The following is a 144,179-nucleotide window of genomic DNA, read 5'->3' as shown; positions in this document are numbered from 1 at the left end:
TTAACATCCAAAATAATGATTGCTCAGGCAATTTTGAACTTAAATTCAAGATCATATTTTGAAACACATTCCATTATTATCCTCAATCTTTGAGCTAATCATTATCCTCCTTATGGGGACCTTCATGTGAAGTTATTGTTTTTTAAGTTTTCAACTTCACTTAAACAACTCTTTCAAGTTTTCAGTTTAAGTCTTTCTTTTTCCTTCATTGTCTCTTTTTTTTTTCTCTTTTTTCTTTTTTTTTTTTGCTTTTTTTTCTCTTTTTTTACACCACTTTATTCATCAGTGACATTTTGATCAAAGCTTCACTCAATCCAATGGCAAACTTGCCCCAAACCAATTTATGATTCTTCAAATCAAGTATTCACATTTGATTAAAATGAACTTTTAAGAGATGTAACGAAGGCTAGGGTAAAAGGTGCCAAAGAAAGGGATAAAACATGCCTAAATTGTATTTAAAGGGTAATCAAACTAATGATCATTTCTTCATGTGAGGCACATTGGCATTTTGTCTTATCAATTTTTTTTTGTTTTATTTTCATTTTTCATAAAAATTTGAACATAAAAGGGCTTTGCCTTTAAAATTACAAACTTTTCGACTTTGCCCACCAGTGTGGAGATGATCCTTAGTTAGGGTTTCTTGAAAGAAATTTTCAATAGGCTCAAATAGGGTAGTAAAGGATAAATTTTTTTTTGAAAGATAGAAGAAAGATAACCATTTGTCATTTCAAACATGAATACTCTCAATGGAGAATTTTTATTAACTAAGAGCAGACTTGTGAATGAACGAAGATCATGTGTTGTATCACTTTTGAAATTCTTCCTCAGATTTATCTTTTTATTTAGCAATCCTTATGAATTAACAATCTTCATCTATCAATCAAATCATCATGAATGATGTTTTTCAAAATTGAATATTGAATTGTCATTATGACTGTTTGAACATTCATTATTTGAAAACGAAGAATGGATATGAGAAAGAGGTATAAGAAGGTAAAAGTAGATAATGGTGATTCATACAAAAGAGGGATATCATCAAAATGCATCATATCTGTCACTTTTATTAAAATGATGAAAAATAAGATGAAATTCAAGTACATAAAAGAATATCCATATTCTCAAGAAGTCTAAGATGATAGGCAATTCTAATCAACCTCTCAAGATTATGCCCTTAGATGATTAGGTGACAAGTCACCACTAATATTAGATGTCATGTTCCACCTGTATCAAAATTTATCTTCTTTCATTTAATCAGACTTTGCACCATACATTTTAAAAGGATGCAATTTTTGGTGGAATAGCCTACCACCCCAAAATGGTAGTCATAGTAAGTAGTGGAGTCATACCATTTACGATAGAAAAGTTTGAGTTATTTTATAGGAACGGAAGCAATCAAATGGTTCTTATAAAGCTCTTGGTATAGTTCGGTATAACTTATGGGGATAGGGTCAAATATAGGCTTTTTTCTATTCCGTGATTCTTGTGCACCACTCGTTGGGGTAATGGGATGAATGAAGGGCCTAAGAGGGGATGGATAAGAGGGTCATGGAGTTGATTGGTATAGTGCAATAGAAACATGACTTGTAAGAGAATGATATGTGGGATATATTGGCTAAGGGTTGTTTATAGATTGCTACCTATCGAAACTCAAAGCTTGAGTCTCACTTTTCTTTTTCTTGGATATCTTTTTAGTAGCAGATGATTCTCTTTTTTCCAGTTTGCTACTCTTGATCGTATTTTTGATGATCTCCCATGAAATCATCATGTCAGTAAAATTTTTAACTGTATTTCCTATCATTTTTTCATAGTATGACAACTTGAGAATACTTACAAACAGTACTGTCATCTCTTTTTCTATTAAAGGGGGTTGTATCTGAGCAATGATATTTCTCTATCTTTGGGTATACTCCTTAAAAGACTTAAATGCTTTCTTCTCCATCTCTTATAATGAGAGACGATCAGGAACCATATTTATGATATGGCAATATTAGTTAATAAAATATCAAGTTAAATCCTTACATGACTTAATACGAGTCCTATCTAGCTAGATATATCATCTTGCAGTAGATCCAGTCAAGCTATCTTAAAATATATGTATGAGCATCTTCTTATTGCTAGTGTGAATTGCTATATTACAATAATATATTATGATAGACGTGATGGGACATTTGGTACCATCATACTCGTTAAATTTTGGTACCTTAAACTTTGAAGGAATCACTACATCTGGAACCAGACAAAAGTTGGCAGCATCCATGGATCCATAAAAATCAATGCCCTCTATAGCCCATAATTTTTTTTCAATCATGCTCATGGCTTGATAGGTTTTAGAATCTTCTGGAGGTATAGTTGTTTGTAACTTTTTTTTCTCTTTTGTCTCATCCAAAGTAGGAGATTGAATAGTCTCGGTTACCTTTTCAATGAAAATGAGATTATTATAACTTTAGATATTTTCATGATCGGGTCTATAAGTCATTCTCGAGTAGTTGTAATTTGGACACGTAAACTATTGTGGTTGAAAGCTTGGGGTGGTCTGAGTTTGATATAAGCCAAAACCTTAAAGATATGCTGATTCAATAGCTTCTTATGAGATATCTTCTTCTGTTGCCTTTCCTCTATTTCTCTTTTCTAGAGCCTTCAAGATTTTGCTCAATTTTTCTTCATGTATCTCTTAAGCTTTTTCTATTTTTTCAGCCAATCTACATTGTCTTGCTTTATTTTTTTGGCTCTAGCTTAAGTGTAATACTGGTGTTGATTTATCATTGAACCTTAATTTCCTACAATTATGGTGTAAATTTAGAATGATGTTTATGGACCTATCAAATTATACATAAGAACGAATGCAAGGATGCATGAATGAATGCATACACAATAAAAAAGTTAGTAAGCATGATATGTAATCTGCAAGCATAATTATGAATATGCACAAAAAGAAAAAAAATAAAAAGAAGATAAGTAAATCGGTTAGTCACCTTAATATAAAGAATAAACAGTACAAAACAAGTAAAATAACAACATGACTCTAGATTTTGGGTTAACTATAAGGGATAAAAGGACATGGCTCTATTTATGGTTAGGCTCTTAAGGTTGACTATATGCGATTTGAGGTCAATTCTAAAAGGTTCTCAAATTGTTTCTTACATCATTATTCATTATAGACTAGTAAAGCATCCCGATCCTTGTCCATCATAGGTTACAGGTAGAAAGAGTTCAATATGAGTAGGAGTGTTTCACAGACTCATGCGAAGACGTGAAATCTCACAAGGGCATAGGTACTTCACTCCCTTCTAAAGGTAAAGCCTAGGTGGATGGCTTATGTTGTGCACATACAAATGAATAACAGATATATACAGTAAATAAATGAATAACTAAAACAAATATAAGCAATGAAAAGAAATAAAATAAGAAGAAAATAAATTTTAAGTTTATTAAGCAAGGCTTGGATAATAAAGAATCATTTACTGGCCTGACTCTCAATGTCTTCAATGAAGTTACCAAACTCTCATAACACATAGATCCATGGACCTACCACTAGACATGGATAAGAGGAGTTACCATCAATCTATTTTTGTTTAGGTGTGATTGTCACCTGTGATCGGGTCAGGTTGAGACATGGATCGGTGTGCAGGTCACCAGATCAACGCGCAGATCCTGGGTTGTCTTAAATCACGTTGTTCTGGATCGGTATAAAAGGCACTTTTTAGCATGTTTTCTTCAATATCCTCGAGTTTTTTCTCTTTCTAGCTTTCTAAATCCTCTAACCTCTCTTTAAAATTCCCCAAGAACCCATCGATAAATTCAACCGAAAATTGAAAATCCCATTGGTTTTTGGGAATGTCATCAAAAAATTAAATCAAAAATTGGAAATCCCACAGGTTTTTGGAAAACTGGCTGAAATTTGACTAAAAAATTCAATCGATCTTTGGAAAACCCATCGAAAATTTCATGTTCTTCCTTAAAAATCCAGATTTGTCCAAAAAATCCTAAAAATAAACAAATTTTTCTAGATTCTTCGAATTCTGCCTAGATCCTTTCAAGAAACTTCCATAAAGCCTAAACTTAATCCCAGAAACCTAAATCTAAGGCCATAATTTTTCAAACAAGCCCAGAATCAAAAATCAAAATCCAGAAACTCTCATTTTACCTAGAATCTTTCAAAACACCTGTTCTCCCAAAAATCAATCATTTTTTCCCAAAATTCAACCATTTTTTCCCAAAATTCATTGCCTGTCCATTCCTTTGATCTTTAGTTCAATTTATAAGCAACCTTGGCACAAATTTAGGAAATGGACAAAATTAATCCCAGGCTTAAATCCTCGGATTGGATTTTGTCCAAACCCCAAATTAGGTCTAGGTTACTTATTGATTTCTTGAAAAATTCCTTGATTTGAGCTCTAATTAACCCTTTGACCAAATTCAATTCCCAATTTCAATTATTCAATTAGTAGTTAGGAAGAAATGAAAAAATAATAATAATAATAATAATGATAATAATTATGATAATAATAATACTAATAGACTATGTACAATATAATAATAATAATAATAATAATAATAATAATAATAATAATATAACAATAATACTATAATATATATTATACTATAATAATATAATAAAAATAACCCTAAAAATAACCACCCTATTGACCCCGACACATATAGGTGTCTACATGTAATGAAAGAGTTTCTAATGAAAACTTTTAGAAATATTAATTAAAATATCCTTTCAACTCCAATATTTATTTATTTTTATTAATATTATAATATATTTATATGAAAACAAAAATTTATTGAAACTCAATAAAATGATAAGTAAATATTAAATATTAAAAATATTATTATTTCTTCGTCTTTCACAAAATATTTATTTTCTAATAATAAGCTACATTAAACATACAAAAAAAGAAAATATTTTAATTATAACTCATTGTTTAAATATAACATATTTTGTAGAATCTTCAAAGCAAATAAAACAAATATTTTTGAGCGTTATGTCATTTACTACTAATTCGAAACTTCTCATAGTCAGCTTTTTTCTTCTTTTTTTTTTAATTAAAATGATGGTAAAATCAGCTATAAAAATTCATGAGTTATTTGCATGAGTAATACTTATAGCTTAAGCTTTCTTTTTTTAATATTTTTATTTGGATTAATGTCACTTATTTATTTTAATTTTTTAAAATATAAATAATATTAATCATAAATTATTATGAGAATGAAACTTTTAATTTTAGCATTATAAAAGTTTACAACGTGAAAGTTAAAGATCTTTGCATCCTCTTACAAATAAATAATTTTGTGTTAAATAAATGATTAAATGAAAAACTTTATTAAAGATTATAATAAATAGAACCTTTTTTTCTCATTTTTATATCTATATAGAATTTGACGAAATATAATTAAAAGATATTATCTTATATGATATACATTCTAATATATTGATATCCACAATATATATCTTATGTTTCTCTTAGATATGGCTTAATAAAGTGCACGCTACGATTTTTTCCAATAAAATTATTAATTAATAATTAAGAAAATATACTACACTAATATTTTTGACATATAGCATTACTCAAACCATCAATAACAAATATAAATAATAAATTAATATATCTGACAAAAAAATAAATTTAAGAAGGCCAAAAACAATAATTACAATTTAAAAAGGTATAAATAACAATAAATTGAAGGCACCTCAAACATCACCAACTTTTAGTTATAACTTGACAACACCAACATTTAATTATGACTTGATAAAAGAATTTCCAACATAAAAATGAAATATATTACCCAAAAATATGGAAATTAAAATTTTTAGTTTTGGTATATTTTTATTTGCTAACATGAATTGATTAAAACTGCTTGAAATCTAATAATTAACATAAAAAGCAACCAAAAATAAAAATCACAACTACATTGAGAAAAATAAGAAAGACAAACTAACATAATAACAAACAATAGCATTAATATGGAACTTGTAAAATAACATGTGAGTAAAATCGTACTTTTTATTTTAATTAAATTAATGTATAAATTTTCTCACTTAATATAATTCATATGGAAAATTATTAAATAAAAAAAACTTAAAAATTAATACAAAATAATATAAAATGGATTTTATAAGAAACCAAAAAATAATATAAAAATCTTTAACCCTTTTGAAATTCATTATAAAAAAGGAACATGTTATTAATTGTTTTTTAGAAACAGAACAATAAATAAGAAATTAAAACAATAACAATTATACCCTTAACTTTAAGATTAAAAAAATTCTTAAAAGGTGAAAATAAATAATATTAAACTATTAAAGAGATTAAATTTAATATAATTATTATAATTGTTTTATTAAAATTTATAAAATTATGATAATTATATATTTTTATATTGTATCATCAATATCATATTTATTTCTTTTTTTAATATTGTATTTAAATTTTAAATATAAACATGAAAATCCCAATAGTAAAGATGGATTAAATTATTCCCTTTGCCATAACAATTTGAATGTAAATGTTAGCTTTATTGTTTTTTAGTTATTTGATGATGAAAAAATATTGTTTGTATCACATGTTTCTTCTATTTAAATTTTATTTTTCAATATACAATGTATTTAATTTATCTAAAGAGCGGAGAATATTTTGTTACTTTTACAAACAATACAAGCTATACATTAGCAAATGCAAATACAAAATTAAGTGTAAAAAATATTAGTGAAAATTTCATATACTCATACGCTATACTATTAGTCTAAGTAATAAGATGAATTTGAATTTTTACAATTTATAATTGCATTAAAATCTATATTTCTTAAGAGATTTACTTTTGAGGAGTTGAATCTAACAAAATTCACTAATGCTAATAATATTGCATTTGAATTCATTATAAGAATATTGTTAGCACTAAAATTCTTTAAAATTCTTTATATTTGTTATATTTAAGTGGTTTTACTCTATTAAGATTTAATTTAAATATTATTAGATGATATAATTAGAATATATAAAAATTTTAATTTAAAATTTGTTACCACATATTAAAACTTCTACAATATTTTAACTTTGTATAAAATTCAAATGAATTTATTACACAAAATAAAATTTTTAAAATTTTAAGAGACTAAAAAATTACTTATACTTTTGAAAATAATATTTGTTAGATTAATGAATTTGTTAATAAATATATTCACTAATAATCATAAAATTAATAATATAATATATAATAAATTTTAATAATTAGTTGTGATAATTGATTTGTTGGGCTTTCTTGATCTTTTAGTTTTCTTCAATTTAAAAATAATATTTATCTATTAATTATGTCTTTTTTGCTTTCTTTACTCTTTCATTTTCTTCTATTTTAAAAATAATATTAATTAATTAATTGTGTATTTTTGGCTTTCTTTATTTCTTCAAAATTTTCAATTTTAAAAATAATATTATCTATTAATTGTGATTATTAGTTGTGTTTTTTGGGTTTTATTATCTTTTGATTTTTTATGGTATTGAAAATAATATTCACTTATTAAAATTGGATTAACTGTGATCATTGATAATGTTTTTTAGGCTTTATTTGCCTTTTGATTTTTTTCAATTTTAATAAAAATAATGCATATTTATTAATTGTGATAATTGATTTTTTTTTATCTTTTAAATTTCACAATTTTAAAGAAATATATATTAAATTGATTTTTTATTGCTTTATTTGTTTTTTGGTTTAACCTTTTCATTTTTTAAATAATATTTATCTATTAATTGTGACAATTTATTGTTCATTTGTTGTTTTTTTATCTTTTCATTTTTTTCATCTTTAAAAATAATATTTATTTATTAATTATGATGATTGTGCCTTTTGGGTTTTTTTTGTCCTTTTTAAAAAAAATTTTAAATATAGTATTCACTATTTAAATTTAGATTAATTGTGATTATTGAACATGTTTTTAAGTTTTTTTTGTCTTTTGATTTTTTTATTTTAATAAAAATAATGTCTATTTATTAATTTAGATAATCGATTGTGTTTTTTTTGTTTTCCTTACATTTTGATTTTTCACCATTTTAAAGAGATACATATTATATTAATTGTATATTACTTTTTTTTTTTCGCTTTTGACTTTCAACAGGTTTAAAAATATATAGGCATGTAGGTATATATATGTTTTTAAACTCTTTATTTATTCAATGAGATTTTCAAATAATTTGCATTAATATGCATTTAATAAATTTCATAACAGGAATAAAAATATGCATAAACTTGCTAACGGGTAGAAAGATATATTTACAATAGTAGTCCTACAAATATAAATTGTATTATAATATTTTATTTAATATATGGTATTTAAAATTTTGTAGAGGTATATATATGATTTTTTAAAAATAATATATCAAAAAATAATCTTGTAACACATGGATTAAAATAACTTACTTGAGTAATAAAAAATATTTATAATGTTAGAATATCAATAAAAGTATTCTTCTAAATGGTATATATTTTTATTTGCTATAAAACCAAATTTTGTTTAAAAATTTCTAATGGATGTTGAAAATTATCAATATTGCAATTTAATTTGAAGATTGATCAATTTTTAAAAAAATTGAGGTATAAAAAAATTTAAAAGAAAAATATAAGAGATTTTAATGAATTAACTATACTTAAATAATGTGAAAAGGTAAGAAATTCATTATTCAATATTAATTAGTAAATTTATTTATTTTTCAAAATAAGAAGCAATCCTTTCAATGAAGTTATCAATCTTATGAGATAGAAAAGGTTAGCTCCTGAGAAGGAAAAAGCTTACTTAGAGTACTTTTCACTCAAATAGCATTTGGTACGGGGAAATGTAACTTTCCCTTCAGAAGCTTACTTTTTGTAAATTGATTCTTTGGTTTAATTCACAAGAATGTGATTTTTGGATTTTTTAAGATTTTCAACAGTATCAAGAAATGAGAAAGTAAGGAAAATAAAAAACTCTATTCTCCCTACGTTTTTAAGATTTCGAGTGGAAAGTGAAGTTTTTTTTCCCAATTTGTCTTGACTTAATTGCATTTTCAAATTATATAAACAACGTTATTTATCTTAAAGATATAATAATTTTTTTATAAAATATTATGAAAATAATTTTTTCTTAATATATTTTAAACAAATATCAAGTTTTGAACATAGTGCTGTTCAAATCTTCACAAAAGTTATGATTAAAAACACGATTTTTGTTGAAAAGATGAAAAAAATTATTCTTATAATTCAACAAATACAATGTTTGTAAGACAAAAAATGGTTTTTGTTAAAAATATGAAAAAAATTTATTTTTTTCAAAATTTAACAAAGACAATGTTTTTCATATAAAAAAACATAGTTTTTGTTGAAAAGACAATGTTTTTAAGATGAAAATGTAGTTTTTGTTGAAAATATAAATTTTTTTTTTAGAATTTAAGAGAGACAACTTTTTTAAGGTAAAAAATGCAGGTTTTTTTTTTAAAGACTATGTTTCAAATATAAAAATGCAAATTTTGTTGAAAACCAGAATAAATTATTTTTTAGAATCAAATAAAGACATTTTTAATAAACATAGTCTATGTTGAAAAAATAACATTTCTAAGATAAAAATGAAGTCTTTGTTGAAAGTGTGAAAAAATATATTTTTCAAAGTTCAATAAACACAATGTTTCCAAGATAAGAATACAATACTTGTTGAAATTATGAAAAAATATTTTTTAAAATTCAACAAAAATGACATTTCTAAGATCAAAAAGCAATTTTTGTTGAAAAAAGAACACTTTTAAGATAAAAATGTAGTTTTTGTAAAAAATATGAAAAAATAAAATGTAAAATATGTTTCTTTAATATTATTACATATATAATCTATGGTCAATTTGTGTATTTTCTTTGTGAAAGGACAATTAATGTTAAAATATTAATTAGAATTGTAAGATTATATTTGTTGAAAATATAAAAGATTATTTTTTGGAATTATTTAGTTTCAACAAAGATAAAAGCGTTATTTACATGTCAGTATTATGAATATTATATGTTATTCTCGTATTATTAAGGACAATATAGTAAAAGCTTTTATTAGGTAATTTTACGTTTCTATGAACCAAACACAAAAATCTTGCATTCATAGAGTCAATAAAACTTAGGAATCACACATTCCCCTTCAATATCACTTTCCTCCTAAATCACTTTTCCTTTGAAATCTAAGAATCCGTGAAAAAAACCATCCTTCATTGTTTTATTTTACTTTAGATAAAACCATCATATTTAAATGATGAAATTTGTGAATTTGGTATTGAATCTTTAGCATTCATTTTACCTTAAATTTATTTAACGGAAAAATTTTCAACTTTTTTTTTTGGTTATACTGATGCCTTTTATAAATAAAAATTTATATGAAAATTTATAGTTCAAACTTAAGTTTTAAGTCATGGATGTGGGGAAAAAAGTAAAAAAATAATTATTTTTTTTGCTAATTAATAAAACCATAAATTTACGTAGGAATATAAGACCTTAGACTTGATCTTAGAATCACTAATCAATGTTACATTTAAAAAGAATTATTCTCTTTGAAATATTGAAGACATTCTTTTGATAAAAATTAAATTGAGAAAGAAATATAAAAAAAAGTTAATAAATTGAGTGTTGGTTTCAATTATGGGTTTTATGAATTAACATTAAACCTAAAAAATTTATTCGAATAGACATATATTTATAATATTTAAATTTTTGTGTCCCTTTTTTGTATTTTTAAAGTAGAAATTCAAATAAAAGTTCTTTTATTATAAGTTATCGCTCTAATTCATATTTTCAACTATGAGTTCTAATGAAAAAATTAAAAAAAAAACTATTTAAGATGTTGTTTTAAGAAGAATTGATGTACAAATAAAGTATGAAAATAAATAAATAAATTTAATTAATCATGAAATTTATGAAATTGAGATTAAACTCTTGAATCCAATTGAGTTTATATATAAATATATATATATATATATATCTAAAATAAACACTATCTGCCTTTGTTTTCTTATAAAAATTTTTATTATATAAATCATCACTCAAACATGTTTTTTAATTAAACAATAGGTGCACAAGAAGAGAAATAAAAACATTTATTAATCAAGTTAAAATGTTATTTTAAGATCAGTAAATTGCAAAGGATATGTAAAAAATAAATAAAATTTATTACAATTTTTATAGTATTTATCAATGTTATATTAAACTACTAGTTTTCATTCAAATTCATACAACATTTTTTCTTTTATGTGTATGATCTTTTTAGAAGAAAAGAATGTACAAAAAGTTTATTATTAAATTTTCCATTTAAGCCCATGCTTTAAGCAATTATTGTAAAAAAAATAATTATATCCATTTTTATTAATTAAATTAAGTTATTATTTTGATAGAAAAATATTAAATTTAAAAATAGTAAAGTAAATAAATTCAGTCATAAGAGTTATAAACCCTATATGTATTTAATATTAACATTTTCATTTTCCTTTTGTGTAAGTTTATGCCTTTTAAAAGGAAAATCTATAAAAGGTTTTATTATTACAACTAAATCATTACACTCAAAGCTTGTGTTTAATGAAGGAGTATAGTGAAATAAAGTAAAAAAATGACCATAAATGTTCTAGCTAAATATTTTAGTATATTTTCTTTTATCTAACAAAGCTCATCTCTTTAATTCGGTTCAACTCAAGACCTATAAAATAAAAATATTAAGATCTAATTGTTAATTAGCAAAAAAGAAAAAAGTTTTAAGTTTTAAAATATTCTTGAAAATTTCAGTTGAGCATTTTATTTTACTTGAAAATTATTGATTTTATTATTATTATTATTATTGTTGTTGTTGTTGTTGTTGTTGTTGTTGTTGTTGTTGTTGTTGTTGTTGTTATTATTATTAAATCATCAAGTTGGCAAAAAAAATTTAACTTTTCTATTAGTAATAATTAAATGTTAAAAATTCTCAAGAAATAGATAAAAATTTTGAAAGTAAGTTTTTAAATATTCATAATCTCAAATTACAAAAAAAGGTTAATTTTTTGGATCTCTTGAAACTATAGCATGATACATAATCAAGTAAATACATAATATCTTATTTACTCACCACCAATAAAATAAATAAATTTTTTTTATCTTTTTCGGCATTCATTTATAAAAATGATTTAATTGTTGATAGAGTTTTTAGGAAGATAAAAAAAGATCAATAAAATAGAAATTATAACTTTAAATTTAAAATTAAAAACTTAAAATGTTAAATATGTTGAAAATAATTATCTATAAACTACATAAATTTATATCATGAATGTAATGGCAAGTGTAACATTTCATTTTTTAAATACTAAAAATTTTAAGAAAAATGTCTTCATTTTGAAAGGCATTTATTTTGGAAAATTGTTCAATTTTATAAGTATGTTGTACATGATCTTTTATTAAATTATAAGGATTATATGATTATTTTAGTCATATTGTAATTGGTTTAATTAGTTTTATCCTTATAAACCTTTATATCTATCATTTTAGTTAATTTAAGAAATTTAAAAATAAAGGAAAAAATGACTTACATGAAACACGAATAATGCTTTTATATTGAAAAAAATATTAATCTTGAGTTTTTTGAAGAATCTTATGCTGCTACCTTAACATAAAAGAAATCATCAAAAGTGAAAAGAAATATTTTAAAGAAAATATAAATTTGTTAACAATATAAATGAATACAACAAAATAAAATATCTATATTTTATAGTTTAATCATTATGTGAAAATCATGGAAAGAAAAAAATGAAGAAAAAGAGAAATAAATACATTTTGAGGAAAAAAGATAAAAACATGGGATAACAAAATAACTAAAAAATTTGTCTAAACATTAAAACTTAAGTATCACCTTCCATTGTCAATGAGCTCATACATTATCAAAATTTTAAAATTCCTATAAAAAAAATCAAACACTCTATGAAAAAAAAATGGAAAAGAAGCAATTTTATATTAACTCGATTCTTTAAAAATAAGATGCAAATAAAATATTAATTTGTACTTTCAAAATAAAATGAAAAGTATAATACACTTGATAAATCAAACCTTTCAACCTTTATTGTAATAATTAATTTATAGCTTAAAAGAAAAAAATTCAAAAGTTATAAGCAAAAATGGATTATAAACATGTCTCAAATGTCCAATAGATATATATGAAAAATAAAAACATCTATCTTGAATCAAATTAAAAATAAAAAGTTATAAAGATGAAAACGTAAAGAGAATGCTAATAAATCTCATGATTAGTAACATGCTACATTAAAAAATCTAGGAGATAAAATATATAAGAGACTGAAAGCATTTATATAATGCAAAAAAAATAAAATCAAAAGTTATAAATAAACAATATAAAAAAATTTCATGTCTATGATTTAATCAAAAAATAATAAAATAAATTATAGATAAAAAAATAACATGACAAAAAAGAGAAAAAAATATATATACATTTTCATCAATCAACATTATTTTTGTACTAACATGTTGTTTAGCCCTAAAATTATAAATATTTTACCATCAGCAAATATAAATTTTGATCACCCAATCATCTTTTTAAGAAATAATCATCAATTGTGGTATATTCTAATTTGTTAATAACTAAGTTTAAACTGAAAAAAAATCATGTTATAAAAAAGAAAATTACAAAAATACAAACAATAAACAAAAATACACCAATTAACTAATAAACAAAATTGAAATGCCAAAAAAATCATAAATCATGATTAAAAAATTATAAAAATAAAAATATAATAATAAACAAATCTCATGATTAGTACTGATTAATAGTAAAGTTTAAATAGCAAAAACAGATCAAGGTAAACAAGTAAAAAGTTCTAAAAACAAAAACACAAAAAAATACATCAATTGATTAATAAACAAACTTGAGTAAGGTGCATGGCACAGTCCATGTATATGGTTGAATTTTTTTTTTTTTAAATTAATGCTGTGTTTTCACATCAAATTTTGTATCCTTACTCTTTCTCCACAAAATGATGCTGCAAATAACGTCAACTATTTAATTGAAAATTTTGTTAAATGATAATATGTAGTTGATTATATGCATATTTGTCACAATTAATACGATGTATATAATTGATATAATTTTAAATTTATAAAAAAAAAAACCATTAATGGTGAATTACATCATAGAATAATTCATGCATATGATTGAGTTTTTTTTTTTTTTTCTGTGTGTTTTAAAAGAAAGATTTATATATTTTCACATCAAATTTTGATACATCCCCTTCTCTCTCCACTAAATGATGATATGATCATATAATTAATAATTGGCGTGATTATATAACTAATAATATCGATCGAAGTATTTAATTGAAAAAGAGCCATTGAAGATAGTTTAATCTTGGGGCGAAATCCTTGAATGATTAACGACATTACGAATAGCATGTAATAAATGACACAAGATAAATTACCATTTCTTTTTCATAGATAGCTAAAGCAAACAATCCTAGTAAAACACCAAAAGATTAACATACTAATAAAACTGTGGTGTCCAAAATAAATAATAATGGTAAAAACATCTAAAGAACCGATAATATTATCGTAGTCCAGATAACATGGTCTATAAAAAGAAATTAAAGGAACCCTAGTTCTCGTCCCTTCCAAGCTTCAGTGTCACATCCACCATTGTTTGATCTATTAATGTACCAGTCATTTCCCTGTCCATGAACGATGCCATTCCATCCACTGGTAAGTTTGTCTCCAACTGGTTCAGAAAGGGCCTGGTGAAGCAATCAAGCCGAGGCTGTGGCACAAAGATTATTTGCGGTGCAGCAGGGAGTGTTGGGAGCGGCATGTTGTTGTTCGTAGAACGAGAAGAAATCTGCGATGGGGCAGTTGACTGCAGATCAAGGTTGCGATTATTAGTTCCAATGGAATAAGGGTTTCTTTTTCTGGGCAGTATTGGCGAAGCATAGCCATTGTTCAACGTCGACAACCTTAGTTGCGGCAGGACTTGTTGTGGAGCTGATGGCAATGGAGGATTTTGATTGGAACGGTTGGTCAAGAGGCTTCCTTGGGAGGACTGCAAATGGCTTCGATAAAGCTCACTTCCTATACGAGCTTCCTCAATTAAAAGATGAAGTTCGATGTGATCGAATAGAGCTTTATCGCTCGTGAAAGCACGATCACATATTCGACAAGCAATTAGGCCTGAATGTGGCTCTCGCCTTGCATAGTTAACCCGACCACGAACGTTTGCATTCCTTGAGTTCAAACCAAAACTAGCCATGGTTTTTGTTGAGAAAATTAAACTAATACCCCTTCAAAAGAAAAGAGAGAAATGCCCAAATGAGGGAGAATTAGAGATTTGGGATGGCATTTTGGTTGCTTTTCGTTCAATTATATATAGGTAAAAAAACAATTGGTTACCATTTAGGGTTTCCTTCGAAGTTCATGCAATTTTTCTTTTTACAATAATGAAAATTTTTTTATTAATATTCTTCTATATACTACCTTTTCTAAGATATATTTCCAAAATTAAAAAAAGAATGTATGATGTTTGTATTATGAAAACAAATTCATGATTAATTTGAACTATTTAAAGAATTACTTACCATATATTTAATAAATTTTTTGCGGCTTCTAGCCTGTCGTTACCAATATTAATTATTATTTTTTATGCTAAAAAGAAAGTATATATATGTATATAATCTGGTAATGGCAAAACCAGCTTAGCATCAATTAGACTATGATAATAAAATTAAAACAGATAAAAATAAGCTGTATCTTTGATGTCCATCCAAATTTGAATATTTCTGATCCAGTTTATGGAAAACAATTTATTTCTATTTATATATCTTTACTACCATATTTACTCTTTACTACCATATTCTAGGTAAATATATTTAGCACACAGAAATAATCGCGGTTGTCATGATCTCTGTTTAGTTTTTACTTGGTGAAGAAAAATCTAGTTGTACCAGTGTAATTGTTACATTTTTTTTTTTTTTTTATCTTTGTTTCAGATTAGAATAGATAGTCTAAATCTTAATTATTTTAATTAAAAAATAAATAGTGTAACATTTACTCGAATATAAGTAAATCCTTACTCATTTGATGGACATATATTTTACCTACAATTCTATAATTAATTACACCAACATAAATATTACACTCCATACTTCTATAATTAGTAATAAAAGTATTTCATCTATAAATTTTTTTTATTACAATGCTACAATTATCTAATCAATACTAATAGAGTAAATATTCTATCATGACTATCTATAAAATTATGCTTATAGACCTTCCAATAAAAATATGTCACATAAAATTTTTCAATGTTAAAATAAACTACAAAAGTGGTGGCAATCTAAAATTAAAGAAAAGAGTTATAGGTATTGTAATTTGAACCTCGTATTTATTTGGTGTTATCTTTGAAAAATTATTTTACGAATTAACTAAACTAAATTTCATATTTATCTTGAACTTTTATACCTCACTAGACCAATAATTTTCTCAAACTTATATCACATTAATATGATTTATTTATAAGTATCACTATCAGAATATCATCATCACTTTATGAAAATATAAGATTCCTTTCCTTTCTTTATAACATTTTAAATTGTTAACTAATATGTATACAAATTATCTATAAGCCACATTACTTTTACCCTTATAATTTTGATTTCTCATATATATATATGTACATGTACCATAATTTAGTGAATACGTACTTGGATTAAAGTTTGGTGATCATTCTAGTTTGGATTTTGATAATGCAATAAAAAGATAAATAGATTTATGAGAGATGCACGGTCAAAATCCATTCGTTAGATGTGCTTAATAATTTAGAATTTTAAACTCTTAAACGGAATGTGGCCAAAAAAAACAAAAAACTCTTATATGGAAATTTTTGGTTGGTTGGTATGATAGTTAAAAATAAATCTTATGTGGTATATTTTTATTGAATGGTCACTACAATAATTAAGATTTTTAGTGACGATTTTTTTGGTAGGAAATAAAGTACTAGTGACAACATATAAAGTGATCATCATCATTAGACATCATTGTAACGAAAAAAATAGTATGTCACATAATACTTTACTTTTTGTTTTGATAAGTTTTGTCACAATTAAACATAATATATTAATGTCAACTATATATCATCACTATTACAAATTTATCATTGTGACAATTGAAATTGTCATTATTGAAAATACTATAATGATTAGAAATTGATTTGTCACAATTTATATTGACAAATTTAAGAAATTAATTTTTTGTTGCAATAATAATTTGTGTATTATTAAATTATATTATTTGTAATTTACATATATATTGAATATCTAAAATATTAAATAATATTAATTTATATATTTAAATATATTTAAATAAATAAAAATAATCTGTACATTACACAGGTAATAAGATATTGAGTGTATATAATACAAAAAATAAAGATTAGAAAAAGTGAACTTTAATTCCCTAATTAAAACAAACATAATTATAGATTAAAAAATGTTAAAAACTTTCTAAACTTAAAAATATTTTCCACTTTATAAACTTGTTCTAAACATGTTGTCTTTTAAACACATTTTGTAATTGTTTTCATTCAATATGGGCCATAATGTCATGTGTTGGATTCACTTAAAAAACAAATTAATTATTTTTTAAATTTTTTTGTAAGATACAAATAGTTAATCATAATATTCATATATCATTATATTAATTTCATTACTAAAAGAGTAATTATATATTATTTTATCAACATCTAATAAAAATAATTTATATTGAATATTTTTCTAAATACTGAATTATTTTGGTAGTACTTTTAAAAAAAAATTTTCACCTAAAAAATTTAAGAAATTACTACTCGAACTTCCTTAAAATCTTGACATCTTTGTCTAATTTCAAACTAATCCCAAAATATTAGAACAAATATTGATCTCATCACCTTATCATAAGCATGCCTTAGGTCAATATATGACTCTTCAATTCAAGCATTCATAGTTGATCAAAATTGATTTTTAAGAGATGTGACATAGGTTAAGGTGAAGGGTTATGAAAATAAAATAAAATAGGGTCAAAACATGTGTTTGAAGGGTTATGACCAAAAGATCATTACATCATTTGAAGCATATTGGCATTGTGCCCCATTTCTTCATATTTCTTTTCATTTTTCTTTTTCATATTTTTATTTTTCAAATCCTTTCTTCTTTATTATTTTTTCTTCAAAAAGAATTTACTCACAAAGAGTCTTTTCTATTTTACCCATTAGATCATTTATGGCATTCATCTTTTTTTTAATGAATAAGTTTTTCCAATCTTCATCCTTGAGACCTTTTGTGATTCTTTCTCTTTTTTTTTTTTTTTTCCAAATAAATCTTTTTGAAAATTTACCCCTCAATGTAGAAGGTGATTCTTGGTTAGGGTTTTTTTAGAAAAAGAATCAGAATAGGCTCAAAGGGGTAATAAATGGACAAATTTCATTTCTGGAAAAGGGAAAAGAAAAATGATCATTTTTCATCTCAAATATGAATACTTTCTTTAAAGGCTTTTTTATTGAGTAGTAGACTTGCTTGTGGATAAATTACCATAAAGGACTACATGCTTATGAGATGTTTCTATTTTACATTTTAATTATGGTCAAATAATTTTCACAATTTGCTTTTGAACTCCTTTTACACAATTTGCTTAACTAATCTTCACAGATTAAGTTTATCAATATGAATGAGTTTTCAAAATTGAATCCCATATTATAATCATTGTTGTCTAAACATTCATTACTTGAAATTTGAGAATGGGTATAGGAAAAAATATGAGAAGATGAAAGCATATAATGGTGATTCATATTAAAAAAAATGTCATGAGAATGCATCCTATTTGCCATTTTTATTAAAATTATAAAAAATAAAATGAAATCCTAATACATAAAAGAAATCTTAGCATTACTCTAAAAGAAATCCTAAAATGACGCACAACTTTAAACAGCTCCAACTTTCCTTATCATTCCTAAAATTATTCTCCTATGCAGTTAAGCAAAAGGTTTTTATTGATATTCGGCACTTCTAGCTTATCAAAACTGACCATGCTTGCTCTAATCAAACTTTGCACTTTGTGCTTGAAAATAAGGTAACTTTCTATTGAATGCCCTATATTTTCATTATGATAATCACAAGTGGCATTGGCATCATACCACTTAGGACAAGGCAACTTTAACGGTTTCAGTTGAACAAGTGTTACCAAGTGATTTTTAATAAGCTCTTAGAATTACTTAGTAAATGACATAGGGATAAGATTAATATAGGCTCTTTCATGATTATTTTGAGGTCTTATCGAATTACTTGCTTGGTAATTTGGCCTTGCAACTTGTGTAATAATAGGGTTAGGCACATATATAGTTGACTAAAAAGTTGGTTGAAAAATTGAAGTTGACATTGATTGATATGGGTAATAGGTTGTTGTTACATGGTTTTAGTGCATTGGATGATAGTAATATAGGGTAAAACTTTCAAATTCTTACCTCTTATAGCTTACAGCTTGAGCTTTACCTTTTTTTGACAATACATTGTGACATGAGTCATAAGGCATTTGGTCCCATAGTCTCTTTCAAACTTAGGGATCTTAAACTTAAGTGAAATTACCACATCAAACACCAGACATAATTCAGATGCATCCATAAAAGTCCATCCTTTCAACAGCTTAAAGTCTTTCTTCTAGTAGATTTATTTTTTGAGTGAAAAAATCCTCCATTAACTTAGAAATGCTTCTCTTTAGTTTTTCTTATTCCTTGAGATCATCTAGATCAGAAACTTGAATAGGATCGCATTCTTTCTCACTAAAAGTAGGATTGGTATAAGCTTGGAATGTTCTTTGAGAAACTATAGATGGCATTCTAAGTTTTGCATATAGATATGCCCTAAAAAAAAAAACTTGTTGTCCTTGTGCCCCTCGAGAAGTTTAAGCCTAGTATAGACTATACCTAAAAAGGTATAAAGGGTCCACAACATCTTAGGATAGATGATTTGACAAAATGAGAATTGCCTCTACAAAATTTACTTTATCCATTTTATTAAGCATCTCTATAAACTTTTCCAACTCCTCTTGGATTTTTGTTTGGGCCTTTTCAACCTTTTCAATTAAGCTAACTTATGCTTGCTCCATAAGCTTCGCTTGAAAATGAGTGTTATAACAATGACAAGTAGGTTGCTTAAAATTCTCTGACGATTAAGATATCCTAGAACTTTTTTACCACAATTAGGATTTCATGTTACTAGATGCTAAGAATCATTCTAACTTGTTAGAGAAATTCTTTTATATGAATAGGTAAATGCATGTATTAGATGTGATACATAACAATTCAATTATGCATGAATGAATGAATGGATGCACATAAAAATTTTAATGATGCATGGATTAACTGCATGAATGGATGTATGAGTTAATGTTTGCCCCATAATGATGCATGAATAAACAAATGACTACCTAGGTTAACATGATGTATGAATGGATGAATGCATGCATTTGATGTTAGATACATAAAAAATTCAATGATGCATGGATGAATAAATGTATAAATGTGTTAATAACAACACATGAAAGACTAAATAAACCCAAACTCTTTCAACTTCATTACAAATTTATACAAATGAAACTACCAAAACTCTTTCATGTGTCATAACTTTGGTTACATTCTAACAATTGATGGACATGGCTCTAACTTAGGGTTGGCTTCTTAGGGTTTTTCTATATGTATGGTTAGGATATTTTGATAATCTAAAGGTCATCAAATTTTTCTCAACATCATTGTCCATTATAAACTATTAAGACACCCCAATTCTCACCTATGATAGGCTTTAATTAGAAAAGGTTCAATTTGAATAGGAGTTTTTGCTAGCTCACACGAAGGTTATCACCTCACAAGAGTGTAAGTTCTTGCTCCTACCTAAAAAAAGACAATGTTCAAGTAAAGAGCTTATGTATGAAATGCATGTGCAGTGTGTGTCAAGGAACATAAAAAAATTTTAACAAACTTTCCTACTTAAATAGATGCATAAAGAACAAATTAGTAAACATGAAGAAATAACAAAAATAATTAAATTAAGACCATCAAAATAATGCTTGAAATAATCTAAGATTAAAAGTTGGCTCGACTCTCTAAGTCTCTAGTGGAGTCGCCAAACTGTCATAACATGTATAGTCCTAGAATTAACCCATTAGACATAACATATAAAGTCGCTACCAATCCTTTTATCCATGTGTGATTCGTCACTTAAGTTAATCTATCCTTTTTAAGGTCATCTGAAGCTTCACTAAGGGTCCTTAAAAAAATAAGTTCTGATATTCTAAACAAAACCAAGTTCGGGAGTTCAATTAAATATAGGAAAGGTTATGGCAACCCTACAATGCCTATAAATTTGTACCAATTAATCTTAAATTATTTGTGTAGCCTTAATTCAATGGCCTTTTATTCCTAATTATTTATTATTTATTTGTTTAACTTAATATTTAAATCTTGGACATAATTTTAAGTTTTCTCCAATACTTTGGTCGACCACTTAAAAATATTTCTTACTTCAAGAGTATTCAAGTAACACACATGTTTGCTTAAAGAGGCTCTGTCATCATATTTTTTAAAATATTTTATGAAATTTAATACATAGTAAAATTAATAATAATCAAATACAAAATTTAAAACATGTAATCACAATTTATCCAATAATTAATTATGTAAAAAAAATCATATCATCACAATTTATTCCAATTTTAAAATTTCAAATTAGAAATAAATAAAATTTCTTATATTGAAATCAATTTCTAATTCCTTCAATGCTTTGTCGAATTTAGAAAAAAGTTGTCTCCCCTAGAAATTTCTAAAATAATTACACGCCTATAACTTTTTTAGAATTTCATCATTTGATGAAATTTTATTCATTCTTAATTATTTTATTTTATTTAACAAATCAATTAAACAAATATAAACATAACGATGAATAAATAATTTTAAAAAGTAAATAATCACAAAATGAATAAATAATAATAAAAAGAAGAAAAAAAAAAAGAAAAGAATTTTACTAAAAAAACCAGCTCAACTTAACAAAGGTATTACTCAACTTGGCTATAGAGACAAAAAGGAGTAGCTAGGCTATTCGGCTTAGCTTGCAAGCAGCTCGACTTTATGGCTAACAAGAGCGGGTGGCTGGGCAGTTACAATCAGGTCAGGTCAACAATCTGGTAAAACACACAGATCTTCGACTTATCGAAAGACAAACAGTGCCGAAAAGTTATAAAAGCCAAAAATTTTTCCTTTTCCTCTCTTTTTATCTTCTCCATTTTCTCTCTTCAGCCAAAATCTTTGACTTCTCTCTAGAATTGATTGAACGTCAATTGCAAAGCCCAACAAATCCCAGTTTACAATGAAAAAATGTAGAATCTACCAAGAAATCATAGAAAAATTCAAACTTGACTGTCAGAATCTTCGACAAACATAGAATTTTTTTTTGAAAAACCTAAAAAAAATCCCAAAAAATTCAAAAAAAATCCTAAAACCCCGAATTTGATTCCCTTTGTAATTCTCAAGCTTTATATCACCTTAAATCACAATTGATTTTATATTTAAGAACTTTCTCCAAAACCAACAAGAAAATAGCACTGCCTAAAATTTTTCAACTCACAATTCTTCCTTGCTTTCTTGCTAACTTTTTTGCTAACTTTTTTTTTTTATTGTTTTGCCTATTTCTTGATTTTTTTTATTGATCCCCAATTGATTAATGGGTCTTTAAATTAACTTTTCATCATAATCTCATCAGAACAAGGTTTTCTAAATTCCTTCTTCCTATAAAACTCAATCTTGGATTTTTTTTAATTCGAGTCTCTTTCTTGTCCTTCTTCCCAAATACACTCCTTTATCAATTAAACTTTCAATTCAACCTCTCAATTTTATTATCAACCAAACTCTTTTTTTTTTAATTAATCAAACTACTCAAAATAAAATGAAAAATAATAATAAAAATAATCTAAACATTTAATCCTAAAGCACAAAATTAACCCTGGACTAAATGGGGTATCTACACAACAATATTGCATTTGAATTCATTATAAGAGTATTGTTAGGACTAAAATTCTTCAAAATCGGTTTATATCAGTTATATATAAGTGGTTTTACTCTATTAAGATTTAATCTAAATATTATTAGATGATAAAATTAGAATATATAAAAATTTTATTCAAAAATTTGTTAACACGCATTAAAACTTCTATAATATTTTAACTTTGTATAAAATTTGAATGAACTTACTCCACAAAATAAAATTTTTAAAATTGTAAGAAACTAACACCTTACTTATATTTTTGAAAATAATACATGTTAGATTAATGAATCTGTCAATAAATATATTCATTAATGATCATAAAATTAATAATGTAATATTTAATAAATTTTAATAATTAATTGTAATAATTGATTTTTTAGGCTTTATTGATCTTTTAGTTTTCTTCAATTTAAAAATAATATTTATCTATTAATTGTGTCTTTTTTGCTTTCTTTACTTTTTCATTTTCTTTGATTTTAAAAATAATAGTTATTAATTAATTATGTATTTTTTGCTGTCTTTATTTTTTTAGTTTCTTCATTTTTAAAAATAATATTTATCTATTAATTTTGATCATTGGTTGTGTCTTTTGAGTTTTATTATCTTTTGATTTTTATGGTATTGAATATAATATTCAATTATTAAAATTGGATTAACTATGATCATTGATAATGTTTTCGGAGTTCTATTTCCCTTTTGATTTCTTTCAATTCTAATATATTTATTAATTATGATAATTGAATGTGTTTTTTTTTTATCTTTTGAATTTCACAATATTAAAGAAATATATAGTAAGTTGATTGTGTGTAGACACCCCATTTTATCTAAGGATTTTTTAAATTCATTGGGTTTCAAATTTTGATTTTAATTATGTAATTAGGCCTTAATTGGAAAAGTGAATTTTGAGCCTAAAGATTAAGCCCTAGATTTTATTTGTATTTTACTTTTTTTAGTTTAATTTTTGGTTCAATTTTTGTTTTTCTAGTTAAAAGAGTCAAAGTCAATTGGTAAAAAAAATAAAAAAGAAAAAGAAAAATGTGTGATTTTGCTTGACAAGTCTTGGATTCAATTCAACTCTTAGATTCTATCTTAGATTTTAATTTTATTGATTGAATAATTTTGAAAAAACTTGGGGTTCAATCAATTGAAAAAGGGAAGACTTCACAGAGAATAAAATTTGCAAAAAAATTATAGATTTGATTGAATTAATTTCTTCTAAATCAAAAGGGATTCAATCCCTATATAAAGATTTTGAATCTGTGATCAAATGGGGGTCTTTCAGCAACTGACTTCAAGATCAAATAGAAGTCATTGAAAAGAGAGAAAATTTAAGCAAAATTTTGAATAAACAAGGAAAAAACAATCAAGCAAAAAATTTTGTAAGAAGATCCAATTGAAGTTTTTGGAAGGAGGGCTAAGATTTATAGCAGGAAGTATCAGTTTTTGAAAGATAAAACATTGTTGGAACTTGTGATCTATTGAGGTAATGTTTGCTTTTTTTTTTATGTGATTTTTGCATAACTTTTGTAATATTTAATTGCTTACTCTTAGTTTTTATATTTATTACATGGTACTTATTTTTGCATGAATTTGCATGACTAATATTATATTTGCATGATTAATATTATATTTGCATGATAATTTATTTGCTTAATATTTTATTTGCATGATTAATATATTTGTGCAATTTATTAATATATTTGCATGACTATTAATATGTTTGCTTGATTATTAATTTATATGCATGATTATCAATTTATTTATTTATGTGATTGCATGATTATTATTATTATATATTTAATTGCATGTTTATTTGTATGATTTATATTATTATTTGTATTATTATATATTTAATTGTATGTTTATTTGCATGATTTATATTGTTATTTGTATGATTATATATTTAATTGCATGTCTATTTGCATGATTATTAATTTATTTATTTGTGTGATTGTATGATTATTAATATATTTATTTGCATGGTTATTTATTTATTTATTATTATTGCATGATTTTATATTTATTACATGATATGATATTATATGTTATTGCATGATTAATATTATATTTGAATGATATCCGATTGCATGTTTTTATATTTATTGTGTGCATAATTGCATGATTGTATTTAATTACATAATTACTAATATATTTTTGTGATTATATTTGATTTCATGATTATATATTTGCCAAGTATTTTATATTATTGCATGGCAATTTATATCATTGCATGATAATTAATATATTTGCATGATATTATATATTTATATGATTATTATTATTATTATTATTATTATTATTATTATTATTATTATTATTATTATTATTACATTATAATTGATATATTTACATAACATTCTTGCATGAATACTTTAGCTTGATCTAGGCATGATATTTATTTCATGATATTTGGTATGATTTATAATATATTTCCATGTTAATTTTTGCATGGTACGATTTTTATGATTTATTGCATGATTGCATGATTGCTTGATATTTTGATAGAATTTTTGTATCACTATATAATGTAAATCAAAGGATTGGAAATGATTTATTCATCCGATAAAACCATCTTTGATAAGGCTTATGTAAAATAATACCTAATTAATGTGTTACCAATTTTGGGCATAAATGGGTGCTAATAGCTTCCCTACACTTAACCTACTCTCGAACCTTAATTTTGATAATGTAGATAAAAATCTATTTTTTTAAAGACCCTTAGTTTACACTTAGGATAACCTTAAAGAGGATAGATTCACATAGATGGTTAATCACACCTAACTAAAAAAGATTTGTGGCAACTCAATAATTTTTTGCGTCTAATGGGTAGGTTCTTCCAACCTAAATGTTATGACATTATGTATTACTTTATTTGCCTTTTGGCTTTACCTTTTCATTTTTTTAAATAATATGTATTTATTAATTTTGATAATTTATTGTTCATTTTTTGTTTTTTATCTTTCATTTTCTTCAACTTTAAAATAAAATTTATGTATTAATTATGATAATTGATTGTGTTCTTTAGGCTTTCTTGTCTTTTAGTTTTTTAAAATTTTAAATATAGTATTCAATTATTTAAAATTAGATTAACCGTGATCATTGAACATGTTTTTGGGCTTTATTTGTCTTTTGTTTTTTTTTTTTTCTAATAAAACATTATCTATTTATTAATTGAGATAATTGATTGTATTTTTTTTTTGTTTTCCTTACCTTTGGATTTTTCATCATTTCAAATAGATACATATTATATTAATTGTATATTGCTTTTTTTTTTGGCTTTTGGCCTTCAACATATTTAAAAATGTATAAGCAAGTAAGAAAATATATGGTTTTAAGCTCTTTATTTATTTAATGAGATTTTCAAATAATTTGCATTAATATGCATTTAATAAATTTCATAAGAAGAATAAAAAGATACAAAAACTTGCCGACGGATATATAAACTTACAATAGTAGTCCTAAAAATATAAATTGCATTATAATATTTTATTTAATATATGGTATTTAAAATTTTGTAGAGATATATTTAATTTTAAATAATATATTAAAAAAATAATCTTGTAACACATGGATTAAAACAACCTACTTGAGTAATAAAAAATATTTATAACCTTAGAATATCAATAAAAGTTTACTTCTAAATGGTATATATTTTTATTTGCTATAAACCAAATTTTATTTAAGAAATTCTAGTGGATGTTGAACATTACCAATATTGCAATTTAATTTGAAAATTGATTAATTTCTAAAAAAATAAGGTACAAACAAATTTAAAAGAAAAATATAAGAGATTTCGATAAATTAACTCTACTTAAATAATGTGAAAAAGTAAGAAATTCATTATTCAATATTAATGATTAAATTTAGTTATCCTTCAAAAAAAGAAACAATCCCTTTAATGAAGTTATCAATCTCATGAGAAAGAAAAGGTTAGCTCCTAAGAAGTAAAAAGATTACCTAGAGTACATTCTTCTCAAAAGGCATTTGGTTAAGGAAAAAGTAACTTTCCTTCTCAGAATCTTACTTTTTGTAAATTGATTCCTTAGTTTGATTCACAGGAATGTGATTCCTAGGTTTTTTTAATATTCCTAATAGTATCAAGAAGTAAGAAAATAAAGGGAATAAAAACTCTCCTCTCCCTAAGAGTTTTTAAGATTCCGAGTGAAAAGTGAAATTTTTTCCCAATTTATCCTAATTTAATTGCATTTTCAGATTATATAAATAACATTACTTACCTGAGAAATGTAGTAATTTTTTTATAAAATATTATAGAAATATTTTTTTAATATATTTTAAATAAATATTACATTTTTTAACACAGTGCTGTTGAAATATTCACAAAAGTTATGATTAAAAACATGATTTTTGTTAAAAAGATGAAAAAATTTATTTTCATAATTCAACAAAAATGATGTTTGTAAGGCAAAAACCATGGTCTTTGTTTTATTTTTTAAAAATTTAACAAAAATATTATTTTTTAGATTAAAAAAATATAGCCTTTCTTGAAAAAATAATGTTTTTAAGATAAAAATGCAATCTTTGTTGAAAGTATAAAAAAATTATTTTTTAGAATTTAAGAAAGACAACGCTTTTAAGGTTAAAAAACACATTCTTTTTTTAAAAGAAGACATTTCAAAAATAAAAATACAATCTTTATTGAAAACAAGAATAAATTATTTTTTGGAATCTAATAAAGATGACGTTTTAAAGAAACACAGTCTATATTGAAAAAAAACAACATTTCTAAAAGAAAAATACAGTCTTTTGTTGAAAGTATGAAAAAAAAAAATATTTTTCAGAATTCAATGTAAGAAAAATATATATTTTTCAAAATTCAATAAATACAATGTTTCTAAAATAAAAGTACAGTATTTGTTAAAAAATGAAAAAAAATTTCAAAATTCAACAAAAATGACATTTCTAAGATAAAAAAGTAGTTTTTTTTGTTTAATATATGACATTTTTAAGATAAAAACATAGTTTTTGTTATTAAAAATATGAAAAAATAAAATGTAAAATATCTTTACTTAATATTATTACATATATAATCTAAGGTCGAATTGCTAATTTTCTTTACGTAAGGACAATCAATGTTAAAATAGTAATTAAAATTTTAAAATTATATTTGTTGAAAATATAAAAAAATATTTTTTAAAATTATTTAGTTTCAACAAAGAAGTTGTATTATTCACACATTACGTGTTATTCACATGTCAGCATTATGAATACCACATGTTATTCACATATTATTAAAGGCAATATAGTCAAAGACTTTAGTAAATAATTTTACACTCCTATGAACCAAAAAATCTTACATTACCTAAGTGAATAAAACTCAAGAATCACATATTGTTTTTTAATATCACTTTCCTCATAAATTATTTTCCCTCTTAGAATCTAAAAATCCATAAACCAAACCATCCCTCAATGTTTTATTTTACTCTTGATAAAACTATCATATTTAAATGATGAAATTTGTGAATTTGGTATTAAATCTCTAGTGTTCATTTTACCTTAAATTTATTTAATAAGAAAATTTTCAACTTTTTTTTAGTTATACTTGTGACTTTTATAAATAAAAATTTATATGAAAATTTATAATTCAAACCTGAGTTTTAAGTCTTGGATGTGGAAAAAAAAAAGTAAAAAAACAATTATCATTTTCTAATTAATAAAAATATAAATTGCCTAGGAATATAAGATTTTAGACTTGATCTTAGAGCCAGTAATCAATTTTACATTTAAAAAGAATTATTCTCTTTGAAAATTTGAAAACATTCTTTTGATAAAAATTAAATTGAGAAAGAAATATAAAAAAAAAAGTTAATAAATTTAGTCTTGATTTTAATTACGAGTTTTATGAATTAGCATTAAACCCAAAAAATTTATTCAAATTCACATATATTTATAATATTAATATTTTTGTATCCCTACTATATATTTTTAAAGTAGAAATTTAAATGAAAGTTCTTTTATTATAAGTTATCTCTCTAATTTGTATTTTCAACTATGAGTTCAATTGAAAAAAGTAAAAGAAGTATTTAAAGTGTTGTTTTGAGAAGAATTGATGTACAAATAAAATATTAAAATAAATAAATAAATTTAATTAACCATGAAATTTTTGAAATTGAGATTAAACTCTTGAATCTAATCAAGTTTATATTTATATATATATATATATATATAGAATATAAACATTATCCACCTTATATTTTGCTATAAAAGTTTTTAGTATATAAATCATCACTCTAGCGTTTATTTCAATTAAACAATAGGTGCATACGAAGAGAAATAAAAACATTTATTAACCTAGTTATAAATTGCAAAGAATATGTAAAAAATAAATAAAATTTATTACCGTTTTTATAGTATTCATCAATGTTATATTAAACTCCTAGTTTTCATTCAAATACATACAACATTTTTCCTTTTATGTGTATGATCTTTTTAGAAGAAAAAAACTATACAAAAATTCTATTATTAAATCTTCCATTGAAGCCTATATTTTAAGCAATTATTATAAAAAAAAACCATTATATCCATTTTTATTAATCAAATTAAGTTATTATTTTGATAAAAAAATTAAATTTAAAAATAATAATGTAAATAAATTCAATTATAAGAGTTATAAACCCTATATATGTTTAATATTAACATTTTCACTTTCCCGTTGTGTATGTTTGTGCCTTTTATAACAAAAATCTATAAAAAGTTTTATTATTACAACTAAATTATTACACTCAATGCCCTTGTTTAACGAAGGAGTATAGTGAAATGAAGTAAAAAATAACCATAAATATTTTAATTAAATATTTTAGTATAATTTTCTTCTATCTGACAAAGTTCATCTTTTTAATTCAGTTCAACTTAAGACCTACAAAATAAAAATATTAAAATCTAATTGTTAATTAGCAAAAAAGAAAAAAGTTTTAAGTTTTAAAATATTCTTAAAAATTTTAGCTGAGTATTTTATTTTACTTGAAATTATTGATTTTATTATTATTATTATTATTATTATTATTATTATTATTATTATTATTAAATCATCAAGTCATGTTGATGGCAAAAAAAATTTTAACTTTTCTATTAGTAATAATCTAGTATTAAAAATTCCAAAAAAAAAATAGATAAAAAATTTGAAAGTAACATAGGTTTTTAAATATTCATAATCTCAAATTATAAAGAAAGTTAATTTTTTGGATTTCTTGAAACTATAGCACGATAAATAATCAAACAAGTACAAAATATCTTATTTACTCACCACAAATAAAATAAATAAAATATTTTTTTTATCTTTTTTGGCATTTCATTCATAAAAATGATTTGATTGTTGATAAGGTTTTTAGGAAGACAAGAAAAAGATCAATAAAATAGAAATTATTACTTTAAATTTAAAATTAAAGAATTAAAATGTTAAATATATTGAAAATAATTATCCATTAACTATATAAATTTATACCATGAATGTAATTGCAAGTGTAACATATCATTTTTTAAATACTCAAAATTTAAAGAAAAATGTCTTCATTTTGAAATGCATTTATTTTACAAAACTATTCAATTTTATAAGTATGTTGTACATGATTTACTATTAAATTATAAGGATTATATGATTATTTTAGTCATATTATAATTAGATTAATTAGTTTTATCCTTGTAAACTTTTATATCTATCATTTTAGTTAATTTAAGAATTTTAAAAATAAAGGAGAAAATGACTTACACGAAAGATGAATAATGCTTTTTGGTTGAGAAAAAACTATATTAATCTCGAGTTTTGAAGAATCTTGTGCTGCTACCTTAACTTAAAAGAAATCATCAAAAGTTAAAAGAAATTTTCTAAAGAAAATATAAATTTGTTAACAATATAAATGAATACAACAACATAAAATATCTATATTTTATAGTTTAATTATGAAATGAAAATTATGGAAAGAAAAAAATGAAAAAAAAGAGCAATAAATAGATTAAAACAGAAAAAGATAAAAACATGGGATAACAAAATAAATCAAAATTTTATTTAAACATTGAAACTTAAGTATCACATTCCATTGTCAATGAGTTCATACATTACCAAAAATTTAAAATTATATAAAAAAAATCAAACACAATAAAATAAAATAGAAAAAAGATAAAAAAGCAAATTTTATTTTAGACACCCAATTTTGTCCAAGTCAATTCAAGTTTGTTTGATTTTTGGTACTTGATTTGAATATTGTGATTTGGTTTAGATTTATCGAATCGAGCTCAATTAGGCTTTGTTTCAAACTAATTATTTTTGAATAATTTTTGTATGAAACTTAAATTTAATTCCAGTTAATTATTGGATTAATTTTGAGTCAAGTTTTAAGGCCCAATAGGGGTCCAAATCAAACTTTCAAGGCCCAAACTTCCATCTTAGGCCTAAATTAAGTTTTAAGCCTAATTTCATTCTTTTTTTTATTTTTAGAATAACTTTAAATAAAAAAATTAAATAAACAAAACAAGAAGAGGTGGCCGGCAACCACTATACCAAGGCAAGAATCTGCCTAATTCTGGCCATAACAGTCCTTCACTACCCTACATTACTTGTAATTTTGTCCATCATGAGAATTCACAAATTAAAAAGTTTAAAGGTAATTTATAGCTGGGGGGTAAAAAAATTACAAATAACAAAAAAAAAAAAACTTTACCTTCACCACCTATACCCAACACTAGCTTTTGCCCAGTACCAGTCTCAACACAGCCCCAATGTCATGGTCAGGCCTTAGTATGCCTTAGTCCTACCATAACTGACCCTAATTGAGCAGCAGACAAGGCCTTATTGTCGGGATAGTGGTCCTAGAGCTATGTACGAGCAGTGTAAAGCCCAAAAACATGTTTTTGATAAAGTGTACGAGTGGTGTGAGCCCAAGGCCTCAAGATGCACAGGCAAGTACAAATAAATGGGTAGGTAGCACACTCGAGTTTGCTAAGATGTGATAGGCATGATGTTAGGTGTCCATCATGCGTGCAAGCAACCTAAAATAAAGTGAAGGGTTAAAACAGTGAAATATGAGTTTTATAGGATAAGATAAGCCTAATGTGGCTCTGGGCTAGCTACTAACCAACATTTAAGTGATGCCTTTAAGATCTAGGCACAAGAGCTTGTAAATGATCTGGATGGGTATAGTGTTGGGTTCTTACTATATCAAATCAAAATAATATCATTAAAACTGGCATTGTACACCCCTATAAGCTAGGTGGGTTAGTGCTCGGGACTTTGATACTTACGAGTAAAGATGGATGCTTGAGGCCACCATGAGAATCATAGGCAATTAAGTTGATAAGAGCTAGGTTCCTTTCTATTGAGTTTTGAGAATGTGTAACCTTATGGGTTAAAGCTAGGAAAGACTCATAAGTATATGGCTTGAAAGATCAATATTGAGCTGTCTTTGGGAAAATGGATTCGCGAAAGGCTGACCTCGACTATTAGTAGCCTTAGTGCCGTACGAACATATGGTTTTAATCTAAGGAACGTGCGACCCATGACACCCAGTATCAGCAACAACCTTTATCAACCTCAAAATCGACCCTTGCATGGCCCAACCCCCTTCGTAGAATCTACTATCACCAAAACGACCACTAGTTCAAACACTAAGCACTAAATGGCCCCTAACTTTGCTCAGCACTAACCCTAACACCCGGTCCTTGCCCGTGCCGTGCCCAACACCACCCCTAAGCACCAACACTGAACACCCAGCCCTTATCTATGCCACACACTATCACTTGCCTCAAACCACCAAACAATCTAGGTCCCTGCACACACCAGGTCTTTACGCATACCAAGCCCCTACATGCACCAACCTTTGTACACACTTGCACGCCTCAAACTTATACTTCATCTTATACCAACCATCTTCTAATAGCCCTCAACCAGAACCCCTTGAAAACTTAGCTTCAGCTCTTTTGAAACTAATACAACACTAAAGTCACCAAACATAGTCGAATTACCACCTCACACAACCTTTTCCCTATTGAGCCACCACAGTACCATCTCTCTTAACCTAAGAACCAAAACCCATTCCCATAGACCATTAATAGAAAGCCCTTTTGCCACCCTTAACCTCACCAACAACAACCTCTCTTTTTCAAGCACTAACACCCATCACCACCCCTAATAACCAAAAAACCCAAATTCTTAAACCCGCCCATTCACAGTCCCAAACCCCATCAAAGAGCCCAACCCCAACTGAAACTATTCCCTACAGTTCTAGCATTATAATCAACCACCATCCACTACCACCACACAGCTTCAGTAACCTCATTTCTATCATTTACCCATCAATAATCCCTTTCATACCTAAATAGCAACCAAAAATTAAAAAAATAAAAATCACAGTCCTCCATTCAGGGAAGAACTACAATGCCAACAAGCCAAAGAAACAATAAAAAAATTAAAAAAATAAAAAAAAAGATAGGAGTTTTTTATTTGAAGAGGTTTTTATTCTTGGATTTTTAGGAATGATGAAGTTTAAAACTAAGTGAGAAACATAGTAAAAAGGAAAAGAGTTTGGGGTGACATCTACAGTCATTTTAGGTATTGAAACCATAGATTTCAAACTCAGATCTAAGACTTTAGGCTTGTTTTTAAGGAAAACTTATCAAAAAACATGAACATGGGGAATAAAAGCTTCATTTGGGTGAAATTAGGGCTAATTTTGACACCAAAGAAGGGTGGCTGATGACAAAAAAAAGTGACGATGACAACAATAGTGCCTGGTTCTGGGTTTTGGCATTGAAGCTTAGCCGACCTTTTTGGTTCGTTTGAAAAAAGTTAATATTTTTTTTTTTTTGGAAAAGCTATAAAATGAAGTGAACAAAAAAATTTTTGAGTTTTATAGTAAAGAAGAGAAAAATCAAAACGACATCATTTCATGAGAGGGAAACCCGTGCATGCACCCTACTTGACTTGAGGTTCGTGTGTCCTACCCAAACCAAAGGACTGCTACCAGCCTTAAATTGGTCTAAATAAACTACTAACAAATTGGTCAAACATACCAAACTACAGGTTAAACCACTGTGAACTAGATTGAACCACTAAGAACTGGCTCAAACCATCCCTGGACCATTGACCAGTCAGTTTTTGGTAATTCTTTTTTTTTTCAAGTTATTTAAACTATTTATTTATGCATTTTAATATTTCAAATACCTAGAATAAATATTTAGAAAAAGGAAAATTGGTCTTAAAAAAATTAGCAAATTAAGAAAAATGTGTATAAAAAATATCAAATAGTAAAAATTAATAAATAATGAAAATTTCGATGATAAGATTCTAGAGAAGTCCAAGTAACGATTCTCAAGAAATCCCAAAGTGACAATTTTTTTTAAATCATTGCCAAAGTATTGGGATATCTAGGATGATTTTCAATTAAAAATTTCTCATTTACTTCTCCTAAAAAAAAACTTTTATACAATGCAATAATGTTATAAATAAATCTATATGCATCATATTTCATCCATACACATCGATTTTAAAAATAGATAAAATCTTCGATGATGAGATTCTAAACAAATTTGAGTAGTATTTTTTAAGAATCTCTATGTGAGAAATTTTGTCTAAAATACCATCAATGTACTGGAGCATTTAGAATAATTTTTTATAAAATTTTTTTATTTTTCTAATAAATAAAATAAGAAATGAATTTTTATAAAATTTATTTGGATTAAATTATAGACATCCTATTTTATTATACACATGGTAAATATTGATTTTAGATCGGATTCTTGAGAAGACCAAGTAGTGATTCTCAAGAAATCTTTAAGCGAGAAAATTTCTCTTAATATTGCCAGAATATTGGAATATTTTAGGGATTTTTCAATATGTAAGGTTTTTATTTATTTTTCAAGCAAACAACTAAAAATAAAAATATATTTTACTACAATAAAAGAAATTAAGAAAATTAATTTTAAATACCAAAATTAAGATAATTTTAGTCAAAATTAAATGATAACACATAATTAATTAGTATTGTTTTAAACAGACGTTGTGGGGGTGCTAGTCCTTCCCCACACATAACCAATTTTTGAACCCAAACTATTTTTACAAACCAAAAAAATTATCTTTTTAATAAGTTTTCATTAATTTTAAAATTTTATTAAAATGATAAGTTTTAATAGGTGACCAATCACATATTGCCAAAAAAAATTGGTAGTGATCCCTCCATTTGTTTTCAAATTCGTCTAGTAGTCACCAAAACCATTATGACATTTATGTTAACTGGATTCTCTAAAAATAAGAAGCAAATAAAATATTAATTCATACTTTCAAAATAAAATGAAAAGCCTAATATAATTGATAAATCAAACCTTTCAACCTTAATTGCAACAATTAATTTATTATTTAAAAAAATAAATTCAAAAGCCATAAGCAAAAATGAATTTTAAACATGTCTCAAATGTCCAATAAATATATATGAATACCAAAAACATCTATCATGAATCGAATTAAAAATAAAAAATTATAAAGATGCAAATATAAAGAGAATGCTAATAGATCTCATGATTGTAACATGCTATATAAAAAAAATCTAAGAAATAAACTATATAAGAGATTGAAAACATTTATATAAAGAAAAAAAGAAAACAAAAGTCATAAATAAACAAAATGAAAAAAATTTTCATGTCTATGATTTAATAAAAAAATAAAAAAATAAATTATAGATAAGAAAATAACATGACAAAAAAAAAAGAAAAAATCATATATATACATTTTCATCAATCAACATCATTTTATCATTTTTGTACTAATATGCTAATCAATCCTAAAATTATAAATATCTTACAATCGACAAATACAAATTTTAATCATCCAATTGTTTTTTTTTTTAAGAAATAATTATCAACTGTGGTATATTTTAATTTGTTAATAGCCAAGTTTAAATTGAAAAATAATCATGGTAAAAAAAATTATAAAATTACAAACAATAAAAAAAAATACACCAATTAACTAATAAACAAAATTGAAATGCCAAAAAATCATAAATCACTATTAAAAAATTATAAAAATAAAAAGATAATAACAAACAAATCTCATGACTAATAATGGTTAATAGTAAAGTTTAAACTGCAAAAAAAAAAAAAAAGAAAAATCATGGTAAACAAATAAAAAATTATAAGAAAAATGAAAATACTAAAAAATACATCAATTGACTAATAAATAAACTTGAGTGAGCTGAATGGCATAGTACATGTATACGGTTGAATTTTTTAAAAAAAATTAATGCTGTATTTTCACATCAAATTTTGTATCCTCACTCTTTCTCCACAAGTGATGATGCAAATAACATCAACTATTTAATTGAAAAATTAGTTAAATGATAATATGTAATTGATTATATGCATATTTGTCATAATTAATATGATGCGTATAATTCATATAATTTTAAATTTAAAAAAATAAAACGGTTAATGATGATTTAATTTTCTGTGCAAAGTAGAATAATTCATCCATATGATTGATTTTTTTTTTTTTTTTTTGTGTTTTAAAGAAAGAAAGATTATTTTCACATAAAATTTTGATACATCACCTTCTCTCTCCACCAAAAGATGACATGATTCTATAGTTAATAGATGACGTGATCATATAACCAATAACATCTATCCAAATATTTAATTGAAAAAGAGCCGTTGAAGACAAATTAATTTTGGGTGCGAAATCTTTGGGTGATTAACGACATTATGAATAACATGTAAGAAATGACACAAGATAAATTACCATTTCATTTTCATAGATAGCTAAAGCAAACAATCCTAGTACAACATCAAAAGATTAACATACTAATAAAACTGTGGTATCCAAAATAAACAATAATGGTAATCTAAAGAACCGATAATATTATCATAGTCCTATAAAAGAAATTAAGGGAACCCTAGTCCTCCTCACTTCCAAGCTTCAATGTCAAATCTACCATTGGTTGATCTCCTAATGTACCAGTTTTTTCCCTGTCCACAAACGATGCCATTCCATTCGCTAGTAAGTTTGTCCCCAACCGGTTCAAAAAGGGCCTGGTGAAGCAATCAAGGCCAGGCTGTGGCACAAAGATTATTTGCGGCGCAGCAGGGAGTGTAGGGTGAGTTGGGAGCGGCATGTTGTTGTTCGTAGAACGAGACAAAATCTGCGATGGGGCAGTTGACTGCAGATCAAGGTTGCGAGTATTGATTCCAATGGAAAAAGGGTTTCTTTCTCTAGGCAGTATAGGCGAAGCATAACCATTGTTCGACGTCGACAACCTTGGTTGCTGCAGGACTTGTTGTGGAGTTGATGGTAATGGAGGATTTTGATTGGAACGGTTGGTCAAGAGGCTTCCTTGGGCGGACTGCAAATGGCTTCGATAAAGCTCTCTTCTTGCACCAGCTTCATCAATTAAAAGATGAAGCTCGATGTGATCGAATAAAGCTTTATCGCTCGTGAAAGCACAATCACAAATTCGACAAGCAATTAGGCCTGAATATGGCTCTCGCCTTGCATATTTCCTTGAATTCAAACCAAAACCAGCCATGGTTTTTGTTGAAAAATTAGCCTACTAACCCTTCAAAAGAAAAGAGAGAAATAGCCAAATGAGGGAGAATTAGAGATTTGGGATGGCATTTTGGCTGCTTTTCGTTCAATTATATATATGTAAAAAAAATTGGTTACCATTTTAGGGTTTCCTTCAAAGTTCATGCATTTTTTAATAATGAAATTTTATTATAAAACACATGAGAAAGGCCAAAAAGGGAAAGAAATTGATGAATATATTCATGTTTAGAATATGAGATGATGCTTTTTATTGAAGAATCTGATGTGCAAGGCTAAAGATTCATTTATCATCTAGGGTATTAAAATTGAAAGTTAATAATAATTTCGTCTAAGATATTGCCTCCTTTTCTCAAACAAAAATGTTCTAGAAATTTTAGGTTTTAAATGTTCTTTTTGGAAAACCACTATTGTCTTGTTTGTAAAAAGTTTTTATTAAGTTTCCCAAACTTCTCTTTCCTTATTCATGTCATTAATGTTCTTCTATATACTACCTTTTCTAAGATATATTTCCAAAATAATAATAAAAAAAAAAAAGAATGTATGATGTTTATATTATGGTAACAAATTCATGATTAATCTGAACAATTTAAAGAATTGCTAACCATATATTTAATAAATTTTTTGCGGCTTCTAGACTGCCGTTACCAATATTAATTATTATTTTTATATTAAAAAGAAAGTATATTTATGTATATAATCTGGTAATGGCAAACCCAGCTTAGCATTAAATAGACAATGATAATAAAATAAAATATAAATAAATCCTTATATTCGATGAACATATATTTTACCTACAATTCTATAATTAATTACATCAATGAATGCTACATCCATACTTCTATAATTAGTAATAAAAATATTTCATCTACAATTTTTTTTATTACCATAATAATGCAATTATCTAATCAATACTAATAGAGTGAATATTCTATCATGACAATTTATAAAATTATGCTTATACACCTTCCAATAAAAATATGCCACATAAGATTTTTCAATTTTAAAATAAACAAAAAAAAAAAGGTGGCAATGTAAAAATAAAGAAAAGAATTATAAGTAATATGATTTGAACCTCATATTTGCTGAATGTTATCTATTAAAAGTTATTTCATGAAATAATTAAACTAAATTTCGAACTCATCTTGAACTTTTATACCTCATTAAACTAATAATTTTCTCAAATTTATATCATACAAATATGATTTATTTATAAGTATCACTATTAGAATATCATCATCACTTAATGAAAAAAATATCATTCCTTTCCTATTTTTTATAACATCTTAAATTATTAGCTAATATGCATACATAAGCCACATTACTTTTACCCTTATAATTTTGATTTTCATTCATATATATATATATATATATATATATATATATATATATATGAACAATAAAAGATTCCTTTCCTTTTTTAATAACACTTTAAATTATTAGCTAACATGCATAAAAATTATCTATAAGCCACATTACTTTTACCCTTATAATTTTGATTTCTCATGTATATATATATATATATATATATTAATTCAGTGAATACGTACTTGAATTAAAGTTTGGTGACCATTATAGTTTGGATTTTGACAACCCAACAAAAAGATAAATAGATTTACGAGAGATGCACGGTCAAAATCCATTCATTAGATATGCTAAACGGTTTAGACTTTTAAACTAATATTTGGATTAATGTGGCCAAAAAAAAAAAAAAACTCTGGGAAAATTTTGGTTGGTTGGTATAATAGTTAAAAATAAATCTTATGTGCTATATTTTCATTGAAGGGTGTTCTAATTGAATTTTTACTCTCATTAGTAAAACTTATTATACATACATACATACATATATATATTTATATATATGTGGAGGGATCCACCATATTAATAATAAAAGTTATACACTTTTTATCATTAGACTAAACTTAAATCTATAACACTTACAGTTAATCATTTTGATCTAAAATTTATCAAAATTAGGTTTTTTGGCCTGTGCTTCGCACAATTAATCTTTTAAAAAAAAATAAACTAAATTTTTAAAAAATCAAAAAATTAAAATAACAATCATGTTGAAGAAAAAATTATTATTAAAGAAAAATAAAATGGTGAAACTTGTGAAAAAATAAAAGTGAAAAATTAGTAAAATTTATTTATATTCTTTATTTTTTAAATATTTGTTTTCAAATCATTAATTCATGAAATATGCATAAATTAAAATTAATATAATAAATATTTGTGACTTTTCATCTCTGTACTATTAATTAAATTTAAGTGATTAGTAGAATATGAAAACTTTTTTAAATAAAGATATTTTATATTTCTTTTTCTCTTCAAATATTTATTTTTAAATCATTAAATAAAGAAATATGAGAACTAGAAATGGAGAGAGATCTACTTAGACATGTATAAAACTAAATTAGTTTTAACCACTTATGTCTTTTTATACAATTTATATTTATTAATCCAATTATTGAATTTTGTGCTCTGTTTAAGTAAATCTTGTATTGCCAAATTTCAAATAAATTTAAAATATTTTTTAATCGATTAGTGTGATAATAATAAAATTTTAATTATAAGTATATATTGAAAATGATATTACTCTTGTTTGAAATGATAAGAATATTAAATTAATTTAAAACTTTACGTTAATGATAGGTATAAGTAGATTATTAAATCTAATGGTCAATTTTTAAAAATATTTATCATTTATGATGTTGTAAAAGAGTGTAAAATAAATTAATTTTACAATTGCATAATTTGATCCCTTTATTGAAATTAATATAATATTTTATATGACTTTTCGTATCTCTATATTTTTTAAAATTCAACTATTAGTAAAATATGAATGATTTTTAAAATTAAATTGATTATGAAAAGATTGAAATTAATATGATAATATTTATAGATTTTCTTTATCCTATCATTTTAATTTGTTTTGTTGATAGAAAATAATGAAAATTTTAAAAGTTAATTTATATATTTTTCTCTTTTTTATATTTTAAAATCATTAATTACTAAAATATGAAAACATAAAAAAAATCTAACATTTCATATGTTACTTTTTATATTATTAATATAAAAAATAATTTTATAATAATTATTAAATGAGTATTATAACTAAATGTTTGAAATAATTTTTTTATGGTATTGAATAACTAATTAAATATCATAATTAAAAGATTAAAAATTAAAATAATCTTTATATATTTATATTAAATTAAAATAAATATAAAAAAATGCTAAACATGTTAAACATATTATATATATACTCGTATAATAAAATTAAATTAAATATGTTTTTCACGTTATATTATGTGTTAAACGTATATCTATGTGTTATGTTTTATTTAAACATGTTTTTCATATCTTACACATATTTAAACGTTTCATCATATATAAGATATAAATTATGTCTTATCAAAATTCGTATCAATAATAATAAACACAAAACGTGATTTTTAAAACACTTATATAATTTTTTTTCTTATAGTTTTCATATCATATCATCATGTTATATTCAAAATTGTCAATCTAAACTTTGCCAGGCAAATCATGATATATAAATGAACTATTTTTGTTAACACAGCCAGTTTGGTCTAGTTGAAATTTTTATAAGAAATGTTGCTGGAGTAGAGCTGTTCTAAAAGTGTGATAACAAAAGTTAAAATAATGTTTAGAAAATTTAATATAAAAATATTATAAAATGTTGTAAAAACTATTTGATAGTATTTTTATATATTTTTAATAAAAATAAAATAATCAACTTAATTAATAAATTAAATCACAAGTTTTTAGATAAAAATAAATAAAATAAAAAAATATTTTTGTTAATTATAATAAAAAAACAAATAAATTTGATAAAAAATGAATAACATATAAAATAATAGAAAATAATATATCTTACTTATAATTTTGTAAATTATTGAAGAATAAAATGAAAATGTAAAATAATTCATTAATACTTTTTGAAGAAGTTTTCGGTTTATAATTTTATCTAAAAATTTAAAATTACTTTTGCATAAATTAAATTTCTTAAAATTTTGAAAATCAGCCTTCTACTCTTACAATAATAAGTTCTTTTTATAAGCCGGCCATGTTAGCCAAAATGGTAATCTTAGAACCTTATTAGGAGTAGCATAAAAATTAAAAGGTCATTTATGTAAATTCAGAAAATAAATCATATCCTCAAATGACATAATATTTGTCGAGAAATTCTATTTGTACCACTGTTATTGTTCTATCCACTCTCACTTTTTTTGTAAAAAAAAAAATTTTTATAATTAAAAGTACTAAAATATCATTCTCATAAATTTTATAACTTTTGAAAATACACTTTGGAGAAGTTATTACACTTCTCGAAAATGCATTTTCAAGAGTAATAAAATTGAAATTTTATGAAAAAATACAAAAAAAAAATTTTTATTACAATTATTTATAAATAAATGAAATAAAAAAATTATTATTATAGAAAGAATAATATCTTAATGAAACTTTAATTAAATTAAAGATAAAATAATAAGTATAATTTTTTTATAAATTTAAAATTTTTATTTTTTAATAAATATTTTTATATCAATTATTAAAATTTTATAATAAAATTTTTTGAAAAAATATCTTTATATACTTATTACAATGAATTTTTCTAATTAATATATTAAATTTTAATAAAATATTATCTTTTTATTCATAAGCATACAATGCTAGTTAAAAAAATCTTCAACTTTAAATTAATTTTAATTCTTTCAACACCCTTCCTAATGATTCTTAAATTCGTACAAGACCAAGGTCATGATAATGGTAATTTTTCTTTATTTTTCATACTCTTTGAAACATCATAAAATATCTTAACAAATATATAATCATTTTTTTTTTAGAGACATTTTGCACTTTTGAAATTAAAACAGTAAAATTATTTTTTTTTATTAATTTTAAAATTTATTATTTTTTATTATATTTATTTATAAATAATTTAAATAAAATTTTAAATAATTTTTTATAAAATTAATATTTTCAAAAATATATTTATGAGAAATGTTATAATTTTTCAAAAATTTTATTTTAAGAAGTATCATGAGTTTTCGAAAATGGTGAATATTAAAAAATTTGCAAAAATGATTTTTAAATAATTTTGCTTATAAAAATTTTCAAAAAAATGAAATGCGTAGAGCAAAAAGGGAATGCATTTAAAACTTCCCAAATTTGCCCTTTACGCTTCAGGATTTTGTCAACTTTATTTAAATTCCCCATTCTACCCCTTGACAATTCCTTTATTTACTCCAACGGCAAGATCTGACCAAAGTGTGATCAAACAAGGAAATGTTCCTGTTTCTTCAGTTTTTACTTCCTCAGCGTCGCAAGGCTTCAGCAAAACAGTCCTTGGATCCTCCGTGGCTGTCTTTCTCTGTCTAAAAGGAGATCCCTCTTTTTGGTTTCACTTCCTCTCACTAAAACACCTCTAGTTCTTTGAGAGCTTTCCCTTTTCTTGAGCTCTTTCTGATTCTCTGCAAACCTTTTCTCTGTTATTAAACTGAGCTATCTTTAGAACCCAAATGTCAAAATTTTTTCTTTTTTGGGAATTTTTATGAAAATAGTTGCTTTTTATATCATAACAAAGTCATTTCACCATCAGAGATCCGTCTTTTGAGGGGGTAACAATGAAGTCTTCAACTCGGCTTGATTCAATGGTGTTCCAACTCACACCAACCCGAACCAGGTAATAATTTTCTCTGATTGTTAGCTAATTATTAGCTTGATAGAGGTAGTAAGCATGCTTATATTTTTATTATTTTGATAAAAAAAATTTTCTTTTATTTTTTGTCTTATAGAGTTATGTTTTATCAGTTTGATTGTGTGCACTAATATATCTTTAAGATTTTGAATTTGGTATAGAGCTATGTAAGTGTTTTCATATAATCTTTGTAGATAGAATTTATTGGATTCTTCTTTATTTTCTTTAGGTGTGATTTGGTGATATCTGCAAATGGAAAGACAGAGAAAATGGTTTCAGGTTTGCTTAATCCATTTCTTGCCCATTTGAAGACTGCACAAGAGCAGTTGGCCAAGGGTGGTTATTCAATTATACTTCAACTAGACCCCAGCATTGATGCAACTTGGTTCACAAAAGGAACGGCGGAAAGGTTTGCACTCTTATTTGGTGCTTTTTTCTTACTGGGATTATTTTCTATATCATGAATATTGGATGAATCGTCTCCGTTGACCATTTAGTTGTTATTGCAGAAAGAAAAAATTGACATTGGAGCACTGTTTTTATGCTATGATGGTTGAGTCTGTCGTATCTATCAAGCTTGTTGTTGAAAATGGCTCTATGATAATTCTTTTTGTACCCCTTGAAATTGGCATGAGATACTATTTTGTTTTGGTTTTGGTTTTTGCAGGTTTGTTCGATTTGTGAGTACTCCACAGATCTTGGAACGGGTGTATACTGTCGAATCTGAAATTTTGCAGATTGAAGAGACTATTGCAATTCAAAGCAAAAACAAAATAGGATTGAGTGCTGTAAGTAAAATTTTTAGGAGTTCTATTATATGTATACCATAGAGATTAATTATACTTGGTTTTTTTTTTTTTTCTGCAGGTAGAAGAACGCCAAGCAAAACCTTTGGAAAGCATAGAAGGTACTGTTAATAACTTTTTTTTCTATGTTCTTCACTTCTAATTGGATTAGTGCCATTTTTAATATAATGATGGATGCAGTTTTTGATTAAAAAGTCATACTATTCATATTTTCTGGTCATCTTGTATCTTTGTATTGCTGTCGTACTATTTCATATTTTCTGGCATCTTGTATCTTTGTGTTCCTTTATCCATTCTGGAGTTACTATTCTGCTAATAAAGGCTATTAGTGTAGTGTCATGCATGTGCAAATCTTTCATTCCACAATTCTTTCATCATTAGTGCTGAAAATTTTTGCTTTCATTTTTTAGTTTTTATTTGTTCTTGTAAAACACCTGATGGCTTTGGACAGTCAGCAGGGCTACACCAGATTCCAACGAGGAGAAAGCCATTGTCCTTTACACCGTGAGTATTCACAAAATAATTCTTAGCATGTACTAAATCTCTTAATAACTTTTTTTAACTCTTTTTTTTTTTCATTTTTGGCATCCTGGTGCACAGCCACCTGAAGTGAATGGGTCTGCTGTGCAAGAAGGAAATTCTAAGTATGTTGTTCTGTGGCTGCATGGATAATTTTTAATTGAGGATATTGTATTGCATATTATTAATAGTTTTTAGCGGTCTCTTTGAATTTTGCATTGTTTGATGTATTTTTACATCCTTCTAGTTTCCTAGAAAGCCTTCACTTTAGTGAGAGAATCAGGGATTTCATGAATGCAATAACCTTATAATGTTAAATACCATTACAGGTCAGCATGTAAAATATCAAGGGGAAGTGCTGTGATACTAACACTGATCTGACAGACAAAACAAATAACTTATCCTTTTCATGTTCCTGGGGTTGCTTTACCTTCCAGCTGTATAATGTTTACATACTTAAAAACTTGGCTCACTTAACTATTTTACCTACTTACACTCAAGCTCAACTGAATTGTGGATGAGTTGAGTTTGAGTATTCTTGGAGACTGGAGTCAAGCCCAAGTAGCTTGCAATTAGGCTTGAGCAGCATATTAGATTCATCGCAGGTTACTTCAACGTTTTGCATAACTTTCTGTTGACTATTTTCTCTTTCACTATATGTATAGTCTGAATTATTTATAGCAAGGAGTTATAAGTCAAAAAGTGATCAAAATTTTTGTTTTTGATTAGCCAACTACTCAGGACAGTGGGCATTTCATAATTTGCAGAATCAAAGGTTGCTTTTCTTTCAAAGAAGAAAAAGCCAAAATGAATGAGACAAGTGGCACATTATGTCATGTTAACAATGAATAATATAGTGTTGAACATCATCTCTTTTTATATGTTTAATTTGTAGGAATAATCTTAAGGCCAGACATGACATATTGTTTTGACTTTTTACTAGAGTTAAACTTTTGAAAGTCCTGGAGACACGGAAGACAATGCTGCAGAAAGAGCAAGGTATGGCCTTTGCACGTGCTGTAGCTGCTGGTTTTGACATTGACCATGTAGCACCTTTGATATCATTTGCTGAGAGTTTTGGAGCCTCTCGTTTGAGGTATGTGGAATTCTCAAGCAGGCAACTTAGTTCTAGGCAACCATATCTTTTATGGGTAATCACATGTATATTGATTGGGTGTTTTCTCCTTGATCAAAATTACCTGAGTTTAAAATGTCAGTTTTCCACCAATGAGACCCATTGGAGAATAACTTGTGCACCTGTGAATGGCCTCTTGCTTAAGTTCCTTTTTTTTCATTGAAGGGATGCTTGTGTAAAATTTACTCAATTATGGCAAAGAAAGCATGAAACTGGCCAGTGGCTTGAGATTGAAGCATCTGAAGCAATGTCTAGTCAATCTGATTTCTCTGCTATGAATGCATCTGGCATTGTGTTTTCCAATGTGATCAATAAGCAGAAAGAGCTCAAGGAAGAAGGGCCTGAAATTTCAGTAAATAATGGAAAAGCTGGTGTTGAGTCAAGTACAGGTATTTGTTTTAGAGGTGTCCTCTACATAAAATGTTAGTCATCATTTTATCTATGTGACAAGGCACGGTGTTCTGATATTCTCTGAGTAACTCATCAATTTCCTTCTTGAAGATAAATTTTTGTTGTTTCCTACAGGTCACGGGTTACTTTAGTATTATTGCCATTTTCATAGAATGTGAATGCATATTTCTCTGTGCTGGTGATTTGTTGATACATCTTTCAGCATGTTCAGCACATATGTAATTATGTGCTTTAGTGTTTTCTCTGCTGGCCTTGCTTGTAGTGCATGAGATAGTCCTAATTTCCTGTGCTCATGTCTTTGCTTGCTGCTTTATAATTTAAAGGAGCCACTCAATTTTTTTAATGTCAAAAACATGGTCTTATTTACATTTCAAGGGAAGGTGTTACTATTGTTTGGTTTTTGGTTTTTTATTGCTTTCTTTTTTCTTTTTTTTTATTGTTTATAACTTGGTTGAGTTATTTATCAAGAGCTAAGTTTTTCCACTCCATTGTCGGACCACCCCATTTGCTTAGGCTTGATCTCAGGACTTGCAAACTCTCACTATCAATGGCCACTTGTGTCATTACTTTGCTGGTTACAAGAAAGTTATCTGAGTTGGAATATCCTTGCTTTATGGCATTCATCCATTTGCTTTTCTCACCTCATTTGCAATTTTGCATGCTTGATAAATATTTTATTCATGCTTGCTACTTTCTCCTAATTATGAATTGAAATAAATAAAATTCCGATATGGCCAGATGAGAAGCCTCCAATTGATCAACAGACCCCTGACCATCAAGAATATTACAAGGGCCAGTTTCCACATCCAATGTTTCCTCCCTGGCATATACATTCTCCACCAGGTGATGTGCCAACCTTTCAAGGATATCCTATGCAAGGCATGCCCTACTACCCAAACCATCCAGGAGGTAGCCCCTTCTTTCAGCAACCTTATCCTTCAATGGAGGATCCAAGATTCCGTGTTGGTCAAAGAATACTGAAACGGCATTCAATGGATGGCAGAGATAGCCATAATGGATCAGATACTTGGGAGAGGGAGAGAGCAAAATCTCAACATGACGAGGAGTTGGAGAATGAAACTTCACTTAGTCCAAAATCAAGAAAGAAGAGTAGCAGTTCAGGTAAAAAGCAGTCAGGAATGGTGGTCATTCGGAACATCAATTATATCTCTTCAAAGAGGCAAAACTCTTCAGGTAGTGATCCATGGTTGCATTCTGGCTCTGAAATGGATGAGGATGATGGAGATACTGAGCATAAGAACTCTCTGAGATCCTCAAAGGGGAAAGGAAGTCAAATAAAGTCTGTTGATGGAATGAATTCATTTGATACGGAAGAAACTGTTCCTGGGAAGAAGATAGATGGTGGACAGTGGCAAGCATTTCAAAATTATTTACTTAGAGATGCTGTAGAGGAAGAACATAGGACTGACCAAGGCATGTTTTCAGTGGAAAAGGACGTTCAAGGAAAGAGAAGGCCAAATGGAGTGGGTGAAGATCCTTTAGTTTTTGGTGGACGAAAAATGGGTCAATTCGACGGAGGGAATAAAACTGACATGCATAAAATTAGTTCAAGTGGCTTTCGCATGCCTAAAGCATCAGATGATCAGTCTTTAATTTCTAGAAGAGGTGGTCACTCTGCTGATGGTAAGATTTTCATGGATGGTCAAATGGATTTAAATTCAACAGAAATAGATGGTAGGAGGGTGTATAGGAGAACCACAAATGATGACTTTATAATAGATAGACAACAGATTCAATCAGATTTTATGAATTCTCCATCAGATCCACTTGCTGTTAATGGGTTTGAACGTTCATCAGACAGTTTGGAAAGAAAATCATCAAATAATATAAATGATGATTCCTACATAGTTCCATTCAGGTCAACTTCAGTCACTCAAGTTGGAATTGATGATCGCAATGTTATCAATATGGATTCTGAGTTCTTGTCACTTCAGAAAGCTGAAAATATATCTGATAGGGTTGAAAGCCAGGTCAACTATGAACCAGATGATTTGAGTTTGATGCCTAATCGTGGAATGTTAGAAATGGGGTCAATAGGTTATGATCCTGCTTTGGATTACGAAATGCAGGTTCATGCTGTAGACGGTATTTTACTGGATAAGAAAAATAAAGAGAGCATGCTGGGGTCTAAAGAGTCAGACAAGGTCCGAAAATCAAAACTTATTGCTGATCCTTCAGATAAAAAGAAGGCTGTAGGGCCAATAAGGAAACGGAAACCTTCAAAACTGAGTCCTTTGGATGAAGCAAAAGCCCAGGCTGAGAGGCTAAGAACCTATAAAGCTGATCTTCAGAAAATGAAGAAGGAGAAGGTATGCTGCCTTTGGTGCACACTGAATACTTTGAAAATGCTTACAGTACAACCTCGGCTCTTTTTACAGCTAGTGAATTCTATATTTGTTTTTATTTGTTAATTCATTTTTCTTTTACACTTTTTCAGGAAGAGGCAGAGATTAGACGACTGGAAGCATTGAAGATGGAGAGACAAAAGAGAATCACTTCTAGAGGTAGCTCTGTTCCTGTTCAGTCATCTGTGGTTGCACAAAGCAGGAAACAATTGCCATCAAAACTTTCCCCAAGCTCTTATAAAGGATCAAAGTTTACTGATGCTGAGCCTGGATCATCATCGCCACTGCAAAGATCCATCAGGACTGCTTCTGTGGGATCAGCTGGTTCTCACAAAGCCTCCAAACCCAGCAAATTGAACACTGGAAGCCACTCCAGTGGAAATAGATCAAGCTGGTCAGTTTCATCACTTGGTGAACCGAAGAAAGACAATGGAGGTGTAACTCCTGATGCAAAGGCATCTACAGCAAGGATTAGAAGATTATCAGAGCCGAAAACAAGTAGCAGCCCACATGTTTCTTCAGTGAAGTCACAGAACTCTGAACCATCATCCAAGACAAAAGTATCTGGAGGGCCTGAAAGCAAAAAAATATCAGCAATTATGAACCATGATAAAAGTAAGATTGCATCTCTTCCAGAGCTCAAAATTAAAACAACTAAAGCCCCTGAGGTTACCCACTGCAAATCAGGAGGAAATGGAATAACTCATAAGGTGAATGGAAGAATTTCTTCTATCACCGATGTTACTGAACCAAATAGGAACAAGGACAAAGTTTCACTTCATATTAATGGGGATGAAAGTACGGTAATTGAGAAAACCGTTGTGATGCTTGAATGTGAGAAGCCCTCCATACCCACATTAAACTCATCAGAAGGAACTGCAGCAGTACAGGAGGAAAATGATGGCATCTTTAAAATAGGGAGGGAAACAGAGATGGTGTCAGATTATGCTGTCATTCATGCACCAGTTTCTTCACTGAATGTTGATGCAGTTGATAAAGAACACCAGATACAGCAAAGACCACAAGCTTATGAGGTAGGGTTCATAAGAACTTGATTAAAAATGGGTAACTTTTTTTTAATTAATGCAGTCTAGAGTTTTGTAGTTCTACTTGGGCAGGAATATTGAAAGCAAATCACCAGTTCCGATATATTCCTAATTATCATTGCTGGTTTGTTACAATAGTCAGGGTGCTCAATTGTATCTCTATCCTCAACAAACTTTGAATTATTTTGATAATTCAAACATTTTCTAGGTCATCTTTTATCGTTTATCACATCACACCATAAGTAGAAGACTGGCCATCCTTGCATAGAGCTCATTGAAACCCTTTTTTAGCGGTTTTTACTCAAATAATCCTATAGGAGTTCCCTTATTAAGTTGAAAATTTATTCTCAATTAATTACATAGTGATCTCAGTTTGATGCCAAATTGTTGAAACAATCTGTTTTAATGAATTTTATCTTTCATCTTAACCAGAGAATAAATATTTCATGTGTCTCTGAACGTGAGTCTTCTTGATAATATGATGTACAAATTTCCAGGTTCAAAAGGGAAATGTGAGTAACACTGAGAAGGAATCATCAAAATTTATGAGCTCAAGTGTTACTGAAAAACCTTATCAAGCCCCTTTTGCTCGGATCTCTTCTTTGGAAGATCCATGTACTGAAATTTCAGAGTATGGCAGAGCACCTCCAACTAGCATTCAGGCTGCAGCAACAGAGTTGGAGAGTATTATAGCTCTTGTAGTCGATTCTAAGAACTTGAAATTAGAAAATATTCCTGAAGTGTTGGATAAGTCTCAGGTAAAGGAGTCATCCAAAGGATTTCGACAGCTGTTGAAGTTTAGAAGAAAGAATCATAGCTCAGCTACAAGCAAACATGGTATCAGATCAGACAGTGTTGGTGTTAATGGTTCTAAGGCTGGTGGGTTGGTTGCAAACACTTCTTCTTCTACTGAAGGTAATTGCATTGTATTTCATCCCTTCTGCACATTGATGGATAGTGAGATACAAAATGCATGACTATTTCAGGATCTGATACACTGCTTCTTGTTAATTACGTTTTAAAAGATACATATAATTTGAAATCAGTATTGTTTGCATCAAATGAATTATTGGGTACTTTAACTTTTGGGAATTGTTGTCCTACATATTTTGTTCGTTGCAGGCTAAGTCATGAGCTCCACCTGCAAATCTGTCTTTTGATACACTTAGATCATTTAAAAGTTTTGTCAGTGTTATTCAATTTCCTTTTGTTTCATTTTTTGATAGGTAAAAAGCAACTACATAAGAAAAAGTGAAAGTGAGAAATTGAATCAAATTTCACTTTGAAAATGTTGACATATGGGCTTCAGGTCATACTTAAAGTTTTGTTGTTTGAGTCCAATGCATTTACCAAAAAGGCAGACACAAAGTGGGATATGATTTTGTCGGAGAGGTTAATTTCCATCAATTGAGTTTGGGGTTGAGTGTCTTGGCACACTGATAACAACTTACCTCATTTCTCGAAAAAGATAAATGTCTTATTATGTGCACGGTAGAGAGTTTGGTTTCAGTATGAAGCTTTGAAACAGGATATGTTATAATCAAAATAAAAATGCTCTAGGTTGATTTAATAGGGAGGGTAGAGGACTGACAATTTTGATTTACAAATTGGTTGTTGTCAATTAGTCACTAGCTACATGTGCTAAGATGGTGAGCAATTTACTTGCAAATTCAAAATTACAGTGCTAGAATAGTGCATTTAGGTCATCTGATTCTTTTATTGTAGCTTTGGTAATTGTCCAATTGTATTTGGTCTTGAAGCTGATCAATTTTCTGGTTGTTGTCAGTTCATACATTGAAGAATCTAATCTCTCAGGATGAGACCCCGAAAGTGGGCAAAACTCCACAGAAGTGTAAGTATTTGCTTCTCATTTAGTCTTTGATTCCTTTTCTTCCCCAATGTTCACAAATATCTGTATTTTACATCCTTAAGGTGGATAGTCTGACATGAAGTGCTTATATATAATCATGCAGCTTCTCGCTTATTTTCCCTGTTGTCACCATTCAGAAGCAAGACTAGTGAAAAGAAGTTGACAGCTTTATGTTGAAGGTGAAGGGTAAAGCTTGTCTTCTTTTCTGTGGATCATGAATTTTTTTAATCCTTATTTCAATGTGAAAAAATAGGTACCATTAAGAATTTTTGTTGTAAAAAATTTCTTTCAGCGGCCACATTGGTTAGTTAATGTTCTTGAGCTGAATTGGTTCGTAGCAAATTTTCCACATGATTATATGAACATTTTTCCCTTTTTTTTTTTTTTTTTGTATCCATAGATATCTACCATTGATTATGAAGAAATCTCTAGAATAAAATTATTTTATTCTTCTATATTTTTTTTATTATAATATTAGAATTGTATGAAAATATATAGGCTAAAGACCTAATATTCTCGGCTTTAAAACTCAAGATTTTCATGCATTAAAACAGTTAATCAAAAGAGAAATTTACTCTCAACACATAATAGAAAAATATCCAATAGATTTGGTGTAATTACCTAAATCACTCTTTATTCTAAAAATAAGAAAATTAATTAAAATAAATAAAGTTAACTAGTCAAGTAATAATGAAGATTAAACTTTTACACTTTCTCTCAAGTTAGGTGGTAGATGTTAATCATGTCAAGCCTAGACTTCAATTTTTCGAAGTTGTTTCAAGAGAGAGCATTAGTGAGTATGTCTGTAGTTTGAAAGCATGTTAGAGTATAAATTAATTTAACAATTTCTTCCTTTATCTTCTCTTTGATGAAGTGACGATCAATCTTTACATGTTTAGTCCTATCATGATGAACAGGATTCTTTGCTATACTTATGGCAGCTTTGTTGTCGCAGAATATTTTCATGAATTCTTCAACAAAGACCTTTAACTCCCCTAGCAACATTTTTAGCCAAATTCTCTCACATATGCCATGAAACATAGCTCTAAACTCAGCTTTTGTGTTACTTCTAGCCACCACAGATTGTTTCTTGCTTCGTTAAGTAACCAAATTTTTTCACACATAGGTATAATAACTAGTAGTTGAACTTCAGTCAGTAATAGATCCAACCCAATTAGCATCAGTGTAAATTTTAACATTTCAATGTGATATCTTCCTAAAAAATAACCTTTTGCCACGACTCTTTTTTAGGTATTGTAAGATTCTATACACAGTCTTCAAGTATTCCTCGGTTGGGTTGTTTATAAATCTATTTACCATGCTAATCGAAAAACCAATATCTGGTCTTGTATGAGAAAAGTAGATGAGTTTCTCAACAAGTCTTTGATATCTGCCCTTATCTATTGGTAGACTTTTTTATTCCATTCCTACCTTATTCATTGTGTTTATACGGTGTCAACAAGTTTGCATCCAAGCATTTCAGTTTCCTTTAGTAAATATAAGACATACTTACGTTGTGAAACAGAGATGCCATTCCTTAAACGAGCTACAACCATGCCAAGAAAATATTTAAGGTGTTCCAAATCTTCGATTTTAAATTCTTCGGCTATGAGGTTCTTTAGGTTGCCAATTTCTTCCACATAGTCTTTAGTAAAAATAATGTCATCCACATAAACAATAAGAATGGCTATTTTTCCTTAAGGTGAATATTTGACAAACATGGTATGATCGATCTAGCATAATGTGGATGGAAATATAATAGATTGAAAGCTTGTCTTATTGCAAAAAGATTTGCTCAATCTTATGGTGTTGACTATGAGGAGACGTTTGCTCCCATTGCTAAACTTAATTCGATCTGTGTGTTATTATCATTAGCAACAAATCTAGATTGACCATTTCACCAACTAGATGTTAAAAATACATTTCTTAATGGCGACCTAGAAGAAGAAGTTTACATGAAAATCTCTCTAAGATTCAAAAGCCAGGACAATTCTGATAAGGTATGTAAACTTCAAAAGTCTATATGATCTCAAACAATCCCTATATGCATGGTTTGATAGACTAACAAAAATGGTAAAAAAGTAAAAATCCATTTGCACCCAATTGGATTTTTCTTTTCGGATAATTCTAAAATCTCTCATGTTTTGTTCTTTTCTAGGGCCCTGATTTTTTCTAAAATAGTCATCTTCCATTTTGGTTGCATTAGTGCTTCATGAACATTATTAGGAATCTACATATTATTTAGTGTGGTAACAAAAGCTCGATAGTTGGTGATAAACCTTCATAAGAAACCACATTACATATTAGGTGTTGAGTACATGATCTCACACATTTTCTTAGAACAATCAGTTGATCAAGATCATCAAAAGATTCAATTAAATCAGATTCAGTAAGAGTATTACCCATGTTGGTTTCAAGTATCTTTGGAATCGGTTCAGATTCTTGGCTTTGTTTTAAAAGTGTACGTTCTTTTAGATCCTTTTGAGTTTTATGTCTTTTTGAATAAACAATCAATTCTTTGTTTGTTTTCCCTTATATGGACTTCGGGCTTTAGGGATTTAGTTGGATGTTTTGGACTTAAAAGGTAATTGGATGAGTGTTTGGTGGTTCGATAATAAGATCTTCCCAAAACTGATATTCCCATGTAATTGGATTCTCCTTTAAATGACAGTTTTAGAAAAGTAAAGTTGATTTTCAAAAAGGTAACACTAATGGAATGGGAGAATTTTTTAGTAACACTTGTATCCTTTTTTACTCGGGGAGTATATGAGAAATATGCATTTGATGGCTTTGGGATCTAATTTGCTTTGATTTTTTTTACTAGTAAAAACAAATGCAATGCATCAAACACTTTAATGGAATAGACAAAATGATTCGAAAGTGACGATAGGAACCAAGAAAGGACTGGCAAGGGCTTTGAAATTTCAGGACTTGAGAAGGCATTCTATTTATAAAATATGTAGCGGTAATAACAGCCTCACCCTAAAAATACTTAGGTACATAAGTAGCCATCATGAGAGATCTTGCAATTTTCAACAAATGTCGATTCTTTCTTTCAACAATGTAATTCTACTGAGGAGTATCGATACATGAGTTTTGATGAATTATACCATGCTTCATTAGATATGATCCAAGGATTAAAATGTAATATTCTCTCCCATTGTCGATTCTCAACACTTAGATTTTGGTTTGAATTGAGTTTGGATTATATTGTTGAAGTTTTGAAATAGTTGGCCCACTTCTAATTTTTCCTTTATAAGAAAAACCCAAGTAACCCTAGTGTGATCATCAATAAAAATGACAAACCATCTAGAATTAATAATGTTATTTACTCTGAAGGGACCCCGAATATAACTGTATATCATTAAAAATAATGGGATGATTTGTAAGGTTGATTAAGGTACGTGGTACGGGCATGTTTGGATAATTGACAGATTTCACACAAAAAGTCATTGGGATTTTTATTGAATAATTAGGGAAACAATCTTTTGAGATACAAAAAATTTAAATGACCTAATCGATAATACCATAACATGATAGTATTATCTTTATTATTACTGGAGGATGAAGCCACACAAGAGGTCTTTTGATATTGTCTTTAGAATCGTTAGCTCTTAGGATATATAGTCTTGCACATATCTTAGTATTATCAATCATCTTTCCCGAGTTCAAATCTTGAAATTCACACATATTTGAAAAAAATTTAGTAACACACTTAAGGTCTCTTATAAGTTTGCTTATAGACAGTACATTACAATTTAGATTTAGGACAAACATAACAGAATCAAGTGCTATCACTTTAGAAACAATAACAGAATATGTACCAACCACTTTTGAAAGTGACCCATCAGCAATTCAAATTGTGAAGTTTTCATGACATGGTTGTATTTACTAAATACAAATGCATCCCCAATTATATGGTTTGAAGCTTCTAAATCTACAATCCATGAATTTGATTTTTTTAGTTTTATACTCAAGGTACTTAAAAAATTACATTTTTATGCTAAAGAACCTATTCCAATAACGCTAGCTTTGAGGTTAAAGGTAACCTCCGACACCGAGCTCTCCCTTCCGCTGGTCATGCAAGATTCTGAGTGAAAATTTTCAAAGGTTCAGATCGTACTCTGATACCATGAAAAAATCTTTAGAATAAAACTATTTTATTCTTCAATGTTTTCTTATTACAATACTAAAATTGCATGAAAATATATAAGTTAAAGATTGAATATTCTCAGCCTTAAAATCCAAGATTTTCATGCATTAAAATAGCTAATCAAAAGAGAAATTTACTCTCCACACGTAATAAGAAAATATCTAATGGATTGGGTATAATTACCCAAATCATTCTTTATTCTAAAAATAAGAAATTTTAACTAAAATAGATAAAGTCAACTAATCAAATAATAATGAAGATTACATTTCCACCTCTTACTATAAATGATAGAATTCCTTTTAATTCTTGAGTCTCATTGTGTTTCATTGGGATTGAGAGTTTCACTGGTTGCCTTATGTATTATTGGTGTAGAACAGTTTAAGTCTCTTTTATATTAGGTTCACTTGGGAGGTCTATCTGTTGGGGATTATTCTGTTTGATAAGAAAAAGAATTTATTTCATCTGCTGCTCATTATGAGATTGTTGCCATTTTCATCTTATTACCATGCGCGATCAACGCATAAAAAAATGATTTTCTGAAAGTTCAAAAAGAAAAAAACACCTTTCACTTGCAATTCGGGATTCATTGATGCATAAATGGACACCCAACTCTAGATGAAAACACATAGTACTAATCAAAACGGATGATGGCACAAGATATATTGCTCTTGCTCATTCTTGATAAAGCCTCCTTTGTTAGGCACTCAGCAGCTTCTTGTGGATCCTCCAGGTGCCTGATGAGGTTCACTGCTTCTTGATTTTTCATCACCTGGAACAAATGGATGGCAGCAAATTTGTAGTTACCTGTTAATTATTCAAAGTAGAATGAAGAACAGTACGGATTATACTTGTTACTAGAGCTTGGAAAAAAATGCTTACCTCCCAGATTCCAGTGCTTGCTACGATGATGAATTCAGTCTCAGCATCGACCTTCTCAGCCCCAACAAGAAGTTCTGAGCTTTTGGGGTGCCTTATCGCTGCTGCATTACTTGAGTCGCATACTAAAATCCGTACTTTAGGCACAAATATGGCACTCAGCATCAGATAATGTCATTCACAAAATGTTTTAAGAATCAAAATCACATTTTTCAGCAGAAGTGGATCAAGGATCCGAGGAAGACAACTAGCAGAAATTGGATTTGTTTCATTGTAAAATGTCTTCTGCAAATCTAATTCCTGCAAAATCTAGATATAATGTGCTGGATATGTCTTTCCATTTTCAAGCTTTATGCCACTTTAGGCAATGAAGATTAACTTAATTGGTGCTTCTATATTTGCTTAGACACATTTTATAGTTTTATAGACAGAAGGGTTAGATTATTGATTTTTGTGGACTCTTAATCTGTTCAATACCTGGAAACAGTCTTCGAGTCCAATGTCTTCTGGCTCCAGCATGGTGCTTGCTGCTCATCTGATGAGCCACACCATCTCTACATACAACAACTCTGTAGCCACCCAGGTTGGCTGCCACAAGCTTTTCTCCATTGATCAGCATCACAGAAGCTGAGCCAGCTCGCAGTGTCTCATCTTCTTTTTGTGCCTCTCTGACCTTTGCTCTTGCACCAAGATAAGCTTTCCTCATTGTCTCTTTGGTCTTTCGATTTATTTGGGACTGCAATGCACATTGTGACATAAGAGGCAGAGATTGAAAGGAGAAATCTCAAGCTAGACTTAACAGAAGTCGGTTCAAACCGACTTGATCAACCTAAATTAATTGAATGTGGTTAAATCAGTTCATTAGTTCAATTTTGGTAATTTTTTTATTAAAATAAATAGGTTTAGTCAATTTTTCATGTTAATAATTGAACCAATCAAATTAACTGATCTTTTTAAATAGGTATGTAAATATATTATATGTCTAACATAAATATATAATATTTTTTTATTTATATTTTTAAAAATGAAAATTATGAAATTAGTGAAGGTAAGTTTTATTAGGTAAATATGTTACAAAATTATTATTTAAAATTGGTGATAAAAGAATAGTGATTTTTTTTGACAAAATGAAACAATTTTATGTCAATTTAATTATTATAAATAGATCGATCAATTCAGTGATTTTTAAAAATAATTGATTAAATCAATTTTTGCATTTTTAAAATAGAGCTGACCAATTGGTCGAACCAATGTACATATATCGGTTTTGATTCCAGAATTTCTATGTTTTGAAGTGGGAAGCATTAAAATTCAATGTTTGGTAATAAACTGGAATACCTCTTTAGGTTTCTTATCAAAGAAATGAGATTGTATGTACTTGGTAACTCCATCCCCAATCCGAGGATCAAAAACTCCGAAGAACCACAATTCAAGCTCTTCAATTTGCTCTCTCTGTACCACAACTGAATCAAATTCCGACTCATCCGAACTTCCTCTGAATGACTTATGCTCCACAACATGATAGCCATGAGAGATTGGCATCATCCAAGAAGCCTTCTTTTTAATCACATTCTCTCTTTTCCTGCTCCTACCATCTCCTATCCGAAAGCGTCTCAGCCTAAATGCCTGCCCAAGAAAAACCAGAGCTGAACTTGGTTATATGACTTAAATCAAACATGAAAAAAAAAAAAACCTGGGTTTTGATCTTTAAGATAAGAGATGAAAAAGATACATGATATCAAAAAAGAAGAAAGAAAAAAAATGGTGTCCGCCATGGCCTCACCTTAAGCTTGAGGTGAAGATCTTTTAGTCCCATATGTGTATCCTTGAAATTTTATCAAAGAAACTTGAAAGTATGTTTTCAGTGGCAAGAAGATGATTACATAGAAAAGTAATTAAATATTAAACATTTTGAAAGTGGAGAAAATATTTTTTTTTTTTTATAAGAGTGATGTAGTTGATGTCAATAGGAAGTCTAAAGCTGTTGAGAATATCAAGTCTGAAATTTAGGTTAATGCTTTAAATGGGAAAATTTATTGGCTTTGATTGCATCTGTTGAGGAAATTTAGTCATGTAACTGTCATTTTCTATGCTCTTCCACATTTTTCTCTTGTGAGAAAGACAGGTGATACTAATCCATCTTTGTGTGTAACTCTTACCAACTGGAACAAATAGAGAACAAAACAAGAAATTAAAGCCTTTTCAGTTGGGTAGATAAACCAAATTATCTCCTCCTAAAATTTGACATTTTAGAAATCTAATAGTATTCATTTTCATTGATTTTTTTTTCAAGTTTGGGACAGGGAGATTCAGATTAGATATCATATTAAGATTAAAAAAATTAAAAAAAATTAAAAACCAATTCAAATGGTAGTGTACATATATTCAATTTGATTTGATTTCAATTTTAAATCATATATCAATCATTGAATTGACCGACACTGTAATTGATATTTTCCTTTTTAGTATATATTTGAAATAATTAGGCATATTGGTTCATGCTTTTACCTTTATCTATTTTGATTTCAATTTAGATCAACAATTTGTATACATGTATTATATATATTTTATATCAAATACATATAAAATACATAAATTATTGAGTCATAATTTGTATTAATACATTAAATATAAAATATAATTCTTAATTTTTATCAAATTTATATATTTTTTATTAAAATTTTAAATCACTTTATGTTTATATCAACTGCTGAAATAAAGAGTGCTGTAAGGTTTCAGAGAAGTAGGTTTGCGACCAATTCTAGAAGAAAATTAAAGATAGGTTTGGATGAACAATAAAATTAATTTTGATGAGATTAAAAAAAAATAAAGATGAAATTAAATATTATAGTGGTTAAATTAAAATTAGTTATAAAAATATGTATTTGGATGCAACGGTAATAAAAAAAAATTATTAAGAATATTAGATTAAAATGTATATTTAATATTATGGTTTGAATTATTTAATATTTGTAAAATTAATAAATAATTAAATTATTTTTATATCAAATAATAATTTTTAATAAATAATTAAATATTAATAAAAATAATAGTAATATATCAAATAATATTTTTTCTTTATCTTTTTATTATTTTATTTACGTATTGTTAATTAATAAAATAATGCCTTAAAATTTTTTATATAACAATAGTTATTTGTTATTTTATTACATAATGATAAAATTAATTAATTATTAGTTCATTTGTTTATTTATTTATTGTATAATAGTAAATTTTATTAATTAAATTAAATTAAATAATAATAAATTTATTTTATAATTTAAAAAAAATTCAAAATGAAAAGCAAAAATGAAAACCTTTTCAACACAAAGGTTTCCTAATGAAAATCTCGTGAGCCAAGCTAAAGGTAATTGTTTCTACCGATCTATGGATAAAAGCAGAGGCGAATTTAGACAATAACTAAAGCGAAGTTCAAACAGTGAATTGAATGCGGGAAGAAAGGATGTATATTAATTTTGATGGATTCAATTACTGATCTAAAATGGTATAAAAAATTTTTTAAGAGCCCGTTTGAGGGCCAAATCTCGTCGCACTGAAGGTGCGATGAGATCCAAACTTTCACCATCATCTCTCGCAAAAGGAAAAGCTCTACTTTGATTGTCGCTTCATTTAATTTACACCCAAAGGTAATCTTTTTTTTTTTTTTCCTTATTATGATTGATTCTATGGCATCCAGTGCTGTCATCCACCCATGCACGAGAATCCTTTTTCTTGCTCTTTAATAATAAGCCTTTAGCCTACTGTATGACTATGTTAGCTGCTGTAAAAACATCAACAACAATTGGAACACCTGTTTGGCCGATATGACAAGCGACCAGTCCTTGCCATTCATGCACTACTCCTATTAATATTTTTATAGAAACATATTTTTTTTATAGAAAATAATATTTTTTAATATAATTTATTAGTAAAATAATGTTTTAATTTAAAATAATTTTTTATTTTTAAATAATATGGAATTTTTTCAAAAAGATTTAAAAAATTTTTAACATAATTTTAATTTTTGAAGATATATTTTTATCAAAAACAAAAAAATATTTAACTAATAAATTATATTACAATAAAAAATATAAAAATATTAATTTAATTTAATATTTTATAAAAATATATTTAAAATAAAAAATTGATATAGCAACATCACATGACATCAACTAACATTTACTATTAATTTAAATGGTTTCATGAATGAAATGATCAAATTAAAATAATTTTGGGTAATTGCGGATCCAATTAAAATTTTTTAAAAATTAAAAATTAAAATAGAATTTGATTCAAAATTTAAGTACCACAAATGATATTAACTTTAAATATAGAGAGGTGCATTCATTGGTTGCTTATATGTTGAATAGTAGAAGTAGAAGTGTTATTAGAGGTTTAGAAGCTTTTTGGTTTTAAACGTGAAGTATATGATATGATAATGATATAAAAAAAAGAAAGTAATATTATTTAAAATTGACAAAAGTCATATTTGGATTTGAAAAAAAACTAAAAAAAAATATATTTCGCGTTTAATATATAAATATGAGATGATAATTTTAGTATGTTATACTTTTTTAACATGAAATAATCATGAAACAAATACCTAAATTGCTAAATCTACTTTTGAGTTTTATTTTCTTTGATAAGATTTATTCATCTACTCCTTGTATCTGATTGTTTCCTTTTCCATTACATTATCATGCAAGATCAACATATGAAAAACTGATTTTTTACATGTTAAAAAAGGTACACCCGTTCATTTGCAATTCTATTAAAAGATAGTCTGTAAAGATAGAAAAAAAGAAAGAAAAATAGAGAATTTTGAGAAAGGGAAAAATGAATGAAGTTAGGGACGTAATTGAATTGATATATTGTCAAATTCGAGCTTGACTTGAAACTCGATTAGAGTTTTATTCTTCATGTTCAAGTTTGGTTTGGTAAACTTGATTAAGTTCAATAAAATTAAAAATATTAATATTAAACACTATATTTTGCCATATATTAATATATTAAAGATAAAAACTTGATTACGGTCATAAGCTCTTCAAGTTGGGTATTAAACTACTTGAACTCTACTCATTATTTGAGTAACTTGAGTTCTAACTTTGGCTTGAAATTGAACAAATCAAGCTCAAGGTTTTTTAGATCAAACCTAAATTGTTGACAAAAAGCTTGACTCGTTTATACCTTTAAGTGAATATAATTTTATTTTTTTTTGGTTTTAACATAGTATAAGAAGTTTTAAGGCCATTTGGATGAAGATTTTCAATGGTAGATTTCATTTGTAGAAAAACTTTTAAAATTTCAAAATAAATAAAATTATCTTGTTTGACGAAATAAAGTTTGACTTGTCAAAATTCTTGAAATTTGAATAAGAAATTTTGGACGGCTTAAATTCTCTTTTCAAATTTCACCTAAGTAAATACAATTTGTGAAATTCCTTGATTTTATAATAAGAAATCAACATATATTATATTTTATTTTTACACAACTTTTGTTTTCTTCAATTTTAATTACAAAACTCATTATAAAATTTATTTTTTAATATTTTCATATTATTAGTAATATCTACATATTTTTACAAATTTATTGACACCCATGTTGTATATATATTTTTTAGTATTTTGCTTTTCTTATCTCTAATATCATTATTTTCTATTATATTTATTTTTGTATCTCATCAAATTTTAATATTTAAAATTCTTTTAAAAAAATAATTATCCAAACAATACAATTACAAACTCTGTTATTTTGAGTTGATATATTTTAAAATGTTAGCGTTTTCAAAAATTTTCATCCAAAATTTTCAATATTTTGTATTGATGTATTTTAAAATGCTAGCAATTTAAGTTAACATGATTTTTCCTTTTTCTTTTTTTTTTTTTGTTTAAACATGGTATAATAAATTTTAAGAAATTTTAGTTTTTTTAGGTTAAATGGTAAAATAAACTCTGGAATAAAAATTTAATAATCATCTAAACTTTTATTACAATCAATTAAATTCTCAAGCATTTATTTTTTTTTCATCAATTAAGTTCATATTAGATAAAAATTTGCTAAACATCAACATCCATTTATGTCTAGTTAAGGGTTTAATTGGGGTAAAAATAATGTTTAATGATTTAATTAGATGAAAATAAATGTTTATGGGTTCAACTGATCCGAAATTAAAAAAAAAATTAAAATTTGATTAATTGTAATAAAATGTTAAAAATTTAATTAATTATTGAATTTTTATTCAAAGATTTTTTTTACCATTTTCTTTTTTTTTTAAATGACTCCCAAACTTTTAAATTAGGTCAGGTGGGGTGACAACTACCACCCATTTTATTGAAGGCCCATCTTTTACATTTTTTTCTCTCCTTTCTAAAGTCCAACCATCACAAATTAAAAAAGAAAAAAAAATGAAAATAGACGTTGGAACCAGTAACGGTTACTTTAATATTTTAAATTTTAAAAGTTTTCAAGAATTTCTCAATACCTGTGTCTCTGCATTTCCATTTTTTCTTTCTTCTTCAATCTTCCAAGAAAACAAAAAAACCAAAAAAATGGCTCCAACCCCATCTTCTTCTTCGAAACTAAGCCAAACCCAGCTGAGAACGCCCCAATCCAAGCACCGACTCAACTTCTCATCAACAAGAAATAACCCACACCCTTCTCCAAACATAAACTCCTTAGCTAAAGAAAACCGTCCAGGGGAACACCCTGTAGAAGTCATTGGTAGAATAAGAAACTATCCTGCTGACCAAAATGATAAAAACCCCATTTCATTTCTCCATATCAATCCTGACAACAAGACTCTGCGAGTCCGGGCTGATATCGGGTACCGGGACTTTTCCCTGGATGGGATTTCTTCATCTGAGGAAGAAGATCTTGATACATTTTACAAGAAGTTTGTTGAGTCACGAATCAATGGGGTGAAAATGGGAGCTAAGTGTACTATTATGATGTATGGCCCAACTGGTTCAGGAAAGAGCCATACCATGTTTGGGTGTTCAAAGCAGCCTGGGATAGTTTATAGGTCATTAAAAGATATATTGGGGGATCATGGAGAGGAAGACAGTGAAGGGGAAGGGGAAAGATTGGGAATTGTAACTTATGTTCAAGTTACTGTTTTGGAGATTTATAATGAGGAAATTTATGATCTTTTGTCAAGTCACGGAGGAGGTGGTTTTGGAATTGGATGGCCTAAAGGTGGAGCTGGATCTAAAGTAAGTCCTATATTAAAGTCTCTTGCGCTTTGATTTCTTGATGACTGGAGTTTTTCTGTTTAAATTATTGAGGATATTTGTGATTCGACTCACTTTTTTGCAGGGCTGATTTAAGACTTTAAGTTAATTTTTTATTTGATATTTACATTATTTGTACTGTTCTTTTTGTTTGGTTTTTATGGTCCAACGAGAAGATGGGATATGATTTTCCTACTTAAATATTTATCAAAAATGAAATTCTGTAATTCTGCTAAAGCCAGCCTCGCTTTGATTGAAAATTGCATGATTTGATTGTGGTAATACAATTTGTTAAATTTTCTGCAAATTTATCAATCCTATGTGCTAATTATACTCACACAGCTTAATTGGCTCAGTTTTTCAATGAAAATGACATTGAGATGATATGAACCAAACTTAATTCAATTCATCAATGATCTTAGGCAACTTATGTGCTAATAAAATAACAGTCATATAACTTAAGAGGTTCATTTTTTGTTAAAAAAGGCATTGAAGTAATATTCCTAGTATACTTGTAGCTAGAGTGTTCCATGATAAGTCTTGGAGGGCTGCTTTTTTCTTTACTCACCATCACCATCTTATAAAATTTTGATGTGTTATGTATTTGCAGGTGAAACTAGAAGTAATGGGAAAGAAAGCTAAGAATGCAACTTTCATATCTGGAATTGAAGCTGGAAAGATTTCAAAAGAGATTCAGAAAGTAGAGAAGAGAAGAATTGTCAAAAGCACTCTCTGCAATGACAGAAGTTCTCGAAGTCACTGCATGGTATGGTTTTTTAAATCTTTAATTTTCAAAGTAACCTGTCTTAAGTCTTCTGCTAATGGAAAAATTAACATCTGTTTCAATCTGCATAGATAATCGTTGATGTTCCAACGGTTGGAGGAAGGCTGATGCTTGTGGACATGGCAGGTTCTGAAAATATTGATCAAGCAGGTCAGGTTGGATTTGAGGCAAAAATGCAGGTAAAATCTATCAGGATTCTTTTGTTTCTTTGAGTATATGTTGTTCATTTTGTACTTGATTATTCATTAACAATCTAATATCCAGGATTTCTTAGGCATTTTATCCACTAAAGATTTCTAATTTACCGTGAATGTACTGAGAATTGCAGACAGCAAAGATAAACCAGGGAAACATAGCACTGAAGAGAGTTGTTGAATCCATTGCAAACGGAGATTCTCATGTGCCCTTCAGAGATAGTAAGTTGACAATGTTGCTCCAGGTAAGCTCCATTCTCATAGTTGTCATTCATGGTGGTTCACAATGTTTTTCAAGTATGTCTCATGTGCTGCAAACACACTGTTTCCCCAGGATTCTTTTGAGGATGATCAGTCAAAGATTTTAATGATACTTTGTGCAAGTCCAGATCCCAAGGAGATACACAAGACAATTTGCACCCTTGAGTATGGAGCTAAAGCAAAATGTATTGTCCGTGGTACGCATACAAAAATCAAGGACAAAAATGAAGATTCTTCATCTACATTTATTTTGGGATCCAGGATAGCAGCAATGGACCAGTTTATAAATAAACTAAAGGTGGAGAACAAGCTCAGAGAGAAGGAGCGAGATGAAGCACATAAAGAGCTCTTGAAGAAAGAAGAAGAAGTCGCGGCACTACGAGCACTTGTGGAAGGGAAGGGTTCTGGGGCAACTGAAGAAGAAATCAACTCAAAGGTAAATGAGCGTACACAGATATTAAAACTTGAGTTGGAGAAGAAACTAGATGAATGCAGGCGAATGGCTGAGGAATTTGTTGAGATGGAAAGGAGAAGAACGGAAGAAAGAATTCTGCAGCAGCAAGAAGAAGTTGAGATGCTTAGAAGACGGTTGCAGGAAATTGAGTTCGAGTTATGCCGTTCAAGGGATGGAAATGGAGAGGTAAATGAGGCAGAGTCGGATCCAGGAAGCAGCTTTGCCAAAAGGCTAATTGGAATGTATGGTGATGAGGTTTCAGGGATGGTCAAGTCAATGGACCTAGACATGGGTGATCCAGATCCATTTATTCGTGATGTGAAACACAGGGATAAAGCTGTCAAGCAATCTGAAAGTAGTAGCATTCAAGGGTTTCTGAATCATCCTCAGGCTGCAAATCATGATGGTTTTGCACCACAGTTTGGTGCAAAAGTAAGCCTGAGCACTGTATATGAGGAAGAAGAAGAGGATGAACAAAAAGAGAGTGTGGAAGATGAAGAAGTTGAGAAGGTGATAATAGAGGAAAAGAGGGTGTTAGATTCTGATACAGCCTCTTCTAGACGATCAAGAATCCAAAACATATTTACCCTCTGTGGGAACCAAAGAGAGCTTTCTCAACAAATAAGAACTCCAACACCTGCCAAAGTAATGCCCGAAACCATTCATCCTCATTGGTCCCGAAATACGATTGCTTCAGATGATTCTGTTGTGAAAAGTTTGAACAAGGAAAACTCACCAGCTGGTTTAATGACAACATCCTTTAAGGAGAACCAAAACCAACCTAAGGACTGCACTGATACCCAGATTGAAGTCTATGTGAAATGGGAAGCATCTAAGGAAAATCCTGGAATGTTTATTACAACATTGAAGGTTGTAAAAGATGCAACACTTGCTGATCTCCGGAAGTTGATTGAAATCTATCTTGGTGCAGATAATCAAGCCTTCACTTTTCTAGTGCTTGGGGTACGTCATTCATAAATCTGTCTTTGAGCTTCAAACGTACATACACTTAACATATACTTTGGCATGTGCAGGATCCGACTGGGGCACCCGTGCAGAAAGACAATGAAGCCACTTTTAAGGCTTGCAAACTGCCAATATGCAACAATGGTTATCTGGCTTGCTTACGGCCAGCAGGTCTGCAGATAACAAATCATCTCCCCTTGAGTCCACTACCATTAACTACCCTGGAAAACAAGCTTCCACTCACCCCAAGCACTCCCATCTCGCACCAATGTGATGATTTATCACCTAAGCCATCGCCTCACTTCAGTTCCACTCCCTTTGTCACTGTTCGAAGACACTAGCGATTGATATTTGCTAGTTTTTGTTCAGTTGAAGAAAAAAATGTTGAATGAAGTGCAGCATGAGTACATATCCATATGTACTCTTCCTGGTACATTTCATGCTGTTGATATTTGAACCTTTTGTAACACTATTTCATTCTCCCCTCAATTTCCCTTGCCTTTTTCTTATAACTTGAAACTGTTTAAGACTAGAGTAGGTCCACAGCCCAGAGCTTTCAAGCCATGCCTATGGAACTGGTCAACATTCTCCATGGAACTAATTGAAGTTTGATCTCTCTCTTACTGGGAAATGTTAACAAGTGTCATTAGACACCGGTTAAGATGTTATTTAAAGAAAAAATTTTAAATTAATCCCTTATCTCTTATTAGATTTGGTGAAAGTAATATTATAAGTAAATATTTTTTTAACATAACAGTTTTATCTCTTATTTGTAGACACTCAGATTTGTTTTTTTATAGAGAATATGGAAATTTGAGACTGAAAAAAAAAAAAATTATAGATTTTAAGATTTGATCCATTCCTTGGATATCTTTTTTTAAAAGTGATGTACGAAGTCGAAATTTTTTTATATATATTTATATATTGTTCCCAACAATTCAGCTAGAGAATTTTTCCTCTTGCTGAATCACTACTTAAATAATAAATATAAAAAAATTAAAATATAAGTCGAATAAAGATCACGTATGTTAATTATTTACTTTCCATTGTTTAGCTTGTGAAGAATTAATATCATACCAATTAATAAGCACAGAACCATATAGCAACGTAATACTATCACAATTACTCAATCTAAGAATTTTAAATGCTACATAAACTCACATTAAACATAAATTTTTTGGAAAGAAACAGGAAAATTTTCAGAGGTAAATATCCCTCAAGACAAGATATATCGTACTTGACAACCTAAGATAGATGATTATAGATTGTACATTCGAAATGATTCCAACAAATAGTCACTGACAAGACTCGAACCCAAGACTTCTTCGTCGAAAAAAACGAATCTTAACTAATTAATTAAACACAAATTGTTAACATTTAATATACTCTTAAAAACACTAAATGAACCATATAAAGAGAATTTTTTAATTTTTCCACTTCCTTTTTTTTTTTTTTTGGTATTTAAGACAGAATTTTAATTTTAATTATTTGATTTAAAATTTTAATATTTTATCAACATATCATATGAATATTTGTTTCCTTCCTCTTTATCTATTTCTTTATCAAGTCATATAATATATATATGTATATATATATATATATGTATGAAAATCATTGGGATCCAAGTGAATTCCACGTCTTGGATTACTAGAAAACTACTTACATTTTTTCCCATTACGAAAGACTTATTATCAAAGTAAACGACAATGATTTGACGCAAATTTTTCAATAAAATTTAGCATTTATAGTTACAAAAATTGTCAAATATATTATTGGTATAAATTTTTAACTCTACTAATAAAATTAATATGGTGATATATGTTTTTTAAACTATATTTAAAAATAAAAATTTAATTAAAAAGTGAATATGTGTCATTTATTAATTTCATTTATAAAATTAAAAATTTTTATTAATAATGTATCAAATAATTTTTTTCATAATTATGTATGATATTCTTACAAATTTATATATTTTTTATGCATCTATTTAATAAAAGTATAAAAAAACCTTATATACACAAATTTTTACTTATTTAAAGCCCAAAATATATGTAAATGGAATAGAATTAGATACTTCTTAACAAAGTTGAAATTGAATTTTTATTTTTATTTCACAATTTTGTTTTAATGTTTAAATCTTTAAATAAAGAAAGAAAGAAAGAAAGAGTTCCTTTTTAACTCTTTCCTTAGAGCACAAGGATAGCTCTTATGGTGTCACAGCCCGCGCGTGTCGCTCGAGGCTCACGCCCCATCAGCAGATTAGTTAAGAGGACTCAAGCCTTGGATTCGCAACAGGCACAAAGGCGGCTCGCAACAGCTTGACAAAACAGGCTGCTACGAATCCAGAATCCAACTGCGGAAACAAACCTTTTAGGTCGGTTAAGGGATAGGTAGGTGAAGGGATGATTTCGTCATATGTAATCTTGGAACCGTTGGATTAATTCAATCCTGACCATTGATTCATATAAGCCTCATGGAGGCTTCCAGTATAAAAGGGACCTTACAATGATGCATTTTACCATACAAGTTTCAGCATTACTAGCAACTCTCCTATTTTCCAGCCATTGCCTTTCGTTTGTTCTTTTGAACGTTGGCATAAGTCCAGCTCGTGACACGGGTACTCTCTCACTAATCTTCTCTCTTCTCTGTTTTTCTTTTTTTTTTTTTTTTGTTTCTTTTGCATTCTGAATCCATAGGCTTTGATAAGTGAATCTACATGGAACTAATCCTCTCTCTCCGCTGTTTTTCTTTTAATTTTTTTGTTTCTTTTGCAATCTGAATCGATAGGCTTTGATCAGTGAATCTACATGGAACCATCACGAGCTCGGAGACCCTTTGACTTCTCAGAAGAAGAGGTTCTTTTCCTTTCCTTCTTTGAAAAAAACAAATGATCTTTTTTCTTTCTTTTTTCTTGTACGAGAGAATTGAATGGAAAAACCCATGTTAAATTTTGGCTTTTGGGTATGTTTGGTTCAATTTGCGTTAATTTTCTCGTATAAGTTTCCTCTGGAAATGTAGAAGGTTAATCTTGGTTCCACAAACATTTTATTTTTCTGGGTTTTCTTTTTTTTTTTTTTTCTTTTGGGAATAATCTGATGCTTGCTGTATATTATGAATTTTCTGATATGGAAATACCGTTATACTAAAGTATTGATCTTTGAATGTTAAAGTGAAATGATACCTAAGATGTTTTTGAGTGTTTTGTATTAGATGATACCATGGATTATGCTAAGGTGCCTTTGGTTGATTGGTATTATGATTGATTGTATGGTTGTTATTCAGTCATTTCTATTGGAGAAAGATATAGGTATGAAACTGGGTAGGAGAGAACGAGAGAAAAACTAGTTTTGAAGACCTGGAAAAGAATAATTGAAGGGGTGTTCCAATCTCTCCAATGAATTCCATATTGGAAAAAGTGGAGAATGAGAGAAAAACTAGTTCCAATCTCTCTAATGAATATCATTTTGGAAAAGGTAGCAGAAAAAGTTTCTTCGCTGTTCACAAGATACTCAAGGTTTTGAGTTTCAGGCAATATATGCTTTCGTATGCTTATTCTGAGTTGTCTTTGTTTGCAGATTGCTGAATACTTGCATCTCATGGACATGGAGAAAGAGGACCGGAAAGTTAAACCTACTGAAACTATAAAAAATTTCAATGAGAAGGGAATCATTTCTGAGAATATTCAGGATTGTTCCTTTTCTAGCCAACCGCTCAAGGATGATGAAAGGCTAGTTTATCTTGGTAATCTGACAGACCATGTAGTTGTCAATAATTTTTTTAGATTTAAATTACTTGTCAAAATACCATCAGAGAAGAGGACCATTGTGGTTGAAGCAAGGGCTCTTGATACTGTCCAAAGGATCAAGTCATTGATCCAGTTGAGAGAGGGGATAGAAATGGATCAGTTCTCGCTTGTCTATGAAGGAAAACTAATTGAAGAGGATAGGATTCTGAGCTCTCTCAATGTAAAGAATGAGTCAACCATTTGTCTTGTTTTCTGCCCAAAGGATGTGCTGTCAATTTATGTGAAAGCACTAACTGGAGAAGTTGTGAAACTCAAAGTTAAGGTTACATTTACTGTGGCTGATGTCAAAGCTATAGCTGGGGGCAAGTTGGGTTCCTCAGTAGGCAGTTTGTTCTATTTAGGACAGCAGCTTGAGGATTCCAAAATCTTGGCTTGTTATGACATCAAAGAGGAATCTATGCTAGAGATGTTGCATCCACAATTTCAGATATTTGTTAGAACCTGGAGTGGGAGAACCTTAACTCTTGATGTAAAGCAGAGTTCAACCGTCCAAGATGTCAAGGATAAGATTTTTCAGAAGCTGAAGATTCCTGTTCATCTTCAGAGTATTGTATTTGCTGGAAAACGACTTGAAAAAGGACGTGATTTGGCCAGTTACAGCATCCAGAAGCATAGCACTCTTTGTATGGTTTTTGCACCCTCATCAACCATCATGCATATGAAAGTGAGCAAAATTAGTAGGCATATATCTCATTTGACCACTGTCCGAGATGTGAAAGAATTGCTTCGATCGAAAAAGGGAATTCCAGTGAAGGAAGTGCTATTTGAAAAGGCGGCATTGCATGATGACATTTCTTTGGATCAGTATGGGATCCACAAGAAGGCCACATTGGCTATTGTCTATTAAATGCTGTGAATGCAAATGTGAATCCAGCTTTTTGGACCAAAGCAAAGTAGATCAGACTGGTATTTGAATGTGAAATTTCTAGAATTCTATTATCTCTGTTTTTACAGCCAACCCAAGAATGGGATATAAGGCTTAGCTTGTTGATATTGTATTGTTTCTGCTTTTATTTCCCTGGATGTATTTATCTTTGGTTCTTCGGTCTTGAACAAAAGTATTTAGTTAAAAGGCTTGGCTGGAATGTTCTTCTCTTTCTTTTTATGCTTACTGTTTATGACTTTGAATTTCTTAAATCGCCATAAAATAATTTTTGGTTCTTCAACATGTTTAAAAAGGCTTTGAATATGTTCATTGCTTATTATTTGACCTCTTTTAACTGAACATTAGAAATATGCTCTGAGCTGCAAGATTTCAACATTGAGCAAGATCAATGATGCAATAGCCTTAAGATTTTCTAGATGCTGTTTGCGATGAAGTGGTTTTGAATGAGACAGACATGAAACTCTAGAGTGCCACCCTACGATTTTGATTAATATAACTTGTCTTCATTCGAATTATTGGATAGAAACACTTGCCTTGACTACTTCCCGGATTAGACACCATCCAAGAACCGTATCTGCTTCTAAGAAAGGAAATAGAACATAATCAGCTTAGCAGTTCATATTCTTCCTTTCATTTGGATTAAGTGGTAGATGTCATAGTTTTTTGTATGCAGCTGTAACAATCGACAATGGGGATGATGGAATGGGCTTTTCATTGGCAGGTTTCAAAATTCAAAGTATAAACTTTATCTGAATGCATATTTTGTTTTTTCTGTAAGTTCCCGAGATTCAAATTCATTACTCTATTCCCGTGTTCTCTTGGATCTTTTTTGGTGTAAAGAAAGTTTAGGATGAGGGGAGGCTTTTCATTCCAGAGCTCGAGCAGATGGTAAGTCTCAAAGAGGCCTTAAATTAGATTTATTGTTCACGGACCAAAGAGAAGTGCTGATAGCGGGACTTGAACCTAAGCCTTACAAACGAAGAGCAATGAGCCCATCAAAACCATGCATGCTAAAGCTACAGGAAAAACCATAATAGAAGAAGAAGAATTTCCCTGGAATTACATTTCAATGCAGTGGTAATTCTTAAAATCTCTAATTTACAAATTACTCTATTCCACTTTCTTAAGCTTCCTTCTCCTCAAGATTCAAGCTCCATGATATCAGGCAAAGAACTTGGACCTTTTGATCTTGTTGATGACGTAGATCCCTCTGATCCGCCTGATGATCCCTTTGGTTTCTTTCGCCGAGATCCTCTTGTGACGTCAGGTAACTCTTGCGAAGATGAGTCACTGCCACGACTTGAATTCTGGTGCCGCCTTCCATGGCAAGATGAATCTCGACCAGGGGATTCAATCGAAAGGTTTGATGAACGGTGGCGCCTAGAATGCTTCTCGATGCCTTTTGGAGAGCCTGTAGGTGAGCCATTACCTATTGACGGTTTGCGCCTTTGCTTCTTTTGCTTCTCATTGGCAAGAGGTGGCAATGAGTCATGATTTCCTGCACGAAAATGACATTATCTCTACTTTGTTGCTGATGAAATTGAATCTGAAAGGTAAATGGAAAGAACAAAATCTGCTATTTTCAAGAGTTCAATTACTTGTCTTTATATTGAATGATTGTTAAGATCATGGTTACTGAAAAACAGAAAAGGAACAAACCTGCAGCCGAAGGCTGTTTCACCTGGGGATTACCATTTAGAGGAACTGATGAGAGCTCTGGAGCAGAATTGAACTCACTCATCTGAAGGGATTTTAAAAAACCAGGTAATTAACTAATTATCATATTTTCTAAATGAAAATAGAAAATATATGCTTGATGAATATGGTTTCTTCCTGAGCGAACAAGCTTGGTCAACACAAGAAGAACATTTTGAGTATCCACGGCCATTAACATGGTAATGTTACTTGAAAAAGGAAAAGAAAATTCTGACATCATACCCAGCTCGGCTTATTGGCAGAAGGACCATCCATACCAATATGAGCAACATGTTTTACATCTGTAGGAAGCCCAATTTGCATTTCTGGTTCCTTTTCATCTGCAAAATTGTCAATGTATTCCTACTCAACATCGTTTAGATGAGAATACTAATGCTGAAACCTCTCATTTACATTACAAAAAATGGGTTATGGAAAAATTTGGGTACTCACCAAACATATTGGAAATGTATTTTAAACCTCTTAGAAGACCCTTCATTTTTTCTGTCAATAATGGTGGATCCTTTGGCAATGTAAATATGAAATCTTCCTCCCCAAGGTAGAAGAAGGCGCTTGTTTTCTCAAAGGTGAAGTAAAAAGAAAGCAAGAATATAATCCACAGTCTGTGTTGGTACATCGCATAAAAGAAACAGAACACAAATTGCAATGAAAAATGAATATCATGTTAGAATTATAATACAAAAATGTTATTGGTGACATACATGGAAAACTGCATCAGCTGATGATGAAACAACTTTTACTTCCTCTTCAGAAATCTTGAATTCCTATCAATGCATGCCAAAGTTTTGCCAAAGGAGAAAGAGGAGGCTGAACTCCCTCAATTCTTGATTGTTTTTGCCAATCAAGGAAAAAGATCTCAAAGTATGGAAGTGAAACGATGGAGAATTTTTGTTTTGGCGGCAGGGTGAAGCTACGCGTTGTGGGGCCAATGGAGAACCAGTAGCTGACCGAATTTTCAGGTGGAAAATCCAGGGAGAGAGAGGTTAAGCTCAATATCCTTCCCAACGAGGCATTGCCTATTTTTGGGTTTGTAATTCTTTTTATAACGTTCTTTTAATGAATGCGAGGGAAAAGCGTGTTAGGGAATGAATAGCAAATTCCCAATGATTTTCCTTTGTCTTCTTTTTCTTATATTTTTGGACACTTCATTTTTTAATTATTTATATTTATATATATACATGCATACTATTAATTTTAATCCACTACAGTTAATCCAATTGAAAATGAGAATTTTTTTTTTATCAACCAAAGTTGCATCGTATAGACGTGAGAAATATGAAGATTAAATTCAGACAAAATTTATAAATATTTCTATTTCTTTTATATATATATAAATAAATATTGGTAATTTTCTTAAATTTAATAAAAGTTTTCTTGCGCTTTTCTAAATTTTTTGTTATCATTTTTAAAAAGGCTGCGTTATAAAAAATTCAAAACATTTTTTTAAAAGATAAAAAAAAAAATTTTGCATTATCAAAATAAAATAAAAAATTAATTCTTTTCTTTCTAAAAAATATTGCTATTTTCCTTCATTTTTTTTTTTTTTGAGAAGAAACACACACACAAAAAAAGAAAAAGGAACAAATTCATTCTTCTCCTCTTGTTTCTTTCTGTGAAATCTTCACTGAAAAAAATTCCCCCTAAAACGATTTAAAATTTTTCTCTTCAGATTATTTGATGGGTTTTTTTTGTTGTGTTTGAAATTTTCTTATTTTTTCTTCATTTTTTTCTAATTTTTTTAACTTCACATTTGAACAATTTTGTAATTGTTCAAATTTGGTTAATGATATTAACTATTTTGAGGTGAAGTGTTCATTTCTGAAATTAATGAATTTAGCTTGAATTTTGGAATGGATTTAGCTTGGATTTTGGCTAAATCTTAAGCACTTATGATGAAATTTACCTTATATTTTAAGTTCATACTTTTATGTATATCATTGCTCACATTGATGGCTTCGTATCAGAACCATTCAAGATGATAATGGCAGACTTCATATCAGTTTACAATCCAAGACATGCCGGATGGAAGAAAAGGAACCAATATTAGTTATCATTTTATTATCTAAACTATTATTGTTTAAACTAATCGAGTTTGAATAAACAAAATAATTTTCTTACAGAATATTAATCGAACTCAAACAATTTTAAAAAATAAATGAATATATCATAGATGTATGTTTATTCATTTATATCCGATTTATTTACATCTTTAATTAATTATATTTAAATAATATGAAGGTTTAGAAGCCGAAGCAAGATCCATCTCTTCACTATTCCACCATCGAGGCTTGTATCATCCAAACCAAAACTAGCCTGCATTAACACAATATATTTGGTAATTATTTGATTTCACCATATAAAATTGTATTTGCAATCCAAAAATTAATATTTACGATGTGAAAAATAACCATGCATGAACTTTGATTCTCTCATAACCCATTCATTGTTTATCTACCAGACTTCCATCCCTTTAAGTCATTGTCTATAACTTCTGTTAAGGGCATTTTTAAGTTTGAAAGGCAAAATAATTTTTTTCCCTTTAAAGGTTATCAGCAAAAAATTAAAAGTACACTAGCATGTCAATTCGGCCACTTCATCAACTCATTCATAAAACTTTTTTTATGTTGATTTGTCATCTTTTAAGTGGATGATCAACGTTCAGATCAACTCGATTTGTCAAGTTATTTTGATTATAAAACTGATAGTAAATAGTTTAAATTATCCCAAAATCTTTCACTTTCAATTATAAATAAGGTCACCCAAATATTATCCATACATCTCATATTCTCTTACTTATACACTTTTTGCTTCCTATTTTCTTCTTTGATCAACTTGATTTGAATGTTGTAGTATAAACATTAAGAAAACTCCCAACCTTAGATTTTAATCATTTTTTTTTTCTCTTATGATTTCAAGGTTTTACTCTTCAACTCGAAATTCGGTCCAAACAATTTTCTATCCGGAACCAGCTCAGTGGCAACCTATAATTGTTTATAGAAAGAGAAAATGTATTCAAAACACAAGTACTCTCTCCTTACCGAATATGAAAAAATTAGAAAAAAAAAATGTTATCTTTGGGCTTCATACTATCACAAGAAAGATGCATCAAGGACAACAGGTTAGCTGATTAATGAATGTTGGTATAAATTAAAGAAATCTTTCACATATATTATTGTTCAAAACATCATAGTCTAACATCTGCAATTCATGGATTATTATCAGGAAAGAGATATAGTCTAACATCCAAATGATGGCCGCCTTTAACTGTCTATCATGCACCATGCACGCACAGAGTTTGATAACATCTACTTTGAAATGCCATCTTAGACACTCATACCAAATTATTGCCGGTTGACACACGAAAAAGATATAAAAAAATATATATAAAAATAATAAAAATTATAATAAATTTAATAAAAATAAAAAAATTATGTAATGAACTGTAACGCGTAATTTTAATATAAAAAACTATACTAATACACTAAATATACAGCTGCTAATATTTCACCACACGAATATGTCTATTGAGTTACAATCTTTTTCACAAAGAAGGAGATGGAAAGTCAAGTGATCCACAAACAAACTTGAAGAAAGATTTCCATGAAGATTCAACTCAAATTAGATGCTAAAAGTTAACTAATCTAACAAGCCTAACATAAAAAAGTAACTGTTAATCAGAAACCCTTCGACGTAGTCGAAGATATAATAAAAACAAACCTATGACTGGCAAAATCAACCTGCAGACTTCCAGGAAAGGCTTAGTAAGCATTTCCCATTGTGGAGATTTGATATGCTGCATTCCTTCCAATGATAGAGTAAACACTGTACCTTCCATAGCTGAAAAGCTTTCACCTTTTGTTTTTCACTGCAACGATCAAATTAAAATCCCAAGAGTTAAATCATCCCCTTAAAGCAGTCAACTCCTTTTAAGATCCAATAAAAAATAAGCACCTTTTATATCTCAAATCACAAAAGTTTTAACCTTTTTACTCAAAAAATCAAAAACCCATTTTGAAAATCATATAAATAAAACAAGTGATCGTATCAAAAAGCTTGAACTTTTATCAGATTCATCAAAAAAATATAAAAAAAGGAGAGATCAATGCATGGAGATTTATTCCTCTTAAAACTAAAAGACAAGAGAAAAATGGAGAATTCTGAGGAATTAAAGAAGAAACAAAAGATTCTAAAGTGTGGGTTTCAGATTCTGATTCGATTAAGAGAAAGAAAAAACCTGAAGAATTTTATTTATTTATTTATTTATTTTTGTTCAGAATCGGATTCTGTTAAAGATATTGAAGACAAGACTAGAGAGAAAAATGTTTCAACTGAATTTAAGTGAGACTAAAAACGAAGTCAAGTGGAGTTGGGCTACTGTACATCTGGACGTTTCAGCGTGTACGCGTGGCTTGATCTTATTTGCTTAAATATACCATTTGCTGGGGTCCCACATAGGTCATGGGCCATGGACAAGTGTATGGGTCGGGTGCAAAATATATTAAAATAATAATTAAAAATTAAATTTAAAAAAATGATTAATCGAATTTATAAAATTTTATTCAATCAATTTTTTAAAAAATTTAATTTAAATTTAAATTAAATTTTAAAAATTTTTTAATATTATATATTATTTAAAAAATTAAGTTAAATTTGATTTAATCCAAAATATTATCACATTTAATATGAGCTAGACATATGAATTATAGTTGGGTCTTAGTTAGCGCATACGCAGCTCAAACTCCATATTCATCTATAAAATTAAAAATTATTCTGTGAAAATTTTAAATTCTATAAATGATATTAAAATATTATATTTTTAGTTATTATAATAATTTATTGAATTCTTTTAAATATATTATAATGAGATATGCCCTGCAACTCTTTAACCTCTTGGTAAAATTCCAGTGATATATAAGATTAATTTTTTAAAATAAACCTTTTGCTATATAAAAATTATGCAAAAATTATTTTTCATTTTGATATTTTGTAGTACATGACTTACAAAATGAAATTTAAATAAAAATAATTAATTAAATAGAGGAGTCATTTTATTATTGGCATGTATTGTTGTTCTAATACAGGACATATTTTTTAATAGCTGAAAAAAATAATTTTTCATAAAGTTGGTCAGCATCTTACTATGTACCATCTAATATGTAAAATGGACACTGCAAATGAAGCTAAAATGTTGCCAAGCTAAATGGCCATTGAGAAAGAAAATGAGATACAAGTAATACACGAAATAATATTTTTTATATTCGTATATATGATTTTTATTAAAATTTTAAATAATATCATTTTTCGGATATTTTTCATATATGTTTGTATTGTGGTACCATGTGATGATTAAAATTAATTGGTGTATTGGCACTATTATAAGCTAGTAACAGTTAAATGGCCTAAAACAGAAAGGAAAGAGAATAGTTTATTCTAAATTCTCTCAAGCAAAGGATAGCATCAAATTGTTTTTTTCAAGCTGAACAGAACAAAAATTCTGGCAGAAAAAGGTGGTTGTCTCACAAAACCTTGGCTGGGTATTTGATTGAATTCTTAACAAGTTTTTTGCTAGCAGCATCACCAAGATCAATGCCACAAATATCAGACAACCTGATGAGGTATAACAGCACATCAGACAGTTCTTCTCCAAGATGCTCCTTATCTGATTCCTCCCAATTTGGCAACCCTTTGTCCACCTCTCCTCTCCACTGGAAAATTTCTGATAGCTCTCCTACTTCTCCAACCTACACATCCATAATTGGGAAAAAAAAAAAAAAAAAAGAAACATTGGAAGCTTATGACATTTGCATTGGAAAGGTGCTTAATGTTAGTGCATGGTTGGAAGAAGTCAACATTCTAAATTCTAATGCAAGGTTTGGTTATGAGACATGTTAAACCAAACATGTTTCCAGTGTCTGCAATAGTGAAATGGTATGTGCCTTCGGTTGTTTCTAAGTAATGGACGAGATGAAACCAACTTTCACAATTGTTTTTGTACTTCAAGTTCAGGTAATGGCCTTACGCATGGCTCCCTAGATTGGGAAGAGAGGGGTACCTTTGTCAGGATAAAGGCTGCATTTATCAATAGTATTCAGTAGCTGAACTGGTATTTATACAAGCCTAAGAGGTTAAGAAATGAGCTCAGAGGCGGATCCCTGCTTTAAAGATTGGAAAATAAGAAAATTTGAAAGAAAATTTTCCCTTGAATATCCCTAAAATTTTCCTCTGGACATCCTTTTTGTCAACAAGATTAATAAATCCGGCAGTTTTTTATATATATTATAAGTGGCACTTCCGTAAAAAAAATTGGATCTGACACTGACTACAGATGACACAGTTCCCATAGAAAATATATAGGCTGCTGATACATAACAGAACTCGACTTCCTCAACAATGGGGGTAGGGAAAGGGAACAGGAATGGCAGAAAGGAAGATTTTCACAGTAAATATAGAGGTGCAGTCCACTTTTGTTAGTAGCTATGCACATTAACTGTGATGGGGAGATTGAAAGAGTCTGAGCATTTTGCAAAGAGCCAAAGACAGACATGGATAGACATACATGTATGAAACAGGGTTGACATAGTTTTTAGTTGGAGTCTGCTAAATGAAATTGGAGTGATAATGATGATTACCATAGCAAGGAGTAGATTCCTAGGACTGTGGTACCTCTCCCAGTCTCTGGCCCTGGCAAATTCCTCAAGCTTTTTAGATAGATCCTTCAGACTAATGTCAACCACCCTCTCTTCTGCATTCTCTTTCTCTTCTCCCATGCTTGCTTCACTTCTTTTTGCTTCTTATGGTTTAGAAGAGGGAGCTAATTTATAGCTTTCAAAGGGCGGTTCCGCACAATGTTTCTCAAGTATTTTGTAAATCATTTGCAATTTAAATTGAAAAGGAAAGGACTCATTAATGGTTGCCTCAAGTGGCAAAGAGAGTATGTTCCTTCTTTGTTGTCTGGTTCAAATCTGCTGGGAAACCCTTAACTGTTCGATAAAAATAATGAAAAAGAAATAGCCGAAAGTGGAGAAAATGCCTCATTTATGGTTGATACATGAGATTCCTCGCAGCCCCACAATGCAAAATGGCCAACTTCACACTATATGAAATTAGTAAAGAATATTTCCTTTTAATCATGTTTTATTATATCCAAAGGCAGATTGAGATTTGGCAACCAAACTCAACTCAAGGGTTTAGCATCTCTATTCTCTAAATAACCCACCAGCTTAGCCTGATTATTTCAAGAGGAAGCATATCTTCATTGCATGACTCATGAGGATAGCAGATGTACATTCATTGATCCAACTATGTGCCTTTGGTTTAGGTGTTCTGGCCTTTTCCAACAATGATCAAGCAACTTACAGAATTATAACGGAGCCCTTAAGAGCTCGCATCCAGCACATTTGGAGTTTAAATTCTAGTACTTACAATCTCATCTCTTATTCCCAGACAGAATGTGGCCTCCTTTGTACCAAAAATATTGTATCGAGGGGTATAAGTGACTAGGACATGTTTTCTATCGATCCTGAAAGCAAATTTTGTCTGCCACCAAATTCCATTGCCATATAAACCAGGCCTCATTTGTGCATAGGATTCTTGTCATAATGCACTTGGCAGCAGAATGATTATGCAATAGCAGTTGCAGCATTTTAATCGTGGGAATTGCTGATTTTCCCTAGCTATATCATCTAATTGATGATCACCCTAGAGAAGAATTAGTTTAATCAAAATTTTAAACTGAAAATAGGTCTATACTTCTTTGTCGGTTCATCCCCCTAAGCCAATCAAAGGAAGAAAAATGCTTCTTTTCTTATAGATGCTTTCTCATTGCAACTGAAAACTGCATCATCATCCATACATGCCCCTTTACCGATTTCCTGTCTGCAATCGATTGCAAAGTTTTCAAAAGTTAGAGACTTGGTGGCCTGCATTTCTTAGATGGGATGATGAAAAATATAGCTGGAATCTTTCTAGGACCCTTCTAGCACATAATCATATAACATTCAAAGGTTTCAATGCGAATATTTGAAAATTCTCAAGGCTTTTTTGCTCACATTCTCGTCTGATCATTGGGTTTAAAACATCTAAAAGACCAGTGCTATTCTGATGCAACTATGAAAATTTTGTCTAGCTTCAGAGAACATTAACTTTATATTGGAAGCAACTAAGCAAGTCAAGATTACTAAAAGAAGAACGTCAAATAACACAAGTTCTAAAATAAACCGGACAGAAGGGCCTAACTGTAACCCCTAATCCCTCCTTGGATATTATAGAGATTTAAATCCATACTTAACAGATTTTTTTTTTAGATAAAATCGTAAAACTGGATCAAAATAGATAATACCTAGTTGAAAGCTAAATGCTACATCCGGTGAACGAAAACTAAGTATTACAAATGAGAGTCACCTCGAAAACCCCAACATTCGTCAAGTTTTAACTGAAAATAGACAACACAAGTAAAAGATAAAAATTAGATAAATTCTCTTAAGATAAGATAAGAAGAAACCGACTCATGATTATGTGGTGAAATGCTGAGTTATTTACATCAAACTGATTCATTCGGGAATCTTATGCCATATATGATTTAATCTCGTTCCTCCTTTCATGTTAGTTTTCAGGCATCTAAAGGTGAATATCTGGTTTGCAACTTGTTAATATTTGCTTGTTTCGATCACTCATAGATTCTGATAATTAGATAGCGTGGGATTTTACGTATTCTTTGATTACCAAACTCCATTACATGATGGAAAGCTGTCACATCACAGCTTAGTTAAAAAACTGTCGGCAAGATTCAAAGTTCTTCAATTAGAGTATAAAGATTAGCCAGGGTCAAGTTTAAGTCCATCTTCGTTATGAAATTTAATCTTTTTCAATTATTCCAACCCAGAATCTGATTCTTTTTAGTGCTTGGTCAAACTAAACTATATGAAAGTAAAGAAGGGACCTTCTGCCATTTGAAGTTAGAGTTCGTTTTTATACACTAACAATAAAATTTTTTAATTTTATAAGCGAGATTAAGAGCTGATCACATGTTTCTTTGCTTTATACCTAAAAGGTATATATACCCTACTAATCTTTTACAGTAGAATTTAAAAACTTTATTATTGACGTGATAATTTCTTTTGAAGTTATTAAGTAACCTATCTAATAAGGTTTTTGTGCTCTCAATTCAGTGCCTTAGAATCCAATTATTGGAATCAGATAAGAAAGTCTATTTTCTGATAGTATGGATTCATGGCAAGGATAACTCAGTAGATGAATTTTAAAATGATTGTTCCAGTGAATATTGTGCTTAACTCCCTGATCACTCACAAATTGATTTATATATTGTGAGTGGGAACATAGTCAAAGCAAAATGAAATAAACAAATCAAAAGAAGAAACAAATCACATCCTCTGAACTTTACAACTGGTTTTATTCTTATAGAATGCAGTAACAAAACCTGATCTTCAAATTGAAAAACACTATTTTAAGTTACAAAATTTCCATTCTTGTGTTTGTTTAGACTTAGGTAGTTCCTTATCATAAAAGAAGTTTGTTTACCGGGAAATATGGTGTGGCAGCTGTGTCTACGGATTTCCCTGACTGACTGGATCCTAAATTCTTATTTGATGAGGGCAGGCTGACTTCCAACTAGACTTAGCCATTTATGTTGTGTAAAATACTGATAATTCATATATTTATATTGTGTTTTACACAAAAATTATATGTCACAATTAGTGTCGACATAAACAACACGAAATACATGTTTTGATTTTTATTAAACCCATATATGATTTTTGCTAAAATTTAAATCCTATCATCTTCATATTATTTTTTTTTAATTGTTTTTGAGTTGTGTTTTGAATTGTCAGCCCTACCTCCAACATGCTACTATACATAAGAAATGCAGGTTGCATTGGCGGTGGTAGGTCTGGAGCCATGTTTATGGATGCTACTATACATAAGAAGTCCGAACCCATGGTAAGTTTTTTTGCTGCATGTTCTTGAACACATAATAACCGTATTTGGTTGCTTCTCATTATTTCACCTTTTGAGTTGCTCCTGAGGGTTGGGTCGATCAGATTTTCAGCTGTTCCTTCTTTCTGAACTTTCCATGGCTTTTAGTTGATGAATTGAGCATTAAAATATATCTTGTTCGAAAGGAGGTCAGGCCTTATGATCAAGAAGGAGTGACAGAAGCAAACATAAGTAGCTTGGAAGGTTCAACTGTTTTTCTTGCCTCTCACATCTCCAGAAGTAGATCACCAAAACTGAAGACATCCAACCCGGAGCCATATAGCCACTACATATGTAACAGCTTAAGAAAGAACAAATTCAATTGATTACTAGTATTCCAACGGCACATATCAATCTTGATTAGCGTGAAGTATAACGAATAGTGTGATAGTTGTACTTACTAAGTTCCCACAGTTCTACAAGTATTGCCTTAAATCTGATTCAGGGCAAAAGGTCTTGCCATGCCAAAATCTGAAATTTTCGGGTTCATTTCTTCATCAAGCAAGATATTGCTTGCTTCGAGATCACGATGGATCATCCTGAGTAGATAATCTTCACGAAGATAATAAAGAATCCCTCGAGCAATGCTACATATGATTTGTAACACATTTCCCAATTTATTGGCCAGGCTTAATTGAATCTGCACAATCATCCAAGCTAAGATGTCATTCTGATAAACTTATTAGTACAAATGCATGTGGTATAAGTTGTACCAAATATAAATTGAGCCAGGCTTCCATTGCTAACAAATTCATAAACATGGATCCTTTGCCCCATCCTGGCAAAATCCCAGTCCTGTGTTGAAGCTTAGCTACTGGAAAAATCTCACCCTGGAATTCTGAGTTCGTCTCGAGAAGAATGCCTAGATAGTCTCTTCACAGCAATTTCTTGTCCATTTAGATGCTTTCCCTGCAGGTGTGACAGAGTAAACATAGATCAGGACAGCATGATATGATGAAAGCAATCTCAATTCTCCACTGTTTGTAGTGAATAATTACCTCACGAGAATTAATATTATCTCTATTATTGTTTTTCAGAAAATAATCACATCCCTTATCCAAATAAATATTAAAGTGGTGGAAAACTAAATTGAAATTCTTTATTTTCCAGCCAGAGATCACGAACCACCAAATGGATTTCATTAGTTTGGTGACTGATTATTTTATTGAACAACAGCTTTTCCCTACTCTCTATATTACTAATTTGAAATTTGTTGCAAGGTTTTTTCTCAAGGTGAAAGTGGTTGAAGCATCTAGGCCTAAAGGTTGTGTAGCAGAACAAACTATTGTTCTATGAGATGTCAGCCTGTTAACAATTTAGAGTTGGATTTTACGTATTATAATTTTAATTATCTGCTTAGTCTATAAATTTGGATCAATTTAAACTAAGTTTTGAACATGAGTTTTCAAATTCGGATTTGATGTTACTTGATTCAAAATTTTATGTTTTTAATAAAATTTATTTTTATTTAATTTTAATTTTAAATTTATTTAAAATAATAATAGTTTTATATTTTACAATTTTTAAATATTCTAATATATATTTTCAAAAAAATTTAGATCTCTTGAGCCAGATGGGCCGGATCAGGCCCTGGACTGAACTATTAAATACTGACTGAGCCTGGGATATACACGTCTCCCCAAAAGAAAAAAACAAAAAACACCAATACAAGCAAAATTTGGCGAAGCCCATTGTCACCAAAAGAATGGATAGATCGAACGGTTATAAAAAGCCTAAAAGTGCCGTATAAAAGATCGAACGGTTATAAACAGCCTACAAAGTACCATATAATAAAACCCTAATTCTGAAACTCTCCACCATTCCCTCGTCCGCCTCTTCCATCTCTCCCTCGTTTAGCCTCCAACTCTCTCACATACTCACCGCAAAAATGGTGAGTTTTTCTTCTATATTTAAACGCCACTGTTCGCTCTCTTCAATCTTATATCTGTTTTTTTATTTTCTTTTCATTTTGTTTTACTTTTTGTAGCCGTTCAAGAGGTACGTTGAGATCGGGAGAGTGGCTCTAGTTAACTACGGGAAAGACTACGGCAAGCTCGTTGTCATCGTCGATGTTATTGACCAAAACAGAGTATGTTATTATCTTTATTCTTTTCAGTTTTAGTATCGGTCATTTGTGATAGAAAATTTGATTTTTATGCATTTATTTGATTTATAGTGATGAAAAGGCAATATGGTATGTGGGTGAATTGGTTTTTACTTTACTAGATTTTGGTTGTTTTTTTCCTAATATGATTGATTTGAAAATGGGATCTTTGCGTTTTCCCCTTTAGTTAATCTATAATGAAACCACTTATCAACCAGCTAACTTCAATGGAGAAATGAGTCTGAATTCTGTTGTTTTTGACATTTTAATCATGAAGTTATGGAGTTTCTGTTTAATCCTCTGTTGCTCAGACTTGGGAATGAAGTGTCAATATTTATGTGTCCAGACCTGTTTGCGATCAATTTTTTTTTTTTTTTTAGGATTTTCCTTGTATTTGGAGGTCAGGACGCTAAACATATGGCCACTTACTATCAGGAAATGAAGATTTGGAGAATATGCCAACACGTTATAGATTAGGCCCATGTGTGTTATTGTATTTTTTTTCTTGTCATTTGTTGACCTGTTGTTGCTATTTGGCTTGATTGTTGTGGTACTGGGTATATGTGTAACGTAGGACAATGTTGAGTTAGTAAATGTGTTCAATGTGGATTTTAGTCGTGAATGTAGTTGAAGATGGATATGCGATATGTGCAGAAGTTTTTGTAGAAATTGAATGAAACTTTTGCTTGTGTCTTGGCATCGCAGGCTCTAGTTGATGCCCCCGATATGGTTAGGGGCCAAATGAACTTCAAGAGGCTTACATTGACTGATATCAAAATTGACATTCCTCGTGTTCCTAAGAAGAAGACATTGATTGAAGCAATGGACAAAGCTGGTACGAAAATAATTCTTACTGACATTGAAATGTTGTTTCTCTATGTTATATTTTTCTTATTGTTTTTACCTGATGGCAGATGTTAAGAACAAGTGGGAGAATAGTTCATGGGGTAAAAAGCTGATTGTCCAGAAGAGGAGAGCATCACTTAATGACTTTGATCGTTTCAAGATTATGTTGGCTAAGATCAAGGTCAGTTTTTGGTACCACTGATGTGTCTAGTGTTTACTTGTTTTATATTAGTTGATTTTATCAACATCTAAAGGCATTCCTAAGACACCCAAGCTAACAGGATATAATATGATTTTGCAGAGGGCTGGAGTCGTCAGGCAAGAGCTTGCTAAGCTGAAAAAGGAGAATGCATCTTGAAGTGATACTGAAATATGTGGCTTTTTGGTAGTTTTGTCATCAATATTCTGCAATTTGTTCTTTCGGAATGTTCCATTTGTGTTTTGTCTATTTAGAAAGGATTAAGATCTGTTGAGGGTACTTTCTTTGCTATATGGCAGATTATGTAGTGAGTTTATTGCAAGAAATTCCTTGTCAAATATGGTGGCTTGCTGCAGTTTCTGTTTTCAAATTTCTGGTATTTATATTAGCTGCGTGAGGTACTTGCCTCTTTCTTGGCTGTACATCTGTTCATCATTTGATGGAAGCAAATGCTTGTTTCCATCACCAACAATGCCACTGCTAAAGCGTCCCGAGGTATGCCGGGATGACATTGTGTTTAACCAATGTCATTCATTCTCGAGCCCAAAAAAATTCCTTTATCATTCAAAGAATTTGGAAAGGGTAATATGTAGACAACTTATTATGTTGATAATTCTTTTTACCCTTTTTTGCTGCAAAAACAATGGCACCTTATGGGTTGTGGATCAGCTGTCATAAAGGCATTTAGTCTTTTTGTTCGTGCATCATTGTACCATATCGGAATCTGGTCCAAGAAAAGGTTGTGACAATTACAACAATTACAAATAAATTGACCGGTTACAATTTTAGTGACAGGCTTCTTATTAATTGGTTGTGACTGAAATTCAGATTTTCGTTTAAGATTCTGAATATACAAGTATGAAATTGATGCATACCAATCATCACTCATCCGATGTCCAACATTGTCACTCTCGACGCTCTTGAAGTAAGACATGGATTTCTCATCTCTCTTTTAACTGGTCCAATCAATTGTATATAATAAGATACGTGCTAGAGGTTGGAGGAATAGTTTGCACAAAACTAAACTATCATATGACTTTCTCTTTAATAAAATTACTTAATTAATTTTTGATAAATTACTCTTTAACATCACTTATTTTTAGTTTTTAAAAATATATATCTAAAAGATTTATAGACTTTTTGAAAATGTATATTCAGAAAGTTTAATAGTCTTCCTGATTTAGTTTTTTGGAAGGTTTTTAGAATATATATTTTCATAAAGTATTTGAACTTTTTGTATATGAACTTTTAAAATGTCTTTAAATTTTTTCAAAATGCACATTCAGAAGGCTTGTAAATTTTAATTTTAAAACTCTAAATTTTAAACCTTAAATATTATTATCAAATCTTAAACCATTTTATTATATGTAAAATTATTAAATTATTGAATTGTTTTGAATAGATTAATTGAGTTTTTAATATTTTATCACAAACTAAAAGTTACACGAATGGGTGGTCACATGTGTGTATTATATGATGAAAAGTAGATGTTAAACATATATAAATATATAAAAAAATGTTTTTAACATTTCAAAGTAAAAAACTATATACAAATATATACGTCACACATGCGTAAACCTAAAACTACATGTCTTAATCTTTTATACTCTTGTTTTTCAAATAAACACGTTGAGATTGAGATTAGGGGTGTAATCGAATCGAGTCGAGTCGATATAGTGAGAAGTTTGAGTTCCACTCATAACTCAAGGTTCGATATTTGGTTTGAACTCGATTGAATTTTATTTTTTAAGCTCAAACTCAATTCGTGATCGAATTCGAGTTACTCCAACTCGCTCGATTAAGTTCGATTAATATGTAAAAATAAATTCGATTTGTATATTCGATAAAAATTTGATTATTTATGCTCGAACTCAAATTTTAACTCAGTCGAAATATTTTATTAATTAAAATAATAAAAATATATTTAAATATAAAAATTTGATTAGACTCACGAGTTACTCGAATTAGATATAAAAATACTGAAATTTGATTCGATCGATAAATCAAATTACTCAAACTCAAGTTCGACTCGATAATAATTGAATCAAATTTAAATTTTTTTTAAATCAAATTTAAATAACTTACAAATATTAACGTATCATTTACATTTATGAGTTTACGGTAAAGACTGCGCTGTCGGTGCTGGTGTTAATATGGGTGGGGAGAATGTAGACGTGAGTAGTACTGCTGTAGGTGGTGGTCTTGTCGATGCAGGGGGTGAAGAGTGAGCAGGCGCATGTGTTCTATACTGACTGCTATTGATAGTTGGTCTAGAGTCTAGACTGATTGTTACTGGCCACTCTTGAGGATCCGTACAGGTGGTTACGTACAGTAAAAAAAGCTCATTTCCATATTGTTTGGTCCTAATCTAATCCACTGATGATAATACTATTAATAAACGACATTGTTCTTGATATGCGACCCTATAAATTGAATAAGGTAATAACTATCAATAATACATAATTAAACATAATAATAATAAATAAATTGATTAGTTACAATTTCACTAATAAATTTTTTATTGATTGACAACGATTAAAATCTAAATTTTTACTTAAAATTTTAAATATGCGATTGTAAAATTAATACATATCAAGCATCATAATCTATTAAATACTCACTTAGATGTCTAACATCATCGTCATCAATGCTTTTTCAGGCAAGACATACACACCCATCTCTCCCATAATTGAGTTAAAAAGTTGTATGCACCTAGATACATGCTAGATGATAAATTTTAGTATGCTTAAGACAAGGTTAGATAGATTAGAGAAATGATTTGTATAAAATTGAATTGTTTAATGATAATCTTGTATTTCAAACACCTAAAAAGAAACTAATCTCATATAATGGGTACTGCTATCGTTGTTTCGCATAAAGTTCTTAGCACACCTTGGTTGATCACAAGTCATCCAATTGCTCATGTAATTGTTGCAATTTATCAACATACACATGAAGCCACCAACGTAAAGGATGAGGTTGAGCATTAAAATATTTCAATACAGCTCTAGGACCTAGCAAAGAAAATGTTCATAAATTCATGTCTAAGTCAAATATATGAAGCTTCGTTATTCACATTTTTTTGATAAAATAAAAGAAGAAATTAGAACAATATTAAATAATTATTCTTATAAACATACCTAAAGAAAAGCATCATATAACCAACAATTTGATAAACATCAGACTTGCTAGCTTCACCAAACTGCTTATATAGATATGTCAGGTGACTTGTCCCCCAAGCATATCTACCAATCTAGTAAGATTGCTCAAGAGGACAAATACACGATTAATACTTTATCTTCTCTCTTGTCAACAAATAACTTGCACTTTAGGAGATGGAGTAAGAAAGTCTTGCTTACACACTTTACATCTCAATCAGAAGTTGCATCTTTCGTATAACCAAAATGATCTTGCAATTATTGTAATCTGAATGCTGCACCATAAAATAATTTGGTCTCATTGGTTGCCTTAACTTTTGACACTCTAAGAAGTTGCACTAGCATTGTGTTCACCTTAGCGATCGTCACATGACTTTTTATGAGAAATCATGGTTCCCTTGATAGGTATGTTGATAATGACTAACATGTCATATAATGTAATTGTCATCTTATAGAATGGTAAGTAAAAAGTATTCATCTCAAACTGTCACCTTTCAACAAAGATAGATACTATTGTAATGTTAGATATACGATAGGTGCAATCGATCAATTATTGCAACTAAAACTAAACAAAATATTCACGGATATACTAGTGGGAGCATCTAGAGGTCATTGTTATAACTTTGCCTTATGGTTGATGGATTTCAACATAGCTCGCTTCTATATTAACAATAATAAATATAATCTAGCTATTAACTTTATAAACATTAAGTAATGAAAATAAATTATAAGTATCATCGTGATTGAATTTATTATTTATCCATTTCATATGCTTGCTAAAACATGAGTCTTGAAGCTCTTAAAGACGAAAGTATCAGCCAACCAAAAATAAGCTCAGCCAACTCGTTCACATTTTTACCTCTACCATCATACTACTGAATGGGTGGTTTATTCTCAAGAATCGATTTTGAAGGATCAACCAGCTCATTTATAAGTTTTTGGACATGTTATCTTTTCTTAGAGGTAGTCAGATGGATTCGAGTGTTAGGTGTAGCACGTCCCCCACCTCATCTTATTCATGCTATATATGTTGTTATATAGAAAAAGCGATCAACATTTTGTCTTTCAAAGCAAATATGCTAATTAATCCCGAACAGTTAATATGTTTTATATTGATATTGATTTACACATTCATATTGGTATTAAATTCAAAATTTATAGTTGTTGGATTTACATATTCAAAAAACTTTTAAAAATTTTGAAATATATAAATTTAAAAACTTTTAGAAGTTTTTGTACATGCACGTTCAAAAACTTTTAAAAACTTTTAAAAATGCTAATTTAAAAGTTAAAAAAAAAAATTCAAATTTATGTATCTAAAAAATTTTTAAAGTTTTTGAATTTGTATATTTAAAAAATTTTAAAAGCTTTCAAATTTGTATATCTAAAAACTATTTAAAGTTTTCAAATATACAAATTCAAAAACTAATTCATACAAAAAACGATTTCTATATCTCATGATTTTATCAAAAAATTATAAATTACAAACCATGAAACCCAAAAAATCATTCAAATATCATAAATAAATTACTTCTTTATTGGAATGCATGAATTAAAACTATTGATCTTATCCAAAAAGTTAACAATTTCAAATTGGGAATCCATCAAAAGAGAGGGGAACCGGTTTTAAGGTAGATAAAGGATGAGATAATGAAATAATTGCAATGTTATGAGTGTGGGCCGTAAAAAATAATAATAAATTTTGGGAGTTTGAATTTTGGATGTTATTAATAATGAAGTGTGCTTGAATAAACAGAAGAGACAGATGTCAAATGAGAAAGACAACCTTTGGTACAAAGCCTCCACGGCTCCAACATTCCCAAAAATTCAAACTTTACAAATTCACATTTATTTCCCGCCCAAAACCCACACAATCTTTGAAGTTTAAACTGAGAAAGATTATCTTCAATTCCCATTTTCTACATTACCGTGTTAATTTATTTTCAATTTATTTAATCCCCAAAACAGGAAATGTCAGCGTCGTCGGTTTGTAGGCAAAGAGACATTACCTCCGGCAATCCAAAAACGGCGAAAACCATAATTTCAATCTCCAATCCGACCCTCAAAAAATCATCTTCCGGTAAAGAAAACCCAAGGCCCAGCAGCCTTTCTCGTGCTTCCATGGTGGCTAAGGGGCCCATGATCCGGTCCGTTCCAAGAGTCGAGAAGGCGGCGGAGCTTGGTGGCTCTGAGAATGAGGGCCGGCTACGGTGGTCCACGTCATCAGCCCCAAGAGGTAGGAGTCAGAGTCCATCTGAATTTATTAGGGTTTTTTCTGATTTGAAGAAAGATAGAATTTCAATGGATAGGGAAAAGAAGGATTTTAGGGATTTAAGAGTTAAAGGTTGCAAGGAAAATGGTGGATTTAGGGAGAACTTGGTGATGAAAGTGAAGGAAAATGAGAGTAAAATAAACGGGGTTAGGTTTTTGGATGGGAATTTTAAAAAAGATGTTAAATTTAGCTCCGATTTGGGGAAATCAAATGGGGATAATATTCAAAATGGGGATTTTGGGGCTTTTAACGAAAAGGGTATTTCAGATTTTGGTTCAGAACTTGGAGCTTGTGTTAGGGTTGATGAGAAATGTGATGCAAAGTTTCTAAAAGGTAAGTCTTCGAGTGATGGTAAGAGTTTGGAGGTTTTGAAAGAAACGGACTTGAGTGTACAGGAGAGTGGAGGGAGTGGGATTGGTATTAAATATCCGAGCAAGGTTCATGAAAAGCTTGCTTTTCTGGAAGGGAAGGTGAAGAGAATTGCGTCAGATATTAAGTGGACTAAGGAGATGCTTGACATGAATAATCCGGATGCATCAAAGGTGATACTTTCAGATATTCAGGACAAGATTTCAGGTATTGAGAAGGCTATGAATCATGTTGTGAGTGATTCGAATGGTAAAACGAGTGCTTCAAAAGGTTCTAGAGATGAAGATGTGAGTATGAAAGGTGTTGAGAGGAGTCAGAGTAAGCAAGTGGGTAATGTTAAAATTTCAGTTAAAGAATTGAATAGTGAGGAATTAGAGGCTAGATTGTTTCCTCATCACAAGTTGCTTAGAAATCGGATGTCATTGAAGGAATCATCAGGCAGCTCTCAAAGTCAGGAACCCTTGCATGCTGTAGACTCCAGCAGTGAATTAAGGGAGGAAAAGAAGTCGTTGAGTCCCATTGAGGATAATCCGGTCACTTTGGAGTTCTTGGCTTCACTTGATAGGGAGAAAACTAAAGTCACCACAAGAAATGAGCAGGCTAGTTTGGAGAATTCTGATACTCAGCAGATGGATGGTGATGGTGCTTCAGGAGCACAAGGCTCTTTAAAAAATTTTGACATGAAGCATGGTGTAGAATTCAATCTTGAATCAGATGAGAGACTTGAGGACTTTGATGATCAGGAGAATAGGCCTACTGCTGTTATTGATGAGGAGACTGAAGATGCTAGCATTTATCAGCTCAATGAAATTGGCTGCAAGACTTCAACTGGTGGATGGTTTATGTCAGACGGAGGGGCTGTTCTTCTTGCTCATGATGATGGGTCATGTTCCTTTTATGACATTGCTAACTGCGAGGTATTCTTTATTGTTCTTCTTTCAAGTGGGAATTTTGTTTTCCTTTTTATCGGTATTCTATAATCAACTGGCTAATTGCCTGATGTCCAGCTGTGTTGTTTCCTAATAATGGTCCAAGCATCATTTCTTACTTTCTCATCTCTGTTTGATTATTTGTGTTCCTTCTGATTATATGAATGTCTCCACTGATTTCTTCGTTCTGTTTTCTAGAAAATTTAATGGATTTAACCTTGGAATTGGATAAGTTACTGATTTTTTTTGAAGGCTTGAAGCGTTGATTTGGCTATATTTTGACAAAAAAAGTTCTCTTGTAATCTCATTGATTAAATAAAATTTTTTTGAATCTTTATACCATATGAGCATGTTGATGAAAAATGGAGTCATTGACATAACAAAAGTTACAAATTCTTAAAATGATGGTCCATTGTTACTTCAGGAGAAGGCAGTGTACAAGCCTTCAGAAGGTGTCTCACCTAATATATGGAGGGATTGTTGGATTATCCGTGCTCCTAGTGCAGATGGTTGCTCAGAGAGATATGTTGTGGCTGCATCTGCTGGGAATTCTTCAGAATCAGGATTCTGCTCTTGGGATTTCTATACCAAAGATGTGCGAGCTTTCCACACTGAGCATGGGGAGACTGCTTCAAGAACAATACTTGGTCCCTTAACGAATAACAGTTTGTATAGAAGAAATGCTCTGCGTAATAGTTTATCACCAGAAACTCAGCAGTGGTGGTATAAACCTTGTGGCCCTCTTATCATCTCAACTGCCAGCTCTCAGAAGGTTGTCAAAGTATATGACATCCGTGATGGCGAGGAAATTATGAAGTGGGAGGTCCAGAAGCCTGTATCAGCAATGGATTATTCAAGTCCACTGCAGTGGAGAAACAGAGGAAAGGTAGTTGTAGCAGAAGCAGAAATGATTTCTGTATGTGATGTGAACTCTTTACATCCTCAGACATTACTATCTGTCTCTTCAGCTGGTCAAAAAATCTCGGCTCTTCATGTAAATAACACTGATGCAGAGATGGGTGGAGGGGTTAGGCAAAGGTTAGAACTTTATTTCATGTTATTGTTGGTTATCTCAAATTATTTCTATATTGCCTGTTTTCAAGTTTCTTAACATAATATTTCTTGTGGACTTACTTTTGCTTTTCTTGATGTTAATGAGTTTAAGTTGTCATTCACCCTTTTACTATTTTTTCAATCCCACTTGAATATATTTGCTTATACTTCTTGCTTATCAATGTCAGTTGTCTTGCTTATTAATGTAAGTTGCCTTGCTTATACCTATTCAATCATATCATGCTAGAAGAAAAGAAAGAGCAGAAAAATTCTTCTATGGGTCCTAATATTGCCAAAATCTGAATTGCAGAATAAGTTCCTCAGAAGCTGAAGGAAATGATGGTGTATTCTGCACTCCAGATTCTATTAATATCTTGGATTTTCGCCATCCATCTGGTGTAGGTGCAAAAATAGCAAAAATTGGTGTTAATGTGCAGTCAGTTTTCTCCCAAGGGGATTCGATCTTACTTGGATGCACAAATGTGAGATCATCAGGAAAAAAGCAACCTTGTTCTCAAGTGCAACAGTTCTCATTGCGCAAACAAAGGCTGTTCAGTACTTATTCTTTGCCTGAATCCAATGCTCACTCTCATTATTCAGCCATAACACAGGTTTGGGGAAATTCAAACCTTGTCATGGGTGTCTGCGGGCTGGGCCTTTTTGTATTTGATGCCTTGAAGGATGATTGCCTGCAGCCTTTCATATATGATTATGGCAGTGCTAAAAATGCCAGAGAGATCGTTGGGCCAGATGACTTGTATTCCCCTTCTTTTGACTACTCGGCATCTCGTGTTCTCTTGATATCCAGAGATCGCCCTGCACTATGGAGGCACTTGTCATAGGTAAGATGTTGAAAAATGTCGTAGTAATTTATGAAGAAACCATTGGCATGGCTAAGTTCTTGGTGTTTATGTTTGGCTTCTCATGGCATGCTATGCTTTTGTAATTTATTGATTGCAGAGGTGTTTGGTTAGAAAACCGGGTGAGTGCAGCATCCCGCTGACCTTCTACGTTCTAGTGTATTTGGAAAAGTGAAGGAATTTGATCTTTGTGATCTTAAAAATTTATGAAATGAAAATAGAAAATTGGTTGGATTGATTTTATACCATCTGAGTTCTTTTGAGAATTTGGAGGATATTGATGTGCTAGAATTATCTGTAACAGTGTCGTGATGAACCATGATTTGATGGAAAAAGCCTTGCAAGTTTTCCGAAGTACAGTTGGAACCATGAGGAACCTTTAGCAAACATTTAAAACAGACATCTAAGCTGGCTTGAAGGAAGCATTACTGTTCCAGCTGGTTAAATATTGGCAATTGCTTCAGTATCTTTAATATTTGACAGATTCAAAACTTCAACTGCAAATCCTTCAGTGTTCTCTGTTAGCTGATAAACCATAATATTTGTTTAGACCCACTGAAACCTTTTCAACACCAATGCCCTTCGCAATGCTACGATGAGCTGACAATTCTTGAAGGACTGCTGAAGCAAACTATAAGTTTTTAATTTTTTTTTCTAATTAGATAAATTTATGAGATAAAATTGTAAAATTTTTATATTAATATTAATAATATTTTATAAATTGGATATGTGTAATTAAGATTAGTAATTTAATTTGTTTTTAGTGAATTTTGACTCGATTTAATTTTATAAGATTTATTTTTTTTTTAAATGAAATTTTGAATAAGATTAGATTGAATAATAATAACAAAAACTCAGGGTTAGATTAAAATTGATTGTAGATAAATTTGATTCGATTTGATTTAATATATAAAAATTTATTTTTTAATTTTTATTTATATATATTTATTTAATTTTATATTTATATTAAAAAATAATATTTTATTAATTTTTAGTCAAATTAAATCAAAAACTGAATTTGAGTATAAAAAAATAAAATTTTTTGAATCAAATTAAATTTAAATTTTATAAATATAAAATTAGATTGAATTTAAGATAAATAAAAATTTATTTCGATTTAATCCGTTGATATTCGTATGCATATCATCTTGTCTTTGGCGTATTGTTTAAGCAAGCACAATTGAAAAAGACAATTAAATGACTATCTCCCGCATGCATGTTAGTTGAATTTGGATCACATGCATACCTACAATACTAAAATTTTATAAAATGAAAAAAAAAAAAAAAAGATAATGTTGTGCCCCTATTGATTTGATATGAGATGAGATTTATGTTGGGTTAGGATAAGTACAAGATGTCAGAACACTTGCTCTGAAAGTCTGTCTGTCTGGAGTCTCAAAGTGTCCCTTTCTTTTTTTGGGCAGGAAATTTTATTACCAACTTATTTATAAGAAAATGATGAGATAACCATTGCTTAAAATCTTTGGTAAGTCATCCTACCATATAAATCGGTGCAATGGATAAATCGCCATTAATTAGGAAGATGCCATTAGAGACCTTGTTTAAAACATTGAGAAAGCAACACACACCCTCCACATTCCATTTAAATCATGGCCCTGTTTTTTCTAATTTTTCTAACATAAAAAAAAAAAACACTCACACACACACGTGTTGCACTATTGAATTATTGATATATAGCAAGGATTTTAGTATTAATTTTCAAATAATATATTCCTTTAAAATGTTAGTAATCAAAATCTTTCGAATATCATATTTTTTAAAATTTATCCAAAAAAAAAATTAAACTCGATAAAAAACCCATAAAAATAGTTACACTAATCTTATAAATTAGATGCTAATTTATTGTAATGAGCTAGAATATTTTTTATCACGTCCAAAATTTTGATTTGATGATAAATACACGTATTTTTTATTTTAAAAAATAAAATTTAAATCTCTTTTCTTAGATAAAAAAATAAATATTTTTTTATTATCTGAATCTGATCTCATTCTCAAGTATTTATTTTAGAGAAATTATAAATATATTAGTAATAAAAATTTTTAATTACACAAATGAGATTAAAATAATAATACATATTTTTATTATATATTTAAAAAAATTAAAAAAATTAATTTAGAAAAAAAATGTAATATATATTATTATCTTAATTTCATTCGTAAAATTAAAAAATTTTACTATTAATGTATTAAATAATATTTTTTTTATTTTGTGAGATATTTGATTTTTTTAATTAACTTTTGGTATTATGATGCACATAATATTGTAAGTTTGTAGCTCAAAAAGTCAAAGGGACTCACTTTCATCACATGGACATCCAATTGTCTAGGCCTACCTATATGTGCCATGTGGACATTCACGTGGATGTACACGTGGTTCTAAAGTGGCACATTTGGTCAGATTTTAACAGAACAAATGAATTTAAAACACTCTTAAAAAATTAAATTTTAAAGATAATAGATGAAAATGAAATTTTGCATAAAAATTATGACTATTTAGTGCAATTTGTAAACACATAAAGGCCAAGCTAAGTAAAAGCTCAATTAATGTAAGAACAGCTATCAATGGTTCAAATTAAGTGATCAATCAATAATAAATAAAAGGTTCATCCAATTGAATTTTGGACAATGAATTTTCTTTTTTCTTTACTTCTTTCACCGATTAGAGAAGAGTTGATAGAAGTTTAGGTTACCTTAATTAAGAACTAAATTAGCTAATTAAAGTTGAATTCGAAGATTAAGAGATGATAATTAATAGGTTTAGAGTTTAAATTTTAACACATACACTTTATTTTTTTATCTTCAGATTATAAATTCTTTTTCATTATAAAAAATTAGCTAATTGAAGTGCTATAATCAAACCGAACGTGCATAACTTTAATCTTTTTATATTTAATTCACATGAGTTGTCTATTGGTGGGGACCAGTGTCAAGTCATAATCTTTCTCAACTACTCAAGTTTACTAGCTTTACGAGTATAGAAGCAACCATTTTCATTTGCTAGCTTGAACAAGAGAATTTAATAAAAGACGATTTGTTTTGGCATGATTGAGTCACCGAAGCTACCATTTAATATGTGATATTATGGATTAAGTTACATTGCCAACACATGATGATAGTGAAATTAAAAATAACATTGAGAATTAATGATGGAATTGAAAAAAAAATGAACCTTGATACTAAGTATATATATATATATATATATATATATATCTATATATATGTATAGTCTTTTGTTTTTTAATTTCATTCACCATTATACATAGTCATTTTCTTCTAAATAAAATGGATTAAGGTTAAATTTTTTATAATATTATAATATATAGTGTTAAGTATTTAATTTAAAATTAATTGACTGTAAGTAGAGAACTAAATTTGAATATAAAATTGCAGGATATTAAAAATTTATTAGATATGAGATAAACCATTTTAATAAACTTTCATCATGTGTAGGTGAATATAGAAGAAGTCTTTTACGTGACAAATTAAGAAAAAATAACAAAAAAAAAGTTTTAATTTTGATATCATATTAAGTATCCAACTTACTACTAATTGACAGTAAAGCTACTGAAAATTAAAAATTTATTAAATGTTGGATAAATCACTTTAATATATAAATCAATATTGAATTTTTTCATTATATTTCAATTTTATTGAATTTTATCATTATTCTTTTAATTTTGTTGATTTTTAATAACGGAATTGAAATATTCTATTAATGCAAGTGAATTTTCAATCATTTATTATTTATTGTTCAAAATCAATAAAATTGAAAATATAATGCCAAAATTTAAGGAAATTGAAGTACAAATTCAAAATTTAACATTGATCCATAGTATAGTTTTTAATTCGTAAATAAAATCATGTATGTATTTGCTTTTTTTTTTTTTATTTTATAATTTGATAAAATACCGAATCTCTCTTGAACTGAAAGAACACTTTGTCCTTGTTTTTTTCAAAATTTCTATATATAATTCTTTATTCTTATATTAGCTCTAACAATTGTGTAGCTAAAGTGGATATAATAGTAAAAAATTAATATATAAAGAAAGAAATTTAGATTTTTTGTTTTGTTGCTTGAACAGGAATTTGAGGCTTTGATTTTTGGGTACTATAGTGCGTATTTTACAAATTGAAAGCTTATTTTATATGTAAGAGGCCAAGAGTAATATTTTTAATTTTAACAAGGGAGATTGTGAACTTGTGATTTATAAAATAGGATTAATCTATGTATTATTGGTATAGGATTGACTTCCATATGTAAGAAAATGATAATATCCAAGATGAAGAATGAAAAGCTAGACTTATAAATGCTATGAAATGCATGTGGATAATAGATTTGATATGTTTCTTGAATAATACATGCGTGTTCATCCATTATTGATGAAATAATCATATATTGACAAACTACCTATTTTTTATAGGCAAAGAAATTAAGGAGTTTATTTGATAATTTTAGCACAAATAATATATCTAAGTTATATCCCTAAATTTCTTTTTTTTTTTTTTAAAGTTGTATAATATATATGAAAATTTCTCTTTCCTCCTAAATGGCAAAAAAAAAAAAAAAAAGACAACTTTCCTTAGGAATGTATTTTTCCTACAATTTAGAATAAACAATTATCAAATAACTGATCAAATCTTGAAATTATCATATTACAATAAAGAATTATTTAGGGATCCATCACTTATAAAAGTGGGTTCCATATAAAATTTTGATTAGTCTCACATAATTCTAAATTATAATTGCTTAACTATATTATAATAATTATAAGAGATATGGGTTTTTTTTTTTTTTTTTTTAAATGAATCCACAAGATTAGTTCAATTGGTAAGGAACTATCCTTATCATTAAGGGTTCAATTTTTGCAAGGAGTATTTCAAAAGTAAAATTTAAAATGCATCAAATTGATATGAAAGAATATGTCTTTAAAATCTTCTGATAAAGAGATTATATTTTGGCAAAATTTGAAGATGTACTCTAATCATCCCGACAAAAGATTAAGCCTTAATAAAGCCTAATTAGAGATCATATCCCTGATTATATTCTAAAAATCTTCTTCAAATGAGATTTTTGGAACAGTTAAAGCAATAGCTCATTAATCTATTGTTTTAATGGTGAAACTTAAAGAAAAATAAGTGCATATAAAAATATTAATCCGATCCTTGAGTGTTGTTCCTTTTGTGTATGGTGGAGCTGCAAGTGAGAACGGTTTGGATTATATCAAATTCGATTTTTTTTTTGATAATGCGTAGTATTATTAATTTTTAAAATTTAGTTTGATTTTTCTTTGAAATCAATCTGATATGAATCAAATTTTATTGATTCGGTTTCATTTGATTTATCAGTTTTTTTTAATTTACATTTTTTATATATTTTTTTAATATATGTAAATAGATTTAGATATGAAATAATTATTTTTATTTTATAAAAATTTTAAAAAAATATATAAATTTATAAAAATATATAATTCAGTTCGATTTGATTTTTTTTTTTGTTTTTAACTTTTTGATGCCAAATCTGATTCAAACTTAACATATACATTTAATATTTGAACTTAATGTGAAGCAAAAAAAAAAAAAAAATTGATCCAAATCAAACTAGACACCAAAATTTTAAATTAATTTTTGATTTTCTCAATATTTTTTCTCACCCTTAGGTGGAGCAAGGCAACCTCATTAAATAGAGATCACCACCTTATCACATGGTCCAAGCCAAGAAATGGAAGTCTGATGAAGGCAAAAAAAATGATCTAATAGATATATAATGATTTATTATATCAAAATTTAGGTATTAAAAATGTAATTAATTCAATAATTAAAAACATTTAAACTCGCATTTACTTCCAAACGAAAGGAGGTATTTCAAGTTTAAATCCTAGCATTTTTTATTAATTATTGGAGAAAAAAGAAATGACTGACAAAAAAAAAAAAAAGATCTCTAAAGATAAATAAAATGGGAAATTCATTTGGGATTTTCTTTTGTTTTAGACTTTATTTTTGCTTAAAGGATTCTTGCTTCTCTAGGTTTTTATTTTCAAGCAACTTTCAATTTAATTAGATGTGTTAAACATTGCTTCATTTAATTTGGTGACAATCACTCTAATCTAAATGCTAGAAAAATTGAATTTACAATGAAAAAAATATAAAGATTTGGGAGTATAAACAAAATTTGTGAAACTAATTCTTTTCATATAGTATAATTTAACCTTGCATTGGATTAGAATATTCTTGAAATTGATCAACCTCTTTGATGTAAAGCTAATTTATTTTCTTTACAACTCTAGGGTTGGCTTTTGGTCAATGGCTTAGAAAAAATAGCACACAATTTTCTGGTACCAAGAAAAAAAAAAGAAAAAACATTATACTAGTTGAGTCAAATAGTTATTAAAGAAGAAATAATGTTACAAATAATAAAAAATTATACTAAAATGTTTAATATTGTCATACTTGAATTTTAAAATTTTATAATATAATAATTAAAATATTAATTTGTTAATTAATATTGTATTGAAAGATTATTTGTCTATCACATATTATCATTTGAAATTAACTACATTAGAGGAGCGTACTGTATTAATTAATAAATTTATAATTCAAATTTTATATTAAAAATTTTTAAAATTCAAATATTACATTAAATATTTTCATTATAATTCAAAATTCATTTACAATATTAGCCCATTAAGGAATAAGGACCCTTCTACGCTAAAATAAATAAATAAATAAATAAAGACTCTTGTTTCTTTGAATTTTTTGGTATAAAAAAGTTTAGGTGAGGAGACTACCCCATTATAAGGCCAAGATGGAAAAGATTTATATGAAGTTACATAGGTATAATTTGTAAAATTTTTTATTATAAAAGAGTAAATAAAAATTAAAATTGAAGATTAAAATCAATAGATTAAAAAATCTCATCACATAGATCAATAATGCAAGATTTGAAAAAATTTTAATATATTTATTAAATAAACATTTTTAGTAAAAATATTAACAGAATCTTTACCATTAAATAAATATCGATTAAATTTGAATTATAAAATAATATTTTTAATAATATTTTTATATATTATTAATCTTCACATTAAATTTTATCAATTTATCAGTTTAAATTTTTTATTAAAAATTTTATTTACTCATTTCTAATAAGAAATTTCATGAACTTCATTTGCCAAACTTCATGCAAGTTTTATTCAGACCATGACATGCCATAAGCTTTTACAAGAATTTACATTGAATTTATAAATTGTTCATAAAAAAAGATTGTTGGTATTGAAAATAAAACTTAAATCTTATAAGTATTCGATATTTATTTCCTTAATTTTTTTTTATCCATTAGTAGAGATCTAGCTATTTCCAAAAATAGGGTTGGCCCAGATCTTTCCTTTGTTTCTTCCACTTCATAAGTTTTACAATAAAAATATTAGTGGGTATGCATTGGAAGATTCAAAAGGAGATCAAGAAACTTTTAATCTTAGTTATTAAGCTTAATTCTCATCAAGAAGAAATAATAATTGCTAAACCAAAGTTGGGTTCCTATCCATAAATGGTTCTTAGCAATGGGGATTACTGATCTCAGTGAAAATTGCAGGAAAAAATGGGTAAAATTATAACCAAACCCATAGAAATAGGTAACACCTAACAAGGTAGAAACGGATAAGGATCATTCCAGAGTGACCTTCAGAGATGAAGGAGACCAATCTAGATTAGAATTACTTGCACAAGCACAACTATCTAACAAAGTGTTTGTTAAACTTTGAGTGTGACCCAAGTTTTCTGATTTGCCAACTTTGGCATATAATTAATATTTCCAATTGGCCTCAATTAGGTAATTCGTTGATAGAATGTAACGTTCTTTATTTCATTGATCAAAATTTAATTCGTGATAATCTCAAATAAAATATCCAAAGAAAAAATAAATATAGATGCCTCTGAGATCAGTAAAGTTCCCCGCTGATATGCTGGCTTCATAAATTTCCCCGAAAGCAAAGGGCAGCATTAAAAGTTGTAAATAGTTTGGTGGTTATGATGAAATTGGTTAGAAAACTTTTTATTTATTTATTATATTTTTGTTCTGTTCTTTGAATGTGGCACGGAAGCTAACTTTTTAATGATTTGCCGGATGAAATATTGACTTTTTCCTTTATTTTCTATTTTTAATAGAACATACTACAGTAGAGTTCAATTTTTATTGGAATCAAACACCTCAGAGACTAATCTCCAGGTTTCCACTAATTTCAACTATATAATGGGTCCAGAAACTTTAAAAAAGTTGTAAAGTGAAGAAAAACAGAGTGTTTGAAAGAGAAAAAGAGACAGAGGAGAGAGGGGGCGAAATGGGAGGAAAGCGTCAGCAGCCTATGTTGAATGGAGAGAAAAGAGAGAGAGGAAAGCAAAAATACAATCATGGGTTTTCTTCAGCTGAGATACAGACACTGGCTAGCGTAGCTGAAGTTGTGTTCCCTTCTTTGCCACCAAATTCTAGTTTTGAAGGAAAGGAAAACCAGCCAAGTAAGGCTGCTCAATCTTTCCTGGAAGCTTCAGCCTCTGAATCCCCAATTCCAGACGAGGTAAAAACAAGACTCTTTGTTTTTTGGTAACTTTTCCTCATTTTTCACTGCAGCAACATGCACCGGCATGTTTATACACGTCTAAACACCTGCATAAACATAGGTATGCATGTCATTGTTCAGCTTTTGCGTCAGGTTCTTAGCAGCTGATGATAGTTTTGTAATTGTCGCAACTTCCAAAAAGTAAATCTTAAAACAGGGTACTTTTCATTTGTTGGTGTCATTTGATAAAAAGTTGAAATTTGATCTGATTTGCAGGCTGCAGAACTGCTGTCCAAAAGAACATTCATCGAAAGTCTGATATTGGTCAGAGTTCTACTGTTGCTATTGTCCACCAGGTTGGGAACCTTGTTGCTTTGTGGATCCCTTTGTTTAGGTGATAAATGGCCCTACATCAATTACTTCTCGTGCATGCCATTGGAAAAAAGGGAAAAAGTTTTGCAAAGGTGGCTTAAGCATTGCCGCTTATTTACTTTTGTCAGGATTGCTCTCATCTACTTGAAAGTCGCCTGCCTATACGCTTTCTTCTCTCGGGTAATTTTCTAGTCTCATGTTTGGATTAAACAATATTTTTCTTTTGTTTGTTTTCATTTGGATTTTGTATAGATGTGAAGTAAATTTCCTCTTGAGAACGATAAATAACAACCTTATTAATTAGAATATTGTATTGGAAATGTTAAATAAATCTTAAATAGAAAATATTTCCTCAATATACACTGGCAAAAAAAGAAAAAAAAAAAACTGGAGTCTATATAGATCATACCTGTTTACAGAACCTTTGTTTTTTGGTAGATACGAATAAATTTTCCTTTAAAAAAGCATTAACGAAAGCTAAACCTTAATTAATCGAGTTAGGCTCCATTTGAGAGTGTGACGGGAGTCCTCTTGTACATTGAAATTTGCGTTTTATGATTTATCTTTATTATCAAAACGGTTTTTAAATGTAATTAGTTAGTCCTACCATGAATCTCCTACAGGCTCAACTGATCATTCATTGCATGCGTCTACATCAAAATTAGGTAAAAATTATTAAAATTCTTGCTGAATATAGGTATACGGATGAATAATTGTAACTTTTTTTAGATTATTTTCCTATTTTAGTAAATTTTTAATTCTATAACCACAAATTAGGCATATGGTGATAAAATGTTAAATTCTTAATTTTAATGATCAAGGTTTAATTTTCGATAATCTTAAATATAAAAAAAATATTAGGTAAAGAGATCCAACCAACTCCATAAAAAATCTTTCATTTAATTTTGTAGGAAAACGTTCTGTATTGGGTTTTTTTTTTCCCTCCCCTTGAAAAGCTATGCATAAAATATAAATAACAAAGACATCTAGAATTTATTAGAAATATAGTGATTCCAGTATCATATAAACCATTAGAAATTTGAGAAATAAGAGATTTGACAAACGTTTGTTTAGTTTCTTACTCCATTGTATTGTTTTTTTAGTAGAGCCAATTAATTTTTTATTGGAATCTATGTTTAATTTATATTTAAAATTTTAAATAATTGTGTCAAAATCCTTTTTTTTTTTTTCAATTGATATTTTAGTCATTATCTTGTCCTTGCCTCCAATTGAAATGAAAACTTGTCTACCTATTTATGAGAAAAGATTAAAAATATAGTTTGGACCACATGTTCCATTTGATGACATAAAGAAGAAAAAATTTTCATGTAGTAGGAAGGTCTATGCAATAATTTCTTTATTTTTAAAGATAATTAAATATTCTTAGAATATGATAAAATTAACAAATTTTACAGATGGTTTCCCAAAAAAATTAATTATTTCACAAATGTTAATTAAGAAAAAATTTCGTGAATTTTTGCACTTTTTTTAGGTTAGAAAAAGTCATAATTCATCTTAATTAATTTTTCCTTCTGTCCAAATCTTACTCAATTGAAGTTCAAAGATGTCTTTTTCGCTTTCAATTCTGGAGTTCATATTAGATATTCCCCAATTCAACGGTAGAAAGTAATAACTAGTAATTGGTTGTGAAATTTTTTGTGTCAGCAATCATCAAAATTAATAGAGAATTAGAAATTAACAATTATAGAAAAATTTTGGTGGTAGAAACATCATCATCATCATCATCATCATTGTACTTAATTTTAATTTTTAAACCAATTTGTGAGAGAAATAAAAATGCAATTCCGAGTAAATGTAGGAGTAATGTATAATCCTTGTATGATAATGTGGAAGTTGTTGTATGATAAGATAAACTATTAATAACAAAGTCTAACTTATAATTCCTGATATTATGGAATTAAAAAAAAAAATCTTAATTCTCTTTGAAGAATGTGAACCACTAAACAAAGCTTGAATCAAACAACAAATTTCTAGTCTTGGGTTACTTCTTTCACGGCTTTTGGCATTTTCTTTGATTTAAAACATTAGTTTTTAAGCAATATTGATTGGTAAAAGGCAATATTCTAGCTTGCAACTAAAGGATGACATTTAAGCAGCAAATCACATCTGTCAGCCTCGATTATTTGCACATACAAACAGATTAGATACAATAAGCAAATTGCAACACTGGGATACTAAATCTACTTCTCATTCTTACAATTTTATCTTCAGGTAGGTGAAGATGGTGATAACCTAGCTTGGGAAGCTATTGGGTATCATGTAGACAATGTCGAGAATTTGTCACAAGTAACAAAGGAGAGGCCTCTTCAAAAAGGAATGATTGAGACAATGCATGAAGAAGACTCGACTCTTCATCAATCGCTGAAACGGAAGGGCCTCCAAGTTATAGAAGATACAAATGAAAACGTCTGCAAAATCAAATGTGATGCTGTAATAGTGGGTTCTGGATGTGGTGGTGGTGTTGCAGCCGCAATGCTGGCCAGTTCCGGCCTGAAGGTCGTTGTTATAGAGAAGGGGAGCTATTTTGCTCCGATAGATTATTCCCCCTACGAAGGCCCCTCAATGGCAGAACTATATGAATCAGGAGGAATCCTTCCAAGTGTTGACGGACAGATGCTGCTTCTTGCAGGCTCGACAGTGGGTGGTGGCTCAGCTATCAACTGGTCAGCATGCATCAAAACACCAAAATCCATACTTCAAGAATGGGCTAAGGACTGTCAAATCCCACTTTTTGGAAGCCCTGAGTATCTGTCAGCAATGGACACTGTTTGCGAGAGAATTGGTGTCACAGAAGATTGTAAAGAGGAGGGATTTCAGAATCAAGTGCTTCGAAAAGGGTGCGAAAATCTTGGTCTTGAAGTTGAGAAAGTGCCAAGGAATTCCTCAGAAAGCCATTACTGTGGATCTTGTGGGTTTGGTTGCAGAAGAGGGGACAAGAAAGGGACTGATCGTACATGGCTAGTAGATGCAATTAATAATGATGCAGTGATTTTAACAGGATGCAAGGCTGAGAGATTCATATTCGAAAAGAACAAGATAGGCAGAACAAGGAAAATGAAGTGCTTGGGAATAATTGCAAAAACTTCAAACATAAATATCACAAAGAAACTGCATATCGAAGCCAAAGTAACAATATCAGCATGCGGGGCTCTTTTGACACCCCTTTTAATGCATGCTAGTGGTTTGAAGAATCCAAATATTGGTCGAAACCTTCATCTCCACCCAGTCCTAATGGCCTGGGGTTACTTTCCTGACTCAGATTCAGAGTTAAAGGGGAAAAGCCATGAGGGTGGGATAATCACATCAGTACACAAGGTGGTAGCAACAGACAACAAAGTGCAAGCCATCATTGAAACTCCTTCATTAGGGCCAGCACAATATAGTGCTTTATGCCCTTGGGAGTCTGGTCTTGACATGAAAAGAAGGATGCTAAAATTTTCCAGAACTGCTCATATGATAACAATAATAAGGGATCAGGGATCTGGAAAAGTTCGTGCAGGAGGACGAGTAACCTATAAGTTTGATGCATTAGACAGACAAAACCTTCAAGCCGGCTTGAGACAGTCGTTGAGGATTTTAGTAGCAGCTGGAGCAGTTGAGGTGGGCACTCACCGTAGTGATGGGCAGAGAATCAGATGTAAAGGGATAAGCAATGAAGAGTTAGAGGAGTTTCTAGACTCAGTTTCTCCAGTAGGAGGCCCAATGTTCTCTGGAGAAAACTGGGTCATCCACAGTACTGCTCACCAGATGGGCAGCTGTAGGATGGGGATTACTGAAACAGAAGGCGCAGTTGATGAGAATGGTGAGAGCTGGGAAGCTGAAGGATTGTTTGTTTGCGATGCAAGTGTTCTGCCAAGTGCTGTTGGTGTAAATCCGATGATCACTGTCCAGTCCACTGCTTATTGTCTCTCAAAGAGAATAGCAGAGTCTTTAAAACAAAAAATAGCCTTCTAAACTATATTAATCCGTCATCAGCAACCTCAAGATTGATGTATTTTTCAACATTTATATGTCTGCATTATAACGAAGAAAAAGACAGAAAAGATGGTAAAGAATGTAATATTGATCATATCATAAGTCATAATAACAGAAAAGGGATTGTACTTGACTATTTGAGATTAAGTAAAGATGGTGAAATAATAAGCTCATTAATTTTCCTCCATATCATAAAATATAAAGAAGAACAGAGGGGGTTCTAAAAGGTTAAATTTGGGTGAGTCAGAACTCAAACATGGTATCTTTTTTTTACCTGTTTTTGTATCTGGGTTCCAACTCAAACCGCCGCATTTGGCATCAGCTGGGTGGATTTGACAGCAGAGAAGCTCAACACTATTTTTTTTAAAGCGGTAAGTTTGCTGTTTGCCATTTTTTTTATGGTTTTGCTTTTAGCTTTTTCAATTTAAACTTTATCCTAAAATATTAACCAGGAATTACAGCCCATGATATGGGCAGCTTGTTGCTTCATGTTGGGTTAGAACACTTGCTCCGTAAATCAATGGTTCCCATCATTATACAGACTGTATAATATACATTTCAGGCTTCAAAACAATATTAAACTTCATTGTTTATTGTCCCAACAGAGAATAGAGGGAGAGAAAAAACATGCCTTTGGCTATTGGCTAAGACATCAGATTGATTCAGATATCAGCAAATCCAGGTTAGAATTGCTATTTGATGCTGGAACTTTTCTTGCACTGGGAGCTCTACAATTTGGACTGGATTTGTCATTGTTGATTGATGAGGGAGATCTTCGACCCCTGGAATCTTCTTTTATATGGTAACAGAACTGCCGAAGGGTATCACCTGCCCTCTTATGCCAGCTTTGTCAGGAACATCCTGAATTTAACGATTTCTCAGCCGTCACAATCTGTCTCACGGAATGGCAATGGAACACTCTTTACTGCCCGGTACTTGCCAACATTGTTTAGATGTTCATTCTCCAACCTGTTCAGTAAGAGTTTTCTCAAGTGTTAGAAGACTTTATTTCAAAATCATATTCATATGGGGCTTGTTTTTCAAAAGTGGGATGGAAAATACCTGTAAAAATTCCAATGCCCTCGTCGGATCACCTCTAGGGAAGCCAAGAAGAAGTCTAGCAAATGTGTCTGAACTGGATTGGTCCGAAACCGCATGATGCTTTCTATCCAAGCAACTCTTAGAACTACATTCAAGACCTGCAATTATAGAATTGTCTCATCAAGAACTTTTATGGAAAAGAAACTTTATACTAAAATATATCAGGTAAGGGATAACTCACAATGGACAGGTAGTAAATGCTCTTGTTCTTTAGAATTAGATCATCTCTGAGCCAAGGGTTTATGGAGTTGGGATTAAGAAGTCCCCAATCCTTGACAAAATCCCAATATAATTGGTAAACTGTAGCCACAACTGAAGTCACCAAGACTGCAGAAAACCACAGGTGGTTGCTCTGTGTAGCATATGTTAGCCTGGCACCAGCTGCCACCATGGCAGAAATATACTTCCCCATGTTAGCCAAGTGGTTCAGGTCATATTCATCAAACCACCTTCTTGCACACTTGAAATTAAATTGAAAGAAAGTGTTAGTTGGACAAGTTTTTTCAACTTTAACAAAAACAGGATAAATGAAAACTAAGAAAACTGATGCCATGTCTTACCTGCATGGCACGCCAATAATATGGCAAAAACGAGATGACATAAACTAGCTGTCTGTACAGCTTTCCATTCTTGCATGTTGCATATTCATGGGTTTTGAAATTTCCAGCAAGAAAGTAGCAGGCTGTTGATTCCAAGTGTCTAAGCAATGGAATCTGTAACAAAAAAGAGGTCATGATTGATGATGAAATATTGTAATTGGTTAGAGGAGAAAATGAAACTAAAAGCGATATTCTGTTGATCCTGCAACAATTCTAAAATGAGTGCAAAATCTGTTCTGTCTTAGTGTACATTGCTTGTCATTGAATAATTACCTGACTAGTAAGTTGGTCAGCCATGAAAGTGTCTACCATCAAAATCTGCATATATGTACAATAAGCCAAAGCAAGAATAAGCTCAGTTGCAACTTCTGAAATTTCATACAAAGCCAATAAAAAAATGATATCGAACCATGAATTTAGCTCAATTTGTTTATATAATCACTCTTAAAAGGTGGCACTTGACAGTTTTGGGATTTAAATTTCAGTATCTGCAATCCCTTTCCCTATTTCCTAACAGCCTCTTTTGTACAAAAAAATGATATCAATAAGTATGAAAGTACATCTACCTTATAAAATGGAGAGCATATTATGTTCCGTATTATACGAAGGTAACAGTACCGAGTTGAACGATAGAAGATGTCAAATGGGCTTACCAGCAAGGCAATGAAAATCTGATATTGAGATTGAAAATCAGTTCAAAGCATGAGAATGGAAAAATAGTATAGAAATAATTGAGTTGTTTAACCAACCAGAAGGAGAATTCCAGGAATAGTGTCAACTTGAGTTGGCGAAAAGCCTCCGGCCCTTAATAGGAGATGGATGACCATGGCCCCAACCACAGAAGTCATGAAAGTGGTACAAATGAGGAATGCGTCTCTATATTTAAGGGCTGTGTTTGGCGCAAACTCAAAAATGAAATTGTAGTTTATTCTTGTATTCTTCCACATGAACAAGTTGCACCCATACAAAAACAAGTGCAGGCTTAGCAATGCAAATACACTGCACAAAAATGAGAAGTTCCAATTACCAATTGCATCCAAACTTGATACTCATGTTAGTAGGCTTGGCTGGCACTGAGGGTCCTTGAAGGGTCATTTCTGTTGCAGAACCCTTAGATCATTTGGCAGATTAATATTTATAGTTACATGTTTTCTGGTCGACTTACTGCTTATCTATGTGATAACTGAAACTATGAAATGTTAACATAGAGGCTTGCATCCAATTTGCGAGGTATTATCTTCTTTGACCCGAAAATCTCACAATTTTGTCCCCAAAAACATTTCACAAGTATAAAATTAAGTCTCTAAAATATACATTATAGCAAATGTCCGGAATATCTCAATATGAAATTGGGGTGTTGCAGTTAAAATGGTAAAATTCATAGAGAGGAAATTGCAAACGTAATATGGTCACCTGAAAACTGGGTAGACAGTTTCCATGAAAGCAGTTTCTGTGCCAGATGAGAATATACCAGACAAGTGTGCCAATATTATATATACACTAAACAGTGATACAAAACAACCTGTAAACAATCCTGCAAAAAAAAAAGAAAGTATAAAAAGAGGAAATTCAGCGAATCACTGACAATAAAATTTCTTGAATGTCAGCCCCACTGCTTTTTGAGCCCCAGACCCCATATATGTAATTGATCATCATATGACCGACCATGTTTTATTCATTAGGGCACTTCGCAAATCAGAACAATGGAAAAAGCAGAGGTAAACTGATGGTTTTGATTTCATGGAGAGAGAAATAAAAAAAAAAAAGAGTTAATTACCAACAAAAAAGGTGACCATGTGAGAATCTTTCTGCTGCTGTGGTCTCAAGAACTTCATTGCCTTTTTCCTGTCATTGTTGGCGAAGTGCTTTGTGAAAATGGACTCCACTTCATCCATTAGTCTAACAACCTTAATTACCAAAACCAAATAAAATTCATGATAACAACTATTAGAAACCATTCATTTCTCATTCTGCAATAATCACAAAAAGGTGTAGTGTAAATGAGATCTCAATACCATTGTCATGAATAAAGTTAATCACTAAATTAAGGTGATAATCCAAGCGTGATTAAATGATCCGCAATCCAAAAACTTTTTATATTCAAAATATTAGGTAGAGGAAGAGGACACATTCTCATGTCAAGAGTATTGAGATTTGAATCTAGACATGTTGGATGTCACCTTTTGAAAATGAGTGTATACACCAAATGAACTAAATTTGGGTTCATGTTAAGCAAATTATTATCATATTGTGACAAGTGTTTACCAAATATGGAAGGTGAAATAGTAACTTACCTTATCAGAGCTAATGAAATGGGATCTCTTCACTGCTTTCAAATAACTAGCTGATGCCTGTTGGTTTGATACCTGTTCACACCAGAAATACACCAATTTTAGAAAGTGACTTCCAGATATTAAACTTGTCCTAATAAATGTGGCATGTATTCTTAAAAAGTTTATGATATACAAAACAACTTATGTTGCTCATCAAAAGAATGAATTAATCTGGATTTCCTTGTTTCTTTTCCAATTCTATATGTGGATTTGTGCCTTGTGCAATGAGGCTAATAGATTACCTTGTCAAACTTCTTGAGTATCTTTGTAAAAGCCACCATATTCAGTGAGCTGCCAAAAATAGTTTATACGTATTAGAATCTGATCAACACAAAAAAAAAAAAAAAAAAACTTTATAGCAACTATAAAGAGGCCCTACAACCAATAACCAAATTCATCCATCTCTCAATCCCTTTTGAGAATCTCAAAATTATCATGTACAAGCTTTATGTTCTTTCTGTTCCATTTTGTTTGTTTAAATTTGACTTCTTTATCAAATAAATGCAATTTTGATAACTATTTTATAGAATATTATACTAAAAAGGCTGTTGATTTTGCTTTTTTTTTTTTGGGAGGGGGGGGGGGGGGGTTTGGTATTGGTTGAAATATTGAAATTTTCATCCCAATTACAAAAGCACTAATATTGGACCTTGGCCAACCTTGTCACAGTCCAGAAAATTTTAGACTTCAGTTTGAAATCTCAATGCAGGCCCTAAACTTTTCCTCTTATATGTCTTGCGGGCATGACAGTGATGACACTTTTGACAATCGATAAGTTGTGGTCCATGATTGAAAGAAAATTTGGACTGAATTTCGATAACATCCAAATTATAGCCGTCGCTCTCACCAATCTGTACTTGTAAATAAAGAAAAAAAAAAAAAAAAACCTTTCCTGCCTTAATATGTTAATTGCCATGCAGCTTATCTATGTTCCTTTGGCAACGTGCAATCACAAAACCTCTAGCTTTTACTTTTGTTTTTTCAGTTATGATGGCTGAAAAAGCTCATTCAATTTACCTAAATCATCAATTCTTAAGATATATAGTGAAAAATGAATAAACCTGTAAGTTTTGAGCAGACCAAGGCCCCTGTAGAGTTCCACAAAAGCACTCCGAATCATCTTTTCAGCATATTGGATTTTCTTTCTATTGATGAAATCTCCTGGACCTTCTTTCTTGGGGTTGTTGACTAGATCTTCCCAGAGCATGGATGTGACAGCTGAGATGGTGCGAGTCGGTGTGGTAGCTGGGATGTCGATCCTCATGGCCATCTTTGGCTTCCCTTTCTTTGTCTTGCCCCTGCCTGCAGCTGAATTGATGAAATTCACACCATTCTTTTCTAATGCTGCGATCACCTCATCTGTTTGCGAGACTTCTTTGGAACTATCATTCATATCTGCGGGGCTTTCTGCATTAATTACTGTAATAATTAATAAAACATGTACATTATATATATCAACCAAAATTGCATATTAATTACAATTTTTATCGCTCTTTCTTTCGTTTAGTGAATGATTTTATTTTCACATGTCAAGCTAGATATGACAATAGGTCAGGATAGATTTTTACTCATCTTAAATATAATCTAACTTTATAAATTTAATATTTAAATATGATATGATATTAAAAATTATTTTTATATTCGAATCTTTTTCGACTTATATATGTTTAAATTTACAATTAATCTAATTCGATTCGAAATTAATAAAATATTATTTTTAATATAAAATATTATTTAATATTATTTTAAAATATAACTATAAAATTAAATAAATATAAATTTATATAAATATGAAATAAATAAAAAATAAAAATAACATATATATATATATAAAGAATCAAATCGAAATAGATTTATATAAAATTTGACCTTGATATTTTAAAAAAAATTAATTCGATCCATATCCCAATTTAAAAAAAATCAATTTTAAAAATTCAAATCAAATCGAAATTCAGACGAATATGAATTCGGTTACCAATTTTATTTACAGCTAGTTACAAATAATAATAATAATAATAATAATAAATTGGGGTACTTAAGAATACGAATTTTGTACGTAACTTAGTACTTGATTTGGATCGTGCTTGGGGTCTAGTAATAAAATGCATTCCCACGAGGTTGAAGGATATTCCACCGTGCATCCAAATCAAGCATAAGTCAATCAGCTAGGATCACAGGTGCATTATTGAGACTAACAACCTGAAAAATTACCATTGCTAGACAGCAAGAATATTGCTGAATGCATGCCAAGGAATTTCAGTTACTTTTTTTTTTTTTTTTGAATTTATAGATATTTGCACTCAACTTATGAAATACTATTCATATTAAAGATTTTACGATTTTATTTTATATAAAGTACCTCATAAGTGGATTAAATTTTTATTTATATATCATAATAAATTTTTAAAATTTTTCGATGTAAAATTAAAGTGTTACAAATTTTTATTATTAAAGTTTGATGTTTTCTTTAAACCCAACACAAAGTGATGTTGGGATTATAGAGGTGACGTTTACTATATAGATTGAACTCTCACATGCTTATAAAGGTAATTTTTATGGTATAATACTTAATTTTTATCTGATTGATAATCGTTTTAATACTATTTATAAAAATTCATACTCAACTTACAAGATATTATTTATTTTAACTTAAAGATTTTATAATTTTATCTCACAAAAAATATCTTATAAATTTAAATTTTTATTTATATATCACATCATATTTTTAAAATTTTCTAATATGAGATTGGGACAGAATTTTCCTTTTGTTGGCTAGAGTGAATTAATGTAAGATTGATTATCAGGGCTAGAACCCTGAATTGTGTGTGAACTGAGACTTTCTTATTGCAAGACAGGGACTTGACAAGTTGAGTAGGCTAGTTAGGATCTTGCTAATGTACATCGACAAATTTCAATTAAAATAAAATTAAAAGTACACCGATAAAATTCAATAAAATTGAGGCACATTATACCCATAAAATTAACTTCGATCGCCCTTTATAATTTATTTATTGTCTATTTTAGATGATTAAAAATTATATTTACAATAATATTTTATAAAAGATTTTAATATATGTTATGTGTACTTCTCAATTTTGATAATTTTAAAATTTTAGTATTAAGTTATAGTTTTTAGGAATTTAGGGTGGGTTAATAGCATATCACATTATTTTTTATGTAAGATAATAAAAAATATATTAAAATATTTGAACTAAAATATTTTTCAAACTTGTGGATGTTTGGAATTGTATACTTCGTAATATTTAATTTAATTTCTAATGTGCATTCATCAATTTAAAGTAAATTATTATAATTTATTATTTTAATTATATTTTAAAAAGTTTTATGATTTAAAGTCAACTTAAAATCGTACCAAATCCTAAAAGGTCTATAATGAAAAAGACATCGTCATCATCCACGTCAGACCATGATCGAAAAACTAATCGAAATTACGATATTGCCCTTTAGCTCGCGAAATTGAATTCGACTTGTTAGTTGTGTTTCATATTTTAGAGAAGCAAAATTATTGCGAACCCTCTCACCTGAGAAATCAGAGTTGCGGGGAGAAGATGACCACGAAGGCGGAAGAACGCCACCATTCGGTTTCCGCCGCCGATCGCTGAGGATCTGCTTGAGGTCTAGCAGGATTTGAAGTTGCTTGTTCAGAATCTCCCCTCTCTCAACAAACTCACTCTCTTTTGCCTTGTAAAATTGGTTCACCTTGTTCAACTCTTCATCCAACTTCTCAAAAAACACCCTCACCTGAAAAACGAAACCAAAGAAAAAAATTGGTTCATTTCATTCCAAATTTTTTGCTTAAAAATTTTATAACTTAAATTCTAATCACTGAAATTAAAAGTCAGAACATTTTATCAATAGATTGTACAACCGATAGCAATGTTTGGCAATGTTTAATGTATATAGATAATTAGATACATGTACCTCATCTTCTTCAGAAAACAATTGAACAAGTTCAGTTTGATAGAGTACTTCTTCTTCATCAGAACCATCCTCCAAGCTTTTACTCCTTACCTATAATATAAAAAGTGAAATCTAAAACTGATATTTGTTCAACAACTTCTCCTTTGTTCAACAACTTCTCCTTATCTTTGGTATCTTTTTACTGATTTTTTGGGTATAAGCTGTTGTTTTTCTTCCTCTGTATTCACGATAGTTTCGTGATATTTGCACTTGCAACACTCCTTATTTGCTTTCGTAACAAAATGAGAAACTCCCAAAGTATAAAGTACCACAGAAAATGATCATTAAAAAAAAAAAAAAACCACTATTCAAGATTACATTCAACATTACACTATAAATATCCATGATTAATGTAGAAAGCAAGATTTTCAAATAAAAAAAAAAAGAGAAATATTTTGCAAGAAATGGAAAAGATGACAAAAGTTTGCTAATAACGACAAAAAATATAACAATTCAATCAACCATCGTCTATTATATAAGTTAACTGTTAATTGAATCATGCATATAGAAGAGATACATTCATTAACTTTTGATCATGGGAGACTTTGATATGGGATCCATTGATCAAACGGTGAGAAATGGAACAAAAAGAAAACCGTTTTCATATCAATAAATGAAAAAAAAAAAAAAAAACAATTCTCACCTGAAACTTTGTAAAGAGAAAGGAAATAATAATCTGGTACGTGGGCAAAAGAAAGAACAGAAAGGACGAGTAACTAAATTCAAGAAAAAGCAGTAGGAAAGAGAGAAAATCGGAGAATCAGTTTAGAATTTAGATACTAGTTAAGCTATCTCTCCCCGAACAAACAGTAGAACTGGAAAGCCTGAAAATGACTCCAGGGGAGGGGACCCTCATGAAAAACTAGCAACAAAAAATAAAAAACTGAGAAAATCCCATTTTTGAAGGAAAAATTTCACAACTTTATGTCAAAATCATTGAAGAAATGCAAAAATGACAAGAACCCATTTTTCCAAACACCCTAAATCAATGAAAAAAAACATTAAAAAAGAAATGTTTGTTGATATATCCTGTTATAGTTTTTACCTGAATGATCTCATCAGTATTGTTATTGGAGCTGAGGAAAAACTTGGTCGAGAGTACTTTCATGGCGATGAAACGAATGGGATCGAAAATGGAGCGGCCAAAATCATTGTTATGGTCAGGCGAAGGTAGTCCATTTTTTCTAGAGAGCTTGATCTTCTTTACATGTTTCTTGAGTTGCCAGTAGTTAACAAAGGCGTCTTTCCATTCTGGTATTAGTTGAGCTTCAAGCTCCTTTGAGAACTTCACCATTGTTTTTTCTTCCTCTTCTCTTACTGTATTTTCTTCTTCCTTGTAGTGATGAAAAAAAGATAAGTCGGTGGAGATGAGGAATGGGAAAAAGAAAAGGAAAATGAGAGAGAGAAAGAAAAGGGCTTAGATTAGAGGGGTTTGAGAGGGATTTAGTGAGGTTTATATATAGAAAAAATGAGAGAGAAAAATAGAAAGAAAGCGAGAGAGACATGTGGAGAAGTGGAGAGTTTGGTTGTTGTTAGTGGAAATTAAATCTTTTTTGTTTCTTACATAATGAAAATGAGATAGTATCAATGGAAATATATGAACTATTTGATTTGTTACTAATAAATTGTAAATTTCATGGCATTGGAGTCGATTCTTTCGAACAATTGAAAGAAAATAGCAAAAAAAAAAGGATTTATTAAGTTATTTAGTAGTGGCTAGTTTGCTGCTTTATAGAGTTATATTTTGAAGGTAATTAATGTAATGTAATAATTAATTGTGTGAAAATTTGCGTTATGACATGTGAAGATATAAGCAGGAAAAATAAGGAAGAAAATTAAATCCCCATCATGGCCCAAACTTTACTGATCAGCAAATTTTGTTTTTTAGTCTAAAAAGTAATGGAAAATTTTGGCACATTAAACACATAGAAAAAGGAATAGATTTTGGGGAGCACATCGGTGCTTCAAGAATTTAATAATGGACCGTTTAAAGATTGGGTCAAATTTCAGAATTTCAATATTGACATATGGTCAACATTGAGACATTGGCCATCTAGCTACCACTAATTTGTTTCCGGGATTGAAATTCTTTTAGTCTCAGACACAATTGTAATATATAATATATATTATATGATATATATATATATATATATAGCACCAAATGTATAATCTATTTTATTGTTAAAATGTTAGTGATATATAGTACCATATATATATTTTTAAGATTGAGTGCGTGTATTCTAAATATTTTACTTAATTTACATAATATGGCATGCAAGGGAAATCATTTGAAATTAAAGTTGTTTATAGTCTTCAGTTGCTTGGCCAACTTTAAAGAAAACATCAAAGTTGAAGTTCGAATTTCAGCCTTCTTCCTCCCCTTTAATTTAGGGTTCTACCCTCCTTTAATGACAAAAAAAAAAGTTGTTTATAGATTAAGTCAAACAGGTCAACCATTTGAAAGTTTTGTCCATGGCAACTCATTTAAAAATATTTATATTAAAATATTTAAAAATATGAAAAATATTATAATTTTTAAATATGCTTTAAAATTAAAATTAGATAAAAATAATTTTATGAATAAAATAAAATTTTGGATCGACTCAAGCTCGAACTGATGTTTAGGACTCGGTTCATGAATATATCTAATTGAAATTAGTTGTTTACTAAAACAAATCCAAATAAATGAAAATGATATTTAGTTAAAATTTTAAGAAATCCTATCAAATTTGTTAGATATTATAATGGTTCTAAAAATGTTATCTAGTAAGATATTATGAAATCCCATCCAATAAATGCTTTTTTGACTAGCTAGCATTAATTGGACTCTAGACAACATAAAATAAAATTGTCTTTAAATCAAGCTATAATCATTTTGATTGGAAAAGGAAATGAGAGACACTGGTTAACATTTGTTTATAGATATTGGTTAAAATTAGTTAAAATATTATTTTGGAAAGATTTTTACATTTAGTGCATTAATTTCACAAAATTCAATAGATGAATATATATTAACATGCATGAATTTTTATATTTTTATGTTGAAATATAAAATTTTAATGATGTATTATGTCTTGATTGATTATCGGGCTTACAATTGATTTAGTAAAAAAGATTTATATAATAATTTTTTAATACGAAATAAAGATATTTATGAATCGAATCAAAACGTGAATAGGTTTATTATGCAAGGAGGGCATAGTGAGTTAATTCACAATTTCATTGACAAATTTAAGCTGTCATTCTTCCATTGCGTGTTGGAATTTATTCATGGTTTTTGTTTGTTCAATTTTAGGACACTTGATTTGCTTTTGTTTTATTTAACACGATAAGTGCTCCAATACCGTAATTGTCCTGCATCAGATTCAATCTTCTCTATCTCTTTGATATATTATAATATTTCACATCATTAAGATTTGTTAGATAGAGTTGGTGTTTTAAGGGTTTAATGATCCTAAATTTGATTGATTTGGCATATATTTAGATATAGATAGAACCTGCATGTAATTTCAAAGTGGTGTTTGTATCAGAATCAAAGTTTATCAGCAAGAAAAGTTTCATCTTTTGACTACGTGAAAGATACTTTTTTCCCCCTTTCCAAAGGATCGATTCTGAGTGAAAAACACTTAATTTCTATAATAAGTGGTATGGCATCACCACTGAAGTAGAGGGATAAGTGATGTGGTTTTGCTTTTATATTTTTCTGTTCTCTTTCTCAATCAAAGTGACCAGTATTATTATCAAGATGACTATATATTTTTCATATTGTAGGCAGCACTTGGTATCAGATATGATCAAGAGAAATCCTTTGATAAGATTTTTTTTTTTTTTTTTTCATAGGAGAGCAAAACCATTACAAGAGGAAGGGGAATGACGGGTTAGAACCCATGCCCACATGCCTTCCTCAAAATCTTTTAGCCACTAAGCCAAGAGGTCGAAGGCCTCTGGATAAGAATTAGTAGTCCGGACTCTGAACTTGTAATATTTGGCTAGCTTTTAATATATATATATATATATATATATAAAAGAATTTTACAAAAATTTATAAATGGAGATACACGTCAGTACTGATAACAAATTGTATTATAGTTATTGATATTCATATCAATGTCAATGTTTCATAACATTTCGTGGGAATCTTAAATATTAGAGATTATTGAAACATGTGTATATCAATTACTAATAAATTATGTCAACGGGGTTGATGATATGTAAGTTTAGTGTAAGTCCTACAAAGAAACTTGGACATGTCCGGGCATCAGAATGAGATGCCCTCGTTCTGCTGTTACAAGGAAAACGATAGTTACCTGTCAGAAATGTTAAAAAATTATTGAATTTTCAGAATGTACCGACCAATGAAAGTAGATTTCTCAATTCCTTGAACTTTTCAGTTCCACTTAGAGAATCCAGGTTAAATTAAAGGGATAATGCTTTTAGTAGTGCATGGTATCTAAAAAGAGAGAATATTCTAAATAAAGAAAATGTATCAGGGATTGATAAATGGATTGAGGAAAGCACTCTCAAAACTTCAGCTTATTAAATCAAGTTTTCTTTAAAGTTGGGACCTCCTCAACCACGTCTCCTCTTCCTTATTGCTTACTTCTGCATTGCTAACTCATCTTCCACAAGCCACAACAGTCCCCAATAGGCAACAGCCAGATCTGTGTTTGAGCTTCTAGGCATGAAGGTGGGGTTTCCCTTTGCAGCAGCATTGCAGAAAAGTTCACGGGAATAACAAAGTTCAAAAGGAATTATGGGGTCTATCCCTAAGTTTTAGCCCACAATATACTTCATCAATAGGATAGGCTTCACCATTTAAAACACCGTACAATGATTTGATATAAAATAATATAAAAAACATAAATATAATATGATTTAAAATTTAATAAAAATTATGAGTTTAAAAAAATTTAAAAAATATATTTGATACTTTTTATATTAACGTTAATTTTAATACATAATTTTTATATAAAATTAATTTAAATATACAAATTATTAATATTTTACATGATATAATATCCATTTCAAATTGCTATGGATCAAGTTCAAGTTTGAAGAATTATCCATTAAAAATGTTCATAGAAAAATGAAAATTTGCGTAAGCTTTTCGTTAAACAAAATGAATGAAACAAGGAAAAAAATCATGTAGATATTTTGCCTAGGGGCTGAGACGATTCCATTCCACCATCAAATTACTGTTTATTATATAATTAGCATATGTTTATGATTCATGAGGTGTGTTTCGAGCTAACAAATTCAACAAAAACCCAATGAAAGTCTACCAAATTGGCATCCACATGGAGTTAATTAGAAAGATTAATTAATAATTAATTAATTAATAACACCACCAGAATTACTAGTAGTGGAGGCCTTGAATATCCCTTTTCATATTTGGTTTCTTCCAACCACGTGTATAGATTCTTTGCCAGAATATACACTTCTCTCCAACCCCAACCAGGATGCTTCAGACAGGATCTGCTACTATAAACAACTGTTAACAAGTTGTTTTGTGCAGTAATAAGCAGAAATGGACATTGGTGGTGCTTGGAGGCTTCAGGGACAATTACAAAATCAACTGGTTTTTCGTTTTAGTGGGATTTGCTGATGAATTATGGTAGGAGCCCAAATTTACCAAAACTACTTTTTTTTTTCCTTCGAGTGTTGCATGACGTTTGAAACAATGATCCCTTTTTGTGTTCCCCCACTAAGACAAAGTCACAACCAACCAAAAAAAAAAAAAAAACAGATCATTAGATGAATGGGATTTTTGTAGGGGACCTGAACCTCCCCTCCTTTTTCAGAAAATGAATGTTTAAAATTTTAAAAAAATAAAGAAATGATTATTAGTGGGAGTGTAGGACATACATCTCACTAATGGGGATGGTATATATGCTAGGATATCAGCCTTTCAAGGTCAGAAGACATGCATATGAACAAAAAAAAAACTTAGTAGTTGTTCTGGGACTTTTTTCTTGTATGAAGATACCCTTTTACTCACATTAAGGATAGTTTGGTTCGCAATAATTTGAAAATATTTTTTGGAATTTGATGTTAGTCCAAAAATATTATCGAATTTGGTACTATTCATTCGGTAATGTTATTTGATATTATTGAGAAGATTTTATTACTGTTAAATGTAATAGTCAATTTATTATTAACAAAACAAATGTTTATATAATATTATTAAGTTAAGGTAATTTTTTAAAAAAAGTAAATTAATTTATTGTTAAAATATTTTTAATTTTTTAATAAAAATACTATTTTTATTTTTCAAAAATTAAAATTTGAAAATATATGAAAATTACTATCCAACCAAGTGGGATTCAAGGACAATTTTGGATAAACCATAAGGAAGGAATCTAATGAGTACTTTGGGTATCATGTGTGATTCAAGGGCAATTTTTATGATAAAAGTGCCCCTAATCTTGGAGATAAGACTGCCTTGCCCTGGATAAGCTCCAAAAAAGGGCAGCATGGGGGCTAATTTATTAATGGGTGCCCTTCCCTCCCAATTAGATGTACAATCACAAACAATAATATATATATATATATATATATATATGGCCCTAATAATGCTTTAAGAGCTAGAGGGTCAGAGGGAAGGAACAAAACAAATCTATGTGTTTGTGTTCTTAGAATGTGTTCACTTTACACCAAGGGATGAGGAAAGCAAAAATTTAACATTATTTTGAATGAGATTAAAGGACTTTCTAGGTCATATTTCCATTCATACTCAATGTATTTTATTTTCATTAAAAAAATTGAAATTAATGGTTATCCCACTAATGCTCTTATCTGACTTTCTTCAATTCTATATTCTTCTCCTTCTTATGGTGTTGCCCTTTTTTTTTTTAACTATAAAAGAATTTACATTCTTATATAATCTTTTAAAAATAATTATATAAACAAATTGAATTGAACTCTGAATTTATAATATTATCTTATTACATTCGACTTCTTTTATATCTAGTTTATTTAGTTGTAATTTATACACATATAGAGATTGTTTTGGCAAAATAATTGTGCAAAAAAATATGGTGTGTAATCCACTAGTGCCTTAACGATTGCCCCTCTCTCTCTCTCTCTCTCTCTCTCTCTCTCTCTCTCTCTCTTTTTTCCCTCTTCTGGTTGACAACCAAAATCCACGTCCTCTTGCTTAATTTTGGATAAGAAATTGGGTTAGATAGGCTAATATTTTGATTCCTTGACAGCAAATATTCCATATGAAAATGTATGATTTTTTTTTTTTTTTTATCTTTTGGGTTATAATTGAAATTTGAACTCGAATCTTTAAATTTTGAAGCGATTCTAATATTAATAGTCTTTAACTTTAAAGTAATTATTAATAATTGTATCTAATTAATAGAAAATATTGTTAATTTGTATGCTAATTCCACCTTATGGGGGATATATATTGTCTATAGAAGTAGTAGACATTTAAAAAAGAAAAGAATAAAACATCTTCTATTTTAAAAGAAAATTAAGTTGGATTGTCTATATGTATCCATGCAAAATGAAGTTCCTTCGTATTTATTATTTAAAAGAAAAAGTTTTCCTTTGTGTTTAGAATATCCCACTTCTTTTTTCTTTTTAAAGGGAGATATCAACTTATATCATTATAAAATTAAAAAATTTTACATTTTTTTTTTAATCATTGATTTGAATAAATCTAAGAAATGAGAGAGACAAATGAAAATGAAAAAAATAATTTAATCCAATCCATTAGATTTATTAAAATTAATAGTTATAAAAAAAAGTGTAAAACTTTTTTGTATAAGTTGATCCCTTCCTTTTTTTTCATATATATATATATATATATATATATATATATATATAGTCGAGATTCACTTACATTAATGTAAAAGTTATTTTTTTTTTGTTTTTAGATTTAAATAATTAAGTATAAGTGTTATGAATTTAATTTTGATTAAAAAATTAAAAAAAAATGTTATGTAACTTTTAAACTAAGTATAAATGGATCCTTTTCAGATATAAATATATATATATATATATATATATATATATATCCACGCCTTTTTAGTGTTTATTATTTGGCTCAAATTTTAAAACAATTTCACTCGTACTAGAAAATTGAAGTAAAGCCAAACATAGATTGGGAGGAAACACTTTTGTATGTTTGCAAAAATATTAGTAGTGATTTTTTTTAATGCTAATAATCAAATTGAAGATTTGAAAAAAATATATAGTATTGGATGAATTCGTTATAATGAGAATGAATAACTTGTTTTTCTTTATGCTTTTTTTCATTTGACACTATGTTAAAATTGCTTTGATCCAATGTATATCAATTAAAAATTTCTTTGATTAAATATCACTATAATGTTTCCCAACATAGTAATGATTATTTGAGAATTATTTTGTGATAAAAAAACAATTATTTTTTTTCATGAATTGAAAAATCATATGCATTTATCACAGGCCGAGACTTTAACTTTAAGTTCGTGTAGCTCTTAAATCCGAGAATGAATCATCTAGAGACCAAGATCAATCGAACAAGTGTTCAGGCAATCAATACTCCAGAATTTAGTTGCTTAAGCTAGTGCACAATTACCCTACACACTAGGTGTTTGAAGAAAAGCTAAGGAAAACAAGAGAGATAAGGCAAGAGTAATTCTATTAACTCAAGGTTCTGGTGCGTTAAGCATGGGAAGTGAAAAGCAAAAGTGGTGATGAGGTGAGGCATGACGTCAAGCTTGGTTTAATTCCAACAAAATAAAGTTTATGGTTGGATAATAGATGTTATCTCTTCGTACATATTCATCATTTATGTGATTAATTTTCAAAAGAAGTAGAAGAGCGACAAGAGTAATAATTAATGAATTAATTGCAACTTAAATTAATTTTGAACAATCTACAACATATGATTTACACATGAACAATACTTGAAGCTTCTCATTATTTATTTATTTATTTGGACAGATAGAAGGGTTGTTGGGAGAATGAGTCATATTTGCTTCACATTACTACAGGGGTTTAGGTTTTTAGTAACGTTTTTTTAATGTTTAGCGGCGTTTATAATGTCACTAAAGATTTGCAGCGTTTGCAAAAATGCCAGTTAGAGTGCCAGTTATATATGCATCGTAGAAAGTAAAAATGCCAAATATTAGTGACGTTTGTATATGCAAATATCGTTATATTAGTGACGTTTGTATCTAAAAAATGGTACTATTTTAACGGCATTTGTATCTTTGAGTGTCGCTAATTTAGTGACGTTTTTATCAAAAAAATATCGTTACTTTGGTGGCATTTGTATCAAAAAATGCTGCTAATTTAGCGGCATTTTCTAGTAAGAGCACCATTACTTTTAGTGACATTTTATGGTACAAATGTCACTAAATTATTCATTTAGCGATATTTTTGAACACAAACCTCACAAAATTAAAAAATGTATTTTTTTAAATAAAAATTTTCTGTTAATAATTATTATTTCATAAACGAGCTTAAATTCAAAAACTAAAATTAATATAAACTTAATTCACATTCAAATATGCATCTAATTAACACAAAGTTTAATAATTAGTATAATAACATTCAAATTTTTTTAATACATTAACAAAATAAATATTAAAATGTATGAAATTAATGATTGCATAGATTTTGAAGGCTGCCAATTGATGAAAAAATTTTTTTACCTTGATCACTAGCATGCTCAAGAACCTACTGAATAATACCATACAATTTTAACACTTTATTGTAAGCTTTTTTTATTAAAAAAATATAAATATTTACTAAATATAATACCTGAGTTGGTGGACCACCGAAATCAGTTCTTGAAAATTGTTGTTGCACAAAATTCATAAGATAATCGAATCGATCATGCAACTACTAAAATTTTGCATGCTTTTGCTCCATTCTAGCACGTTTTTCGTTAATTTTGGCACGCTCTTATTCTTTTCCTGCTTCTATTTGCTGAAAATGTTGTTGCATAATTTGTAACTCCTTTCTCAATATTGAAATATCTTACGAATACTAACTTGCTGAGAATATAAATTGCTAAGAGCTACATCCATAGTAGGTAAATGGTGTTGGACCCAATCCAAGTCCTTGGACTCGTCCATGCCTTTCTTTTCTAGCAACTTCTATGAATATCTGATTTTTTAATTCTTACATGTTGAAAGAAATATCAGATGTTACTTCAATCTCAGCAGCTATTTTATCTTTCGCTTTCTCTTATAAATTAGTCATGTACAACTATAAAGTTTAATGATTAATTGATGATATGTTAAAAAAAGTAAATATTTACTTTTTGTTAAAATAGATGTTGCAAATTACTATAATTTCTTGTGTTTTAACATTCACGTAAGATCCATCTTTTTTATGTGTGTTAAGCGAAAAAGTTTCACATATCCAATTTTACTACCCATCTCAATCTCCTATACAAAAACATATGTTGTTTGATAGGATACATATCAATTGCAATTTATTTATGCATATCAAGCCTGTCAATTAAGTTCAAAAATTTCAAATAATTTTAATATCATGTATTTATATTTTGGCTCTTTAACAATATAATAGCCTTAAACAGACGTAAACAATAAAAGCATTTTGATCATTCACACATATCGATTATGGAAACCAAATTCAATTATTTGGACAAGTTTAATATCATGGATTAAAGCCATTCAAATTGTTGAAAGCCATCCAAAAGTTTAATTTGTTTTTTTGCCTTTTAAAGGCAAAAATAGTCCCAAATAGACATAAATGATAACTTTTTCACCCATATCAATTGTAAAAATCGAGTTCGATCAATCAGACAAGTTTATTATTAAGTATTGAAGCTATCTAAACTATTAAAATACAACAATAACAACAAATTTGTATTTTTGCCTAAATAGACGTAAACAAAAACTTTTTCATACATATCATTCGTGTCAACTAAGTTTAAAACTTTTGATAAGTTTAATATCATGTATTAAAACTATCAAAACTATTAAAATAGAACAATACCTATTAATTTGCATATTTACCTTTTAACGGCACAAAAGGTTCATTCTTTGGAATTAGTTTAAAATCATAGACTTCTATTTCTTTTTGCTTTCTTGTAAAACTTTTTGATCCACTTGTGTGGCTATATTTCTATTGCTTTATGCCACCAATCCCAATATATTCTCTTTCCTATTATAAAAAATAACTACGTACATGGTAGAAATACAAATATTACTAACTTAAAGCATAAAACACTTTCATTATTTCATTATACTATACAAAGTTATAAATTAGTACCTCTTATTTTCTTGAGAAATAAAATCTAACTAATTGTTTATATTGTCACCTAATCACATTACGAGATGGATTTTCCATCGTCGCGTCTATAGTAGTATTTAGATCAAAATACTTATTCTTCAAATTATGCTTATAATCTTTCCATTTCTTTCCCAATGACTTAAGCACAAATGAAGTTGGTACTTCAAGTACAAATCTTAATTGTAATAATACAATAAGAAAAGTTTGAATAAGTAAACAAAATGTAAAATAATTATATTTTGATATGTAATTAATTATACTAATGCCTCAATAAAGTTTAAAGCATTAACCGTAACTTCTGCTAGAACTTTATGCCATGTTTCATAATGAATAAGCAATTTTATTCCATTACTGGCAAGCATGCCTAGAAATCCAGCCAACAGTTGAGCCTCTTCACCAATTGGTTGCCTATCAGAGTTTGCAGACACTACAATACACTCATTCAAAAGTAGTGCAAACAATTCTTTCAAAATTGTCTGGCCCTTGGTCCTCCGTTGATCATTGTTATCAACTGTAAAAAATAAAAAATAAATTTGTAAAATGGTAATACTTTTATCATTATAGTTGAATTCTAAATATGGGGTATATGATACCTGCATTCAAATTTAAAGCATAATCAATTGACGGGATACTATCTAAACCTAGACTTCTCGTATTACCAAATTCAATATCAGTTGAAAGGTTAGAAGTGACTGAGTTAGATCCGATAGTATGTTCATTCCCCTAAAAAAGATTCAATCCATAACCAATTTCAATAAGTGCCACAAACGATTCTGAACCAATATCTTTGATATGTATTTCTTTCAATCTGCTTTTTCGTATTGTAGCTTACCTGCATCATAAAAATAAATATATAAAAGATATTAGTTTAGCATATATATAAAGATATTGAGAAGTTAAGAAATCATAACCTATGATATATAAAGAACATATCGATTTAATTAAATAAAAAAATAATGTATGATTTACAATACAATAAATATATAATAATGAAGAATGCAAAGATTATATACAATCATTTACTACATTATGTTTTAAACACTATAATTACAAAATATAGATGATCCATCATGGTTGATAAATGTCTTCAGTAACATCTTTGTGAACCCACTGAGCGTAGGTACTGCAGATATTTTCATCCAAATTTTGTTCAGTGAAAGGATAACATTTAGTTCCATATTCAATATCATTTTTAGTATCTAACCCCATATCAAATAAGTCTCTAGGTGTGTTTCGAAGAAAAACAAATCAACCAAATTCTTTAGGATCTTGAGAATAAAAAACTTATTTAACTTAAGATGAAAAAATATAAAGTTCATCGATGAGTTGTTGTTTAGTATGAATTAACCGAGAAAAATTCATAAGTGTAAATCCATATTGATCTTTTTTAATACTCTTTATACTATTCACATCAATCCAATCACACTAAAAACTTTCCACTTGCCATAATAATCTAACTCAATGATGTCCTTAATCATGCCATAATAGTCAATATTTCCCTTTAAAGGGTTTAAATCCCTAGCACTAGCATAGCTAGCAGTTGTTGAAGTAACAACAACTCCTAAATTTTGTATACTTCTAAATCTCTCACAACATTTAGTATGAAATTTAAATCCATTGATAATGAAACCTTTGTATTGTTTCATAATCCTATTCGGACCTTCTGAAAGACACTTCACTTCTTCACTAACAAGCCTTCCACTCCAAACCTATAAAAGTGGAATAATATATATATGTTATTAATGTTAGTTATACCATAAGCATTCTATGTAGATTTCTCATAATGGAATGTATGGCATTACTTACAGTTGCTCCTAACCATTCATGAAAGTTTTCGATGAATAACTTATCAAGCTTTCAAAGATTTGATCATTGATAATGTGCAGGAGCTCTCAAATTATTTTTGTACTCCATACAAAGCATCATGATAAAGTATTAACAATAAAAAAAGACAATAAATTATGCTTAATGTAATGAATAATTTTCTTGCTAAAAAATTTATGTGTAAAATGATTCAATTGAGTCATGATGAAAAAGAACATATCGATGTGCTTGTGCTCAAGATTTATCATCTAACTCCATCATTTCAGCTTTGTCTATTAGTTGTCTAAAACTTTGAAAAAGATAACTGTAGGCAGAGTTAGTATGCTGTATACCAAAATTTCTTGATAGTTTATTAAATCTCGTTTCAACATCTTTCAAATAATGAGAATAAAATGTCATACACTCTTTTACTAAATATCTTTTAGCAATAGAACTTTCCGGATAACATTTGTTATGATAATAAGACTTTAACCTCCCTAAAAACCTATCACATAAAACATTAGTCAGATATCTTTTTAACTAGAGTGGCATGATCATTAATAAAAATCTAATCAATCTATTAATAAATAATACCTTTCGATAGGATACATCTATCGATAATAAACCAACCTACCGACTTTTGCTTCATATGGAAAGTGGATAACCAAATACATCATAATAGTGAAGAAGTTTTGAGGGAAAATTTTCTCTAAATGGCATAAAGTAATCGCGACTCGATCTTGAAGTTTGTCAAGCTCTTCTATATTCATACATTTTTCATATAGAGATTTAAATATGTTACTTAATTCAATTACCACAAAAGTGACTTGCTTTGACATTGATGAACATAAAACAATTGAAAGTAAGTCTTGTATTAAAATATGATAATCATGTGACTTCAATGAAAAAAATTTTCGCTCATTCAGATTCACACATCTCTATATTTTTTATGCTTAGCCACCCAAAACTTTGACATAAAACCTTAAAAATACATCTTTTTTAGCTTTAGAAGTCCAAAACAAGCAGCAGGTAATTGATATTTGCCATTAAGAAGCAATTTCATATGAAGGTCAAGGTAAATCCTTATATCAATTAGGTCAAGCTGACTCTTTAAGTTATCCTTTGATCTTCTATTCACATTGAGAATTGTCTCGATAAAATTTTTGTAAACATTCTTCTCTATGTGCATCAAATCAAGGTTATGGCATAATAAATTATATTCCCAATAAAGTAACTCAAAAAAGATACTTGTTTTTTTTCGTAACTCAGACTTATTGGGATCATTTTCTTCATCGTCCTTTTTATCACTTTGAACATCAAGATCACTAACTTGAGTATTAGTATCACCAACTTGCATAATATGAGGTTAGACACCTTTAAAGATGTCCCTCACTCTTTTCTTTAATGGAGTCATTTTTTCATAAGTAAAATTGATATCTTTTAACTTTGATAAGATATTAGACCCACTAATTGGTGAAGGCGATCTCTTCAACTCTGCAGTTATGTCAAAGAGATGTTTTTAGAATCTAAATCAATGATTATCATTTAACCATTGATGATGTCTTATATAACAAAACTTTCTACCATTAGATAATCACTTCGAACATGTCTGTGCAGCACAATATGGACAAGCATAATGACATTTTGTACTCTAACTAAATAAATTCATGTAAGCAAAAAAATCATTGATAGTCCATAATAAAGTAGTACGCATATTGAAGTTCTCTTTTTTTGATGCATCATAGGTCTCAACTCCTTCCCATAATTATTTTAACTCTTTAATAAAAGATTTTAAGTAGATATCTATATCATTACTCAGATCTTTTTTTCCAAGAATTATCATAGATAATATAAATAATTGTTACTTCATAGCAATCTATGGTGGCAAATTATAAAGAATCAATACAACTAGCCAAGTACTATAAAAAATATTCATCATTTTGAATGGGTTGAATCCATTAAATGCTAGTCTAAGCATAATATTTCGAGGATCAAATGCAAAGTCTAAAAACCTAGAATGAAATGATTTCCATATCGAAAAATCTATATGATACCTCAATGATCCATCATCTATTAACTTTTCATGATGCAACCTCATTAAATATGTAGTTTTCGAAGATATGAAGAGTCGTTGAAGTCTTGGTATTAATGAAAAATAGCGTAAAACCTTAATAGACTTTTTTTGACATAGACTTCATCACCATCCTCATTCAAGCTTTCATCGAGATTTTTGTCCACCCAACGAAAAATACCACATAAATGACAAGATTCCTGATTTTTTCTATCACCTCAATACAACATGCAATCATTGGGACAACTATGAATTTTCTTATATTAGACCTAAATCCTTAATCATCTTCTTTGATTCCTTACAAGATTTAGGGATTTTTACAAAAGGAAACATTTTTGTCATAAACTTTAATAATAAAGTCAAAGAGTTTTTCGTCAATCCATATAAGCATTTCAAGTAAAAAAGATGAACATAGAAAAATAACCTTGAATGCTTTGATCCCTCATAAAGTTCTTTATTCATATCCTCAAGCAACCTATAAAACTCTTATGCTTCTCTTCTAGGTTATTGGTACTTACACCTATCATAGGTTCACCAAATTCATTCATTTCAACATTAAACTAATTAAATCTATCATTTTGGAGAGAAAGATTACGAAAATATTGGTTATGAATGTTAAATGCATCTTGCAACATGCCTTCAATGTCATCTACTATAAAAGGAACATGTTGGTGTTAGGGAGCCCTTGAAATTGAAGAAACTCTAGTGGAAGACCTTGACGGTACTAACTCTCCATGAAAATATCAATTAACATATCCTGAAAGAAATCTAATGCAAATTATATGTTCAAAAATAACTTTATGTATTTGCCAATCGATATTAGCACACTTCACACATGGGCATAATATCATCTTATCTTTACTTGTATTCTCAAATGTAAAATTAAGAAATTTTTTTACTCTATCTTTGTATTGTTGACTTAATCTTGACTTTTGTATTCAATTCTTATCCATTTAGTACTTGCTACATTATCATACTAAATATATAAAAATAATTTATATGAAAATGAACATGTAAAATACTTAGGTTTACTATGTTTTAAACAAAAGATAATAACAATACTAGTACTTATAGAATATCAAAACTCCTTATTGTGAAGTATTTTATCAGCTATCTGATATTATAAATGTTAAAACTCTGCTGCTAACGTAGATAGTACCCAAGAATATTTGTAGTTAAGTTTGAAATAAGGTAAAACAGGTAAAGAGAAAACCCAAAAAAAGAAAAAAATGAAAGGAAAAGGGAAGTGGATGATAGGTTACAAATGGGTATTTGAGGAAGATGGGTTTTAGAGAAAATTGTTTAAACTAAAAAGAAAATCACGAATTACAAAAAGTTGAAGGAACAGTTGAATGAAGTAAAAGCTAAAGTAAATAACTAATGAATAGTCGAAATAAGGTTTTAAAAAACAATGCTCGAACACTAAAAGCTGAGGAAAAAGAAAGTAAATTGTAGTTGTTCTGCAAAGAGAAATAGTAAAATAATAAAGATAAAGCTTGAAGTTGGTGATTAGATGCGCTAAGTTTGGAGATAATTTTATTGGACTGGATTATTAAAAGCATTTACTAAGAAAAACACCTTCAATAATTTTCTCTTAAATATTTTTTGAATATATTATAGGCACTTTCAATAGAGTCGTAGTAGAATTGTTTAATATTATTAAAGGGGTTTACTCCCTAAAAATGACTTCACTAATTTCATCTAATTTTTATGTGTATTTATTGAAGGTATTTTTTGCATAATACCCCTTCAATAATTCTTTCATTTTTATCTATGAATATCAGTGAAAACGGTTTTTTACTAAAAATACCTTCAATAATTTTCTTTTAAAAATTGTTTGGGATTATTAAATGTGTCTTCTGTAGAAAATGCCTTTAATATTACACTACTAAAATTTTAAGGGATTGTTAAAGGCATTTATTTCAGAAAAATACATTGACTAATTCGTTTTAATTTTTGAAGGAAATTATTGAAGGTGTTTTTTACATTAACTCCTTCAATAATTTTAAGAGAATTATTGAAGGTGTTTTCTAGTGAAACATGCCTTCAATGTTCTATTACTCAAATTTTAAGATGGTTAGTAAAGGCGTTTATTCCAGAAAAACACCTTCAATAATTTTTTTAAAAATTTTTTTAGATTATTAAAAGTATTTTCTAGTGAAAAATGTCTTCAATATTTCACTACTCAAAATTTAATACGGTTAATGAAGGCGTTTATTCTAAAAAAATGCCTTCACTAATTCTTTTTAATTTATATACATAATTATTGAAGGTATTTTTTTAGAACAAATGCTTTCAATAATTTTTTTTAAAATTTTTTTGAGATTATTAAAGGTATTTTCTAGTGAAAAACGCCTTCAATATACTAGTACTTAAATTTTAAGACGGTTAGTGAAGGCGTTTATTCCAAAAAAATACCTTCAATAATTTTTTTAAAATTTTTTTGAGATTATTAAAGGCGTTTTCTAGTGAAAAACACCTTCAATATTCCAATACTCAAATTTTAAAATGGTTAGTGATGGTGTTTATTCTAGAAAAATACCTTCACTAATTTCTTTTAGTTCATGTACATAATTATTAAAGGCGTTCCTTGAGAACAAACGCTTTCAATAATTTCTTTTAAAAAATTTTTAAGATTATTAAAGGCGTTTTCTAGTGAAAAATGCTTTCAATATACTAGTACTCAAATTTTAAGATGATTAGTGAAGGCATTTATTCTAGAAAAACACCTTCAATAATTTTTTTTAAAGATTTTTTAGATTATTAAAGGCATCTTTTGGTGAAAAATGCCTTCAATATTTCAATACTTAAATTTTAATACAGTTAGTGAATGTGTTTATTTTAGAAAAACACTTTCACTAATTACTTTTAATTTATGTACATAATTATTAAAGGTATTTTTTGAGAACAAACGCCTTTAATAAATTTTTTTAAAGAATTTTTTAGATTATTAAAAGAGTCTTCTAGTGAAAAAGGCCTTTAATATTTCACTACTCAAATTTTAAAATGGTTAGTGAAGGCGTTTATTCTAAAAAAATACCTTCATTAATTCCTTTTAATTTTTGTACATAATTATTGAAGGCATTTTTTGAGAACAAATACCTTTAATAATTTATTTTTAAAAATTTTTAGGATTATTAAAGGCGTCTTCTAGTGAAAAATGCCTTTAATATTTTATTACTCAAATTTTAAAATGGTTAGTAAATGCATTTATTCTAGAAAAATACCTTCACTAATTCCTTCCATTTTTATCATGAGAATATCAGTGAAGGCGATTTTTTACTAAAAATATCTTCAATAAATTTTGTTCAGAATTATCAAAAGCATTTTTTGAGAAAAAATACCTTTAATAATTTTCTTTGAAAATTATTTTTGGATTACTAAAGGTATCTTTTAGTAAAAATGCCTTCAATAATATCCAACTAAAATTTTAAGAGGATTATTGAAGGTATTTTTTCCAAAAAATACCTTCACTTATAATTTTTATATTCATTCCCCTATCTTGAATATCGAAATCACAAACTGTTAGTATAGAGAATGATTAACAGCTACATTAATCAACCAAACCAAACCCATAAACACATTTTTATGAGACTTTTGGTTTTTTTATCCCTATCGTCGTCATCAACCTTCAACAAATCAACGACGCACACATCTTTGTTTATCGGTATATCTTTATTTTTTATTTTTTTATTGTATTATTTATATTATTTGATAGAGGTATTTTTTTTGGTTCCTTACTATTTACATATGCATATATATTTTTATTAATTTCACCGTAAGCATAGTCATCCAAGCACCTTTCATTGCATGTATGGTGTTTTTGTATAGTTTTCTTTAAATATTGTGGTTTGCTGAATGGTATTGTGTGATATTGTTTTGCTGAATAGTATTGTATGATATTGGTTTGCTAAATCGAATGCTGAATGGTTTGTTGAATGGTGTTTTTGAATGGTTTGCTAAAGAGTATTTCTAAACATATTGTTGATTGATTTGCTTAAATGGTATTTCTGTACGTAGTACGGTATTGGTTGTGTTTAATTACGTACAGTGTTAAATTTAGACAATCATTTTGTGTAATTCGTATAATTATGATCAAAATCACAGGTATTATGGACTCTAAACAATATAATTCTCCTTCTATTAAACATGCATAAGATACACCTGTAGGCTAAAAAAGAAAGAAAAAAGGGCCCAAATAAATAAATTAAAGTAAGTGACACAAAAATTCATATTGACTTCAATCAAAGTAGGTAGTCTATGTCTGAAGGAGCTGTCAAGCTGGCTACTCATATTGGAGCTGTCGTCTATGGTAAAATTTCAATTACGTATACCAATTGACAATGAGTTCCTGATGATCTAAAGGATGATATATGGTAGTTGGTTATGGTATGTTTATTCAACTATTTCATAAAATTTGTTAAATAATCATTTAATTGAAATTCAATGTGTTTATACTAATTGTGTTAAATTATTTAGGAACGATTCGACATCTCAATTGACTGTAAAAAGATTGTGTTGTAATCTATTAGGAAAGCATTCAGAGACTTTAAAAGCAGATTGACAACCCAATATATTTTACCATTGGCTGATCAAGGTGATGTATTGGTTGTTTCACCTACATCATATGCAGATATAATAAGTGTTAAAGATTATACAAATTTTGTTTGATATTGGCTTTCAGAAGATTTCTCAATATGTAAACCCATTACTAAAAAAATTGTTTATAAGTCTTTATGTAATATATCCTTTGATCTTCATATGTGATTGACGTAATTTTTTTTTTTGTAGAAAATTAAAGAAAACCAATGGAACATTCAAGCCAAACAACAATATCACCATTGGACAACGAGAAAAAGATATGCAAATGTAAAGTATGAGCTTGTATGTATTTGCACACTTATTTTATACTCATTAATGAATATTTATGAACATTTATTTCATACATTTTGATTCTTATATTGCGATAATTTAATAGGAATCAGTGAGCTTTGGCACCGAAATTTCCAGATGAGATGTTTAGAAACAAAGACATCTACGAAAGGATGGATCCTTTGCAGATGAAACAACCAAAGAAATGATAAAAAAGATTATATGTATAACTACTTTTTTAATGTCATGTAAGATTGGCATTGTGGTTGTAGGCATGACTATATACTAGCTTGTATAGATTTGTTGTTACAGCCCATCTTATTATTGTCTTTTAAGATGATTATGCTGTCAAAGTCAAATCTGGTGAACTAGCAACCCAGTATGGTGAAGATCCATTGTTTTTAGCATTAGGTGCTAAAAAAAGGCTTGGTCGGGTTCATGGGGTTGGTAAATTTATCTTGACATCAAAGGTTTTTAGTAATCAACCCAAAATCCCATGAATGACAAATACACAATATGAAGCAATCAGTGAACAACAACAACAATGACTTGATGACTAAAAGCAATACCTCAATGAGCAACAGTAAAGACTCACTGCTTTAGAGGCCATGTTGGCAGTAATGCAGCATAGCATGCCAGTAGGCCAATTGGATAGCATCGTTCACGTTGGACAAGCTTCTGTTGCAAGTCAGGCAACGAACCCAACCTCCGTTACCACCCATGAAGTATGATTTTGTTTATAAGTTTAATATTAATTTGTTTATTATATTTATTGATTTGATTTTAATACTTATATTTCATTAAATATTGTAGTAGGATGTTAGGACTCAGAGTATAACCTTTACTCAGGCTACCATGGATAAGTTATCTAATTATTCATTGGAGTATTTATTCGAAGGAAACTTCATAACCATTGAGTCTGAGAAAGGGTTATTTGACAAACCATTATTTTCTTACATTGGTGTAGAAGAGGTTAAAGAATTTTGTGAACTTGATGAATTATCAGCTATTGATATTGTTGCTTATATGAGGTTAGCTTATAAATACAAACATGCACACTCAATATGTATTAATCTATATTACAATGTAATGCTAACAAGTATTGTTGATTGTTATCGTGCAGCTTCATATATAGAGAGCTCAAAGGGAGACAGTTGACCAATAGATTTAGATTCGTTGATCCCAACTTCATTAGTAAGTAGAGTGGCACAGTCGCTTATTGTGCTAATCATGTAATTGAATGTATGAAAAGATCAGCTGATTATTATTTGCTCCCGTATAATGCGGAGTAAGTTATATTCATATAAATAATTATTTCAACCTTACCCAAATCTGATATGATGCGTAATCTAAGCATATCATTATTATTCTTTTGCATCGTCATTAGGTGCTTATTGTGATTGAGACAAAATCCTTAATGCCATATTTACTTAATTCAGTTAATCCAACGACAATACCTAACTTTGAAATTCAGACTTTTATAAGGAGGTATTACACTTTATTATATTATATATCTTCTGTTTCTTCATAAGTAATTTTATTTATGTATTAAATAATTTTTTTTTCAATTTAGGGTAATATCTGCATTCGATAAAAAGGTAAAAAAACTAAAATATGTGTCATTATCGGTAAATGTGAAATTTATTCTTTTATGCTGAGTTCGTGTAGATAAATGTTTCCTAACCACTCAATTTTATTTTCAAATACCTCACCAACCCGATAGTACTGAATGTGGATATTATGTCCTTCGTTTTATGCAAGAGATAGTTTTATATGATTTTATGACCATACCATTCAAGGTTAGTATAAATTTCATAAACTCGTTATATCTTCAAAAAAAAAAAAGCTAAATTATGTTTTCATTTATTAACATTTGCTTTTGATTTTTTTTTAGTGGGAGAGTAAAGAAAGCTTCACGGTAGAGGGACTGGATGAAGTCCGTAAAGAATGGTGTGAGTATGTATTATCATTTATCAATATTGACAAATCTTAAGATTAAACATTGTTGGTTGAATGTAAATATATGAAGAATAAATTGTTATAATGTTTTTAACATTCAATGTTGGTTGATATTGTTGAGTACGATTATTTCAAAAAAGTATATTAATATGGCAATGTTATCAGTTTTAAATTCGGATGTGTGGTTAATTTATCAAAATACAACAATATTCATTATATAAATTCTAAAATGTAATTTGTAGTATCACATATATGAATCAAATATTTTTTAGGCATAAATATACAACTGACTTTAAATATTTTATGGGCATAAACCTACAACTGACTTGACATATATAATATCAAAAATATTTTTTTGATGGGATTAATGAAGGCATTTTTAGTAGGAAAACGCCTTGAATCATCCTTAACAAAATGTTTTTGAAGGCGTTTTTAACCAAAATCGCCTCCAATAATCCCACCTAAAAATATATTATGTGAAATATTAAAAGCGTTTTGAGACAAAAATGCATTCAAGAATCCATTCCAAATATTGTGTATAGATTATTGAAGGCATTTTTGACAAAAATTGCCTTCAATAATCTCTGTTAAAAATTTATTAATTGGATTATTGAAGGCACTTTCATCCAAAAATGCCTTCAAGAATCTATTTCATATTTTTCCTATAGATTATTAAGGGCATATTTACTAAAAAAATACCTTGAATAATCTCGAACAAAATGTTATTGAAGGTGGTTTTTACCAAAATCGCCTTCAAGAATCCGTTCTAATTTTTTTGTATGGATTTTTGAAAGTGGTTTAAAAAAAAAACCACTTTCAATAATACTAACTAAAAATTAATTGAATGGATTATTGAAGGTGCTTTTAGCCAAAAAATACCTTCAAGAATCCGTTCCATATTTTTTCTATGGATTATTAAGGGTGTTTTTCTACCAAAAATGCCTTGAATAATCCTTAACAAAATGTTATTGAAAGCATTTTTGACAAAAACTACTTTCAATAATCTGATGATTCAAATTTATCGTATGGAATATTAAAAGCGTTTTGAGCCAAAAACTCCTTCAAAAATCCATTCCAACTTTTGTATATAGATTATTGAAGGTGTTTTTGTCAAAAATCGCCTTTAATAATCCAAACTAAAAATTTATTAATTGGATTATTAAAGGCGAGTTCGGTCAAAAACGCCTTCAAGAATCGGTTTCATATTTTTTCTATGGATTATTAAGGGTATTTCTTTGCCAAAAACACCTTCAATATTCTCTCAAAATTTTTTTAAATCAATTGGTGAAGGTGTTTTTGTCCCAAAAACGCCTAGAATAATCAATTACAAATAATCTTTGCAAAAACCCAAAAAAGGCTAAAGGAAGGGATTAAACCTATCATCTTATGGTTAACATCTGCATGATCCTAAAATTTTGATAGGATATTTATTGAATGTGTTTTTGACCAAAAACGACTTTAATAAGCCTATAAAATTTTTTCGTGGAATTATTAAAGGTGTTTTTTTATAACAAACGTCTTCAATAATCGCATACATTTTTTGATGAAGGGATTATTGAAAGTGTTGTTTGTTAAAAACATCTTCAGTAATTCCTTACTAATTTTTTTAACAGGATTATTTAAGCTGTTTTCTACCAAAAATGCCTTTAGTATTCACTCAAATTTTTAAGACAAGATTATTCAAGATGTTTAGTAGATAAACACTGCTAATATCAAGTCTTGGGTGGCGTTTATAAGTAACAACACCCCTATTTGAATATTTAGTGGTGTTTTGATAATAAATATCTTAAGTTTTATAAATCACGAAAGCAAGCGGCATTTATAGGTGCCGCTACAAAACTGCCACTAATCTTCCATTTTCTTGTAATGCATCTAAGGAAATTGTCTTTGCTCTTTCATTTTCTCCACATGCATTAATGTTCGAAGGAAGGACAAAAATTATTTCTCAAAGATTAGCTATTTCTTCTTTAGGAAAATGATCAAATTTATCATTGTTTATGAAATTTTATAATTCTATAATTTTTTTGTTCAATTCTAATCAGCTATGGATGAAAATAAAATACTCCACTAACTAAAGAATATTTCGTTAAGAAATTTATGCTGTATCACATTCTCTAGCAATCTTGCAAACTCTAGCTTTATGTTTTTTAGCTCATCTTTCCACTGATCTCTTTCTTTTCAAAGCTTTTAGATTTTTTGCTTTAACTTATCCTTTTCAGACTCAAATTCTTTTGTCATAAGCTCTAATTCTGATGGTGTCTCTTCAAGTTTTCCTTCTGTTGGCAGTTGAAAGCTTTCATAAGTGAATATCATTTCTTATTTTCATCTTACTCTTCAACCTAAGTACTCTTAAGTGACCTTATCAGTGAACGATCTAGGACTCACTCTACAAGGATTTTTCCATGCTTTACTTATATCATTCATCCTCTACAATGCTTTTGGCTCACTTATTTTTTTTTGAAGTTAATTTTAATTATTTCTTTAGTTTTTATCATGTGGACAAGTAAAAAAATTACCTTGTTTCAACTGCTAACTAAGGATAATACTAATAATTAATATATAACAAATAGAAGTAATTGGATTCTTTTCTAAAAATGCCAACAAATATATAACATCACTTTTTTTAACTATTTATTTTACAAGGAATGATTCACTTACATCAATATAAGTTTTACTTTAAAAAAAAAAAAAACTTTGGGTTAAAATGATTAAGATTAAGAATATTATTTTGATCCAAATCAATCATGTATTTAATTTTGCTTTTATAATAAAAAAATATAAAACTTACACTAATGTAAATGAATCCTTACTCTTATTTTATATTTGTTAAAAATATATAAATATTTTATATTTTAACGTTAAAACCTACAATAGTTAAACAGCAACAACAACTTTCGTTTTTTTTTCCATATTTTATACTTGTTCAATAGTTTTGTTCCATAGTTGTATTTTTTATACAAAGAAAATCAAAGCCTCAAATCCATTAAAAAATAAAAATTTGCAAATGCTAAACACCAAACCTCAATCTAATTACAAAAATCAATCCCCTAAAAAAAAGTGAGTGAGCTATTTGGCCTAAGCTCCAAATTTGTTCCATAATTGTATTTATGACGTCTGAGTGGGTCAATGCAACAAAATCTAGCTAGGTAAATTTAATCCTTATCCTTTATATATATATATATATATATATATATATATATATATATATATATATATATATATATAACGTCAGATGAATCCCTAAACTAAACTTTATATGGATCTAATACTCTTCTCAAGTGATGTTAAGAATAAATTTTTTATATTTAATTTTTTTTTAAATACTTTTCACAAAAATTGAATAAGTTGACATGAAAGAATTCCTTCCTTACCAACTGAATTAACCCTTGTAGAGCAAAGATGAGCTAAGTGAAACAGGACCATGATCACTAGATAATATATACATATATATATATATGCAGGAATAATTAATAAAAGAATTTTTTTGATGATATATTCCGATATACTATATATGTTTTAAACACAAACATAAATTGTAACAATATCAAGGAATTATATTGTGACACAATTAGATTAAGATCCTATTTGATATTTTTGTTATTTGCTTTTTTTTTTTTTTTACAAAAGATGAATTGGACATAAAAAAAATAAACGCAAAAGGATTAAAAATTTCATCTAACAAAAATATAATAATCGTTTAAATCTTTGATATTTTATTACAATTAATTAAGCATTGAATATTCTATTTTGAGATTAGTTGAACCCTTAAATATTTATTTCATTCAATTGAATCTTTAAACAACTATTTTTATTTCAATTGAATGATTGGATAGAAATAATTGTTGATAACTAATCAATTTTTATCTAATAAGGGTTTAATTAGTGAAAATAGATGTTTAAGTGCTAACTAATTGTAATAAAATAATAAAAGTTTGAATAATTATTAAAATTTTGTTCAAAAACTTTTTTGACCTTTTAACCAAAAATAAAATGCAAATAGCAAAAACAACCAAATCAGAAGAGAATATAGAAGCAAGTCATAGTGGGGAAAGCAAGAGTAAAGAAAATAAAAAGGTAGATTCCTTGTCTTAGTGAGTGTTATCTAGCTAAGTGCATTGTGTCACGGGTCGAGACTTAAGTTCGAAACCCGCACGGCTTTGGGACCTGGACATTTACCTTTTCGGCGTCCCAAATCAGCCTGACCGTCACGGTTCACACCCTTGTGAGGTATTATTGTCCGCTCTGGCCCCCTTGACCTCACGGTTTTATCCTACAAAAGGCGTCTCACAAGGCGGAGGTGGTGTGAACCCTTTTATACCCCAGTGACCCTCTTATTATGTTCGATGTGAGATTCAGGACTCCCTCTTAGGTCCGTGACATTCTCCCGCACCCAACCTCATGACGCCCTCGTCACGAAGGCTGGCCACCATGCCTGCCTCCCTTGAGGTGCTTGGCGTGGATCGAATGGTTTAGGGCTGGCTCTGATATCACTTGTCACGGGTCAAGACTTAAGCTCCGAACCCACGCGGCTCCGGGACCCGGGCATTCACCCTTCCGACGTCCCAGATCAGCCTGACCGCCACGGTTCACACCATTGTGAAGTATTGTCCGCTCCGGCCCCCCTGACCTCACGGTTTTGTCTTACAAAAGACGCCTCACAAGGTGGAGGTGGTGTGAACCCTTTTATACCCCAGTGACCCTCCTATTATGTTCGATGTGGGATTCAGGACTCTCCCTCCGTGATACATTGCACAAGGCTGCTTAGTACTTGTAAAAGAGTTTGAACGGAAGCCTTGAAGCAGAGTCAAATTCAATTTTTTCCTTCTTTGGGTTCTTAGAGCTATTGATAAACAAAAAAAAAAAAAAAAAGTCATATCTTCTTTTCAATTTTGGTTAAGACCATTGAATTTCACCATTACAGTCCCCCCATTAAGATCCCCAAGCTTTGATTTCATTACTTTTATCAGTGCATAAATTCATTCATTCTTCAGTCAATTTGTCCAATTATCATGGAGAACAATTTTATGTAATCAAGATCCATGTCCACCAAGTATTGCACATGAATCCAACATCTTTTATTTTTATTCTTTTTTCCCCATTTTATGTAATTGTTTCATAATTGTATTTTTTTTTAATATAAAAAAAGTCCAAGCCAAAAAAAAAAAAAATCGTAAGTGCTGAACATTGAATCTCAATTTTACAATAATTCATTTATTAAGGAAAGTGGATGGGCAAGATGATCGGAAGTGGGGGGCTTTTAATAACTAGGCATGAAGGGCTATATGTTCATCATAATCATGATCACCCTAGAGGAATTCTTTTTCAAATTAAAGGTTAGTAAATCAATATAGGCCTCAATTTTGAGTGGGGAACATTGAAATGCAATAACGTTTTATACAACTAAATTAGCCATATATTAGTGGAGCTTTTATAAAATTTTGATGGAGACATACCACTAAATTAGGCATGCAAAAGGAAGAAAGAAAAAAAAATAAATAGTGGGTGTAAGTAAAATACAGTTATTTGGCCCCAATTGCTTTTGGTGGGTCTATTTGGACACTAACCCCATACTAAACTCTTCTTCTTCTTCTTCTTTTTTTTTTTTATAAAGGGGGTCATAATCCGAAGATAAGAAAAATTTGTAGATATTGAGATTTAAACTTTAAATTTGTTAGATGTTATTTTTTAAAAATTAATTGTAAAAACAAACGAGATTATACTTCGGATTTCTAATCTCAGGTTTTGACTATAATCCAACCATTGCTCATTTCCAAGTTTATTAAAATAGCACCACATATGGATAAAACCTTAACATTAGTTCAATGATTGTCAATGTTTCAGCCAAATGTTTTATGTGAAATTTGAGAAAATTTTTCAATAAATGAAATCATTTTAATTTCATTAACTCCATGATTGAATTCTGTGTAACACACCAAAATTCCATTAGTAATTATTGCACACTGCTGCACAGTTTTGAGCACTAAAACAATGAGGTCATATTGAAGCAGATCAACTAAATTTGAGGAAAAAGAGCTAAAGATGTGAAAGTCAACCATATAATAAACCAAAAATCCTATCAATTGCAATGGTTTGAAAGAAATATTTGCAAAGTGCTATTTTATATCTTTCACATATGGTATCAGATAACTCATTTTTTCTTCTAAAATAATTAGAGAAATTAATATAAGTGGCGAATATATAAGATATGTGGCATGAATTTTAGCTTCATGTATGAACCTAGTAATTCGAAAATCATGCCTATTGCATGTTAAATATATGTAAAATATGAAAATTATAATGTCACAATTTATGTTAATACGTTCAACATGAAATACTTTTTTTTTTTTATCAAACTCATACTTTTTTGTTAAAATTTTTAAACTGTGCTGGTTTTATATTTTTTTCATATAATTTTTATGTTATGTCATCTTGCCGTATTTAAACTTACATGATCATATGTAATTGCCTTTGAAAACAGATGCAGGGCCTAACATTTGCATATATTCACAAGGAATATTGCACCAGAAAGAACTGATTAATCTTATGCACTCAAGCTAACAACATTCATATCATGCACATCAAAGATATGATCCATAACAAGTCGATCACACGTCTTAACATTTGGTGTCGATGGACAATCTTTTTATCTTCAAGTCAAGTTCCCATA

At 29.0% G+C, this 144,179-nt stretch overlaps 10 protein-coding genes and 1 long non-coding RNA gene across 21 annotated transcripts; 7 read left to right on the top strand and 4 right to left on the bottom strand.

Annotated features, from left to right (window-relative positions):
* The first annotated feature begins 42,875 nt into the window (after nt 1–42,875).
* On the top strand, nt 42,876–51,938 carry LOC111279657 (COP1-interacting protein 7-like). 5 transcript variants are annotated; one of them, XM_089756246.1, is made up of 13 exons: nt 42,876–43,315; nt 43,560–43,739; nt 43,998–44,118; nt 44,198–44,237; nt 44,588–44,640; nt 44,737–44,780; nt 45,599–45,751; nt 45,956–46,179; nt 46,940–48,531; nt 48,660–49,601; nt 50,111–50,528; nt 51,400–51,465; nt 51,587–51,938. In XM_089756246.1, the coding sequence occupies exons 1-13, from the start codon at nt 43,257–43,259 to the stop codon at nt 51,658–51,660; spliced, it is 3,966 nt and encodes a 1,321-aa protein (XP_089612372.1). In that variant the 5' UTR covers nt 42,876–43,256; the 3' UTR covers nt 51,661–51,938. The 5 variants fall into 5 exon arrangements, with proteins under 5 accessions (XP_089612372.1, XP_089612373.1, XP_022722369.2 ...); XM_089756247.1 differs by having other exon boundaries at nt 50,111–50,492; nt 51,587–51,848; XM_089756250.1 differs by having other exon boundaries at nt 42,903–43,315; nt 44,547–44,640.
* Nucleotides 51,939–56,118: 4,180 nt separating this feature from the next.
* Nucleotides 56,119–58,477, bottom strand: LOC111280063 (putative protein phosphatase 2C-like protein 44). 3 transcript variants are annotated; one of them, XM_089756245.1, is made up of 5 exons: nt 58,296–58,477; nt 57,851–58,138; nt 56,990–57,248; nt 56,516–56,649; nt 56,119–56,440 (listed from the first exon to the last, which is right to left on the bottom strand). In XM_089756245.1, exons 1-5 carry the CDS (start codon nt 58,326–58,328, stop codon nt 56,402–56,404), a joined length of 753 nt encoding a protein of 250 aa, XP_089612371.1. In that variant the 5' UTR covers nt 58,329–58,477; the 3' UTR covers nt 56,119–56,401. The 3 variants fall into 3 exon arrangements, with proteins under 3 accessions (XP_089612371.1, XP_089612370.1, XP_022722951.2); XM_089756244.1 differs by having other exon boundaries at nt 56,156–56,405; nt 56,516–56,637; nt 58,296–58,460; XM_022867216.2 differs by having other exon boundaries at nt 56,159–56,405; nt 58,296–58,460.
* Nucleotides 58,478–62,997: 4,520 nt separating this feature from the next.
* Nucleotides 62,998–67,222, top strand: LOC111279885 (kinesin-like protein KIN-10A). Its single transcript, XM_089756397.1, has 6 exons — nt 62,998–63,723; nt 64,352–64,507; nt 64,597–64,704; nt 64,854–64,964; nt 65,054–66,397; nt 66,469–67,222. The coding sequence occupies exons 1-6, from the start codon at nt 63,061–63,063 to the stop codon at nt 66,739–66,741; spliced, it is 2,655 nt and encodes an 884-aa protein (XP_089612523.1). The 5' UTR covers nt 62,998–63,060; the 3' UTR covers nt 66,742–67,222.
* Nucleotides 67,223–68,920: 1,698 nt separating this feature from the next.
* Nucleotides 68,921–71,290, top strand: LOC111279222 (polyubiquitin-like). Of its 3 annotated transcripts, XM_022866180.2 has the most exons (4): nt 68,921–69,017; nt 69,188–69,255; nt 69,683–69,873; nt 69,976–71,290. In XM_022866180.2, the coding sequence occupies exons 3-4, from the start codon at nt 69,823–69,825 to the stop codon at nt 71,050–71,052; spliced, it is 1,128 nt and encodes a 375-aa protein (XP_022721915.2). In that variant the 5' UTR covers nt 68,921–69,017; nt 69,188–69,255; nt 69,683–69,822; the 3' UTR covers nt 71,053–71,290. The 3 variants fall into 3 exon arrangements, with proteins under 3 accessions (XP_022721915.2, XP_022721916.2, XP_022721918.2); XM_022866181.2 differs by lacking the exon at nt 69,683–69,873; XM_022866183.2 differs by lacking the exons at nt 69,188–69,255; nt 69,683–69,873.
* Nucleotides 71,291–71,434: 144 nt separating this feature from the next.
* Nucleotides 71,435–73,644, bottom strand: LOC111279223 (uncharacterized). Its single transcript, XM_089756239.1, has 5 exons — nt 73,509–73,644; nt 73,240–73,409; nt 73,030–73,127; nt 72,751–72,832; nt 71,435–72,589 (listed from the first exon to the last, which is right to left on the bottom strand). The coding sequence occupies exons 1-5, from the start codon at nt 73,520–73,522 to the stop codon at nt 72,231–72,233; spliced, it is 723 nt and encodes a 240-aa protein (XP_089612365.1). The 5' UTR covers nt 73,523–73,644; the 3' UTR covers nt 71,435–72,230.
* On the top strand, nt 72,507–74,005 carry LOC149510836 (uncharacterized). Its single transcript, XR_016334610.1, has 3 exons — nt 72,507–72,644; nt 72,738–72,855; nt 73,559–74,005. It is a non-coding gene; the product is annotated as an uncharacterized LOC149510836 (long non-coding RNA).
* Nucleotides 74,006–76,308: 2,303 nt separating this feature from the next.
* LOC111280017 (uncharacterized) lies at nt 76,309–79,845 on the bottom strand. Of its 2 annotated transcripts, XM_089756240.1 has the most exons (3): nt 79,437–79,845; nt 78,333–78,548; nt 76,309–76,672 (listed from the first exon to the last, which is right to left on the bottom strand). In XM_089756240.1, the coding sequence occupies exons 1-3, from the start codon at nt 79,572–79,574 to the stop codon at nt 76,670–76,672; spliced, it is 357 nt and encodes a 118-aa protein (XP_089612366.1). In that variant the 5' UTR covers nt 79,575–79,845; the 3' UTR covers nt 76,309–76,669. The 2 variants fall into 2 exon arrangements, with proteins under 2 accessions (XP_089612366.1, XP_022722899.1); XM_022867164.2 differs by lacking the exon at nt 76,309–76,672 and having other exon boundaries at nt 78,215–78,548; nt 79,437–79,834.
* Nucleotides 79,846–84,550: 4,705 nt separating this feature from the next.
* Nucleotides 84,551–86,371, top strand: LOC111279273 (large ribosomal subunit protein eL14z-like). Its single transcript, XM_022866266.2, has 5 exons — nt 84,551–84,691; nt 84,788–84,889; nt 85,610–85,739; nt 85,819–85,931; nt 86,052–86,371. The coding sequence occupies exons 1-5, from the start codon at nt 84,689–84,691 to the stop codon at nt 86,106–86,108; spliced, it is 405 nt and encodes a 134-aa protein (XP_022722001.1). The 5' UTR covers nt 84,551–84,688; the 3' UTR covers nt 86,109–86,371.
* Nucleotides 86,372–90,883: 4,512 nt separating this feature from the next.
* Nucleotides 90,884–95,309, top strand: LOC111280196 (KIN14B-interacting protein At4g14310-like). Of its 2 annotated transcripts, none has more exons than XM_089756675.1 (4): nt 90,884–92,665; nt 93,102–93,715; nt 94,041–94,572; nt 94,895–95,309. In XM_089756675.1, the coding sequence occupies exons 1-3, from the start codon at nt 91,079–91,081 to the stop codon at nt 94,570–94,572; spliced, it is 2,733 nt and encodes a 910-aa protein (XP_089612801.1). In that variant the 5' UTR covers nt 90,884–91,078; the 3' UTR covers nt 94,895–95,309. The 2 variants fall into 2 exon arrangements, with proteins under 2 accessions (XP_089612801.1, XP_089612800.1); XM_089756674.1 differs by lacking the exon at nt 94,895–95,309 and adding an exon at nt 94,691–94,869.
* A 7,573-nt stretch (nt 95,310–102,882) lies between these two features.
* Nucleotides 102,883–108,501, top strand: LOC111279606 (long-chain-alcohol oxidase FAO1-like). Its single transcript, XM_022866568.2, has 4 exons — nt 102,883–103,178; nt 103,437–103,712; nt 105,765–107,899; nt 108,134–108,501. The coding sequence occupies exons 1-3, from the start codon at nt 102,945–102,947 to the stop codon at nt 107,505–107,507; spliced, it is 2,253 nt and encodes a 750-aa protein (XP_022722303.2). The 5' UTR covers nt 102,883–102,944; the 3' UTR covers nt 107,508–107,899; nt 108,134–108,501.
* LOC111279767 (phosphate transporter PHO1-like) lies at nt 108,361–116,966 on the bottom strand. Its single transcript, XM_022866796.2, has 15 exons — nt 116,588–116,966; nt 115,504–115,593; nt 115,104–115,323; nt 112,623–112,968; nt 111,804–111,852; nt 111,523–111,594; nt 111,006–111,135; nt 110,642–110,762; nt 109,978–110,227; nt 109,795–109,899; nt 109,502–109,546; nt 109,190–109,342; nt 108,811–109,089; nt 108,591–108,727; nt 108,361–108,497 (listed from the first exon to the last, which is right to left on the bottom strand). Exons 1-15 carry the CDS (start codon nt 116,834–116,836, stop codon nt 108,407–108,409), a joined length of 2,337 nt encoding a protein of 778 aa, XP_022722531.2. The 5' UTR covers nt 116,837–116,966; the 3' UTR covers nt 108,361–108,406.
* Between the last annotated feature and the right edge of the window lie 27,213 nt (nt 116,967–144,179).

Source organism: Durio zibethinus, chromosome 27 (genome assembly GCF_047325235.1).
Source record: "Durio zibethinus cultivar Kanyao isolate XHJ-2024 chromosome 27, ASM4732523v1, whole genome shotgun sequence".
Classification (NCBI taxonomy): Eukaryota; Viridiplantae; Streptophyta; class Magnoliopsida; order Malvales; family Malvaceae; genus Durio; species Durio zibethinus.
This window is presented reverse-complemented; position numbering and strand designations above follow the sequence as displayed.

Coding starts and splice junctions, on each gene's coding strand:
- LOC111279767 (XM_022866796.2), bottom strand. CDS start 116,836: ATGGTGAAGTTCTCAAAGGAGCTTGAAGCTCAACTAATACCAGAATGG. Junction 112,969..115,103: donor CCGCAACTCTGATTTCTCAG/GTGAGAGGGTTC, acceptor TAATTAATGCAG/AAAGCCCCGCAGATATGAAT. Junction 109,343..109,501: donor CTGACCAACTTACTAGTCAG/GTAATTATTCAA, acceptor TTTTTGTTACAG/ATTCCATTGCTTAGACACTT.
- LOC111280196 (XM_089756675.1), top strand. CDS start 91,079: ATGTCAGCGTCGTCGGTTTGTAGGCAAAGAGACATTACCTCCGGCAAT. Junction 92,666..93,101: donor ATGACATTGCTAACTGCGAG/GTATTCTTTATT, acceptor TTGTTACTTCAG/GAGAAGGCAGTGTACAAGCC. Junction 93,716..94,040: donor GGTGGAGGGGTTAGGCAAAG/GTTAGAACTTTA, acceptor TCTGAATTGCAG/AATAAGTTCCTCAGAAGCTG.
- LOC111279657 (XM_089756246.1), top strand. CDS start 43,257: ATGAAGTCTTCAACTCGGCTTGATTCAATGGTGTTCCAACTCACACCA. Junction 48,532..48,659: donor AGAAAATGAAGAAGGAGAAG/GTATGCTGCCTT, acceptor ACACTTTTTCAG/GAAGAGGCAGAGATTAGACG. Junction 49,602..50,110: donor AAAGACCACAAGCTTATGAG/GTAGGGTTCATA, acceptor ACAAATTTCCAG/GTTCAAAAGGGAAATGTGAG.
- LOC111280017 (XM_022867164.2), bottom strand. CDS start 79,574: ATGGGAGAAGAGAAAGAGAATGCAGAAGAGAGGGTGGTTGACATTAGT. Junction 78,549..79,436: donor GGAATCTACTCCTTGCTATG/GTAATCATCATT, acceptor ATGGATGTGTAG/GTTGGAGAAGTAGGAGAGCT.
- LOC111280063 (XM_022867216.2), bottom strand. CDS start 58,328: ATGGGACTAAAAGATCTTCACCTCAAGCTTAAG. Junction 57,249..57,850: donor TTGATAAGAAACCTAAAGAG/GTATTCCAGTTT, acceptor TGTGCATTGCAG/TCCCAAATAAATCGAAAGAC. Junction 56,406..56,515: donor CAAGCACTGGAATCTGGGAG/GTAAGCATTTTT, acceptor CATTTGTTCCAG/GTGATGAAAAATCAAGAAGC.
- LOC111279222 (XM_022866180.2), top strand. CDS start 69,823: ATGAGAGAAAAACTAGTTCCAATCTCTCTAATGAATATCATTTTGGAA. Junction 69,874..69,975: donor TGAATATCATTTTGGAAAAG/GTAGCAGAAAAA, acceptor CTTTGTTTGCAG/ATTGCTGAATACTTGCATCT.
- LOC111279885 (XM_089756397.1), top strand. CDS start 63,061: ATGGCTCCAACCCCATCTTCTTCTTCGAAACTAAGCCAAACCCAGCTG. Junction 64,965..65,053: donor AGTTGACAATGTTGCTCCAG/GTAAGCTCCATT, acceptor CTGTTTCCCCAG/GATTCTTTTGAGGATGATCA. Junction 66,398..66,468: donor TCACTTTTCTAGTGCTTGGG/GTACGTCATTCA, acceptor TGGCATGTGCAG/GATCCGACTGGGGCACCCGT.
- LOC111279273 (XM_022866266.2), top strand. Junction 84,890..85,609: donor ATGTTATTGACCAAAACAGA/GTATGTTATTAT, acceptor TTGGCATCGCAG/GCTCTAGTTGATGCCCCCGA. Junction 85,932..86,051: donor TTATGTTGGCTAAGATCAAG/GTCAGTTTTTGG, acceptor ATGATTTTGCAG/AGGGCTGGAGTCGTCAGGCA.
- LOC111279223 (XM_089756239.1), bottom strand. Junction 73,128..73,239: donor ATACATTTCCAATATGTTTG/GTGAGTACCCAA, acceptor ACAATTTTGCAG/ATGAAAAGGAACCAGAAATG. Junction 72,833..73,029: donor CTGCCAATAAGCCGAGCTGG/GTATGATGTCAG, acceptor AAATCCCTTCAG/ATGAGTGAGTTCAATTCTGC.
- LOC111279606 (XM_022866568.2), top strand. CDS start 102,945: ATGGGAGGAAAGCGTCAGCAGCCTATGTTGAATGGAGAGAAAAGAGAG. Junction 103,179..103,436: donor AATCCCCAATTCCAGACGAG/GTAAAAACAAGA, acceptor TCTGATTTGCAG/GCTGCAGAACTGCTGTCCAA. Junction 103,713..105,764: donor TATACGCTTTCTTCTCTCGG/GTAATTTTCTAG, acceptor TTTTATCTTCAG/GTAGGTGAAGATGGTGATAA.